Below are 143,846 nucleotides of genomic sequence, written 5' to 3'. Positions count from 1 at the left end.
ACAAAGTACTCTGAGTAGGTAAAGCTGTGTGATGTTTGGATATAAAGCAACAGACAGGGACTCCTCCAGGCTGAAACACAATAGTTAGACGCAAGCAGTTGTGTCTCTCTTCCACTCTGTTATTGGTCTCCAACACCTGAGTTGTGCAGCACTCTCCTCAGACACAAGTTCAAGGAGGGGTTCTGCTCCTCTGTGCAAAAAAATTCATTGGATTAGAAAAATAATTATGGGCAATTAAATCCTGGCTTCATACCCGAGTGATTAAGATTGCAGGTGCAGCTGGGATGCAAACATATCCGTCACAAAGAGACTTGGGTCGAGAGTGTAAAAGGAAATCAGCCACTGGGGTGCGTAATTTTCACTTGTTTTCAATGCAAATTAAGGTATGGAAATGTTGCCTTGGCCCTTGAGTTCCTTATTCACTAATGCACTTTTGAATGGGACCAGCGTTATGCTAGATGCCAGGGCTTTTTTCTCTCAGTTTGGAGAGAAAAACTCTTTTTAGATAAACTTTACACTCCCTCTGAATACGTGCGTTTGTTGGCACATTCACGCAAGCCCATAGACAAAGCTCGGGGCACTTCTCCTTTGAGCACGCTGCTGTGTATTTGCACTGAGCATCTCTTTCACGTCAGTTGACAAAATGCTCCTCTTTGATTTCATGTGTTGCATTCAAATGGCTGGCCAGCTCTTGCATCACAGCATCTTTGCCGATCTGATCGTTCCTCCTCTTTTCCATGATCACGTCCTCCAGGCTCTGAAACTCCAGGACGTGACTCTTCTTCTCTGAAAAGATGAGTTTTAACCTGTACGGCTGCTTCCCAATCCGTATCTCGCCTCCGATTTTGAATTCCCGTTTGCCAAAGCGGCACCAGGCGGCGAAGCACTCCGAGTTTCTCCAGTACAGCTCCCTGTCTCTCGACCCGACGTGGTCCAGGGCGTTGCGCACGATCACCTCCGGTGGAAGCGCGCGGTACCTGTAGAGGCCGTTCACTATCCTGCCTTTTTTGCCCTGGCTCACATCAGTGAGAAAGTTGTTCTTTATCTCAGCCCGGTGCAGGTGAACCACCTGGAAGTCCCCGACGTAAACAGCCCAATGTGGATACTGGCCAGTGGTCACAAACTCCAGCAGGTCTCCGGGTCTGCACTTGTTCAGGAGACTTTCCGCGGAGTGAGTCGCGGCTCCTTGGCTCCTCTCATACACGCTCTCCTCTCGGTAATAAATCGCGCACTCCAGCTCGTCCTCCGGGTCAAAGGGCTTCTCTTCGTGGTTTGTCGGACGGCTGTCCGGTGGGAAGTGATCCAAATTGTCGTCCTGCTCGTCGTCGTCATCGTTGGAGAAAATGTAAGAGACGCCGATCCGCGGTCCATCCTCGTCCGGGTCGAATCCGTTCGGGTCCGAGGTCGGCACCTCTGCGTAATTCAAATGCGTTAGCTTCTCCACCTGGTTCCCCATAAATGTGGAAGGCGGATGACCAAGGACTAAGCTGAACACAGAAACAGGATCCACCTGTCCTCGGCGGCGCTCTCACTTCTCCGGGGAGGAGACGGAAGGAGGCGCGTGGCTGCCCAAACTAAATCCAGAGCGGTGGGGACGGGCACCAGTAATCCATGTCCAGCTGTGGGCTCTGCTCCTCAAAATGAAGTAAAGCTGCACAGATCTGCGTGGGGGAAATAAACAGCAGTGAGATCAGAGCTCAGGCCCGGCTGCGAAACCAACTCTTGGTTAAGGCTTAGTGTGTCTTCCCAACAGGTGTGACCTGACTCACCTGTTGGCTCAGTTTCCACGTAACTAACAGAACAATTTAACTTTTCACCGCGTCCGCGATGTGTCACCCACACCGCCACTGTCTTGACAGTGTCCCTCAGTTACTCCAGATTACTCATATCCCAGAGGTCAGTGGCTGTAAACTCACCTGCAGTTGAGCGCGTATGAGCAGCTGCAGCTTTCCCCACACACCTCGGCGGTCACATCGGTAAAAAATCAACAGGGTTTCAGACTGAGACGTCTCTGGCAGCCGCACCTCCTTCCTGCACGGTAGGCTGCTTCCGTGTGTGTGCTTTGCTCTGCTGTGGAGGCTGTCTGAAGTATGAACCACGGTGTTTGTTGCAGAGATATTCAGCGATCCGGCGACCGCTGGGAGGTGTTGTCATTTAAAGCGACAGTGCGCGTTTTCCTTTATTGGTTTTCAAATCAATTAAAAAAAAAAACGGTAAAAATACACTAACTTCCACTGCAGTTTTATATGCAAGTATTTATTTATTTTGTCATTAATTCATTCAGTCATTTTATATGTCATCTTCTCAATATTGTACACACACTGATCTTGAAAGCCTACGTGGATTTTTTTTTTCCAAAAGGGGATCCAAAAAAGATCACGAAGAATTATATTACAGGTATGTATTTGTGTAAAAAAAAAAAAAATAAATAAAATAAAATAAAACCTGATACAGCTTCTTAAATCCATCCCCACCGCAGGAGGACTTATACAACAAACCAAACTTAACCCTAACCCTAGATATGTCATAGTTGATCCGGGTACCAGTTAATCATTAATCATTTCAGCACTACGAGACTACAAACTTTACAGAGTGTATACAACACTTTCAGAGTTTACTGTACACCAGTTTCCATGTTTGTTTGGGGCCAAGGACCTGGTGAACAGCTGGTTACATTTTAAACCGTACACATGCTCACAACTGGAGGAAACAAAAAGAAAGAAAAAAATGACATGGTTTAAAATATAGAATATCAAGAAGTCTCACATGGAGTCAAATCATATTAGAATATGAGACTGGTAAGTCAGATTTTGCTGTTTCAGCCAGTGTAGAGAAGAAACGGCTCCGCGTGCAACTACTCCCTCAATCACTTGTATAGTATGTCCACCCTGTTACTCTTTATTATGATGCAACACCCACCATTGGAGAATCTGGTTGCTATCAGACCCCTTGTCATGTGAGTTTCAGGTGGGCACCGCCCCTAAAAACTTTAAGACCTGAAGAAGTGTCTTGGGTGGGTGGAGATATGTCTTCAAGAAAACACCCCAACGAGTCCAGTTGCCCTTGTTTTCACTTTTTCTTTTTGGATCATAGTAGATCCAGATCACAGACATGATGTAACGTGAGGATTATGGTTATGAACACCTGGAAAACAACGCCGATTTAGAGTATAGCTCTTCTTCAGTCTTTCAGGCTGAAGCTACCGGGTCGAAACCGGTTTATAAGATGATATCAGATGTGCAGCCAGACAGCATTTTATTTGTTTGTAGCGTTTCATTAATATTCAGGTCGTGTCATATCAAAAAAGCCAAACACAACTTTGTATAATCCCACTGGATTTTCAAGATGTTTTTTAAGCTTTTCCTCAAAGAGAAAAATATATCTACTTTGCACTGGGTCTTGACATCCTGCCTGTAAAGATCTTGAGCATTGAAGGCCTATACATCAGTAAGTATCCCAAGAACAGTGGAACATTATACAGGTAGGTTACAGTATATGGATGATAGATTAAGGTGCTACTTGAAGTCTTCAGCTACTAAACTCCACCATTAAGGGATTGTTTTAATTGGAGACAGTGAAGTCTTCAGGAACCAAGGCAACTATATTTGAATGCAGTGTCAAATTGTTTGGACTTCGCAGGAAGAAAAGCACGAGGTCAAACCTGCTGCTCTCTCTTTCGTTACAGTGTCTCAGGCAGCTATTACACCTTGTTTTGTGCAGCTTTTGAAGAGATGAATGTGAATTCCAGATCAAACATAACCAGAAGTAAGCAAAATCTATGAGGAATTGATTTTTTTCCCCCATTCAGTAACACGTGTACATACAATATCGCGATTAATTCCTGCGTCCCTCCAAAGAAACTGCTTAATGGCCCCGTCTGTGCTGTGCTACGCTGAAAGCGATGGTGGCGTGCTTCATTTTTTTCCCCCCTTTTCTTTTTTTAGTGTGCGCACTTTCCACAAATTGAACCAAGAAACTACCTGTGATTTCGCATGTTTCGCAGTAAACATGATTGGATTTGCAGAATGCCTGCTCAAACCGAAGCGTGGAGTGGAGAAATGGATTAGCCACGGCGCTTGTTGCCAGTTAATGTCTTCATTGGCGAAATGCTCTTAGTGCTGCGTGACGCACTCATTGGAGGGAAAGCACAATTAGAGATTTTTTTTTTTTTTTTTTTTTTAAATGTCTGATGCAAGGTTATTAAAAGATTAGCTTCACCTAGTTTCATCTCAACACAGCCTGCGTTTGTTTCGCTCAGGAACAAAGACCCTTCACAAGAGGAGGCAGGGAAAGGTTTAATCACATAAGTGCATTTGCACAAATGTTAAAGAACTGTTTGTTTATGGCTCATTCACGTAGCTTTTTTTTGCTCAATTGTTGCGCTTTCAATTAGAAAAAAAAGTCTTTTTGAAAAGGACATTTCCAATATTAAGATATATATATAATATTTATATATATAAGTAGCACTGATTCACGAAAGAAAAGACTAAAATGAACAACTCCTGTAAATACAGTGGTTTAATGGCTCCTTAGTGGCGGCTGAAGCTGGGATTTTACAGTTCATTTCCTCTGCACTGACTCTGAACAAACGCTGCCCTCTTCTGATTCCGTCACCTCACTGCATCACTTTAGAAAACACCATATTTGAGTCATCAGCTTTTATTTCTATTGAACAAACTGGAGTTAACAAAAATGCTCCAGGTGAAAAGTCGCCACCTCAAAACTCTGAGGTTTAAAATAAAGTAAAAAAAAATTACAAAACAATGCTGACTCGCAACATGAGAACATTACTGATGAAAATATACTCGACTCAATGTACAAATAACTCGGAGAAATCTAGTTTAGCTAATAATAATAATAAAAAAGAACATTACTACGTCTTGTTCTGCCTTTTTAGCATCTGGATCTTTCTCCTCAGCATCTGGTCTGGGACGAGGTCTGACTGTTTCACCTCTGTGTTCCCACAGCCAACCACAGGGCAGCTGGAGGACGGAGAAAAGAAAGGAGAGAGAGACACAGACGTGAGCGTGATCAAATTTGCTTTATCTTCATTGTGTATTTGTGCCATTCACTGTTGAAGGGAACTTATTGTGTTTATTTTCCATCGGCAGCTCAAGAAAATCATTATTTATCCCTTTATTCATGCAGCCTCTCAGTTCATCTGTATGATATACGACCCTCATTACCTGCCCACTGTGGGACAGATAAGTGACTATTTGTATATTGCTCATAAATAGACTATTGTGCGAGGACGTGTACATACATGTATGCTGTATGCTTTTGTAGGTGTGCTGTGCATTGAGCAAACATTAAATCGGCATGGAGTAGAGATGTGTTCAGAGCATCTGAAGCCCGAACTTTTGGCCGTTTTTTGCAAACATTTACTTTATTATTTGACACTTTAACAACCCTCAACACTGTAAAATCAGCCACAACATTAAAACCCACTGACAGATGAAGGGAGTGACACTAGCTGCTTTTCCATTACAGTCTTTCGCAAAATAAAAGCGATATTTCAGAAATTTTGATAAAGTACAAAAACGTTTCCATTGAAAGCTGTGTTGAGAATGAGCTGTAACTCTCGTAAAGTCTCATCCCATAATTCTCTTAAATTCTCGTCAGACTTCACTTTGAGGACGATGGACTTCAAATGAACACGTCCCTCCCTTGTAACCCTAACCCCCCCTGAGGACCTAAAGGCTGCCACTAACAATGTCTTTGTGCCAGATACCACAGAACACCCTCACAAGGCCTGTGTCTCCTTTAACAGGTCAAACACCTTTCAGTTATTCGTCAACTCTTACATTAAGCTGCTAATCAACAACTACATTTTTTCTTATACATGAATCAAGCAGAAAACTCTTAAACACGACACAGTACGGAGAAGCAACGTCTGATGAAATATTACAGGTACTAGTGTATTTCATCAGTCGCAGACTGTACCTAATTAAAAAATAATAATAAATGACACGGCCGCTGTGATTGAGCCCAGTAAGCGCGCCGACCGCAGTCAGGACTCAAGACAATGGGTGAGTTTCTTTGACGACAACGCTGGAATTTCATCAGTGTTCCTCCAGGAGCAGCCCACGTTTAATTCAATTCCAACATCAAAGCAGTGAAATAAAGAAGCTGTGAATTAAGGAAGGGGGCTGGTCCCGGTCCAGCCCCGCGGAGTTGTTTACTGCTGCAAACTCAACTTTCTAACAGTCCTCCGAGGGACAGTGTCTTACCAGCATTTCTTTTTCTGGCTCTGTCGTTTTTTGATCAGGCCCAGGATGGCCTCTTCGTCATAGTGGTGGTTACACTTCTTGTTCTTCACCGGGTTCACCATTTCCATCTTGGACAGAAATGATTAATGAAACACACACACATACACAGGAAAACACCAATATCAAGACGGTTCTCTGGGCTTTGATGATGCTGAAATGAATTTATTATCTTGATCATAAAACTGTCTATTTCTTTTTTTTTTTTGACTGGTTTGATCAAAGCTCTGGTCTCTAACTAGATAAAAATGTCTCAAGTTAATTCAGTTGTCTAGAGCCCAGAGAGTACACCAGGCTGATATACAGCATGTTTAAGGTATTTAGATTCCTGTTGACTTCTTGTAAGACAAGAACAAACAGCGAGCGGAATATGTGACAGTATAAATAGACGCGAAGTTTAAAATAAACACCCACACAGACACCAGAGTCCTGGAATAATGTACCTGAGTGAGTGGGCAGCTGAAGTTGACTTGGCTCTGTGTAACAGCGATGTCCTCATCTAGCTCCTCCATGTTCTCTGTTGACTCTTTGTTGGCTAGAGACACGACACACAGGCAGATTTGTTTCCAAATGTCCAATCAAGAGAGACACGCAATGAACTGAATCATTGACAAGATGGCAGAAAAATATCCAGTGTGGGCTTGGATGAATTTATATCTAGTGGATTTGGGAACATGTTTCAACTATTTACAACTCATCATGTTAATAAAGGATTAAAATATATATGGGTGTGTGTGTGTGTATATATATATATTGTGTGTGTGTGTGTGTGTGTGTGTGTGTGTGAAGAAGCTACTTCACACTCGTCTGCGAAGACTTGAATCTAATCCACTCCCAACTGTACACAGACATCTTACACAACCACAACACATGAAACAGCTTCCTCTTTTATAGTCCACCCATAAATTTCACAATATCTACTGTATTGCCTTAACACAGCTACAGCAGCTGAACAACTCAAAAGGCATCCCGGGGTATTAAAAAAAAAAAAAAAACACTCTCAATATGTCGCCTTCTTAAGCTTTTATCTCAGTTATAAAATGCAACATGCTTTAATTTTAAAGAATTATTCCTCTATGAGAGCATGAAGTGATAGTTTCCTTGTTCATTGAGTGAACACCGGATGTGAAAAGCCATCACCGAACACATTCCCAGCATATGAGCTGTTCACGTACAATCACCTCAGTGCACAGAGTTCACGCCACAATTATGTTTTCTCACATTTGTTGCAATGTCATTTTTAGGAATGAGTCAGCCTCTGAAAATAACATCACCCATGAGTAGACTCTGCTTCCAACGTCTACGGAGAGCCTAAAAAGCGTGGGGATGTATGTGGGAGGCCACCTTTTTAAATCAGGCATGTAATGAGGACAACAACAACGAAGCTGAAAAGAACAGCTACGGGCTGACTGGGAAATGTAATTATTCAACTGTAGACAAAGTCCCGTGTTTAAAATTAGGCTAATTATCCTGAATTAAGAGTTGTCTATCTCCTCAGCTAAGAAGTCCTCCTGCAGCTATTATCAAAGCCTACTGTAAGTCGTGTCTCGCCACAGGCCTCACCTTGCATTAGAGAGTTCTTGATGTTTTCCTTGAAGGTCACTACTTTCTGGTGTTTGTGCAATTCGGCATCAGAGAGCCTGGCGAGTCTTTCTGTGAACTGCTGCTTCACATTGTCCGACAGGCTGAACATGGCCTCTGGCTGCTGTGAAGTAACCTACAGTGAAAGAAACAAGAAAAAATCCTTCGTTGACCTTTACCGTTTACCAAGTTCAGTGCTTACCCTGATGTTTCAAGGTAGCACTGACATTAAGACTAGTCTTTACAGAAAATCTGCAGCACGAGGCACAGTTAGCGCTAAATTAGCTTTCAGGGAATCAAACTCAAATTAATTTAAGTCTGAAGACAAATCTTAAGATCGATCCATTCATTAAAATGGGGAGGTAAACACGGAGGTGATAAGACAAAGTCGGACTTCTCTCACCTCAGCCGTAACTCGTTCCACCACATCAACAAAGTGGTTGATCTCTCTGTCCAGCCTGGCACACTCCAGGATCATGGCCTCCATCTCTTTGATGCCGGGGTTCAGCTCTTCATCTGCACCTTAAAGACGATACAGGAAGTATTCAAATAGTGTAAAGACAGAAGAAGATTATGCATTAACATATACACTAAAAATGCCAAAGAACAGATGCATTACAGATGTGTGCTAAATCAGAATCAGAATCAGCTGTATTGACCAGGTATGTGAACACATACAAGGAAACTGACTCCGGTCACTTTGCTCAATGGTTCAAGAAAATAAGAACAACACTTGAATGTGCATAAAAATAAAAATGCACTAAAAAATAGAAAAGCTGCACAACATAAATAAGACTTTCAGAATAAAATAGTATATACTATATATAGTATATAAGGTGAATTTGAACAGTAGTATGTACATGGGAATGGTCACGTGCTCTGTGACTGCTCAGAGACACTTAATGTTGTGTATTTAACTACTCATCTGTGGATAATTTAATTCATTAGTTTAATTCCATCAATGCATGACATGTGCAAACTGATCAGGTTTCATTTTATAAGCAGAAAAGTTCTGGTTGCTAAACCACTAACCACTTCACTTGCACCACTAATAAGGCACTTATTAAGTCAATACAGTTAACATAAATATGATATCTAGAAATATTTCTGGCCATCGAGTGAAGGGAGGACACGCATCTTTTGACAGCTCGTCATATTTTTACCTTGAGCTTCCGCCAGGTCCATGGCCACATCTGTCACTATGTCCATCCCTGTCCCGATGTCCACCCGACAAGATTTCAAGCTCGACAGTGGTCCATTAACAGCGGTCAGAGACATTATTGGGGGTAACTCGAGTCCTCCTTGAACACAGACACTTCAACCCCAACCTGGAGTTGACTAGCTCACTAAATGCTACGTTAGCTTTACTTGCTAGAGTCTGCTAACACACTTGTGCTAACATACTTCTGCTCGGGCTAGACGAGCTAGCCAGCTGACGCTGGAAAGTAGCAAGGAAGTAATAACTACCCTCTTATTTCAGAAATACTACTGTAAGTATACCAGGTAAAATAGAAATACACTTTCGCTATGCAAAATAACACTTATCACCCCGCGGGAAGAAATGATAACAGCGGTTCTTCTTATTTCCGGCTGCGCTTTTCAAATTAAAAGCCCTCATAAAGATTTATGGACTAAAGGTGTCAAATTAAAATAAATCGGGGTCTAATCCGGTCCGCAGCATGAATTTGTACGATAATAACAGAAGACTGCAAATGTTCAATGAAAAATAACTGCTATTCCTAGTTTGTCCATCGTTTTACAAAGAGATATGGATAAGACCACACTGAGACCCAGGATTTAACTGCAGACAACAAAAGGCGTTGAATAAAGTCAACTGGACTTGAAGAAATTTTTGCAGACGTTTTGGCACTCACCCGAGTAGCTTCTTCAGTTCTTAGAGAGTAGTGGGAAATTGAGGTTTAAGTAGGAAAAACTCTGTGGGTACACCCACCAGAAACTTGCTTGACCCGACAGCAATGTGTGCAAATTGCACTTATTGTTCTTTTTTAAAGGATAAACATTCTCCTAATTTACTTCTTTGCACTAACTCAAATGAGCTGTTGCTACTTATTCTGTCACTTGTCCAATGTTTGAGATCAAATTAGGTTGTAGGGTTGTTGCCTCCCCCAAACTAAAACAAGTTTGACACCCCTGGACTTAATAAAAAGAAAATAGATTTTTATGATTTTTTTTTTTTATTAATGAATTTCATTTAGTAATGGCACATGATAGTAGTAGACAAATTTGGCAAGGTAATTAATAGGCAATTATGTACAATCTATTATTAGTGCAAGACATTAATGGTCTAAACAACGAAATGCAAGTAACCAGTTCAACAGGCCCCGCATCTGACATCTGACACTGTAGAGAAAGCACAGGTGCAGACAACAAAAGTAACAATGGTTGATTTCCATTTAGCTTCTGACTCACTGCCACAGCTTACTTGAACAAAGCAATTGTTAACATTAATGGGGACACCTATGCTTTCCTTACAACCAGTCAAAATGTCTACTGTGGGAAAACAGTCCATGGCAACAAAAAACATTTTCAGAAAATGATCATCCAGATCTTCACAGTATTGTTCTGAACTCGTCAAAAATGAAACTGGGCACATGAGCTTCAGCCACCTTCAGAAGACAGAAAAAAAGAGAAACATGGGTTACTACTATGGAGTAGAAATACAAGGTATAAGGATTATAAACAATTATAACAGAGTGTTATTCGGGATGTAGAGTTTGCTTTGCAATATCTCACAGGTGCAGGTTATTAGACCTGAAAAACCAAAAGAAACTGAGGTCCAGTTTTCCCACAATCCTCCTTTCCCACAAGTATTGTGAAAATGGTCATTGTGATTTACCATCTTTATACAGCACATCTATCAGTATTTATCATGTGAAAGTTGTCCTACCTTCCGTGACAGTTTTGTGTACTTCACATAGTCTTCAAGGAACATCAGAGCCCCCACCACATCAGAAGGCATGTCAGGGATTTTCTGACTATAATGGGATCAAATGGAAACATGCATTTAAGTTCTTGGGTTATGACAGGATGCATTAAGTGTCCAACAATAAGAAACAAGATATCAGCGACTAAAATCAGAAAGAAGTCTCTTGTAGTACCTTGTGCACTGCTCCATGATGGAGCGGATGAACTGGCCAATGAGAGCCAAGAACTGCTGTGTGTATCTGGAGTGGAACTGTTTGAGCAGGGTGAGCACTCCAAGCACTAGAGGAGGCCAGTCAACCGGGTCTGTTGCTTTCCTGCAGGTCATTCCTGGCAAAAACACAAAAACAGCTCTCAATCATCATAGAACGCTGGACTGACCTGAACTCTCAAGTGTACAATCAAATCAACATCAACAGTTTAACAAGAGATATGATAGAGCACAAGTTTGTCAATGAAAAAAAGGAAACTTACCTTGGTTTTTGCTGTACTGAAGTTTAGGCAGCTGAGCAATAATAAACAGGAAGTTGATGATTGGGAAGTAAGGGAGGCGCTTTGTGGTAATGTAGATCTGAGTGAAGTATAAAGAGAGAGTGTATAATTTTGACTGATGGCAGATCAGAACAAAGGCTAAATTTTCCTGCGGATCAAATTCAAACCTTGTTGAGTGGGTTGTGAATGCCCGCGGCCTCCAGGTAGGCAGTGATCTCATACAGAAGAGTGTTGTCCTCTTTAGGGTAGGGCAGGGACGGGTCCTGGTAGTGGGCCTCAATGTCTGCCAGCAGAGACCTGAGTAAAAAAAGAAGAAAAAGTGCTTGTCATTGGTTGAATATCTTTTCTTGAAAGCCAACAGAAATCTAATATTTTGTGAGAGCAATTTTAAAATAAAACAACAACAAAATATAGAGATAGTGCTAAGAAGACACTGACTTGTTGATGTTTTCCAGGGCAGCAGCCAGATGTTTGGAGTCAAACTTGCAGGAGTAGTTTAGTTCATTTGCAATCTGCTGTCTGAGAATCTGCATCTGACCAACCTAAAAAAACAACAAAAACACACACATTATGTTAATGCCGTCTATTACTCTTAATAGCAAATTTGCATGGGAGAACAACATGGACCATTACCTTCATGATGGCTTCCAGGTATGCACCCCAGATCTTCTGGGACTTGGCCACAGCATTGCTGTACACTTTGCTGGCATTGGCTACAGCGACAACAAACAATGAAGAGATTGTAAATGAGGAATATAACACATCAGATCAGTATTAATGATTTCTTGTACCTACCAACAATGCCTTGGATTGGGTTTACAGCACCCAGCATGGTTTTCAAGACATCCACCACAGCTTTGTCCTTCAGGATGGTCTTCTGTAGCATCGTCAGGAAGTTCTGGTGACACAAAAAGATGGTAAATATACTCAGGTAAAAGCACTATGAGCACAGAAGATATTGGATTTCATGGTTTTATTTTTTTTTAACCAGTCTGAGATCTGTCTTTGGGGCTTGATTACCTGAAGTTCCTTGACAATCATGAAGCAGAGCAGGCGGTCCAGTCCATTGAGGCCAAATGTACCCAGAGTGTTCTGGATCTCTGAGAACAGCCTGTTGTTGGTCACCTCGTGGTGGCTCTTAATGTCGTACCAGGTGTTCATCTGATCGATGTAGCATGTTAACCTATATGAAAACATTTCTCAGGTTAGATTTGGCCCCTAGATACAGTATGCAACCAAAACGTTTTATCTCCATCTTCAGATTCAAGCCTAGTTGTTCTATTAATAGAATTTTAGCAACAAGCACTTCAGACATACTTTGGGTCAGTGATTCGGAGGATTTCTCTGCAGAGACGTCCAATGAAGGTGGCAGACTCATCCACAGGGGGAAACTTGGGAATAGGAATGTGGGTGGACTGGTGCACACTCTGCCAATCCTGGATCTAAATACACGCAAAGACCGAGCCAATAAATCATTACTGATAACCGGCCAATCAACCAGAGCATTTCCTTCTGATTACACAGGGATGAACAGTGCATTTATTATTCAGGCATGCTCACAAAAACTGTACAAAGCATGCAAATGGAGTTCATCCCAACCTTAGTCCTGAGAAAACTGTTGCACTCCTGTTCCACGTTGTAGTTGATAATGCGGGACACTTCCTCCTGCCAGATCTTAAGGCCATAAATGCTGACGTAGTCCTGGATGTACTCAAACGACCTGTAGAAGCCGTCCATGGTGGCTGCCATATCCTTCAGCTTGGGCATCAGTTCACTGGTCTGAGACAGACGAAGATTATATCCTGGTTTAGTCTCGTGTTTTATATTTCAGGTTATAAATAGTGGGCCAATAAGAATGTGGTGTTGGTTGTGTTCATTTTACTTCACATAAACCAAAAAGGCCAGAAACTTGGAGCCAAGACTGATAATGTTATAAAATACATATACAGGTATCAGCAGTTACCAGATCTGATGTCTCACCTTAGCCTTGGGGTTGAAGATTAAGCCTTTATGCAAAGCATAAGCAACCCTTTTCACCAGCTCCTTTCTGATGCCATCCTCCAGTAGCTGCTTAGGATCCACCTAAAACATCACAGCGTGTCAACAGCCAGCACCAAGACCCTGAACGCTGGAACAAATGAGAATGCATGGATAAAAATGTGGATGGAAATCTTATCACAGCGTTTACCTTAATGATCCCGACCAGAGTAGTCTTCATCATCAAGATGCCCTCAGTGAATATAGAAATGTCGTGAGTGAGTTTCGCCACCTGCGGTCACATAAAGTGAAAGGATATTTAGGAAAAGAAATATCAGGAAGAATCCAAAGAAAATTAAATTAAATCAGTTTAATAATAATGTATTGGGATAAACTAATTAAAAGGTATTCAACAACAATGTTGGTAAAAGAGACATTTGCATGAACAAACTAGAACTGAAACTGAACTGTTTCAATCCATTCAACAAAAAAATGAAAAATGCTACTTCACTAGTCCAAATTCTAATTAATGCAGTTCAAATAAGCTTCTCAGCACAATCTGTCTCCACATCAAGCTTTCATTTCTCATTTGTATTTCACATCAAAAACTGCGGGGTAGGATTGAATACTGCTCAGAAATGCAGAGAATACAGCAGATGACTTGACATCAAAACAGAAAACCATGTGGCCTCTGATCTACATTCTTCATTTAAAAATTTATCTGGAGTATTTTTTATTATTATTCTTTGCTTCAGGGACGCTCTGAACAACGCTCAATGAGCAGGAGTCAACCACAACAGTTGTTTTACTTCATAGCGAGCCCCCAACTGGGAGTAGTCCTTCAGCTTGTCCTTGTCCAGCCGAGTGGGCACCTCCATTATGTCATGGATCTGAAGTTTGATGATTTTGGCCAGGGAGGTGAACATGCTCTCTGGGATAATTTGCAGCACCTGGGGGCATAAATAGATAAATAGATAAAATACCAACTCTGACTTTCAACATAAATCTCATGTAGTTTCAGAGATGATAAGGCAGGGTGGTCTTAAAACATAGATGGTACATGAAGAAAAGTCTTCCATCATTAAGTCACACAGCGCGCAGCTGTGATCTAAAGGTGCACATCCACCACTGGTACTTCCTTTTTGGCAAAATTAACCCAAACATATGGTGCTAGGACCGTTCGTCATTACTGTAGCTGCTACTGCACAGATACTGCACAACAATGGGCAGCATGCAGAGTAACTTAACACATCTTACTGTACCTTTCTGACATAAGCCACCAACTCTCCAGAATAAAACTGCGAAACACTCAGCAGGTCAGCACTATTGGCCTGGTTGATACGCAGCAATGGAAGATCCAGAGCAGACGCCAGCTGGTCACACAAACACAAAATAATTGTTTTAAAATCTCAAGGAAGGTTTCGTATCAAATCCCAGTTATGGGAAATCTTTTATTAATTCTTATTATTTTTTTAACAGTGTGAGCGCGTGTTGGACACACCTTTAGAAACGTAGCTCTCAGCTTGGTGACCATGGACGGGTTGACTCGGATGCTCTCCTGCATAATGGATGTAAAGCTGCAGAATAAAACATAAGCCAGAAGAAACTGGTTAAATGGAGTGAGTTATATCAAAGTCAAAACAGCAGCAGCTCGGTGGTGTTTCTGATGGTTTATGATACAGAAAGATAAGCAGAATATGTAGCTGTTTTTTTAACTCTCTTCATAGAAGTGAAGAGCTATTAAGCTGTGATGGCAAAAAAAAATATGCCAGCAAATATGTTATTCGTGAGTTATTCAAACTTGTATATTAATGTTTGACACCGTGCAAATTAATATGGACAACACTTTGTATAAAGATTGTAAGCACCTGTCAATTATCTGCCATGCGTAGGACAGGTCTCCAACTATCTGCATGGTGATGAGGACTTCTTCTTTGATGTTGATGGTGCGGATCATCTGGTGCAGGAACTTCCTTGTGTCGGCCAAAAACTGACAGACCTGCAGGTTGGACTCGAGCTGGTGGAACTCCTGGACCTGAAGGCCGAGAGGAAAACATTTTGTAGACATGCATGACTGTAGTGGCAGTGTTATTGTCTTAAAATACCTTAAAATAAAAAATAAAATTAACAAGGGGATAGTGGCTATCTATATTCCAGCATTTGCAACATTTTTATTATGTGTTCCTGTTTAAATTTATATCCATTTAATAGCAGTTTAATTTATTTTGCTGCCATTTCAAATGTTATTCTTTGATTTCTCATGAACTGATGACTTGAATTATTAAATCATTTTAACTCGAACATGAAGCAAAGCAACTAAATCCGAGTATTAACACCTATAGCTTAAACTAAAGTAATGTGAAAATGAAAAGTCATGGTGAAATTACCACCAATTATCCTGCTCACCTCAACGAGGGCCTGAATCAGCTGAACTGTCTTCCTCCCAGCAGCCGTAGAGTCCTCGTAGTTCAAAGACTCGATCTGCTTTGAGATTTCCCTGAACCAGGCCTGTAAGTTCTCTGTGAAAGAAGTGTGTGCAACAATGAGCCACAAAATGTTATCATCAAAGTGTGTTCAAGTGGTCATTAAGCAAAACATGTTTGTCTTGTTGGGCTAAAACGTAAGTATGACTGATGTCATTTTAATCCGCCTCTCTCTCTGCTTTGTGTACCTTCATGTTTTCCTGCCTCTCTCAACACCTTTGAGGTACGTTTAAGCATTTGCACGTTGATATAATCCATGTCAGCATAAAACATTGCATGGCTGCAGCTCCTGTGGTCAAAACCACTTGTTTTCTGAGTGTGTAATCCATCATCTCACAGAGGCCGGCAGCATGACTCACCGTTTTTCTCCACCCTGGTGAGAGGTTTGACACCAGAGAAGACTTCGGCCAGCTCAGTCATTCTCTCTGAACCCTCCTTCTTGTAGCTCTCCCACTTGATCTGCTTCTCTGACAGCATCTGCTTGAACATCTGGAAGAGGGATAGCACAGATGCTAAGTCACCAAGGAAGGATTAGCGAGATGAGATGTGTAATTAGAACATCACATTTTTGTCCTGTCTTAATGACATACTGGCTAGCCATATGTTGTTGCACTGTATGCTAATAAGCAACAGGGAGGACACGCCTAACAAGAAGCACGGTGTGAGGAATTAATCAGGTAATGATTCTACACTCTAACCTTGTCTTGAAGAGAAGAAGTACAAAGAGTACAAATTTCATTAACATCACCCGTACTAAAGCTTCTCTTCCACATTTTTCCATCCTCATTGTCGTTATTGATGAAGGAGTCTCACCTCTTTGAGTGTGAACTCAAACTGAGCCGTGTCAAGCAGCAGCTGGAACAGGATCCTTGGGTTGTACTTGTCGTTGTGCACCTGGTCCTTGATCTGACGCAGTCGCTTGTTGTTAAGATCATAGGCTACGAGACACAAGACGTTTGAGTAAAACTGCAAATCAACAGGATGTTTATATTAACTTTCTAGACGGCCAAGTTTGGAAATATAGGTTATTAAACATATTTCTATAGGAGGATACTGCACAAGAACCTTTCATTCATTCAATTAATACATAAAATGTGAAAATAATTACTTCATTTTTTAATATTCCTTAACTTTGACATGTCTGGGCATCAGTTATAAGCTCAAACACACTTTAGTATTTGTTCTTCCCCAAGCTACTGCACATTAAGGTATTTAAAGAAAAAAATCTGCTCAGTATTCTCACCTGACTCTGCAGAGTGCAGCATCAGCCAGCGAATAGCGACGTTACAGTCCCTCAGGCAGTTGAGTAGTTTGGGAATGTTGTCCAGGATGATCTCCTCCCTCAGGAAACCTTCCTTCAGCAGCTGCTGCACCTGAGGCCTGAGGCTGTCCATGCTGGCTGCATACCGAGTGGCCTAAACACGGTGATGATAGCGATGATTTGCTTCTGATGATTAATGGGCAATTAATTATGCATACATTCGCTATGAGAGGTTATTAGGACGGCTGGAAATGTCTACAAGTGACAGAGTTAAGAAAGATCTTTCAACTGTCTTTTCACAGAAAGTTGAAAAATTTCCGAGTCCCCGCTTTATTTGACCCCCCTGTCTTTTCATTTAGATTCTGCACAGTCACGTTGACGCACTTACAAATTCTGTGGACACAGTCACCTGTACCCGCATGAATAAAATAGATTACCGAAGGAATATAGATTAAAGAATCGGAAGACTCTGTGACATTGAAGCTAATCCATTTTTTAATACCTGCTCTTTAATGTTCGCAGAGTCCAGGGTGTAGTTGAGAGCAGTCTTGGCAGCTTTGTACGGTTCCCAGGCCTCCACCAGGTTCACTGTGATCCCCATGTAGATACTGATAACCTGCAGGCAGACAACGTAAACACTTAAAACATAACTGAGACAAAGCATGACATTACACTCAGCTCCAATCCACCGGCACGACAAAGTACAGCTTTAAAAATCAAGGACATCCAGTGAACAATTCTATCTTGCAGCAAATGTCTTACCCAGTTATCAGGGAAGTATTTGTCCACGATCTCCCTCATCTTGGCCTGCTGGGTCTGCAGTATGGAGGGGCTGAAGTAGAGGCAGACGTACAGCATGGCTGCCTGGTTGGCCAACGCTGTGCTACGATGCTCTGGTAGAGGATACGCAGAAACCTGATGGACAGGGGAAAAAAATTTGTTTTTGTCTCAGGAAGTTCTGCTACACCCATTTTTCCTCATTCTCTGTGTCAAATATGTCTTTTTTTTAATGACATTAAATGAAGCTTACTGATACTGAGTATTGTGAAAGTTATTTCAATTAACAAACTAGTCTTAAGAATTAGAAAATAGTTAAAACGGTTTAAAACACAGATGTTGAACTTACTATCACGCAAGATAAATAAATCCGCACACGGGAACCATGATTGGATCCATTTCAGGTATTTTTATCAAATAATGACTTGGCTACAGAGAATCATTTTCACAGCTTTCACATCTCAAAAAATCTCTAACAAACGTTATTTGAGGCGACGACATTTGCTATTTATGTTTCTTTATAGGTTTATTAACTGTATTTAACAAAAGGCTTCTCACTTGGTTGTAGATGTCGTCCGAGCGCAGCCTCCCAATGACCATGCTGATGAAAGTGGCACTGATGGGAACCCTCTGGAAGTAGCTCTCCGGGTAGTTGGCCGGTCTTTTAGCTCCAGGCTGGCTGGAGTAGCCAGTGCTACGCAAGAGCTTGCAGATGTCATCCAGGTTGGAGTCACCTGATGAACGTGCGGCACTAAAGAAAACAGAAAAATCGTATTTTTGATACACATCAAAAAGACAAATTCTTGCACATGCTGTTTATTATGACATAAACTGCTATAAATTCATTGTGATGTAAAATGTTTCATTCCATTCAGCATGGCTCTGCGTAAAGCTTCAGTGTGCATGTAACCTATGTATACGTTAAGTAAATGCCCCAACGTCTGTGGAGGGCGAGCTCACTGTCAGGTGAACTGATCATGTGAGTCACAGAGAAAAGTCAATGCAAGGGAGTGTGTGAGTCACAAGTGCACCTGTATCTGTAATAGGAAACCAGCATCCTCTCTCTGACCTCCCCTTCAATTTTCTGATCAATAACCAGCAACATGACTCCGTACAGATAGAGAGCTTCACACTGGGAGGAAAAAGAAAACACAATCAACCTCTGTAATCTCCTTTCAGATTCTGAAAATCAGTGCTGCAGGAATTTAAGGCGTTAGCTTGTGTGCAAGGTTAACTTGCTTTGTAGCATTACAAAATAAAAATTAATTTGTACTTCTTGTGTTACTTACCAGGAGCTGTTTCCCATCCTCATTCAGAAGCACAGTCTCCAAGGTCTGTTGAATATAAACACCCTCATAGAGGTCATCCAAATATCTGTAAGGGAGGAACAAAATAATGTAATAACATCTTTTTATGCAGAGTTTTTTCATCACGTTTTGTTGGCTTGAGAATTACGAAAAAGGAAAAGAGTCTCCCTCAAGGTCAAGGATTATGTTTATTTACTGATTTGAAAGGGAAAAGATAAACACATGATTTTGTATTCTGAACTGAAGTAAAGGTGATATGAACTAAAGCCCCAAACAGCCCCACACTGTCTTACCTGTTAAGATCAACTATATATTTGTGGACACTCTCAAAAGCCAGATAGAACCTCGAGAGAATCTCAATGTTGTTTTCTCTAAACTCTTCATCCAAGTCCTGAAGCTCAGGTTTGGCTTCCAGCTTCCCTTCGTAATACTCAGGACCCTGGAGAGGAACCAACACAGTGAAACACGGCAGCCGATCAAAGACCTATCTAATACAAACACTGATTAATTAAAATATGAATGCATGGTGTGCCTAGTCTGCAGGGTTTAGATGAAACAATTTTGGGAGTGCTACTGCAATTCACACCTTGAAGTAGCTGAAGTCGCAGACAATGTCTCCATATTTCTGCTGGTCACTTTTGTCCTTGAGTCTAAAAACCGAAGGGACGAAGTCAGAGAGCCGCAAGAGCTCTGCAATGATGGCATTTCCTCTGGAAACTATCCTGAGGATGGCCTGGCCACACAGGTTGTTTTCTGCCAGGAAGTCCACCATAGTGGCCGGAGAAGGAGGAAGAGGAGGAGGGGGAGGACGTAAAAACAGGCGCACGTTGACCCTGCGTTTTGTTTTTGTTTTTTTGTTTTTTGTACAGAATTGTCCAAGTATTCCTGGAAAAAGAAAAAAATATTTAAAACTCTTTCCTCTGTGTTCTAGTTGTTGTTTAAGAAAAGAGATTATTTCAGCTACCGTACTGAGACGATAGTGTATGCACAGCTTTCTCAGTTATTTTAAACACATGCTGAACACGATAGCCTTCATTAAATTAAGATTTAGAGCAGGACTGTAATATTCAAATGCATTCATTTTTATTGGTGTGCCAAGTCAACTGGCAAGAGAGAGTATACAGACAATGTGTTTGGTTGTTAGGAGTTCAGGTGTTTATTCAGACTGGGATGTGTCCATGACTGAGTCTTCACAAAGTAAAGAAGTACTGTAATATCAGATCTGAATTTCTTGAAGTGTGCCTGACCAGTACCCTTTTCCATATCATATTTCTTTTTTTGTTTGTCTAAATAAAAATATGCACTCCAGCCCAGAGAGACTATCTGAAGAAGTTTGACACAGGAATAGAAAAATTATAAAATTAAATTAAATTAATTTAAATTATAATAATTCTGTTTCTAACTCATGCAGCCAAACACAGCTGTTACAAGCTGTCGACAGTTAACTACATTCATTTCAGAAAATGTGTAGCAAAAGTAACACATTACTTCTAATGGTGTTTTTACACAGTCAATTACTCGCGTGCATAACGATAATTTAACATGTTTTTAGTCTTAATATGTCTGAGCATTTTAACATCTTCCAGCTTCCTTGGAAATAAATAATATAATTGGCGGAGTTTAGTTATTATCTAGCTATGTATTATAGCATCAGCACCAAGCTAACGTTAGCATGTAGCTCACTAAAAGCTATCTACCTTCATTAAGCATGAAAGACGGACGACACGTGAAATGTGGTAAACACTATTTGACGTTTTTGCATGTTAATGTCTGATTTAAAACTGTGAAGCATTTTTAAAAGTGTAAGAGTTTAAGCTTAAATATACTTGCCTCTGTGGAGCTCCTCTTCCCTGTTTACTTCCTCATGACCAATCACATGACCTGGCTGCTGCTGCTGGGTATGTTGGATTCGGTACCGTCAGCGCACCGGCGACGAGCGGGAACAACTTTGAAGCAAATATACCGTACTCCAGGAAATTTTATTTCATCATAATGACATAACGCAAACTGGTGACTTTTAAGCAAGTCTAGATAATGAGCTAAATAATGATTAAAAGGTCGGACCAGCCTCCTCTGCAGCCAAGTCAGCGCGATCCTCAGAGCACAGATGTGCGTATTGGCCTCTAGGTGGCGACAGAGATCCACTGCAGCCTCAGTTGATATATCTCGCCGCTGCTCCGCCACACTGAGGTCATGCGTGAGCAGATTTGTGGCTCCACAGGGATGCAGTGATTTTGCAGGGCTCAAGTATGGAGGAGAAATTAAACCATCCTACTGCCTCAGAGATCAAACCACAGGGAAGACGTGTAAAATCCACAAGCCTTCAAATGACAAAATATCCTCCTAAAATATACTCACTACCCATCGTAATCCGTATAACAAATAATAATTAACTCTGCTTGTAAATGCTGGAGCTTGCCACACAGCGACTGACACATGACAAACACGTGGTCAGCATGGATGAATAAGCATCTGCCCCCACGCTTCCCGCAAATTCTGATTGGATTGGAGTTTTATGGCCAATAAGTCTAACATGACTGCAGCCACTTCCTTTAAGAAGTGTGAGCCAGAGGTTAATAACATCAAAAGATGAGAGATGTTTGTTTGACCCGTCACCCCTCTGCACGGCTCTGTGGTTCATCTCAATCCTGAACCGGTGGATATCTCTGTGTCCCCATTATTCCCATCTTCCCCATCTTTCATGTGGTAAAACTGCTCAACATCTTTTGATCCAACACTGCCGCATTATCTTAATTGGGTTTTATCTTTGACATGCAGAGGATTGTCTGCTTTAGGGTATTTTTACACATTATCTTCAATGCTTTTGCCTTTTAGTCATTAGCGCAGAGCGGTGACTGATGGGGAAAATGTGAGACGAGACGTGTCACATATGGCAAGGTGAGCTTGAATGGTTTGCGTCTTATCTCGCCGAGCCACCGGAAAGCCATTATTTCAATGCATTTCACAGCGGGGACAAGAGAGGGAGACAGACGAAGACAGGTGCAATTTAGATTCATAGCTCGCCTGCTCATTGACCCGGCTGTCCACAAACTACACACTGTGTCCCTGCGGCCACTGGATTTATTACCCGTTTACCGTCACGCCAAGGTCACGTTCTCAGCGGCACCTGGGTCAGCTATATGGGCTTCCTGGGAAGCATCATGAAAGGCTTTCGCTAATGAGGTCTCTTATTACATACCTTCTCTATTAACCTTCCGGAGCCATGAGGGTTTTCTGCTCTTGTTATCCTGATTGGTCTTCATGGGCTCCCATTGGAGAATTGCTTTTATTGTTAAACACAGTGTTGTTTGTTGTGATTCATATGCGGGTGGAAGGCACACTACAGCAACGGTGCGATCTGATCCAATGAAATAATATTCCAGACATGTTTGGTATAGTCGTTTAGCCATCAGGTGCAGAGCGACCAAATGACCCTGATGTCTCTGCACATTAAAATCACTGACAAGTCTGGTTCCCTTTCCCTGAGCTGTCTGGTGACCATTAACAGTTTGGCCAGGTAACAGTAGTCAGTGAAACTCTTAACTATGACCTACTTTTCCTGTTAAAACCACAAAATCAAAAACCCCATTGTTATCAAAAGAAACTCAGAGATTTATAAATCGGAGGTCTGTATTCAGATATCTATAGGAGGGTAATTTAAAGCCCTGGTCTGGGTGCACAAATGCAAGGACATGGATGTGTTTGTGTGTGTGGTTTGTGTGTGACTAGATGCATTAGCAAACACGCACGTGTGCATGCATGGCCTCAGGCCCCGTGTGCCCTTTATTAGCAGCAAGTTGACTCTATTCAGCTTGACTAGTGATTAAACCTTTTCATGCCTGGAACTTTCACACCGCTGTGAACTGTGTGAGGTGATTAAAGGCTGCTCAATTTGTAGTCCAGTCCCACTGCTATTCTTCCTCATTGATCTCATTTCTGGCCCTTGAAGAGAGAGCCGCTCACTGCAGGCTCCTCTCATCGGAATAAGGCGGGTTGCAGACTGCCTCGCCATTGATGTCTCTCTACGTCGGCGCAATTATTTCACAGGCATGTGCCAAACCAATTTGCTGCTGAAATTGGCTGCCATGTATGGTTGGTGTTTAATACCATGCATGTTATGTGTTTATTGTTTATCGTCATATAACCCAGGGTCTGAGGTTTTTGTACGGAATAGATTAAACACTTTGCAGACCTGAATTGTGATTTTGCGACCATGTAATTAAGATGGACTCCGCCGAAAAATGTGTCCACTTTCAGTTTGTGTGCAGTATCAAGTGTACGCAGCTAAAAACACGAATGGAAACTATAGAGGGAGCAGAAAAGGCCAGGAGAAGGGTTATTACATCGGTGGCGGTAGATGCCAAAAACACTTCCCACAAGGAGTAACGCGGCTAACAAGTGGTTTCAAGACAAATAGCAGAGGCTGATTGTGGTAATGCTCTAATATCAGATTCGATCAAGCAGCAGATGTCTTTTTATTGCAAGTCATTACCGCTGTCATACTTATTAGCATATAAATGGTTTCTAGGCCTGTGGAGACCTAAAAGTTATTGCATGTGTAATTGAACCTGATCTCTGCTCTGTGATTGAGATGTTAAAACGCACACGCCGCCACACACAAGGTGCCGAGCGCGTTGTGTGCATGCATAAATGCTCCTAAATGCACCAGCACATGAGCGCTTTTTATGCTCCTCTCCCCCATTAAATTTATTGTTATATCTTTCATAATATATGAACACAAACACCGAAGACAAAGAACAATAGGAAAGAGAAAAACGGTCGTAATTATAACATCTGTTCTGGTAATCAGGATACTATTAGCACATTAATCTCCTGCAGATTGTTTGTAGCACAGATATATGAATAGCAGATGGGATTTTCTTTCTCTACATTAAACATTGCTGTCAGATGCTGAATCCTTAAATTTAATATTTTAAAAATTCTTGAGGAAGGTAAACACAAATGCGATGCTCACCAAACCACTGGATGCAAATGGAAAAGAAAGTATTTTGCTTTCTGCCCAAGGAATTTTCTCCACTCTTCTTCATTAGCAACAGAATATTAGTTTTTATAGAGCATGGTAATTCACTCTGATTTCTTAAGTGGGTCACGACAGGGTGAACGTGTTCTGTAGTTGCCACTGAAATTCATGTGTAAAGGTCCTCCTGACTGTAGTATATCAGAGTAATGACTTCTGGGAACAAGAGTAGATACTCACATTAAGTGGATTTCACCTCTCATTGTGGGCTCTTTATGTTAGATTTGTTATAATGAAGTTCAAAATGAGGCAATAAAACCTTGAGATAATGGAAGAAGATCCCTCAGATTCTTTGTTGAAAGCATACCACGGGTGGCAGCGTCACTTTGTTGGTCTGTCAGTACACAACTCTGGTAACTGTTACAGCATCTCCACAACTATGGAATGGATTGCTATCAAATATTGCAGCCATAAATGTTGATTTTGCTGATCTTTATTCATTTAGTGTCACCTGAAAGTCAAAGATTTGGAGTGTTTAGCTAACAACTCCATGTATATACATGTGCTGCAAAATTCACTGATCTGCCATAACGTTAAAGGCACAAACTGGTGAACTGATGACTTCTGGGGTTGTGAGTTTGATGTGAACTGAACATTGTTACGGACTAACCATTTTCCCATGGCAACAGGAAGGGGTAAAAGACCAGGGCGCCTTCTTCCATTGCTATGTGGGACAATTTTGATGCTCTCATGTCCACTGTAGGCACCATAGGACGTGGACGAGGGTCGGCATCGACACCTCTAACCGTTTCAAAATAAACTGTGATGCTCTACGGGCTCTGACACACCTGTCAGAACCAGTATCAAAATTTTCAGCAAGTTGAGCTTACAGTGGCTCTTCTGTTGGATCTTACTCCACAGGCCACCCTTCTCTCCCCATGTGCATCAGTGAGCCCGGGCCACCCATGACCCTGTCATCGATTCACCGCTTTTTCTTCTGTGGAACAATTTTGGTAATTACTGACCCCTGCAGACCAGGTTCACTCCAAAAGAGCTGCGGCGCTGGAGGCAGTCTGATCCAGTCGTCTAGCCGTCACAATCAGGCCCTTGTCAGAGTCACTCACATACTCCCACTCGCCTAATTCTTTCTGCTTCTAACATTAACTTTGGGGACAAAATGTTTACACGCTGGCTAATGTTTCCCTACCACTGACAGGTGGAATGACAACTAGATTATTAGAAACATCACCGGTTATAATGTTATGGCTGATTGATGTACAGTACAAGATGTAATCGGTATATTAAGGATCAGAGACAGGGATCTCAGTGAATGAACGGCTTTTACTAAAAATCATGAATCTGTAACTGCATTGGGGGGCCGGATGCCATCGCAGCTGTCATTGGGCGAGAGGCGGGGTACACCCTGGACAGGTCGCCAGCCTAAAGCAGGGCTAACACAGAGAGACAGACACCCATTCACACTCACACCTACGGCCAATTTAGAATCACCAATTAACCTTAACGAGCATGTCTTTGGATGGTGGGAAGAAGCCGGAGCCAGAGCCAGAGTACTCGGAGAGAACCCACACAGACACAGGGAGAATATGTAAACTCCACACAGGAAGGCCCCAGGTGGCCAATGGATTCAAACCCAAAATTACAAAATTATAATCCACATGCAGCAGGTCCCCTTATTAACTCAAAATAAATCCTGTGACATTCATGACTGGCAACCAGAGTCCACTCTCGAGACTCATATTCTAATTTCACAATGTCTACATGTCAACGCCTCTACAGCTCCTTAATTTCCAGATTGCATCTAGTATGATTCCTCGGTACCAAACTTTAAGTGTTATAACGGCTTTCCATTTGTAAGGGTAATGTGCAGGACTAAACTGACCCGCTAAACTAAGCTAAATCCAGCTGCTGGCATTGGTGTCACGTTCATTGCATATATTCACAACAAAATAGTGAATAATATATTTATACCTAAATATCAATCTAGTCCTTTCATTAAAAAAATATGTGGGGGGACCATTAGACTAAAATATAAATTCAGTTCAATTGAATTCTATTCATATAGCGTCAATAACAATACAAATCGCCTCAAGACGCTTTACAAAATCTGGCCTGAAACCTCCAGAGCAGCACGAAGGTGATGGTGGGAAGAAGAAACTCCCTTTTAACAGGAAGAAACCCTCATATGGAGAGACCAATCTGCCTAAGGCTGGCCAAGTAGAGACAGAAAAGAGAGAGCAGGAGAAACGAGATAAACATGCATCTGACTAAAGCGATCACGTAGAATCTGATGATGTTACATAACAGTTTGAGAACACAGCAGGTAGGCAGGTTGGGGAACTCATTGTGGTAGGAGTGGATAACTGCAGGCCATGAAGACTGGACAGGTTGATGAGACCACCAAAACAGATGTAATTTATGGAGCTCCACAGAAACACACAACTCCAGGCCAGACACACTCACACAGCAGTTAATATTCTACACAGTAGTAGCACAGAATCGCATGATAGTAATAGAAAAGAAATTATATAAGAAATTAGAAGACAGGGGCTCAGTGCCAGAGAAAAGTGAGTAGAGGACATGTGCTCAGTGCATTGTCCCCCAGCTGCCTGGGCCTATCAGTCCAACCCTAAACTAAAAGGTTCGTAGAAAAGGAGCCCGACCTTAAAAAAGTAGCCAACCCAAGCTGGGAGTTGGTTCCACTGAAGAGGAGTCTGACAGCTGAAGGCTCTACCTCCAATTCTACTTTTAGAAATTCTAGGAATCACAAGTAGGCCTGCGCATCCAGACTGAAGCGATCTGTTGGGATGATACGGTACAATGAGCTCTTTCAGATATGATAGAGCTAGGCCTTTAAAGGCCTTGTATGTAAGGAGGAGGAATATAAATTCAGTTTTAAACGGAGTCAATGAAGAGAGGCTAAAACTGGAGTAATGTGATCTCTCTTGCTAATTCCCGTCAATGCAATCCACACGACTTATTCCCACAGGAGAAAAAGGTGCCAGACGTTTAGTATGTTAAGCATACTTACACTTAATACCTTGAGGGCGATCATCCTGGCCCCCTCTGCGTTGAGAGACAGACATTCGTCACATGAACCTTTCGTCTCGCTGTTCGCCTTGATAGGCTCAGATGAGATTTGTGCATTTCAGTGTCAACACGGATGGATGAGGCTCCCCACCAAGGCTGTCAGTCTCAGTCGGGAGGGGACATTAAATTATCACATCCAAGGCTGTGCGCTACACGACAGAGGCACTCAGCATTTAAAAAGCCACAAATGACTGTGCATGTGTGTGTGTGTGTCGTCATGCGTACGCCTGCATGGTTCTCACACATACCACGCTGCTTTTACCCTTATAAGTGAGTCTGCATGTGGAATTTTAATTCCAAATCTGCAGTGTATTACAGCAAATTAATGACCTCAAAATGTACTCAGAAGGAAATAATAAATCTCCATTTGGCTGTTTAGTTGCTTGGCTGGCTGGGAAAACTATGCTGACCTGGGTGCATCCAAATTAGATATTGGCATGGTTGGGCGTATTACACAGTGGGAGTGCTGCTCTGGCTCGGTCACCCCGCTGCTCTAAATCTGGCCAGTGCCCAGCTCAGCAAACACAATGTAACAGCAGGCAGTCTGCACCTCCTTATTCTCATTAAGCTGCAAATAATAGCAAAACAAAAGCAAATCATTACCATTATTTTTTATGATTTTTTCCCCCACTGCCTGTTTGTCCTTTCCTCTGTGATATTGTTGGTTTTACAGTGAGGCATCCAAATAAGAACAAAAATAATTTCTAGCACAAGTGTGCATGGATGGAGCACTTAAAATAACTAAATCCACCGCTTGTAAACAAAACACGTCTGATCATGTTAGTGGCCGAAGCTGAGAAACATCCATCTATTGACATCAGTCACCAGCAGCAGTGGCAACCCCCCCTCCCTCGTAAATCAGTTACAGGGATGAAAGAGCTGACATGGATGGAAAGAATGCCACGGAGCAGCAAAGGGGATGATAGAGAGAGCAAAGAAAGAACAAAAAGGAGAAAGTAGAGAATGAGGAGGTGGGCATCGTATCCCTCCGTGTCTTTGATCAGTGGTCCATGGGGTACTGAGGCAGTGCAGATAGCTGGTCCACAGCTTCTGAGGAACGCAGCTTCACATTCCTCCTTGCTCTTTCTCCGCTTCTGCAAAATCACTTCGAGTCTTTCAGACCACAGCAGCTGTGAAAACACATCACGTGCCAGAAAAGACCTGCCATTGTGCTGCAGGTCCTCATTTACTGGTGTGCAATTCGTCTCAGGGAAAACTCTAGTGTGTTGCAACCTCGTGTTTTCTAATATATTTGTTATAATTTGTCCGAGGATTATGAATATCTCCTGTTGTTTAACGCACAGTTGAGGAATCTGAGTCTATGTTCATCGACAGAGTAGCACTGCAGTTTCCTGTCTCAAATCCAAGGGTTTGTGAAAAGAAACTTCGCTTCATCTTCTATAAGACCCAGAACTGTCAAGGAACTGTCCAGAGCAGCTGTTTATTTTTTGTTTGTTTGTTTTGTTTTATTTGGTCTTTTAAAATACGTAGCCAGCCCGATGTAAAGACTAATTTGCGAGAGGATTTGCACAAAACCCCCTGCACACATCTTTTATTCCAATATATTTTTCTTCCTCCAGTTTCATCATACTAAAAAATGCAAAAAAGACACACAACTCTTGATTCTATCTGGTTAATATGAAAACTAAATAAAATACACATAAATTACAGTATAGCTGATGCAGTTGTGTCTATTAATATGTCCTTGGCACTTAACTTCAACTAAAATAGTAGAAATTAATAAATAAAATAAAACAGTGCTAATAATGGAGCTGCAAATTATATCATTTTGTGTTACAAATATTATTCAGAACATTTTTGGAAATAGCAATTACCCCTTGCAGCCAGCTTTTAAGTCACCACAGACAAGAAGTCCCGGAGGTTTTCGCAGACATGAATTAAAGTTGTAACATCTGCAGTTTCCATGGCAACTGTGCAATCCCAGGCAGCTGATAAAAGACAGTGTGATAGGATCAAAAGCTCCAGAACAACTACAAAATATGCTTTTTTTTAGATAATGATTTTGCCATATGTTAACTTTTATCGTAGCAGTTGGACTATTTGTAGTTACGCATGCCTAATCCTCGTGGTTCCCCGCTCAGCCAATAAAATGTCTATTGAAGAATAACCTTTTATCTCAATATTTTATTTGGTCTGATGAATGCAATATGCAAATATTTTTTTTTTTTTTTTTTTTTTTTGTGTCCGTAAAAAGTCCCTGCAGGGTATTGCCTTCCTTTCCTGCTGCCTGAGGGTTCTCTCTGAATGTGAATGGGTGTGCGCTGGAAGACCCGCCCGACTGGGATGTGACGGCAGCCAATGGGGAGGCAGCGTGCGCCGTGGAAGAGCGTCACATCATCATCAGCAGCAGTCGTCGTGGTGGGACCGTGGGACGGGCCGGCCTCTGCGTGGCTTCTAGTGATGGGGGACTCGGCTCATTTCCGAGAACCGACTCTTTTGCCACAGCTCCCAAAGAAGAGTCGATTCTTTCGCCTCCCGAATGCTCTTTATTTTGTATCATTTAGAGCATAAGATTTTAGCCTAACGCAGCAAATACAGACGGTTTGTGTGTTGATAAGCTCTTTCGCATTCAGTGTTTAAATGGGAAGTCCAATTTTGTTTATTGTTTAATATTTCAATAAAACTTGAATTGTGCAAACAAATGAACAAAACGCTGCAATCAAGTCCACACGAGGAAAACCAGAACCAAACTCTGTAAACGGTCTAAATGTGCTTGTGTGAGTTGGTGGTTGAACATGCTCTTAATGTTATTTGCATTTTGCAGGGAAGACACTCTTTATGTCTTCAATTTCAAGGTGTCACTCAGAACTACCTATACCCATACTCTCTTCCTCGCTGTTGTCTGCTGTCTGACCCTGTGTTTTCATATAATGATATGATGAAGTCCTCACATGTGACTGGCCACCCAAATACAATCTACAGCCGTAAATCTCTCGCTCGATTGGAATCGAGTCTTCTGATTCACCACCAAGCGTCGGTTCTTAGAGCCGGCTCTTTTGCGCATGACACATCACTAGTGGCTTCCAGCCTCCACAGCACTCTCTTGTTTTGTGTGTATGTGTGTGTGAGAGTGTGAGAGAGAAAGAGAGAGCCACCACTTGAACACTTCACTCGACTGGGGGAATCCACGGAGAAATTACGCCGTCGGTTTCGTGGGAAGAGGGAAGGACGAATGGAGAGGAAGAGGCTGTTTAAAGCCGCTTTGATGCGACCGCTTTAGCTACCGAGCTAACCGGGAATGTTTTCAGAAACTAGCCTGTTACTTAGCCTGCTAGCTAGCTAAAGCGACCGGAGACATTCGGTGTCGGGCGTCCAGCAAAATATTTATCATGACACGCGGGTCTTTCGACACAGTAAGTGAAAGAAGCGCCTCAAACTGAGCATGGTGAGTGTTTGGAGCGCTAGTGTCCGCTCGGCTCCCGATTTGGAGCAGGGACAATAGTTCCCTGTCCAGGCAACAAGTCTGGCTACACACTGCTGCTTCCACGTTACTCAAGTTTGTTATCGTCTCATGCGGTGTTGTTATTAATCGGTGTTTGATTGGACTCGAAGCCGTAATCTTTGTAAAATGGTCGCCGCGTAAAGGTGGTGCCATACAAAGGGAACTAGGGTCAGATGCCCAGATTAGAGAGCACTGGGTCACTCTGCTTGTGTTGGGAAACCTGCTGGTAGTTAATCGATACCAATTATTGGCGAGGGGACTAGGTGGATGAACATTACAAGTCGCCCACATGCGTTGGATCAGTTCCCGGACTTGTGAAAGGCATCCGAAGCAGAAGGAGGGAGACGTGAGCGCACAGCCCTTGCAGCCCGGGGGAAGATGGCGGAACGTTCCCGCAGGAGGTGGTGAAGCCAAAACTTCGGGACTTCGTGGATTCGTCGCCGGGCATCTTATCCCAGACCGCAGGACACATGCAGGCCAAAAAACGATACTTAATCCTGTTCTCCGCCGGCGCGTGTCTCATTCTGCTCTTTGGTTTCGGGGGGATACAAGTCCCGCTGTCTAGACGGGGTCCCAGCCGGCGTGATGACCGCAGCCACGCCGGGGAGCGGTGGCGTCGCTCGGCGGGCTACCTGCTGCCTTTCAGCTCCTGGGATCAGGACCGGAGCGATGACCTCTTTGAGCACATATCTCCCAGGCAGAAGAGGGACACTATCTCAGGCCTTTTCAGCGGCAAACGCTGCAGGATGGAGTCCTGTTTTGACTTCTCCCTGTGTGCGAGGAATGGATTTAAAGTTTACGTGTACCCCCAACAGAAAGGCGAGAAGCTCTCAGAGAGTTATCAGAACATTTTGTCCTCTATCGAAGGGTCCAGGTTCTACACACCAGACCCGGGGCAGGCGTGCCTGTTTGTCCTGAGTTTGGACACTCTGGACCGGGACCAGCTCTCACCTCAGTATGTACACAACTTGAAAGCAAAGATCCAGAGCCTCCCTCTGTGGAATGGAGGCAAAAACCACATCATCTTTAACTTATACTCTGGTACATGGCCCGACTACACAGAAGATCTTGGCTTTGACATAGGCCTCGCCATGTTGGCCAAGGCCAGCATCAGCACAGAGAACTTTAGGCCCAACTTTGACGTTTCTATCCCTCTCTTCTCCAAAGACCACCCCAGGACAGGAGGGGAAAGGGGCTACCTGAAACACAACACGATCCCCCCATACAGGAAGTACATGCTCGTTTTTAAGGGGAAGAGGTACTTAACTGGAATAGGTTCAGACACTAGGAATGCTCTGTACCACGTTCACAACTCAGAGGATGTGGTCCTGCTCACCACTTGCAAGCACGGGAAAGACTGGCAAAAACACAAGGATGCACGCTGCGACAAAGACAACGCAGAATATGACAAGTGAGTACTTCCCGACGTTAGCCACACTACAGCAGTCTTTCAGATGTTTGAGTCACACTGGATGGGTCCAGTCATGGCCACACGACACTGTCTTGTCTTTATCTTTATCGGAATATTTGTCAGCATCAAAGTTCTTGACACGATGCATGTTTCTGGCTGACTGAACTTTGATTTTCAGGATGGTCTCTGTAACCACGGCTTTAAATAATCGACTCACTCGGTTTAATAGATTGGCAGGATTCTGGTTTTATTATCTGATAAACACATTGCACTGGCTGCGAGTTTTAAATATCCACAAGTTATTGATTTTATTAGCATTGCTCAGATATTTGAATTTTTTAGTTCTTGTTACTATGTAGTGTAAATTAAGTATTTCTTCTTATTATAGTGAAGTATATTATAGCTTGGGGTGTCATAAACATAATGTGGTAGATAAGAGCAAGACTGTTTTCAAGATGTGTTGACTAGAGGGAAATTATTGAAACCTCTGACGTTGGTTTGGTAAAAATCTCTTTCATAACTAAGCAAAAGAGTTTTAAAACTGAAATATCCAAATAAATTGGCTGTGTATTACTACAAGAAATATGTAGTAATAACCCAGCCCTGTTCCTCAAACTGGCCTTTAGTCTATTGAGAGTCCACATTTCCTCCCCATTTCTAATTTACTCAACCACAATCCTTTAAGTGGACAATGGTGATTTGTCACTTGTAAATATTCCTCATATCATATGACTTTATTTTCCAAGTTACATGTCACGAGGCGCAGATAAGTGGATTTAATTTAATGTAATCTGCAACAACCACTGCATTAATGTCAATTCAGTCGATTTCTCTGTCTGTCTGTTCAGCTACGTATTCAGCAGCGGATAAACCTGCTTTTCTTTCTCCTCTCGGTCTTGACATTTCCACCGTTTTGCCTCCCATAATAATACAAGCGTTGCCACTCTCTGGCAGTAATGTCCGGGTTCGGCATAGAAATGCAAACATCACAACACCCAGGTAACAGCTTTATGAGAAAACACTTTATGAGAAAAGACCGGTCCTTATCTCCAGCGAAGTAGTGCACAGCCCTGCTGCTTTGTGACCAGTGCCACAGCTAACCCATATTGTTTTCTGTGCGCAAATCTGATGAGCAAACTGGCGTCTGTCTCCCAGCTTTGGCTAGTGGGATTCATTTCGTGCCCCCCCCCCTCCTTGTGCTTGTGTTGTTATTGGTGACTGTATGGCGCTGGGTGTTTGTCTGTGGCTCTTTGGAGTGGATTAGTCGGGGACAAAGCGGTGGTGCCAGCAAGGGGAAGCCATCCTGGCCCCAGTTTACTCAGTCATTTCCCAGACAAACCCAGCTGCATCAGCCAGGAATGCCTTGGCCTCAACCCATGTCCTGCGTGACCCGCCTGTTGTTTGGGGGGGGGGGGGTGGGCTGTGATTGACCTCCATGTAGACTCTTTACCATGTTGACCCAAAAGAGTGTTTTTTTTCCCCCTTAAATCTTTTTAAATGTTTGTTTACCATTGAGCCTCACAAGATTCACACGTTAAATGTCTTGACAGAACGCACCCTCTCAGCCCATCACGTTCTCCGTATCAGTCTTAAGACACGAGCTATCTCGCTGTCACTCCCTGCCAGCTCACTGCCTGCTGCCAAGGACTGCCAGGGAGTGATTTCACACAGAGAGATGGGTGGCACCAGAGCTGTAACCCAAAGGAAAAATTAATCCTCCTGTCATTAAGCAGCACCGAGGGAAAAATGGGCTTTGGGTATCTCTAGCCCTTGCCAGCTTAGCTTCATTGGATGGATATAGTATGTTCAGTGCTTCTCAGTCAGGAACCTGTAATATAAGATAAAACGAATTTACTCATCCCAGCATTACCTTGTCTTTGTGGCGGCAGAGATGCAACATTTTCACAACTGTGCGTCATTGATATGTAGTGCGAAGTAGGCTGCGCATTAAAATAAAGTTATCGCCAAAACAACACAATGAGGCAGTCTCATTTGCATTTTGGTTTGATCTCAAACGAGTTAGTCTGGTGTGATTCAGCCTTGTGCTGATTGGAGATCAAATTCCTTGACAAAATGAAGGAAAAGTAATAATTACCATAGTAAGTCTGCCAAATGTGACTCTGATCCATAGGTTAAAGCAACATCCTCCATCTGTCAGCCCTACAGTGTTCAGTTTGACAAAACCCTGCACCTTCATGCTCCGTATATCCGCTCGACAAAACCAAAGCACCCGGATGCAAAACAGCTGCCGGACATAACCTGCTGCTTTTTTAGCCCGTGTGCGAGTGCGTTCGCTCAGTCTGGGAACCGTGCGTGGCCCTGGCACGTCTCCCTACTTCGCTGGCTTCAAGCACCAGTTCAGTTCATTTGTTAACATACAGAAACACCTGTAATTACTCTTAACAGCCGACCTGAATTGTTACTGGCTTGTCTCAACGCACACCTATCAATCAAAACGTGTTTATAATTGGAAGTAGATGAGCAAGGACAGGAAAACAGAAACAGTCTTGTCTGTCTTTTTTTATTTCTTTTTACATACCTTAATAACAAGCTTGGACCGATATGTACAAAGTGATATGTAATCCATTTAGCAAGCTGTGCCATTGTAGATTAAATTATTATCATCAGTCGTGGTTTAACGTCAGAGGCCCTCCTTTATGGAACACATTTTCTTCATACATATTTTAAATGGTTTGTGTGCATAGAGGAGGCAAAGTGAAAAGTGCATTTCTCAGCCAGATGTCATACATTTTTTATGAGGAGTTTGTTTATACAGGATCTGGTAAAAATATCTTTCGGATTAGAGTGATGGGACTGTTGGGGTGCATCGTTTGAAGTTTCTTTTCTTTGGGTATCAGTAATGGGGAGCCGGATTCGCCGTCTGAGACCAATGTCTTGGTCTCGGCGACATCTACTATTGCTGGAAGTACAGTTTGAAGATGGGTGTTGTCCAAGTGTGTCGATGGGTGTTACTGGTGGGACAAGATGGTCTCTAGCCTCTTATCAGTTATATTTAAAGGTGGTGGCAGGCTTAAATGAATCCTTCCTCTTCTTTTTTTTTTCCTGCTCTGCAATGTTGTGAAAGTTTAATTAGCATCAGTATCTTCTAATCTGGGGCAGGGGTACATGTAGCCTTGTCGCAGCTTTTACAAATGATGTCTCTCCCGGTGTCTCGCTGTACTGTTTCTTTTAATTATTTGCTTCTGGAGTCCTAGTCACCTGTACACGAGCATTTCATCAATAATGGTATTTTACCAAAAACCTGCTGTATCCTTTATCTCCATCCCGAGGCCCAGCCATGCGTGGCTTTCCAGGACCCACACCACCAAGGATGTGGGAGGGACGGTAGTTAAGGAAGCCAGTTGCTAAGGAGATCAATATTTGTTTTAGGGTCATGATTCAGCTTTCCTAATGAAAAGTGTTTTTGACTTGTACTTTGCTGTAAACAACATGGCAGTTGGAATAAGCCGCTTGGAGGATACCGCAAATTGGGAAAATATCAAATGGCCTGACCTCCTCTTAAAAATATCCGGATTATGCAGCGGTTTTTCAGACAGCTGGATTTGCAGCCCGGTTAAGACATTATTCAGTTTATAAATGCGTCAGCAGATGTACGACAATCCGGTGTCGGGGTGAATTGGTAAATAATTCTATGTAAGTGTGGAGTTCTCTTGGGATGGTTGATGTGTGACTGTGGCCGTCCTGTTACTCAGCCCTGTGGGTCAGACAGTGCAGTCTGTGGTGTAACTGAGTGGAAGTAATAGTTTCTGTGACTGGCTGTGGCCCTTTGTGAAACAAATCCCTCTTATCCTCTCCCACTGACAACAAGGATGTTGTGACAGACTGAATGCAGCCTCTCGCCATAATTGCCATGCGATGGCCATGTCATTTTTATGTAATAGTTGAGACTTGGGCTCCAGATGTTGGCTTGTTAAGTATGTGGTTGTGTTTTTTTTTTTTTTTGTGTATTGCAGCACATTGCATAACGTGTGTAACCTGTTTAAAAGAAAATGTATATGCATATGGACATTTGATTGCATTCTACGTGGTTTCACTATATTGTGCCATTTGCTATATGGTGGATTTATTTGCTTGTTCTTTATTGTGATCATCTTTGTTGTCCAAGCCTTGCTTCTCTGGCCTCATTACTTTTTGGCATAATCTTATGAGGCAGACTTTCATGTCAACTTAACTTGACAGGGAACTGTTGGCAGTTCTCACAGTCAATGAGGAACATCACGTCAGGAGATTTGCTGCATGTTTTTTCTTAATTTGTGTGGCTGCAAAAGAATGCATGAGCCATAAGCTTTGCAAGTCTCTCGAAATGCCAAGTTTAGTGTATAGTAAACGTCGTATTTCCGTGTTTGCTAAGTAAACTTAGTAAGCCTTGTGTCTTGCTGTTTCCAGCTTGTCAGGGGCAACTTTCCACTTGGCTCTTCACCACATTGTCCTTTACACAGCGGCTCTCAGTGTCTGTGTACAAGCTTGTAAAAGGAGAGACGAAGAGATGCAGCAGGAGGCAGGTCAGACGCAATTTTAACCTCAAACTGAAAGCCCTTCGCGCAGCTTGTTTCCAATTAAGAGGCCCTGCCAAGCGAGAGTATGAGCGGGATAGAGCGAGAGATGAGGGGAGAGTCACAGAAGAGTGGGAAACAAGCTGGTAGGAAGTTGGGGGGAAGAAATGGGGACACAAAGAGAACAAACAGCGAGTCTGAGATGCTGAAAGATGGAGAGAGAGAAGCACAGCGAGAGGGAAAACACATGCCAGCTATCCAGCAGTAAGAGGTGAGTGCAATAGCTGGATGCTGACGTTGGTCTACTAGGTGTATTTATAGACTTGCAGGGTTTTAATCCTCAGTATTGGCCAAAGCCACTGGCGGAGGGCTTCTGGCCAACTTGATGCAGGCTTTACAGAGCTTGGGGAAAATAATAATCGTTGGGGGAGGACGGTCGATCGGCCGAGTTCCTGCACATTAACTATAAACGCCTTTTTTCTCACGATGTTATCTACTATTTCAGCACATTAGGTCAACCATTTGTCTTGTATAAACAGGCTCTCGGTGTACTTGTTTAAAGTGGCCTTTTCGTACAGAGCGCCTCTAGCCAAGCATATCTAAAAGCTTGGTCACACTACACCGTTGAAAGGTCACATCCTTGCTTTTGTTGAGAATTACTAAAGAGAAACCAGACTATTGTGCCAATCATAAATTCCATTGTCTGCAACCAGCATGAGAAACATGTTCGCAGTAATCACAGTCTGTATCTTCTCTGTGTGGAGCCCCCCCTCCCCAATAGCTGAGATACGTATAAACTCATGTTGGAGAGACGCAGATGCGCGTGGCCTCTACACCACTTAGACGTGGCAGCATCAATCACCTTTAGGGTAAAGACTCCAAGACGACCTCACAGAGCTGTCACTGGCGAAGACTCACTGATCAAACACGTCGTGTCAAAGCATGAGGAAGCTTGTTCTATTTTAATCTGTTCTGTTTATTTAATATGTTTGTAAAAAAGTCACATGCTGTCCTGTGACTGTAAAGGTTAGCATCACATTGGTCGGTGGTGATATGCATCTGGTCTGAACTTCAGGCTAAAAAAAAAAAACGTAGTCTTGTGGTGTGATAACGATGATACCATTGTACCGTTGTTAATTCCCCATCAACCCCGATGATAAAGATGATTATCGTGTTCTATGATTACATTGTTCCAAACATCCGTTTTGCCAGTTTACCATCTGGCCGTACAGTTCAGTCCGTATGAAGTGGTTTGTCCGATTTTTATCACAAAGATGCAACGCCGCAGTTAATTATGTAACTATAAACCACGTACGTAATGGCTGGCCCTGCTGGAAACAGCTCAACGATACAGCTGGCAGGGAAGGACGCTGGTAAACCACAAAACCACTCTGCACGGATCTTATGTTTGTTCTTCATCTACGCTGACCGAGTAATTGCACTTACAGGACCACACAATCATTTTGCAATGGTCAGTCTCTCAAATACTGTTGCAGATGTCTTGCTCTCTCTACTCGTGCATATTGTCACACAGTGACATACTCGCGACATATTCATTTTGTGTCACATGAATCTTCACAATGGAGCCAAAGTGATTTCCACAAAGGAATCTACAGTGCAGATGCCTGTGGTGGCGGGTGTATCCCACACTCTTGATTTATTTCACAAGAGAATAGTGTATTACAGCCTATTACACACATACTGATGAATCAGTCACACTTAATTTTGCAGTGTTTATATATATACTCCTTTAATTCTGGTGCCAGTTCCACAGTGAGAAGTTGTGTAAATCCAGCATGACCTGATGTCTGTTCCGCTGGCTTTTGTTTCCCTGTGTCGTCTTGTCTCTGTGGTTATAAACAGGTTGAATCCCACATTACGGCACATTACGCCACTGACTACGGCGATCAGGGATGAACTCTTTTGAATGCTCTGATTGACAAAAAGTTTTTGTCTGCTGACATTCATCTTTCGCAATGGTGACTGGCAGCGGAACAGGAAATGTGCCTCCATGACGCACGCTGCCCTTTACACGTGGATTATTGTTAAAAGTTATTTTTTCATGGCAGATGAAATACTTTTGCAAGCTCTGTGTTTCCTTATGATTCAGTGTAATCATATGATGTGCGTCGCGGCTCTCGTAGCTGATGTTTATGGCATTAAGAGGGCTTTATTTAGCTCCTACCTCTAATGGAACCTCGCCTGGTGTCGCGGTGAAGCAACCAGCTGTATGGATGATACGGTTTCACTCAGACCCTCGGGATTAGAAACTGCTCATATTTAAAGAGCTCGTGGTAAGTGATAGCTATGGAAACAAATGTAAGGAAAGTAGATAACTGAGCAGCCTGGCTATCACATGGCCGGCATTGTTGCTCTACATAACGGAGTCATGTCATGCAAAAACAACCGAGCAGATTCTGACTTCCAGGTGAATGCCGGCGCACATAAGAGCCGACACGTAGAGCTCACACCACCATTCATTTTAGTCATATCAAATCATCGTCTTTTACTTTTAGCCCAAAGAGAATATTGATTTTTATTTACATTATTTCATCCTGTGTGTTTGCACTTATGTGTGCTTTATCTGGGAGTCTGACAGGACTGAATGGATTCCTGGAAGAGTTGAGCATTTCCTCTTAAAAAATGTATTGCCTCGGCAGTTTTCACTGCCAGGATTTATGGCGAGGGAGGCCGAGAGTAAACGGCGTCGGCGTTCACAACTCTCCGGTCTCTTATTAATTCCTACCAGTGCGTGTGAAGAAGTAAACTCTCCTTGACCTTTTATTCAACTCTTGCCCAGTGACTTGTTGTGACCCAGTCAAGCCCGATTTGAGAAGAATCAAAATCGGGCATCTTGTTTACTTGAGCATGTGCTCGAGTGGCGGCGGCGTGGTTTCCTTCTCTCTCTCTCTTTCCCTCGATTCAAATTCAAATCTGCTTTATCTGCCTGAATGGGTTTTAGCCGCGCTCTCGCTCTCTATTCGGAGGCCACTTGTTAAGGGCTGAGGGCAGCTCCATTTGTTCGCCATGCTCTCCCTCTATCTCGACTCTTGTCCTGACAGGATGATGTATGCCTCGTCCTTGGCAGTCATGTGTAGGTGATCTATTCCACTTGGAATGCTTGGAGAGGGGGGATGAGGAAAGGGATGTACACATGTCAAGCGTCAGGGAGTGATCCTTTCAGTCCACTGGGTGGCCAAAGGCCAGGATGGATGGGGGTGCTGCAAAAACTAGCTTGAAACTGAGAGAGCTGAGGTTTGGGGGGGAAAAAGAGAAGCAGAAATGGTAATGCTATGCAACCAGCTTTTTATAGTGATGGGGATAATTGGTGGGACATTTGTGATGGGCGATAGCAATTCCAGTTCAGTGCAAAATATGTTAAAGCTGGTATGAAAGTGCTCATATGAATAATGAGGTTTGTTGAAAATTTTAACCGCATCCAAAACAAAACTACAAATGACCGAGTAGATTTAATATTCATTTTTGATAGGTCTCTCTAGCAAAGTCATCTGAAGGGCTGCCGGTGAAGCGTTTAGGGACAGAGATGTAACCTAATGGAGCCGACTCATCACCCGGTAAGCCAGTGTTTTGCGTGACCCACGAGGCACATTAACAGTCCTCTCAAACACTCAGATAAGTTGCTCGCCCGGCATGACGGGGGCTTTCTCAATTATCCCCCGTGTACAATGAAATATGTTGTGAGCGTTACATGCAGAATTAAGCACCACTCTAAAAACCAATGCCAGTCAAATCCTATGGGCTTTTAATCCTTCAGTCAGCGCGCAGAGGAGACCTGCAGAGCACACCAGCGTGGAGTCTCTCATTGTGTTTGGCACTTGACTTGGTGCCACAACGTGTATTTTAATATTTCATATATTACAGTGGAAGATGGGAGGGAAAAATAACCCCAGTGTTTTTCTTTCAGGGGGGGAGGATTGACTGACAAGTTGGGCCATTTTATTTTCTCAAAGGTACCTTGGCGATGGATCATCGTCACCGTGTCAGGCCATGTTGTGCTATGCTAATATAACCACACTTGGCAGCATCGAAAAAATGACGAGCCACCATGTTGTGGGTCTTGGCTGGGTAGTGACTTGGATCATCAGATAAAAACTGGCACACACAGATAAGCTATCTCTCGCTGTCCTCTGCGGACTCGTCAGATAAGGGCTTCACCCGGCGCGCCGCGAGAGGAAGGGAAGCTCGAGCACGCGTGATGATAACCCGGAGTGTGCGATAGTCCTAACCCTTCTGTGAAACGGTGGCCTTATTCAACCTCTTTCCACAGCCCTTAACAGATTAAGTGCCCATTGAGACTATGCAAAACACAGCAATTTTTTTTTTTTTAATCATGATGAGAATCAGCTGAATGAGAGAGAAAAACGTGTATTGCTGACAGACTCAAAGCGGACGTTTCATTTGTAAAGCGCTTTCTTGTTGTCAGAAAGGATAACTTCCTCTGATTCAGACTGAATTTATTCAGATTACGATTCGGCGCCTGTTGGCTATAGGCTTCATACCACTTCTTTTCGTTCCCACACCCTGTGAAATCTCTGCCTTCCCCCTGTGAGGTCACAACCAGAGGGCGAGACAGGAAGTGTTGTCTTTGATCTTTCCCGCTGTTCAAACTAATTACCTGCCTGCAGCAGCAAGCGCCGCTGCCCGTGGAATTCATTAACAGACGATAAAGCTTTGTTCTGGGGGCCGGCGTGTCTGCGAGGATGCGGAGGAACTCGGCTTCCTCGGAGAGCGCTCCTGTGCGGTGCAGGTTCCCCCTTAAAAATCAGGTTTGTCCCTTTAACGCGGAGCGATGAGCGGTGATAGTTTGTAAAATGCCATGACTGACAGCATATGACATTGCTTTGAACAACTAGCAACCGTTACAAACCTTTTCACCTCATCTTGTCCTCTCTCTGCCCTCAGATGTTTTTGAAACCTGGCAGCATCACCTATCTACCTATCTGTTGTGTGTATTTTGTTATTCACTGTTAAAAAATAAATGAGTAGAATTTGTGCGAGTATTTGCACTACTCCCGTATTTCATATGTTTTTCTTTCTGTTGTATGTGTATGAAAAGACTTAAGCTTGTGCACTGAGCAGGGTGTTGGTGGATCTATGAGCGTCTGTGCCTTTAGGATAAGGGTGCCCTTACACACAATCATCACATTAGTGAATGAGAATTCGTTAGATGAGTCGCAACCTCGGTTCAGTTTAAAGGCAAATCCACACCGAAGCAAAGATGTCAGTCAGTCGACTGTCTCACGGAATAAGCGGACGTGTCAGTCCGTGCTGGGTTGGGGTTAGGAATTTGCATTTTGTTACGTTTAATGTCTGTTTTTTTCCTTCACTGAAGCGTCTCTACACTTTAAGACTCGTAGTGGCACGGTGAAGGTTCTGATTTCGCCGTTTCGAAGCAATAAACACAGTGAGTCCACACATAAAACATTGCTGATTTATTTCTTCCTACAGAGCGATAAAAACTAACATAAAAACCCATCACTCATCCCGCCGTCAGCCGGGGGAGAGACGGGTTGTTCGGATACTCTCCACTCGGATGCTTGGGAGCTGCAGACAGAGAGACGGCTGGTTCTGAGGAGACAGATGACGGATCATGGGTCGGAGTTGGTGTGAATTTAATTGTGTTAAGTGTTGTGATTGAACACTTGGCGTTGTTGTCATACTGCCACCGTCATGGTTTTAATTAGGAGTTTGTAGAAGTATAAAATGAGCGACTTAATATCATCAGTTCTTCTAAACATTAAACTCCAACGCTGTTGGACGTGTTCACATCGATGCCGCTACCACATGCAGTAAGTTAGAACGTTTTTGTCATATCCACCAGACGCATACACCCCTCCCAACCCTGCTGTGCGAGGGTGCAAATACAAGCGACATGCTGAAACACCTGTCTGCCCAGCGTGGTGTAAATTCCAGGAATGTCATGTTTTTCATCACCTCCGCTGTCAAGGTTAATGTGAAGTACCCATAATTTAACATTTTCATTAGGGCTTCATTTGGCTTGTATTTTCTCTGTGTTATTTATTTATTTATTACATGTTCAAGTCAAGTGTCAGGGGAGATGGACAGATGATAAAACAGCTGTCTTGGGAATTAATGACGAAAAATTCGACCGATATGCATAATTGATGATTGATCTGATCAATTCCCATCCCCTTTGTAACGTAATTGATTGTAGCTTTGCTGAAATCGAAAAAAAACAAAACTTCAGCTTGGCATCAAAACCGACATTCCCTCTTCTTCTGTCATTTCGAAGAGCCAAGCGCCACAAACTTTGGGTAGTCGCTCCAATTTTTGTGTATCCTCTGGGTTAAACTGTAGCATCTCTCAGTTTCCCCATCATCATTAGTACCGCCGCCGCCCTGTGATCTCTCTTTCTGTCACCGAGGCAATGGGGCTTCTCTCTCCTCTGTGGTCTCGTAATTGTGAGGTAATCATCTTTTCCCTCTCGAGAGCTTGAAGACTGTGTTTACACTTGGTTTTTTGGCGGCTCGACTTGGCGAGACACTAATTTACTCTCTCGGCAGCTGAATGAAGCCGCTCTCCTCATTACTTCGCACTGGTTTTTGCACTCTCGGTCTTTCTTCTCCCGGAGCATTTGAGGCTCGCTGTCGTTGGCAGGTTGGAGAAACCGCACCTCAATATTTGCAAATATTTGGGTTTCTGTTCATCTTCGAGTTTCCCCATGGAATAATCGGCCTTTGTCATTTTTATGGAAGTGACCGGCACCGGCTAACATGCTCCTGAATGTTTTGTGTGTTTGCTGATCTTTTCAAACGAGAAATAATACAGGTAGCCTAGAATTTCTTTGCCAGCCCAGTCAGATGTGACCAAACAATGTTTCAGATTTATGTACTCATTTTTTATTTTCATATGCTACGTATTTTTTTTCTCATTCTGCTTAGGCTCCGCTGTGAAACATTTGTGATGGTGTCCTATGACAGGAAAATACCCTTCATCTGACTACCACTGACTGTGATCATAACTGTCACATGGACACGTCCGTGATAGACTCACACTTTCCGTTCAAAAAAGCAAAATGTCTAAGCTGCGTCCAGCACATGTAGCATAACATTAACTGACTGACTGCACTTTCTGTCCCGCTCTTAACCTGAAAGCACTTGCATAATTCTGACCCTTGGTTCGACCAAAAAAAGGGACTGAAGCCCACACGTTCACATATGGCTACATGGCCACTTGGGTACACGGCCTCGCATTTTGGCTGTTGCATTACTCCTCGGTTTATTATCCAAAATTACACACGCAAACACAGTGATGCAGACATCTCAGTCCAGGCATATCCAACCATCAGCAGCCAGGCTTTATCTAAATCCTCCCTCCCCCCCAAGCACGATGGATATTGGACCAGATCCGACACAGCCTACAAGTCCATTTGATGCTGCATTGATAGCAGACTCGGTTGATAACATCCCAAATCTAGACTAAGACATGCATTACCGAGCTCCCTTCTCCCTGTCATGGCTGTAGTCATGGTTGCTTTGTTGTTAAAGCGAGGTGGCAGCCTGTGGATCGACAGCAGATTTCACCGCAGACCTGTTTTTTTGCGATTAAAGTTTCATCTGTTTTCTGATCTCTCCTCTGTTTCCATATTCTTCATGCCTGTTACTCTCCTTATTCCCCGCGTCCCAGCCCACCTTTCATCACTCTCCCTCTGCCTCCCGCCCTCCCTTTTCCCTTCTCAATTCCCGTCCATTCATCACTCTCTACTTTCCTATTTCCTTCTGCCTCTCCCTCCACCTCGGTGTCATTCAATCCCTCTCTCCCGGGCTGTCGTCCTCCTCCCGTCTTTCTATCTCTTCTTCAATCCGTCCGCCCGGCTTGGCCCGGGAACAGAGACATTCCTGACCTGGACTTATCTTTCCTGCAGAACACTGCAACGTTACTAGCGACTAGTCTTTGTGTCTAGCACACGTCAGTGACGAGCCAGCGGGCTTTCAAACTCACAGGCTTCTGCTTTTGTTCTTAATAGGAGACTTGTGTGATATACATATACCCTCACTTATTTTCTCAGTTAGCCATTTACCCGTTGGTTTAATAGCGACCTACTTAGATTGAGAACGCATAAACAGGAGAATTTAGTAGAATAAATATTGGTCCAGACTGTTCCCCGTGTTCCTTAGGGCCAGCTTTAGAAGCTTTAAAGAATAGGTTGTATTACTCAGGGCTAATGGTGTGTTTCGAAACACAGGATACAGTCGACATAAATTTATATTACTCTCATCATTTTTAGCTAATACCGGAGAGGGCAGTCGCTCATGGCCCGCCGCAGTCAGGTAATTAGACCCTAACCGTCTGATCTGACATCTTTATGTTCCCTGACTTTACAAGTCATCCCTGACATTCCTGCACTAATGGCTGTTCCATTAACAACAGGCTTTTCATTATCTCCAAGAGCCCCTCGTCCTGGTTATGGTATCGAGAGAGCACTCAAACTATCCTACTCATCAGACTCTTCAGGCTGATAGATGGCTGATTAGAGATGTGGAAAAATTTTCGCCGGTGGTATAGCGCGAGTATTTTCCGAATGGAGATTTGGATAAATCTCGACCTGCCTTGTGTGTGTGGGTCACTCTTACCAACGCTAGGGCGCATTATTTCGAGGAGTAATATCGATGCAGATGAAAGCGTCCTGCTTTTCCTCTGGTCAGAGTGGGGTTAAGATTGATTGAGACCGAGAAGGAGCAAAGTAAAAGACGAGTTAAAGCATAGTAATTGGGTGAATTAACCCGGGGTCATGTAATGCGGTGGATACTTGAGAGCCCCCCCCCCCGTGCGTCTGTAAATGTTTTATAAAGCTGTCTTTGAACTCATTAACCAGAGGAAGATGAGTGAGCCCAAGGTGCCTTGGGGGACTGAAGTCATATTGGTGTTTGCAGTCTTTGCTCCATGGACTCTAGGTGGAGTGTATAGTGCTCATCAAACCCCATTAGGCAGCAATGTTGATTCTTGTGCCGTTGTTAAAGTGTCCCATTTTCTAATAAAGTGTAACAACCTAACACTTTCATCTGGCCAACATGTGTGCTGAAAATGAACACATGCAGTGACTTATTAGCTATTATTGTTGCTAAGAAGTTAAGAGCTTGTCCATGCTGATTCCTGCCTTTGTCTAACATTTCTCCAATCAATTAATTTTTCTCATTTGATATAAATGAGCAGTTACGTCTCTTTGAGCTTTGCTCTGGAGGGTGGATATTCTTTCATTTTATTTAGACAGGAAATATTTTCATCCAGCTTGGTTTATATGGAGAACCTAGACTATAGGAGGCTAATCCGGTGCGACCATTTATACTCGTGCGCTGGTGTGTTGACATAGTTGTAGTAATTTGTCGGCATCTCGAGTTGGAGTTGCAGCTTATAGATGTGAAACAACATTTATGTTTACTCAAAGAACTACAACACAGATTACAGAAGACGTCCGAGCAGAAGACGTTTCTGTGTTTGTCCGTCTGCCAAGACGTAGAGGAAATGCATTTTTGGGGCCAATCCCAGCTCTGTTAACCTCGAACCGTGATCCCCCAGATGTCGTAATGCCGCCAAACTTTGGGTGACACTGTGACTGTGTAGTTATGTCGACGCTTCAGACTTATTTCAATTTGATTCATGACTTCCCGGAAGCTGTGCCGTCACCCTTTTTTTTTTTCTCCCCGTCCTAGCATAATATCATAGTCCCTGCTCGAGGCGGCGTTAGCCGGCACCAGTGCTCTACAAAGGTTTCTCATCTATCATGGCTGCAGGTAAAGCAGTCGAGATTAATTATGCCATTAAGTACAAGATAGTGCAGTGATTCTCAGTCATAATATTCTTAGCCATTAATCTGCAGTGTCCCGTCCTGAGGCCCACGGAGTATTTTAAGCCCCGTAACTTTAGGCAAGTTTGTGTCACATTATTTACAGTTACTCCGGCTGCTAAATCGTGTGCCATCCCCGCATCTCTTGACGTTCTTAGTTATGGGCTTCGTGGCGTTTCTGGAATAGGAATCAGTGTAATTTAAACCCAGGCGCAGAAACACAGAAAAAAAAAAACCGAGACGTTCGGTGGTGGAATCTTGTATTGGATTGGGGTACGGGTTTCCTCTAAAATCAATAAAACCGCAGCCAATGTATAACGTTTCCACATTCCCCGGGGATCGCTTTCTACAGAGGCCTGACACACTCGCCATACAACAGACACTGCTCTTCTTCCTAACATTCGTCTCGACTGCAAATTGACCTCGTGTAACATCAGCACGAGGGATCATTTTCTCCGCACAGCGTGTGGAAATTTATATTCAGTGTTTCTATGTTTTCGTGCACGTAATGAGTGTTGGTTTTCCCTCCTCGGGCATGTCGCTGTGCGTTGTGTGCGTCTGGTTCGTGGTGTGCAGCCTTGACAGAAAACAAAGCAGCTGGGTCTAGCTGGCTCTGGCAGTGTCTTGAACTATTGCAGTCGCTCTGATGTGCATTGAGATCAAAATGAGGCTTTATGCGTGTGTGTTTGCGTCGTGCGTGAGTGACATTCCTGCCACGGCTGGCTCTGGCTGCGTGCGGCTTGGTTACAATGTGCAGTTGTCAGCTGCTGTTTTTTTTTTTTACCCCCCTTCTTTTTCTTTTCTCATCCAGTGACACTCACTTTCACTCAGTGCCTTTCAGGCCCGAAATTCTTCTGGCTCGAACTCACGGTCCTGGCAACAGCCAACTGCCTATCAACCCGACTCAGCTGTGACAGAAGAGAGGAAGCAGAAAATTAGATATGAAGTTAGCGTTTGGATTGAAGTGGGGTGAGAGGATGGTATTAGGGCTGCCTTCAGCTTGGCCCTTTGAAGCTCACGTTGGGGGAATTTTGGTTTGGTTTGCAGCCATCGCATTTAAATAAACTTTTATTATAATAGTTCGACCTGGGCTTTGCGCTTATGTCGATGTGATGGCTGGTTGATTCACCCTCATAGTCTGAACTGATCATTTACATGTCTCACATGAGGTTAACACTTGTCTGTGAAGGTTCTCAGTCATTCACGTCACGGTACAGACATAGATTTAAAGGAAAGGCAACTGAATTTGTAGAGTTTCTTGGAGATATTTAAACCCCATTTCCAAACGAATCCTTTAAAACTATTTCTTTAATGGGTTAACACATTGTATTTTTACTACCACGTTATAATGAGCGGGTGCATTGCCAAAACGTTACGGGCGGGACACTTTTCACACTTTCTCCCCTGATCAGTAGTTGATTGGATTCCAAGGCCATAACTGAACCGAAGTCTCAGCACATGCAATAATTCAGGCCACTGCTAAGCCAACGGCGATGTATTTTTAATGAAGATTGACAAAATGGGGGCATTTTAATGACTGGTTTTCCATTAGATGAAGTCCAACGGCCGACCTTTTCCTGGATAACATGATTCTTCCTGCTTCCAGTCTGTTAAGTCTAGAAAAAAAAAGGGTTTATTTAATTTACTTTGTCAATCATTCCCTGATTTAAAAAAAAAAAATTACCAAGTCTATGCCATTAAAATCCTGCAATATATAGAGATTCATTATATCCTCAAAATCAATACAAATGGAATAATTTTTAACCTGTGACATGCTGTGTAGAGGACAGTATTTAAGATGTGTTCATAGTCCCCGGTGCGCACGTAGTCCCAGGGCAGAAGGCAGTTTGGGGAAACCCCCGTGAACATTTTGACTCGTCACGGAGCTTCTGAAGCACTACCTCCTTTGATCGCAGCCCTTTCTCTGACTTGTTATGTTGTGAGTGTGTGTGTGTGTGTGTGTGTGTGTGGGCTCTTGCACAGATTATGGGAGACAAACACTTTGGCTGTTCTTCTCAGCCTCCTCTGGCACTTGACAAAGTGAGCCGTGCATTTCTTTTTCGCACCATCCGTTCTTGTTGCTAGGAGACTGCTTGATATTTTTTCTTGACCCAGCTCACTTCGTGTTATTCTTTTCTCTTTCTCTGAATCACGCCGTGTTCCTTTTTCTGTAGTATTAATGAACGCCGCGTGGACAAATGGGTTTAGTTAAAGATGACATAACAGTAGTAGCTTTCCGCATTTATTAGAATTGGAAGTTTTGTCGTTTTACTGCCAGGTGCTTTTTTCTGCTGTTTCTTTTTGCCCGACGAGAGACCTAGAAAACGGAGACACGTGCCGGGACTGAACTGTTTCATTATTGATCCTCGGTGGTGTTGAAATAATGATGCGGGATTGTACACTTGACTCACTTCTCCCATTGTTGATATAGGGTGTGCACGTAATTGGGAACTTGGTCACTGTTTAGTTTCTTGATATCAGCGGAAGCTATATTTTTAGAATGTAACAGTGGTTTGTCCGTATCAGCCTCCTCTTTAGACTCCTGACGTACGTGCTCTGTACAGTATATACATGTGTATATTTTTGGCTTCAGCTCTCTTTCCTCTTGCATAATACCCTCAACCTTGAGTCACTGTTTCCATTCAGCACATCATGCAAAAATGTCTCGTCACCCCGAAACTAAAACCCTTTCGCTCGTTACGCTTGTAAAACACACGCTAGACTTTCGGGTTTCTTTTTTTCTCAGTTTCGCGCAACTGTCTCACTCACCCCGACAATCACAGACTCACAAGTTGTATTAGACATGTAGTAGGTTGTAGTTTCTGCAACTGTATGGTCGGGAAATGTCAACCGTGTGGTCTCACCGTTGGTTGAGGTTAAGTGTGACTGTGTCCACCGCATGCATTTTGTCACACGCGCTACAGTAGGACGTGCTGTTTGTTTTTCCTTTCATCTGAACGTTGAATTTATGTCATAGCGTGGGGCATTAATTGCCAGCAGTGCCGTGAGATTCGAGTTGTGAGTAAGCACTTAGACATTTTACCAGGTTTTCAGTAATGACGCCAGTCTGTTGGCATGCATTGTGCTCGAAGGTCAGGGAATAATAACATGGAAAATTCTCCTCGCGGCGAGAGTTTGTTGATGATGTTGATCATCCTTAATGTCTCCGCTGACATGGGCTAGCGTGCTGTGAAACCGCTCCTCCCCGCGAGCAGCCATCTGGAAGACGAGGGGAGAATGGAGGTATGCGGGGAGACGAACATCTGGTCTTTGCCGAGTTTACGCTGACAGGAAATATGATGCATGAGAGATTTACACCCGAACAGGCACAGATTTGGGCCTATACTTTTGTTTTTATAGGCTTGAAAAATGGTCAGTTGTTATGTGCCTCTGGCTGGATTATTCGCTCGCCGTGCTTAATGACGGCCCGTGTTGTGTGTGATGGATTCAGACCGATGAATCAGATGCACAGATCAGAACAGCATCTGTGATCCAACCGTAGTCTGTGGTATTACTTGCTTTGGCCCACTAATAGGTCCTACTTTAATAATGGATGTCCATGTGTATTACTGGTGTATTACTTACAGGATATTTTATCAACAGCATCAAGCTTAACTGTGGCTTTTTGTGGCTGATAATCTTGTCTAAAGTCACCAGAGTGGCTGTTAATTGTAAATGGAATGTGTCGTCTAAAGCGGGATTATCCGGGTGGATGGTTCATCGTCACAGAAAAGGATATTTTGAAATGCACTCGTTTATCACTCCAATGTTAAATTACTGCAGGTCGGTAGAAGAGTGTTGTGTCCATCTGTAAATGATTATTGTCGTGGTTGCCTTTGATACTAACACAAAAATTACCTTTGCACAGAAGTGTACGTGCAGTTTAGTATCTAGTCTTTGCAGACCCCCGTCATGTCAGTTTCAGGTGGGATACACCCACAGATTTTCCTCTTAAAGCCTTAACTTTCCAACAGTCTATTAAAGAAGCTACAAGGTTGAGTGGCAAAATGTTTTTGGGAAACCTTACAAGTCCAGTTTTCCTTGTTTCAGCTTGTTTTTTTTTTTTTTGTTTTTTGGGATAATTATCTTTTCAAGTTACGTTCAGCGTCTTTTAAATATCTCAACATCTTGCTTCTCCGACGGCAGACATTTTGTTGTCAGAAAAACTCCCCCGGCAGATCATTGTGGGTGGGGAAAGTTCGTCGTGTGTGTTGTCTGCGGTATTTCTGAAGAAAACAAACTCGTGGTTAAGATCCACGTACTCTTTATTGCTACATATAAAAACTAAAAGGTATATCAAAAGACATTTATCTATTTTGAGATACATTTTACTTTTCTCAGAATGTGTTTGTGAGTTATTCTTCATTATGATAATATGTTGAACTGCGCCCATGTTTTTGCACACTGCTTTAAGCAAATGTGCATGGTATAAAGCTGACATGCATCTAGACCTGTGCAGTTGGAAAAGGTCAGTCGATTCAGCAAGCCTGCACAGGATTTCACCTTTATATCGATACTTAGCAATGCACTTAGCAAAGCATAAGGGAGTGCAGCCTCAGGCATAATAAATCTGTACACATACCATAAAGGAGAAGCTAAAGAAGTAGCCCTGGCACACACAGTTTGACTACACACACTTTCATTTATCTGTACTTCCATATTTTCATTCTTATGCAACAACTTTTAAGTTTAGCTCACATTTGAATGCGCACTTGTTTGCAGCTAATACACGTGGAAAAATACACGCACTTCCACTCCTACTTTATAAAACTTAATCTAAAGCACAGCGAGGCGCCACAAAACTGCGCTCTTCTTCACACCCTCTCCTCTGTGCACACTTAACCGGAGGAATTCCAAGCAGCTCCTTAATCCAGGCGAGTGCTGACTGAGGTTTAGATTGGGCGGAGGAAGAGATGTTTAGATGTCCAGGTGAGAGGGCGAGGAGATGTGTGGAGAAAGGGGAAGAGAATAAAGACGGGATCAAAGTTTGGGCTTTTTTCGCTCAAAGTACTGGGGATTTCCAGGTATTCCAGTGTTTGAAAGAGGCAGCTTTTCTGTTCTGCTGCTGCTGCTGTAATCAGAATATTTTGAGAAACTTTCTCTTCCTGAAGTCAAATACAGCCAGGAAGCCAAACCGACTTCAAAGCACGCTTTTTTTTTTTTTCTTGTGGGTGGAAAGCTGGTCTAGAGTCGCTCAGGCAAAGATCTGCCGGGCCAGTCAAATCAATGTGAGAGAAGTTAAACTGAATTTGTTTACAGCAACATGGATCTGATTGGTTCCATCCATTGCATGCCAAGGTGTTTTTTTTTTTTTTTACCCAAATGCTGTGTTGCTATACTTTTTGACTCTACAAATCCATACTGATAGATAGTAGGGCCGGCTCTTATTACCAATTTCTGTAATCGATTCTGATTCACTGTGTCCGCATTCGATTGGTTTATTTTGGAGATATTTCTTTACTTATGAATGTTATTTTAACAAAACCAACGTTATTTCTTCTTCAGTATCTATCCTCTGGTTGACACATCTTGCACATGACTTTTCTCTTGTCCAGCTCCTCTCCGTCCTCACGTTTTGAATCTCCCTCACATGTGGACTAATCTAGTTGTGCGGTCTTGTGAGACTAGTCATGCGAAACCCCGGCTTTCAAATCAAGATCGATTTGGATCAGAAAACCTCTCATGGAACACTAGTGCGACTGTTTATATTCTTTTGTTGGTATTTTGTACATGTGAGCGCATGCTGCGTTGTCGGCGCCTTTCTGACCTTATCTGTCATCGTGCAGGTATGACTACCGAGAGATGCTGTACAACTCCACTTTCTGTCTGGTACCTCGAGGACGACGGCTGGGTTCCTTTCGCTTCCTGGAGGCTCTGCAGGTCAGTGGCAAACCCCCCGATGAATCCCCATCGAAGGCCGAGCCCCAAAAAATTCTTAAGATCGATGTGGTGCTGTTTGACACATGAACATAAACAAAAGTTCAGAAGGTTCACAGAATCTTTGCATCAGTGCGAAGCTGTGCAACCAAACAAAAACCCATTAGTCAGAGCTTGTGAATGGAAAAAGTGATGTACAGAGTTAGTCCCACTAGCTCTCTCTCTCTCTCCCACTTCATTTCGTTTCGCTAAGCCAGTGCTTCTTCAGCTGCCTCTCTCTACTCTGCGTCCTCACTGCTGTCCCTGCCATGTTTTTTTTCTCGTTTTCTCCTTTTCACTTCAGTTCTCTCTCCAGTCGCTTTGGCTCTCTTCACCCACCTACTCAAATCTTCCTCCTCTCTCTGCTTCGAAGCCTAATCACATTAATTGAGTTGTAGCTTCATCCACCGTTGTTATGGCAACAAACATCTGCTTGGTAACGTAAGTTGTTGTCTGCATATACAGTGTTTAGTTTTATTCGTGTCCCATCTCGCTTTAACCCGACCCCGCTCATGAGTAGAGTCTGTGCGGAGGTTGACTGTTGCACATTCATTCATTCATTCATACAATCTGCTTACTCTCTGTTAGGTTTATAGAAATTGTGTCACTTCTTCACATCTATTAATTCCAAGGTTTTTAGTGCCTCAGAGGAGAAATGTTGTAAGAAATGTATTATATGTAACTCTAAAGAGTGTAATTAGCTCATTATGGCCTGAATATTTGAGGGGAAACCACAGGATAAAGGAGATGTTGTAGTGAAAGCACGGAACTAATCTCAGCAATGGGATGAGAAAAGAAAAAGTAAGTTTATTTTAATTGACACTCTCTGACCACCAGTATGAGAATATGCCCACGCATGAAAATATACTGTACCCCGTAGTACAATGTTTTTCCCCTTCCTGCAACATATCGTATTTGGAGTGCAGCAAAAAAAAACAGAAGTCAATCATTTATGTCATCAAAAAAATCTGTAGCAAAGTTATGGTGTTTCCTCTGTGTGAGTTATGTTTGTGTCAAACAGTAGCAATAAGCAATAGTCCCAGTAAAAGGAGAAATGTTGCAACAAGGGACGAGAGAGATTCGAGGGGGAAAATAGAGTAGGAATGATGATTTTTGTGTTTACATTAGTAGATGGAAGGGGAAAATAAATGCCCCACAAGGGAGTGAGGGGTGAGGTGAGACACTGGACCGATGGCCCTGAGAAAGCAGCGTAGCTGAGGTTGGCCAGAGCACGGGGTTGAACTACGGCCTGGAGGCATTAGCGTGTCCATCAACCCGTGGCCCATAACCCCGTAGAGCAGACAGATATTGGAGGATTTGGGGGCAGCTGAACGCGAGCAGGTTGCGGTGTCAGATATTGCTGCGGTGAGAAGGCAGAAGATGGCCAGGCGGGAAGCGGCGCGGTGGTCCAGGATGGAGATGTTCACATCACTGCGCTGAGAGCTGTGTCGGCGAGGAGGGGGAGATTGATGTGGCAGACGGAGGTGAAGTTGTCAGGTTGTGCGGTGCGGGTGTCAAGTGACAGAAGGCTCTGTTTTACTCATTTGCACAGTATGGAGTGTTTGTAGCATTGTAACGTTTCTAAAAGGACAGTGAGTTCTGTGTGCGCGGCCGTGTAATACGATGAGCCGGGATGATCTTGAACTCCAGGAGTCTCTCCAGTTGATTGCCGTGCGAGAGCAGATAGGTAAAGGACGGCAGCCTTTCAGCAGATTGCTACCTTTGCTAATGACACCAAAGAGATTAGGCGAGCGCTGCAGCACTCTGATGCACGAGTGTTTGTGCCTGGACGTGCGTGTGTGTGTGTGCGTGTGCGTGCAGCGACCAATCAGTGAATGGGACCCCGCTTAACAGATTATACGGCCGCTCTCTGCAGGCGGGACGTTGCTGCACGTTGCTCTTACAGACACAAATGAACATGCATTTGCACACACACACACGAACGGCCGAGTGGATTCACGAAGGCTCTCGGATACGCACTTCAGCGCAACCTCATTAGTCCCACAGACAGTGGGGTTTAATGTTCAAGTGTATTTTAGAGTGTATCTGCCTTTCCGCTGAGTATATTGATCTTTTTTTTATGAAGCCACGCTGCCTCATCACTTTTTGAGCTGGTAATCAAGTCACTGCAGCGGTTCTGTAGTCGAAATTGAAACGTGTTGGAAAACCCCGTAATTTGGATGATCGGATTGGGAAGTTATTTTGTATTTTCTCCACTTCTCGGCTTATTTTTATTGCACTGCCTGTAGAAACTGTACTCCGAGGAGGATGTCGGTTCCATTTCAGTATAAATATTTTAAAGACAAACATCACTGGACACATGGCACTGGCTAATAAATCCTACTCCCATCCATCCTCTCCCCAAAACTGATTTTAGTTTTGTATGTTTGTATTATTTACACAGTCCATTGTTAAAACATTTCACTAACCAAGCGTATACTTTGTGGGGTTTTTTTTTTTGTCCTCTTGCAGGCAGCTTGTGTGCCAGTGATGCTCAGTAATGGGTGGGAGCTTCCCTTCTCGGAGATCATCGACTGGAACACTGCCGCTGTGATTGGGGATGAAAGGCTGCTATTACAGGTGGGTACAGCTTGTACTACAGTTGTACACATCTAACACTGGTTTGCAGTAGCAAACTGACCATTGCATCAACAGTTCAGCCAACACTGCTAGAAGAATAAAATGAGAGCTTGTCCATAGACCACTGTGGCTTTGCACATTCTTCTACTATTTTGAAGGTGAGAGCTTTTTCGAGCTTGGAAAACCTTATGGTTTTCTTTGGTTCTAATTCCAGGATATGTGTATCTTGACTTAAGCCCTATTCGCACGGGTTTAGTTTTACCTGAGGACGTCCTGTGATTCAAATATTACCCCCCTACGTTCCATGTGGTGCATTCACATGGGATAAACAAACTCTGTGTTTTAGTCAAATTTATCTTCCGTTGTTATGGCTCTGCTACTTTCCGTCTCACTCCACTGCGCGTCGGAGATGGTTTTAATTACCTTGCAAATTATAATGGATACTAAAACTCTATTTTTCATACTAATAAACTACCGTCAACTCGGAGGTATTTAAATCAACTCCACTTTTGCCGGAGAACACGTTATTGGTTGATTTAATTGATGAGGCAGAAAAAAAGACTCAAATCAAACAAAAGTCAAGAAAAAGTAAAAAATCAGAGAGATGTCGATTCGCCCTGGATTCATTTTTTATCTGAGGACCTCTGTGTTCTGAATTGCGGTGTAATTTTTTAACTTACAAATCATGGGCATGGATGATTCACACATGATTATTAGAAATGACCGGAGGTCCCCAGTTAAAACTAATTCCGTGCTTTTCTCTGCCTCCCTGCTAACTTAGTTTGTGATTTCGTGCCTCTGTTTTCTAAGATATATTATATAACCGCGCAGTTTGAGCAGATATCTGTTGTTTGTGTTCTGTTTGGCCTAAAATAGTGATATGAAAATGCTTTGCTTTTGTCTCAGATCCCCTCAACAGTGCGCTCCATCCATCAGGATAAGATCCTGTCCCTGAGACAGCAGACACAGTTCCTATGGGAGGCTTATTTCAACTCCGTGGAGAAGATAGTGCTGACTACGCTGGAGGTACACACATGTTTATCTTTACAATGCCAGGGCACGCTATATATATATATGCGGTACAAGCATTTCGCTATTCAAATTAGTTTATTTCAAGAAGAAAAGAACCATTTGATTCTGATGTTCAGGATTTGCATGTACGTTTAACTGCACTTCATGACACTTGATAGTCTTTTTGTGTTATTTTTTAAATTTCTAAATGCCAAGGCTTACTCAAACTGTTCAAACACACAGACACAGATTTTAATAAAATACAAATACAGGATAAATCTGTTAGTTTGTAAGAATAATAATAATAATATTTGCTGACTTTGTACCGAGTGCAGACTGTGGAGATTCAGGCGTAACGCCTGCAATGACAATCAGACCAGATTAGATGAAAACCAAGAGGGATGATGTATATTGTAAAACAGTGCTGTCATGTTTGGAGGCATCATCTTGCTGTGGCTTGGCTATCAATCATATCTGTAGTTGCTTCCTGTCAGACTCCATTTATCTATATTCTTCCCGCTGAGTAGCAGCCTGTCATGCCGCTCTCGGGCTTGAATTACAAAACGAGAAACGATGAGAGCGGAGACAGAGGAATGAAAAAGGATAAGGGTGCAAGACAGAGCAGCAGACAAGATATATAGGGTTGCCTATAAGTAAGGCAGACACGATTAGGCATCTGTGCATCCCAAAGTTTCTCTCGGTGTCGGTATTGCTATTTTAACTTGCTGTTTAGATACCTGAATAACAGGTGGAGAAGATCAGCTCGTAAAAAATCACCATTCTGTGTGACACGTAAGCCTTATAGCTGGCTGCAGATCACACTCAGATAGTTTTACAGACACCTCATCCCAAGAGACAGGAAGTCACGGTAGTAGAAGGCAGAGCTGGAATTTCTCCGTCAGCAGGGTAAGGTTATAGCCCCGAGAAGCTGATCTTCGATCTGTTTGCACATTCAGGATCTTAACCCTGTTCCAGCATATACCGTAGTACAACACAGGGTCCGCTTTAAATGTGGGAGCCACCGTTATCAATGGGGTTTGATATTTTGCGGTAAATGAGGTAAAGATGAACCTGAAGAGTCAGTTTATGAAAAAAACTACAGGTTTGTAGTTCTTTGGTTTGTAGTTGCTCCTTTGCTCCAGAGAATGCTTAATATTTTTAGTTATCTATATTTTTAGTATATCTAATTATCTACCGCTGCGTTAGAGTCTTTTCAGAGAAAAACAAAAATAAGCAAACATGCAAATTTGGCTAAAGATTATGGAACATCCAATGCCATTATATTTCAGGATATCTTAAACATAGCTTCAATGATAACATTATAATATGTAAATTTCTTGCAGAATGATTGAAAGGCTAAAGATGATGCCACCTGAGCCAGGACAAATTTTGATATCATTACATACTAATTATTAGTATTTTTTTTTTTCTTTGCACTTATATCCAAATGCAGTTGTTTCTCATTTCCATCACCAGTGTCTATGAGTCTTGTTTCCATCTCTTGAAGCCTGAAGAGCTGTTTCTGCTTCATAAGTAGACGAGCATGATGAGCATCCTGCTCTCGAGAAGAACAACTGCCACGGTCGAGGAGGAAAATTTAAATTAGATGAATATGTTTCCTCACTCATTTCATTAACGTGATGAATCCTTCTTCGAATAACATTGTGGTATTTTTTTCCTGTACGTCTTTCTTTCCCAAACCAAAGCTATTGGCACTTAAGTTGTCATTTAAATGCAATGCTCAGTGATAATCCGCCGAGCTAATAAAATATGCTCGGTTGAATTACCAGCTTTCTTACACGTATATTGAACATTATAGCAGTCGCGAGGGAGGATTTAGTGGAGGAATGTTATTTTAGAATGCATTCATTTTCGCTGGTGTACCTAATGAACTGGCAAGCGAGTGTAAAGTATTGAGGTGGCGTAAACAGATGAGAGAATAATCAAAAATAAGCCGCTCAGAAGACAACGGCGGAAGAGAATAAAATAACAGGAATTTATGAGGAGAGATGAAAGCGTGATCAAAAAAAAAACACCACTCATTTGTATTCTGCAGGATCCTCCTATTTGAAGTGAATTGTTGTTTTAGCAGGTTTGAGAAGTCCAGGAGCACCGCGTCTGCGCTTCCAGACTGCACGGCTGATTGGCACAAAGTAATTAGTGTCAGTTTTAAGTGAATGGACATGGATGATGTTGACGTGAAACACTTTTTTCTTTTCACTGAGCTTCCTGCCAATCCACAGTGGGTGTGTGGATGTGATCTGTTGTGTAAAAGTATCTTCATCTTTACTGTGATCATTTTCTTCCTATGAATCACACAGGAACAGAGTGTAGTATCCAAAAACCGTTAAAAATAAAAGTAGTTGCACCAGTTTCTGGTTGTTTCCTGAACAAGTCAAGCAAGTTTCTGACGAGTTTTTACCCACAGAGTTCCCTATTTAAACCTCAAGCTTCCCACAAGACTCTTAAAACTGAAGAAGCTACTCGGATGAGTGGTACAAGTCCTGTTTCCTTTTTAAATGTTTTTTGGATGTTCCCATGAACACTTGATAATGATGATCACTTGACAAATCCACTGCCCTTGTCTGTGCAGATCATCCAGGACCGGGTGCTGCTGCACACCTCAAGGAGTAACCTCATGTGGAACAGTCTCCCTGGAGGTCTTTTCACCCTGCCTCAGTACTCCACACACCTGAGAGACTTCCCCTTCTTCTACGCTAAGCTGGGTCAGTCAATTAATCGCGATCGCTGTACGCTAAGGACCACACGAACGAACGGCACACCCTCGGCTTTGCCACACTGATTATCATTTACGACACGACAAAGGAGCAGCTGGTGCGCGGCAGCTGTTAAACCAACATGTAAATCATTGACAGGTTATGCGATTGTTGCTTATTAATTTCAGATTTGTCACACAGAAGCGCACCAATTAGGCCCGCCGCCTCGTGTCTGTGCTCGGTTAATTGGCTGGATGTGAGGCTTGTTGTTGACACTGGGGTTGGGTTAACTGACACCTTTACCTTCACGAGCCTAATTAGACCTGTTGAGCTACGCCGTAAACACTCACACATGATTATGTTTAGTTTAGAAATTAGGGCAGGAAGCAGATGTGACTGTGAAACTTATCAATCACTTAAACATGTAACATAAGGGTTAGGAGTAAATTATTATATTGTAAGTAAATGCAGTTCTTTAGGTTATCCTCAATTAACCCTTAAATTGCTTCTTTAATTTCACTTATATTGCATCCTCTTTCTCCCCAGGGGTGAAACCAAACCCCAAGTTTACAGCAATCATTCACGTGGTCACACCACTGGTGTCCCAGTCCCAGCCTGTCATGAAGCTGCTTGTGGCCGTGGCCAAATCCCAGTACTGTGCTCAGGTAATTAAAAACCCAACACACGACAAAACAAGGACTCTTCTCACTCACTTGTTTATGTCTAGAATCATTTATATAGTGATGAATATGTAGAATTTGTAGACAAGGGGAAAGATTTTGGCACCAGGGTGTTTCAGGTTTTATTTGCAATCTCGGAGAACGCTCACGTCACAACCCGTCACGTCCTGTTTGACGAGCAAACAGCTTAAACAAAGCCGGTGTCGTGGTTTTAAGGACAAGCCGGTTATTGTATCTCAAGAAGCATGATGGAAAAGTGGTCAGCTCGTGGAACGGGAAACATTGGAAGTGACACCTAGAGGAATCAGCTCTCACACTGTGATGACAGCGGTTGTTATTTATTGATGATGCGACGTGATCTAAAATTATTATTGCTTCTAAAACAGGAGCTTGAATTTCAGAAATTGACACATCAAGCAAAATAAGCCAAGGTCTCGATGTTTTTATTTATTTGTTTTTTGCTATGCCAGTGTCATTGTTCAGGTTAATATTTGGAGTGCTGCTGTTGGTTTAAAGCTGCTTTTGATCTTCAGCATTTTATTCATGTTGGAGAGATTAAGGCTGACCGAATAATTTGCAATCGTCCCCGTCGCAACACACCCACTTCCTCACCTTTCATGCTATACTGATGCACAGGGTAGGAAATATAAGAAGCGATTGCCTGAGGAACTGTGTAATAATAAAAGCACGCACGCAGAGAGGTCTTTAAGACGTCAGTGATGGCAGTGGTGGGTTTTGTTTTGCGGCAGGGGTTGCAATTTGCCTCGACTGTACAGCTAAGATGTTAGTACTTTTTGTTTTGGCATTTACAGTGTGCCGCCGTCATGTAGGCAGCGTGACTGTTCCTAAAATAAATATCCATATTCACAAGGAAGTTGCTGTTGCTTTCTACCGCATAAACAGTAAAAAAAAAAAACTCCCTTGAAGTAAAATTAGGTCTCATTGTAAGATTATTGATGTGTTCCTAAAACAGCAGCATCGTATACACGATGGAGACTAAGATGTAACCGTTTTCTCTTTTGTGCAGGTGATAGTTCTGTGGAACTGTGACAAACCTCTTCCTGCCAAGCACCGCTGGCCTGCCACCTCAGTCCCTGTTCTAGTTATAGAGGGGGAAAGCAAGGTAAAGAACTTAGCTGTGTACTTCCTTTTGTCACAGACGTCCCTGCAGCCGTTCTTCATCCTGAGCTAGACGACCTCCACTTAGAGATAAATACGAATGTATCAAAGGGAAAGCAACTCTGAAACGCTACTGATTTATTTGAGGTGTGGTGGCTTTCTAAAAACATTGGATCATTTGTGAATTGGTTAAAAACCTGCCCTTAAATAACATCCTTATTCAAACACACCATACAAAACAACACAAAACCAGGACTAGGTTGCATTTGCAAGTGTTTTTCAAAAACATTTTTTTTTTTGTTTTTTTTATAGACACAATCTGACGTGGCCAACAACTAACAAAGACAGAACCCATGTTTAGACTGAAACTCGCATTTAGATGTGTATGCCCATATTTTTAAAACTGGAAATTACCTCATGAGCACTTGCTGTAAACACTATAAACACTTATTTGCATAGATGTATGCCAGAAAGCTGAGGCTGCAGAGCTCATCCGGGAGAGAAACTCACTCTGCTTCTTGTAGATTTCTGTCTGTGGTTTGATGAAACAACTTTGTGGCTTAAACCACTGCAAAGAAAAACTGCTATCGCGTCTCAGATTTGTCTCATCTGCGGCCTTTTCATACGTCGACAGCTGACATTAATCTGCTAACCAATCACATTTTTTTACTTGTGTCTTTTGCAAACCACACCAGGTGATAAGCAGTCGTTTTCTGCCGTACGACACCATCCCCACTGACGCTGTGCTCAGTCTGGACGAGGACACCGTGCTTTCCACCACAGAGGTAGGACAGCATTTCCAGTGGATTTGAATGAACTTCTTGCGTATAATCTTCGGTCCACCATTACGTAACCAGTGTGTACCCTTCTTCTCCTGGTGTCTCGGCCTAATGTCTCTCGGTCTCTCTTTTTATTTTTTTATTTTTTTGGTGCAGGTCGACTTTGCTTTCACGGTGTGGCAGAGTTTCCCGGACCGCATCGTCGGTTACCCGGCCCGCAGCCACTTCTGGGACAGCAACAAGGAGCGGTGGGGCTACACCTCTAAATGGACCAATGACTATTCCATGGTGCTGACCGGAGCCGCCATCTACCACAAGTACTGACCTCCTCCTCCTCCTCACGCTCTTTTTCCAATAGCAGGGGTTTTCCATTCCGCGCTACCGTCACTCCTCTCACTCTCTCACGCGCTTCTCGTTCAGATACTACCACTACTTGTACACCACCTACCTTCCCGCCGGCCTGAAGGCCATGGTCGACCAGATGTCAAACTGCGAGGACATTCTCATGAATTTTCTGGTGTCGTCTGTGTCGAAGCTGCCGCCGATCAAGGTCACGCAGAAGAAACAGTACAAGGAAACTATGATGGGGCAGGTGAGGGATTTATTATGTATCTAAAGGTGCAGCATCGGTGAGTGAACGTTGGTGAGAATCTTGTAGCTAATTGTTCATAGATGTTTTTTTTTAGAAGAGGCATCACTTAATCATTAATTGTGTTTGCGGGGAAAAAGAGGAACGCGAGGCATATGTTTATGTGAATTGAAATTAGTTTCCATGCAATGTGGTGTCAGTATAAACAACTCATGAATAATTACAATAGGTTCTGAAAGGTCACAATAATTGCTGATGCATTATTCATCGTGTTGATCTTTATTTATCTTCCACTGCCTGTATCTCACCTTCTCTCCCCCTCCCATCCCCTCCCTTCCTCCGCCTCCCATCCCCAGAGCTCCCGGGCGTCTCGCTGGGCCGACCCGGACCACTTTGCCCAGCGGCAGACCTGCATGAACAAGTTCGCCAACTGGTTTGGCACCATGCCCCTGGTGCACTCTCAGATGAGGCTGGACCCGGTCCTGTTCAAAGACCAGGTCTCCATATTGCGGAAGAAGTACAGGGACATCGAGAGGCTATAACCCTTCTGAGCCCCCCCTGCTCTCTGGACGCGAGACGCAGAAAGGAGCAGGGGGGGCGGACATATGGGGAAGCTGTGAGCCTTTCCGTGAGTGCATGGATGGGTCCGTGGAGAAGTAAAACTGGATTGGGTACGGGGGAAGGAGGAGGAGGAAATGAATGAGGACAGATTTTGAGGGTACCACATTTGTCTGTATCCTTTTATTGTCCTCCGTAGTTCCTTCATATCTCCTTATTACCTTCTCTCTCGTGTGTATTTGGGGGAAAACTGAGAACACAGGTCCCACAACGTACACTGTAACTACCGCCGAAGACACCGGAGTACTTTAAACTGCTCCATTTTCAATTGAAGAGATGGAGCTTTGCTGCGTCAGTGTCCCGGCAGTGGCAAACCCCACCCCCCCCGACTCCAACCCACCGAAAGAGGCCGTCTGTACGCTATGCACAGATTCCTGAAAGTTTTTGCTGACAGCATATTATTGATAATTATGAAGAGGATAACACTATTTTGGATTGTGTTCCGCTATTTTTTTATTCAGTGAATGAATGGCCAGCACTACACACTCTCTGTATTGTCTTAATTAAAACCAACGGTAAGGTTGGGTGAAGAGAGGACTGACAGCGCCGCGACCACAGACCCGAGTCGATCTGACGTTCACAGTGCCTCACAGTTTATCTAACGGCGTTGGGAGCTGGGAAATCTGAGAAGAAGACTCGGTGCGCAACAAAGCACCTGGATCTTGCTGCTTTTTTTTTTTTTTTTTTTTTCGTGTGTGATTTTATTTTTAACTGACTCAAGTATGGATGTTGTAGTGATTTCTTCAGGTCAGCGTTCACACAATTTCCTCAACAAAGCGTAATAAAACTATGTTTTTATTCTGTCGAGCGAACAGACTTGTCATTATGTGCCAAGTTTTTTTTTTTTTTTCCTGTTAAATATTTAACAAGTCTAACAGCTAGATCTGCTGCGAGGGGAATAGGTATCCCAGGAAACTGAATAGAAGTGGAAAGAAATTTCCCTTCCTCCCCCAAATCCTCTTCTTGTCTGTTTTTTTTTTTTTTTTTTTTTGAAGGTTTTAACTGACGAGCTAGAATCGGTACTTGAATACGTGCTGGCCTGAAGAACAGCAGAGGGTCATGCGAGTTGCCTTGGTTCAGGAAGGCTGAGCCAACCGATGGTCTGTTTGAAATGCAAACCACCGTTAAAGCCAAGGAATGGATCTTCATTGGGCTGGAATATTTATACTCTGTCATCGTCTGTATGCCATAAACCCCATTTCATTTCGTCCACTGACAAATTTGGCAGCACCTCAGGACTCGGTGACGAGGACTCGACGCAGGCTAACGCTGTTTTTAGTCCCGGCTCTCATCGGCCAGGTCGTGGAGAGCAGACTGCTGAGCTTTTACTGCTTTTTATGAACAAACATGACCGGAATAAGAATTCTCAGCAAGCTTTTGGCAAATTCCAAAAAAAAGAGGAAATGTTCAACTTGGTGGGAGATCTGCTCATCTGTGGTCATTCTTGAGCCTAAATACATATAATCAGAACTCCTTCAGTTTGCAGTGTTTCTGATAATCACAGCCTTCACAACATCAGATCGGCAACGTGGACCACATTTGAGAATTTCGTAATCCTGTGCGTCTCCTAAATGCACTTATTGTGTACCGTCTTTAAAAATCTGAATGTCAGTGGAACATGAAATTGGGCTTTTATGCTGCTGGATCAATAGTTGAACTCATTTCATTTCTAATTGTTTGGTTTCGTTAACATTTTTTTTTTCTCTTGATATGTCATATCATGTTATCTGAAAACAGTGGATCTAGAATGAAACGTGTGTTTTTAAATCGTCGAGTCAAAGCTAACAGCATGTCTATAGAAGTCTAACCACACCTGCAGCGACACATGTTTTGGGAGCTTCAGCTTCTTTTTTGTGGAAGATGGGAAGCCGGTGTTTAAACGTGCCAACAGATCATGCTTTTGTCATATATTCCCATCTGATGTGAGGGATGCCATGCATTTCCATTCTTATTTGGTTCACTCATGTTTTATTTTCATTTTTTTTTCTGTCTGTGAGAGCGCGAGAAAGAGAGTGAAAAAGGAAGGACGGCGTTTGTGTGAGAGAGCTGCAGAGAAGGATGCCGCATGGTGTTTTTCACTTCTGAGAATGTGCCATCGGCTTGACGGCAAATAAACAATCCGAGCATAACTAAAGCGCTATCAGGACAGCTGAATGGGATCGTAAACAGAGTCCCATTTCACAAACCAACTTGGTACAATATTTAAGGCGACATCTTTTTATTTTCTCTTTGCTCATTTTACCAGGGGGTTATTTTTATATATATATGTGTATATATATGTATATATATATATATATATATATATTGATGTGCCTTCAGAAGAAATACACCTTTCTTTTTCTCATCTGCCTTGTGCTATAAACCGGTCCTTATTTTCATTTCATAGTAGGTTTGTTTTCTTCATCAACATCCAGCAACGCATAATGACACCGTGGATCATATTAACACTGTAACGCTACCAACACTTCCATCCACTCTCATTCCTGCCTTTTCTGTTACAGCGACAGTTTTTTTTTTTTCCAATTAACGTTAGACGAACTTCATCCAGACGAAGCCTTGTAGGTCTGTACTTTGCCATGTCCCAAAAGTAACCCCTCTTCCTGGTGGCCACACACACATAATAACACATTTGATTCTCACACACGAACTTAAAAAGTAGTCACCAGACAGGATCGTTGTCTCTGGCCGAATCTCTGCCTGCTTCCCTCACTCTCTTCTGTAACTGCAGACCTAATTTTATAGAGATTAAAACGGAAAGATAGAGGAAAACAAAACACAGTTTTGTAAATGAGTTTTATAAAAACGGGGGGAAGAAAAAATCAAATAAAATGTTTGATATAAACTGACTGTGCCTTTGTGTGCTTTTTTTGGTCGCGCTTGAATTATATGCTGCGTAAACCACGCATTCCCTCCTCATCTCACCCTGCCGTTCCTCTCCCTCTCCGTCCTGCATGCAAGACATTTACAGGTTTCCCAGGCACATTTTGTGCGTTAGACTCATGCGCGGCGCCCGCTGAGGGAGAGCCAAACCGAATAAGACTTTGAGCGTCCTCCTTGCGCGTGTGCGAACTTCAATCCCGTGCCAAGAAACTGTGGTGTTCACATGAATCTGTGTCAGGATGATTGGTTTAGACACGCCGCATAAATAACAGCATCTATCCAGGATGATCCCATGGCGCAGGAGAGCTGCCAGCTCGGCTGGAGAAGCAGCTACAGGAGGGATTGCTCCCCCTAAAACACAGGCACCAAACTGGGCAGAACTCAGGAGGCTAAAAGATCTGCAGTATGTGAAAGCTGGACCGGCGCCCAGTCAGGACGGATTATCTCGTGTCACGCCAAAAGGAAAAACCATTTGGACTAGTCACACCAAGACCACATCCACCGTGTGGTGCTGTCCAAATCGGGGAAAGCACATGCGCGATCAAGATGTGTAGTTAGTGGGGAATAATGTGATTTTCCTTACAGCAAGAAGCAAAACCTCACAGCCGTAGCCGCTGGAGTTTCACTGTGCCCAGGAGGCCGATCCTGAGCCAAAGAGTCTTCATGTATGATTTAATGCTATGCAAATCAGTTCTCTTAATCCCACTGATGAGATCTGCAGCGGAGATAGACCCCAGTTAGCATGCAGCCGGGACTCTTCCCCGCTGTCGGATTAAGCGCTGCACCTCAGGGCCGCGGTTTTAGAAATGCCCGTGCCTTTCTGTCATCTTCGCTCCAGATAACACTGCGGCGCGTTGGGCGAAATGTTTGAAGATAAACTCTGGCTCGTGAAGGAGACGACGCAGCGTTTCCTGCTGCATTCGGTCTCAGAAGGTTTCCCGTTCACTCGCATCCAAAGTTGCTTGCATGGTATGTGGGAAATTGCGTTGTCATGGTGACACCTATCTGTTTGAGGTGACATTAATTTGAACATCGCAGCTAAAGACACACCACAGGATTAACTGTTTTGCTGCCACGTGTCCCCTTATTGGCTATGCAGTGGAGTTTTCCCACTATATACATTTCTTCTTCTTCTGTTTTCTTTTTCTTCTCCTCTCACTTCTTCATTTTCTTCCTTCATTTCTTCCTCTTTTACAAGTGTTAAATATTTTAATGCAATGACAAGTAAAAAAAAATAAAAAAAAAACAATTTTAAAAAAACAATTCCACCTCTGTATTGAAAAATATTCACAGATATCATTTTACAGGGAACTCCATGTGGTCAGATTCAATACAGTAAAACTAATTTATACAGCACCAGGTAGGTTATTTGTAGGAGAGCACGGAGGATGCAACATGATTGAATACGTTTTGATGATGCACATGATGGCACTAAAAGCCAGAAATATTTCACAGGATTAGAGGAAGTTGAGTCTTTATTATTTACCCCAGACCTATAAACCTAGATAAAGCATATCTGTTGCTGCTTGTAGCCTTCAGCTCCTCTTGAGTGTGAGGCTTTTTTCGTCTCCACATACGTTTGCGTTGCATCGTGCATTTAAGAGTGCTTCACTAGATCCAAAGCTCGAGATGTTGAATTTCACGCAGCTGCGTGGATAATAATACACTCGTGTTTCGGGTATGTTGAGATAATCAGACGTTCAGGCTTTGTGACTCAGACGTCATGCATCAAACAAAGCAGCTCATCAGACGCAGGAGAGCGTCGCCACAGAAGTGGCTGGTTTCCTCTGAGGCTGTTTGTACGTATCTGTCACATCATAGCTGCAGAAAGCAATCAGCGATCAGGATAAAATTATCTTGCTTAACAGATGGGAGCCCCAAACTGTGTCAACGTGCAGACATGGCTGCGCAGCACTGCGCTAAAAATGTGTCACTTGGGTTGCATGCTGCACAAAGTGTTGCATATCGATGCTCACACACTGAAAGTCTCCATCTCGTTTGAAATTCAACACAGTTGTTTGCCTGTCTAACACCTGCTAGCTTTCACCTATGGGATGCTGGGTGATGGTTTGACCTAGATCAATAATTTGTTCGACACCCAATAAGCATGTGTGTGCCACGGTGAAATGTGTTGAATGGTGCTATGTATTTACTGTGGTTAAAATTATTACATGCCTGCCGCCAGTGTTATGCCATTTTGATACACTACCAGACCTTGTTATCCATTCGTAGTGTCCCTAAAAGTCTAAAAATTAAAATCATAAAGAGTGCCCGTATGTAGATTTGACTCACCTCTGTGTCCTCTACAGCACAGGTGTCAAACATACGACCTGCGGGACAAAAGTAGCCCAACAGAGGGTCTAATCTGACCCACAGAAATGAATTGACAAAATCAAATGCATCAACTGCAAGTTAAAATAACTTCTTTTCCTAATGTGCTCACTGTTCACATACAGCAGACAGCAATGTGCCCAAATTTCACTTATTTTTCTTAAGAAATGTCATTTTTTTTAAAAATAGTTTCCTAATTTCTTTGCTCTTATTGCTCTAAAACAAATAGAAGAAATCTGGATTTGTCCTTATTTATAGGTTATTATGCTTTTACGTTACTGGTGCGGCCCATTTGAGATCAAATTGGGCTGTATGTGACCCCCAAACTAAAATGGGTTTGACACCCCTGCTCTGCAGTGACATGGAGCGTTGCTGCTGCTGAATTTTAGACGCGCTCTACTGGCAGTACTGCAACAGATGCTGTAGCCTACGAGACAAAGCTGCTTTGCTGCATTTTGCAATTTGATTGTAGATGAGTCAGTCTTTCCATCAGCCATGTTCCTCATCTCTGCATCTATTATACTTTTGGAAAATTGGTTTTATAGTCTGCATAAACGTCCAGCTCGCTGTGTACTGAGGATTTACTTCAGAGGGTTGAAATTGTTTGACAGATTATGGTAATTTTTTTTTTGTCTGATTCTTCTTTTATGTAAATATACCTTTACTTTTATTTGCTCTAAAATTGCCTCTATTTCCAGGTTCATTCAGCGACAGTAATTGGATTTATCCGAGGCCTTTCCCACAGCAGGTGTTTCATCATAGCAGCAAAGGCCATGTTTACCTACCTCACTGAGGATGGCTTCAGTGCATGCCAGGGTTGCAGTAAGAGTGCATGCATAGGGAGCTGCAAAACTTGGGCACCTAAATGGAATGGCAGCCATTGCTACTGCTGTCATTAAATTGCTTTTGTGCTTTTCTGCTATGAAATATTGCACCACCATAGCAAAAGGGCAAATGTTTGCTTTAGATTAACCTGTTGATGTACAGTACCCTATATGAGTCATAAACTAATAAAGCTATGACCTAGAATCTGTTGTTTCCTGAAAATTAAGAGAAAATAAAGGACCAGATGGTACTCCGGCTTCCTCCCACCATCCAGAGACATGCTCGTGGGTTCATGGGTGATTCTAAATTGGCCGTAGGTATGCATGCGCATGGTTGTCTGTCTCTCTGTGTTAGCCCTGCAATAGTCTGGCGACCTGTCCAGGGTGTACTTCGCCTCTGGCCCAGTGACAGCTGGGATAGGCTCCAGCAGCCCCCGTGACCCTAGTGAGGATAAGCGGTTATAGAAGATGAGATGAGATAATAATAATAATCAGGGTTGATTCTAGGGTCAGAGCTTTGGGGGTGCTTTAATGTCAAACTACTGTGACACAAAGCTATCACAAAAAAACATAAAGTAAAGAAATTTCATATAAATGAAAAGATGAAATAGGAACAATAAGTGCAAAACAAACTTTAAAGATATGAAGGTCAGTAAAGATAGGCAACCCTGCCTAAGGGACAACAACATCATTCTATCCTTTGTCTCTGCTTTTGTCTCTCTCTCTACATTGGAAAAGTTAATCTATGTCCTCATTAAAATATTATGTTTAAACTGCATTCTTTTTACTATTGTGTTGGATTTTTTTTTGTCATCTTATCATGGACAAAACTTAGACTAAATAAAGCTATTATATAAAATATAATATATAAAAAGCTAAGTTATTTTTTTAGGGGTGCTGGGACAAAGCTTGGGACCTGAGCATTAATGGAGCACCCCTTAAAATGGGCTACACACGCCCATGACAATAACACATTGCTTCAACTGTGAGTGGTGTATCGGTGAACTCTGTGCCACAGCGCCCCCTATCTTCCGCGTCAGCCCCCTCCTCAGGCTCCTCCTCCGCCATTTTTGACTGTAAACATCCTGCCGATTTTAAAAGGACAGCGGTGAGCGGGAGGAAGGCGGCTGGCGCCATCTTGGCTGTTTTAATGAGTACAACAGGGGGAAATTCGCTTGGAGAAATAACCTAATCATTGGGATTTCACTGTAGAAGGGGTACTGTCGGTAAGTGCGCTTGCAGCGGAAATATTCGGGCGCAGTTTTGTGTAATTTTACGAGATAAAACGAGCATGCATGTTTGAGCTTATTCGTCGCGGCCTTCCCTGTACGAGGAGCCGTTAGCCGCCAGCTAACGACAGTGATGTGCTCGTAGAGGGAAAAGTATGACCAGGCTTTCACGGGCGCCTTCTTCCCGTGTGGTCTACTCTCCTATTGTGCGCGAATTGGTTTAACCAACGCCTTAGATAATCTGTATTTTACTTCACTTTAAATTAAGTCGCCGTAACGTAGATATGCATTGCTTCTTTTGTAGTTAGCTGGCGGCTAATTGAGTTCAACCCCCTTGATGGCGCCGACTATTTACTGGCGTGGGCTACCCCTTTGGCGCTTTCAGTGCGTTAACTTGCGTTGTATGAAGTGCATTAATATACAAATACTCCCGTTTATTTCCACCCGATTGTTTGTTTTTATGTAAGTTAAGAGTTCAGTATTCCTTAAAGTTCGGTGCGGGATAGTGTAGATTTCCCTTAGACATGTGCATTTCTAGTGTTTGCCTCCCAGATTGGGAAATAGGCGGAACTTGTATGAAAGCCCTTGTTTTGAAGACTTTGAATATCCTTTTTCCCTAAATGGGTTAAACGTTGATATGCCGCCAACAATTAGAAACGTTTCAAATTGCATAGCAAATTGGTGCTTCGGTGGCGGTTTGTTTATTTTACGGTCAGCGTTAGCAATCTAGCTACACCAGCTAATAAATCCTCCGATATTCGACTAGCAATCAAAGTTACCGTCTAAAAGTTTCTTCCACAGACATTTGTCGTGTAATTCCTATGGTTATAGCTAATAAATTACGTAGTGTGAAATTCAAGTCGCATGTTGATGAGATTCGTCCACGATATAAAATCTCTGGCGAGATGTCGCTCCCTAAATAGCTCGGGTGGCCTGATTGGGTTCTTAATATTTATTAATGAGCCAAGAGTATCCGTCTTTCCCAACCACTGCTAATATTGTAATGGGTCGGTTATTCTGATCAGTGTTTCATCATCGAGGTTTAACAGTCTTACTGAACATGTGCAGCTACGTTTTCTGAAACGTTGCTGTCAGACTCGCCATTGTCTCACCAATTATAAAGACCTGTCAGAGATGTGGAGCTGGACAGAAAATAATGTGTTGTCATGTTTGGTCTGCCTCTTCGTCCTGATTGCTTTGAGTGGCTGGTTGTTATATGAGATCTCTTTGACTTCATTTTTTTCAGGTAAAACTTACCACAGTGTGAGTGTGTGAACCAGGGGAACCAGGGCAATGTTCTACGCCCACTTTGTCCTCAGCAAACGTGGGCCGCTAGCCAAGATCTGGCTGGCGGCCCACTGGGACAAAAAGCTGACCAAGGCCCATGTGTTTGAATGCAACCTGGAGAGCAGCGTGGAGAGCATCATCTCACCCAAGGTAACGAGACAAGATATGTAGTCCTTAAATACATGTGATCCTGCTGCTGGAGTTCATTTGAAGCCTTAAATAGGCCTCAGCTGTTGAAGAAGTTAATGAGTGATTAATTCAGAGTAGAGTTTTTGTCGCTGCCAGTAAATCGTCAGTTCATTGAATACGACCACCGTCTTTTCTCTGATTTTTTTTTTTTTTTTTTTTTTTTTAAAGCACTTTACTCAAAGTGTCTCAAAGTAATACTGTCCACTGATCACATTGATTAGTGTTGTTTTTTACTTACACGTAAACATTTTTCTGCCCATGTCGTTTTAGGTGAAGATGGCATTGCGAACATCAGGCCACTTACTCCTCGGGGTGGTGAGAATCTACCACAGGAAGGCCAAGTACCTGCTTGCTGACTGTAATGAAGCCTTCATCAAAATCAAAATGGCTTTTAGACCGGGTAAGCACTTCTGGGAGGGAAAAAAAAAAACATTAGTCCTGCAGTTACGCAGTTGGTTTACAGACCATAATTGTTATTCGTGAGTGATAAGACCATGGGGTACTGTGTATGTTATAATAACATTACTACTTGTGTCTCTGTTAAGGTGTTGTGGATCTACCTGAGGAGAACAGAGAGGCAGCATACAATGCCATCACCTTGCCTGAGGAGTTCCACGACTTTGACCAGCCCCTTCCAGATCTGGAGTAAGTCGGCTGCATTAATTGTTTCCCATTCATTACTTTATCCAGTTGAAACATCAACCGTCAAGAGGAAGTGGCCTATGAGGCCGTGACTAGTACTGGTGTGTCTCTGTTTGTCAGCATGGGCCTCTTATGTGTACATATTGCACATCAGGTTCCTTCAGAAATGTGTTGCACTGCCAGTTCCATCACTGTTTCAGTGTCCGCTACAACGGTCCAGGACCATAAAATGTGTTCTTCGTTGCCCATGTTCTGTACATGGATTGTTTTGCTTTCGTTTTGCATCGTAGTGAATGCACATTCGTTGCTTGTTTTGGTGCCCTGGGCCGACAGAGCCAACGCTGCAGCACAGCGCCTGTCATTACGAATGATCTATTACACAGCTAAAAATATGTTAACGAGAGAAACTGATGTTGAATTTTGCTACACCAAGTATATTGTATTGCATTACAGTATATGTGATGACAGAGCTAGATGAGGTTAAAATATGTAGTCTCCATCAAAACAAACTTTCCTCTATCTTAGACATGGTATCAAATTAAATTAAGGGCTATAATTGTACCAGTTGTTACATGTATTCACATACAGTCGCACTGTATTTTGACAAGTAAGTAACATGTCCCGATTAAGCCGTCTGTATATATATTTTGTTTATTGCGAATGTTCATACTTTTTCTTGTTTTCCAAACAGCGACATTGACGTGGCCCAGCAGTTCACCCTGAACCAGAGCAGAGTAGAGGAGATCACCTTGAGGGAAGATGTTGGCAACCTCAGCCTCTTGCAAGACAATGACTTCGGTAGGACGCAACTCACACACCACACATGCACAAGAAGATTAAGCACATTTTATGTGATGGTAAATTGTAACCTGTGTGTACCACATCGTAGACTGTCCTTGTTTTAGATATAGCCTCACAGGGACCATTCATGTCAACATAACATAACAAATTCACAACATGTTGTTTTCTGCAGCTGACTTCGGTATGGACGACCGAGAGATGATGCGTGATGCTAGTACGTTTGAGGAGGACATCATGCACGGTGCCACAGCCTCTAACCTTTTGCTTGAGGCTGAGCCTGGCCCGGCTAATCTGCCCGATAAGTCCAACCACATGGAGTATGACGACTTTGGAGATGGCTCTATGGGCACCGCTGACGGGGGAATGCTGGGTGAGCAGCATGTTTTAGTTTACACATATCGGTTTATGTTAGACTGCAGTTAAAGCTGTCCAGCGTGGTATGTATTAGGAAGTAATGATGACGTGATTCTCAGTTGACAAGTTGCTGAGCTCTGAAGACGGAGGCGGCATCTTTGATGATCCTCCAGCCATCACAGAGAGTGTCATGATGCCTCCAGATCACGGAGACGACGAGGACGACTTTGATAACCTCCAGTCACGTAAGTATAGCAAAGTTAACATTGCAGATAAAATCTTAACAACTCTGCATGTGCTGTTATGTGTCATTAGTTACTTCTTAAAGGTGAAATACATTTTTGTGTTGTCTAGCGGGTCCAGACAGCCCCGACTCTGGCCCAGCAGAGCCACTTCCTGCCATGGCTGACCAGACAGAACAGACCACTCTGGTTCACAACGAGGAGGAGGCCTTTGCCCTGGAACCAATTGATATCACTGGTAAGACAATACTCTCAGTAGAGATACAAGGACATATTTAAATTAGAAATGTAAATTTTTGTCACAGATGTTCAAATAACAGTTTATTTTAAAATGTGTTCAAATGGGAGCTCAAAATAAATGGTGGCTTCACACATTTCACTGTGTACAGAATTCTTTCTGACTTTAGTCGAGACATTTTTGTTTCCGCCAAACAAAAAAAAATATCTCTAGTTGTAGTAATATGAAAAATGAATCACTTGACACCAAGATGTATAAGACAACACTACGCTGATATACTGTTGACCTCGAGGGCCCTTTGTCTTGTACTGTGTTATCGTACAATATATTTTATTAGCAGTGTAGCAGTTCTGCAGCACTCTGTTTGCTCAGGACTGAGCTGAGGATCGGCCGAATTGTAAAGGTTCAATGCACAAAAAAACAGACTTTATGCATATAAATAACTTCCTGGCTGTGTTTACATTTGTGTCGTGCAGGTGACACTGTGGTCAAATTTGTATAGACTGGTGGATTTATTATAATAGGAAGATACCAAATGCTTGTGTAAAATGCCAAAATGCCTTCTGTGTAGGATTTTAAAATGGATTCAAATGGGAGCTCATAGTAAATGGTGCCTACACACATTTCACTGTGTACACAGTTTCTTCTGGACAACCAAAGACAATGAACTGTACACAATAGCTTTTTATGTGGAGAAAATGTAATAATGCAACCGCCGTGTGTTTTTGTTTTTTTTTCTTCTTTCTTGTGTTCAGTGAAAGAGACCAAGGCAAAGCGTAAAAGGAAGCTGATTGTAGACAGTGTGAAAGAGTTGGACAGCAAGACCATCAGGGCCCAGCTGTCTGACTACTCAGATATTGTCACCACCCTGGACCTCGCACCTCCCACTAAGAAGCTTATGATGTGGAAGGAGACTGGTGGAGTGGAGAAGCTCTTCTCTCTGCCTGCTCAGCCCCTCTGGAACGCTCGGCTCCTCAAGGTAACTAATAAATAATTATGTAATGGTTGGTAAACACATGCATATATTCACATTTATAAACGTACGAAAACTGTCAGCTGTCTGCCTGAAATCACTCCCAAGGAATATTACATCCTGGAGAATGGTAATGAGCGAGCCACAATAGAGGTTTAATTCTCCAAGTAGGTCAGACTCTGACATTGTATAATGGATGGGGGAGAAAGGAGATTCATAATGTATTTATCGTTGACGTTCTGTTCAGGTTGTGGGATTTAAAATGAGATCGTTGAAGGAAAATGATGGAGAGGATGTGGTTAGGTTTAGTCTGCACCTTTTCCGTGTTCTTTCACACCAACATTACCCCTCTCGAGTGCTGAATGGAAAATGTGTTAATGCATAATTTGGCGGAATTTGCATTCTTTCATTTGGTAAAAGTCCTTCCTAACAGTTCCTGCATTTATTGTTCTTCTAACTTTGTATAAAGCTTTTTTGTTCAACTTCCCTTCAAGTTTATCTGTCCTTAATTTCAGATGTTCACTCGCTGCCTGACGCCTCTGGTGCCAGACGAGCTGAGGAAGAGGAGAAAGGGCGGAGAAGCAGACAGCCTGGATGAGTTCCTTAAAGAGCTGGAGAACCCAGAGGTGCCTAGAGAGGAGGTCATGGGTCAGCACAGAGATGTCATTGGTACGTTGCGTTACGCTCTGCTAGTTCCTTGAAATGTTCCTTGTACCAAAAGTACGTGGCTCTTTGAGTGGAAATATGGATGTGTACACCTACACCTTTATTTCTTTTTTTACATTCCGTAACACTCTGACTTATCTGCCCCTCAGACCAGACTATCATGGAGGAGCCCAGTATGTTGGCAGCCTCCGCAATGGAGGGCAGCAGGACGACCCTGGATGAAACCGTCATGCCCCCTCCTTCCACTCCCCGTGGTGTAAAACGCAAGAACATTGACAAAGAGAGTGCCCTTCCTGTAAGTACAAGTCATTTAAATTCTGTTTATTGATCTTTTTAAAAAACACTGAATTAAAGCTGACAGATTTCCCATTGCACCAAGCATGCTGCTTTTAATTTGAAAAGTTCAATTGAGAGTTATCCAATCCCACTTGAGTTTGGTGACAATTCAGTAGTCTAGTCATTCCAGATAAGATTGGAAGATTTCAGTGTCTTCAAGTGACAATAGTCATTCATTGGAAAAAATATAAACGAAACGTCGAGAAATGGAAGAAACGTGATGTAGTATACTGGCCCTGATTTGGGTGCTTCCTGCCTTCGCCCTTTCAGATGACTCCCCTGGAGCAACAGCAGGTGGCCGACCGCTCCGCCTTGTCTCAGAGGTTAGACATGCCTCAGGTGGACCTGCCCCCAGAGGAGACGAGTCTCAACCTCACCCAGCTCGTCCCTGAGCTCGACCTACTGGGTGACAAAAAAGACAAGAAGGACGACAGTGAAGAAGAAGAGGTGAGTGAAAATGACTACAATACAGAAGTATTTGTAGTTGGTCATTCTTAAAACATTCAGTACATACCGGACCAGTTGATGCTTATTGCTGTATGTTTGGTCCTCAGGAAGAGGAAGGGCAGGGTGGAGACCAGGATCAAGAGGAGAAGAGATGGAACAAGAGAACCCAACAGATGCTTCACGGTCTTCAGGTATAACGGCTATTACTGTGTGCTAATCACCCCAAGACGTACCCCATTCATAGCAATTCCACTAACTTACACTTTTTTGATTCAGCTTCAAGATAATAACACTTCACGTGATCTTTATCTGCATGGTGCAACATGTTTTTCCTGTATTACATATGTTTTTATGTTTCTGTTCCTATAGCGCGTCATGGCTAAAACTGGTGCAGACTCAGTTAGCCTGCTTGACCTGTGCCAGAACAACAACAAGAAGCAGGCAGCTGCCAAGTTTTACAGTTTCCTTGTCCTCAAGAAGCAGCAAGCCATCGAGGTCACTCAGTCTGAGCCCTACAGCGACATCATCGCCACCGCCGGACCAAGATTCCACCTTATTTAGACATTTGAATAACAGACAAACGTTCTTCTTGCAACAGGCATACTTTTAAATTACTCAACTTTTTGCCTTTTTATTTTGTGTTTTTCTGTCGGCCCTTTTTGTTTTTGTTTTTTCCTTGGGGACGGGAGGGAGTAGTCGGGAATGGGTTGGAAACTTTTTACGAAAAGGATTTTACTTTACTACAGATAGAATCATGCAGTATTCTTGGTTCAAATTGAGTGAGGAAGTATGTTTAACAAGTATATTTATGAAGCAACGTTTTGTTTTGTTTTTTTCGGTCTTCAATTTGTAAACTTTGCGTTATCTTGTTTTGTAAGTTAAATTTCTATTGTCCGCTCATTCCATATGTATCATCATTGCCCCACTTTCAACTGAGATATTGCAGATTTTAGATTATGGCCCCCATATTTTTACACTGAATCCTGTATTGACTGTACATGTTCTGCAAAGGTACTGTTTTATTGTTCAGAAGTGTAACCGCTCCATCTTCTCCTTGTTGCACTTGTACTTGGCTAAACAAAAAGGTTAATCTGTCAGAAAATTGATAATTCTTACCTGGCATTAAATGTTTCAGATGTATAATTCAGGCAGTTTATCAGTTATGTACATTTCTTTCTTTTCTTTTGTATCTTTTTACTTTTATGCTTATTCACCTTTTTGCATTATGTAACTAGGTAAAGTACTTGTTACAGTAAAGTTCACTATCCCACCTTTTTAGTCTTTGGGTAACTTCTAGTTGTGATACATCTGTAAAGATTTGAAATAAAGTGTTTTAAGTACTTGGATACATAACTGGATATTTATTCATTGAACGTGTTACTTTTTAATAATACCCAGTAGAAATGTAGATATGAAATTGAAACGATTTAATCCTGAGATAAGTTTGCACGGTAAAAGATTTATTTTAAAAAAAAAAAAAGTCTTGGTTATTCCAGAATTTTATTGCAATATGTTCTCACACATTTTGCAATTTTATTTATTTATTTAAAAAAAAAAAGTGTAAGTACAAAATAAGAACAATATGTATATCATTGGCATAACTACAAGAAACATTACAAGAAATAAACACAATGTTTTAGCACGTTGTAGCAAAAAATCAAAAAATTACATAGGGAATTATGCTATTTGGCTGGAAGGAACTGTTTTAAATCAGGGGTGTCAAACTCATTTTAGTTTAGGTCCCACATGCAGATCAATTTGGTCTCAAGCGGGCCAGACCAGTAATATAACAGCATAATAACCTACAAGTAACGACAATTTGTTTTAGTGCAAAGAAGGATGAGTAAACTAGGAGAATGTTTACATTTAGCAAACCAACCCTTAAAAAAATGAAGTGTCTTAAGAAAAATAAGTGCAATTTTCTGTCAGCTGTTTAGTCGTGAGTCTCAGAATCACTCTTTGGTGTTCAAGTGCAATTTCTTTTAGTACAGACAAAATACTAAACAAATCCCAAAACAGCCATTAAAAACTTATTCACTAATGAAGGCTGTGCTTTTTACTAAAAGACACATTTTTCTGTTGCTGTGCTTCAAGTCTTTATAAGGCCAGTACATTTGAAAGTTCTTCAGAGACAAAAATGCCTAAAACAAGGAACCTAATGCAGGAAACATGCCAGAAGATACTGATTCTCAGCCAGAAAGCGTACAGCTGCCGCCAGATCTCCAGGAAGTGCAGATGCAGTCCTTCAGCAGTTAGATACAGATGAACCAACAGCTTAGAAGACCAAGAAAACCAAGATCTGGGCGTCCAAAAGTTTCTTCAGCAAGAAATGACCGCATCCTGATCTGCATGTGCAGTGAAAACAACCGAATGACATCACAGGAACTCCAACAGCAGTGGTCAAACTGGTGTCTAGTGTTCCACCCGCACTGTACATGTTTGACTTTTAGATCTTGGCTTAAGATTCTACAAGGCTGTCAAGAAGCCCCTGATCAATGAGAGACAGAGGTGAGCCCGGCGTTGTTGGGCCCAAGCACACAAGAACTACACAGTCAGGAACTGGAAGAAGATTCTGTGGTCAGATGAGTCCAGTTCACAGCTTTAGTATCTTAGTATCTGCTGGGGTTGGTCATCTCACTGTCTGTGATGGCACATTGAACGCAACCAAATATTGTGCCATTCTCGAAACCCACATGCTCCCATCTGCACATGCTCTGTTCTGTCGAGGTTGAAACAGTATCCTTCATCCAGGTTTTAGAGTGGCCAGCTCAATCCCCAGACATTGGGCGTGGATTATTAAAAGGTTTATTTTAAAGCGCAAACCAAAGAATTTAGAAGAATTAATTTAGCTCTACTAATGCTGCTAATGGCAGGAGTACTAAATATTCATTTGATGATGTGATGGTTTATTTTTTTATCTGTTCAGGTTTGAACACATTCACTGTTATTAGTTGCCTTTTTCTGACAATTTCAAGAAGTGACATATTGAAACTGTCAAGAATTTAAGTTGGTTAGTTTTTCTTGTAAACAATAAATAAGTAAGTAAGTAAACAACAAAATAAATGTAACTTGTATTTGTTTGTGTCTGTCTAATGCAGGCACACCTTTTGAAACACAGAAAAGATTTTTACACAAATATCTCATGATAATATTTGAGATTGTGTTAAATTTCAAGGGTGTCCGAAAACCTTTTTCCACCACTGTACTAAAACAGTGGACAAATTAGGGAACAGCAGGCTGCTTTTGGCCCACGGGCTGTATGTTTGACACCTGCGTTTTAAATAGAAGAGTAACTGTACAGCACATAATATTTTGACTTAGATGTGTGATATAGTGTTAGTATAGGCCTGATAGGCCAGGTTCATTATTAATTCAATAAATGAGCAGTGGGGGAAGACGCGTGTTTCTCATAAATTTTCATCCTTTGTCTGCGTTACTATCCAAATATTTCAATTTAAAAAACACACATGGGAGGGTCAGTTGTGTTTTGTGATAGTGGGCCACTAGACAGCGGCCGACTCGAACAATGTAAGAACCCAACTCTTTTTGCCATTGTTTCTCCACGGACAGTAAAACGCACACGTCATTGCCGGAAGCGTCCATCGCTGAATACCTTCCTCCTTTTTCCGCGTGCACCGGTTCACAGATGGCTGCCCGTAAAGAGTCCACTTCAGGATCGACCACAGCAATGGCTACTACAGCCGGCACACTGGACTCCCCCGTCAAACAGATCCAGATTGAGGGGCTGGTGAGTGTCGCGTATTGACTGTTGTTAACGGACGGTAGAGAGCCGTTTGTTAACGTTACCATGGTTGTTTCCATATGTGGATGCTAAAGGGTGAGCATCATCATGGCGGAGAAATAACGTTAATGTGCAGCAGTTTCTTCTTCTCTTAAGTACACTAAGCAGCCTCTTTAGCGTATATTATGCGTGTCAATTTAATACATCACTGAAAAAATAAGACAAAAATGATCTATTGGCGTTCTCATAACTGTCTGCTATGCTAATAATAGGCTAACAGTGCTAGTCTTTTAAACTAGCTACTGTTCTAGCTTTCAGAGAGCTTCGGGGGCGTTTCATTTTTAAGCCAGGACCTCCCGGGTGGAGGCGGGCACCGGATATTTTTCTCACAGAGAAGTCCCGCGGTGCCTTTAAAATAATATATGTTTTTATAAGATTACAGTACAACAAAGCTAATACAGTTAAACTTAAAAAAATCTATTGATTGAATTCAAATGGATGCGGTTTGAGTGGTCGCACATCGTTAAATATCATGACTGTTTATCACATTAATGGCCGTCAGTAGATGAGACGTGGATGCTTTCAGATATTCAACCTGCCCTCTGCTCTGCTCACTGTTGAACTTTTCAAAGTCATTACACATTTATGGAATTTGGGTGGGAGTTTATTGTTATGAAATTTGGGGGAACTATTATCTATAGTTTAGTCTCTCGTTTAAAAAGTATTGCAGCCTTTTCTGATTTCTCTTCCCTGTGATCATACACATCTAACCTGTGGCAAACGTCAAAATTGACCTTACAACAATTGGTTTCTGTCTTTATCTTCTGTAGTACCTCCGTACAAGCAGCAGAGGACAAACTTGCTTCGCTAGTGTGCATGTGCTTTCTCCCTGCCCCTGTCCTAAACTGCACTGGACACAAAGCAGCTTATTTTCCTGGTGTGCTTGAGCGCAGTAGCAGGATGTTAACTTGCCAGCTGCTGCCTCCCTTTTATCTTGCTCATTAAAGCTGCCCTGGAGTCTCAGGCTCTAATTTCAAATCTAAATATTTCACCTCGGTGTGTATTATTTAGTCTTCTAATGAGAGCGGGTTAATTTCTTTTCTTGGCCTTACCAACACAACATTTTAATCGCAGCACTTAAATTAATAACCGTCAGCAACCTTTTTATTGTGCGACCCCTTTTGGAGTGCAGGAGACAAAGTGTCTGTTTCAGGTAGAGATATGAAACGTGTTTCACCTGAATGCATTGATATGCAGCAGTTGCTGCCGCGTTGCATCATGACCCGCCTGTCGGAGGTTTAGCTGGAGGGTTGCCCTTAGAGAGCATCGCTGCTGCTGTGTAGTAGAATTGGATTGTTTCCTTGCTTTTGAAGAGGTTTCAGTGGATGATGTTGCCACAGGACCAGAGTGCAGCACAGGAGTGCTTTCAGTTAAACACCAACTGAGATCACACGTTTGCCTCCATGTTTGAAAAATGCTTTATTCATTTATTCTGACGTTCGATGCGCTGTGGACACCATGACTTAAAGAAAAGTCGGCGCACGCTGAAGAGGATGTTATGGCGTTGATTTATTTATTTATTCATTTTTAAAGCACCCAGAGATAAAAAGGCAGGAACGGAAACACACCAAGGCGAGTTTAATCTTAACATTTTACGCAACAGAAGAAACATTTTTCAGTAACTGGAGGAATGAATCCCACACAGTCAGAACCATTTCTACGCTGAGATTTTTAAATATGCCTTGAGTTCTTAATCATGGGATAGTCAAGAAGCACACAGTAGAAAATCTGCGGTTTATGTTGATATTTATTATTGGAATCAGCCCTGGTTGATTTGTTGACATCCTTGGTTACTTTAGCACCACAGCAGATGGCTAAGGTGGTTTTATGGTTCAGTTGCGCAGCTCTCCGCCGAGTGAAGGATTGTGGGAATACAAGTAATGCAGGGGCTGCAGAGACATACTTGCATGCAGCCCTCCCATAATCTAACAATATGGCAGCACTGTGTGTGAGTTGGATGCTGACTGCTTGAAACACAAAAAGAACTAAGAATGAGTAGGCATGAACCGGAGACAGGCACAGGCAATTACTACACGTTAAAAACTCGTTATTTTTTCCCCACTACAAATATCTTTTTGGTCCAGTTCTTCATCATGGTTGGGGAAAATATAAATGCCCAAAAAAAGCACAAACATTTAACTAAGTAACCCATATCTCTGGTTGTTCCACATGTTTTTGACACAGTCACAGAGTGGCAGCAGACAGCAAAGGTCCGAGCCGCACCAACACAGTGCCAAACGTATAGCGCAAGCACAGACAAACAAACTTAATTTGTAAAAATCTTAGTAAAAATGATCAGATTTTGCATCTCACTGCTCATGACATTGCTTAAGTTGCTGCGAAGGTGTGCAGCCTTTTGGCCAACTTTCTCATTCGGTGGTGGTGGCTTCTCGTGTAATTAAACTACTGCCGACACAGTTTTGTTTTTTTTCCTACCACCTGCAAGCGAGTAGAGAGTAAACCCTGAAGCTACTAACTGTAAATACAATTACTGACTGCTACTAAAAGTGATAACCAAAATATAAGTACGTTCTTACAAAAGTGTGTGGAGAATTTAGCATGAAACAACTCTAATATAAGTTAGTTTGTTGTTCTGAACCTGGAAGACGCATCAAACTGATCATTTACAATTAGACTGGTCCATGAACTACAGAACAGTCTGCTGATGCTCTATTTATCATATGATTATTTCCCTCATCCATATTTCCTGCAAAATTACACCCAATCACAAAGCTATTTGCATGCATTAGTAGTGCTGAGGGAGTGCCTTGTGAATACGATGCAAACCAAGGTTAAATGTGTCATTGTAACAATATTATGTCAGTTACTGCCTGTATCTGAACTAACTATAGGTGATTTGTAACTGATCCAAACCAAACGCCTTCTTATTTGAGTTATTCCTGCTAAACAGCAGAGCAAGCACGTGTTGTGATTACGATTAATTGTCCGTCAGAAAGACTTTGAATCGTTTCTTCCCCCAACATTGAAAGAACACCTCCCGAATGTAGTTGCCCGGGTCACTGGCTCCCGCATCCCTGTCTTTGAACACTTGACATTACAAGCCAGACTTGGCACAACAAACTCAAACATGTTTGAGAAAGATTTCACTCAGCCAGCGGGTGGAAGCTGGCAGACGAAGTGGGAATCTTCAGTGGTCTTCATCTATGGCTTAACCCACCGGATGACTCGAGCCCCGCGAAAGCCATTTCTCCGTCAAGTATATCACAGCCGACGTCGAGTGCGGACGCAAAAAGAAAACTAATTACGGGATCGTCTCTCTTGCTGTACTTTCTCATAACTTGAGCCCCTTTGTGGCAGGAGTAGAAGCCCCTTTTTGTGTGAGCGAGAAAGAAGATTTATGATAAGAATTAAAGGCAGCCAGCGGGGGATTTTGACCGCAATTGATTTTGCACAATTCAATTTTAAGCTTGTTGATTTATAATACGCTGTCCACATATCAATCTCGGGCCTCTCCACATGAGGTGAGCTCGCTGGGCTAGCAGCCTGTGAGCTAGATCAATAAAATCATACGTGAGTGCGTGTGTGTGTGTGAGAGAGAGAGCGGCGAGAAAACACAGTGTTTGAGAATGTGCGTGAAAGTTTGCACCAACGTGGAGCTTTCCCAGCTTTGCTTATAATACCTGATGGCATTCACTCAGCACCAGGAAGCAGGTCCTACAAATCCACTGCTCTTACCTTCCTTCCCTTTTCTTGCGGTGTGGATTCCACTCCGCTTTCCCCTTTTCTTAAAAAACCCCATTTCAGTCTGACCCTATTTGTTTGACCTCACTGGAGTTGTTTTTGGCCCATTGTCCGTCTCTCACCTGCTCCATTTCCAGACGGATGCTATTTAAGTGCGTGATGAACAGATTGCCAGGAGTTAGATAGCTGAAAGCATTGTGTATTTGTGCTATCTGCGCTCGCTGATGGAGGGAGACTAGAAAAGCTATTTGTGGGCAGGAAAAAGCAGACAAAGCTCAAAGGGGGGGGCAGGGGGAGGCTTTGTAAAGCAGCCAGCAGTACCGTTTTTCAGGACTTCTGTAGCTCTCTTCTTCCCCGCTGCACCCCCCCCCCCCCGTCGCCTCCCTAGCTGTCATTTCTACACCTGTCTGCTCTCCCCGTCCTCACCCAGTCCCTGATCTCTTGTGCCGTCATTTTCCACATCCTTCTGGTCTCTCTCTGTCACATGTCACCGTTACATTTCCTTCGTTCCTCTCTCTCTCTCTCTCTCTTCCCTGTCCCGCTGCCTTCCCCATCAAATTCTCACTCTTACATTTTCTCACTTTCTCCTCCCTCTCTCCCCATCCATCTCGCTCCCCCCACCGGCCTATTCCTCAGACCTTCCTCCCCTCTCGGTCAGAAAAAGCCAAGGCGGGCGGACGGGGAATGAGATTTGTTTTTCTTCCCGCTCCCTCCCTAATCGTCTGCCGCCCTCAGCTCTTTTACTTGTTGCGTGACAGGGTCCAGCAGGGTCTATTGAAATAAATCATCTTCCAGAGGAGCATGCATGTGCGTATATGTAGCCTATGTATGTATATGTGTGTGTGTGTGTGTGTGTGTGACTAGCTGAGACCAGTAAGGGCTCCCTTACGGTGGTGCTGGATGCTTTGTTCCAGCACTGCCACCCTGCTCCTGCTTGTATGGTGTATGTGTGTATTATTAATGCCTCTGGCTGTGACCTGCCCACACTGTTATCAGCGTGATTTATGCTCTCCCCCATCACACTATGCTTTTCAGCCTTTTGTCCTGTTCCTGTTCATTTACACACTTTGCCTTTTTTTCTCTTCTACTCTTAGCCGTGGCCTTTCTGTTTTTCCAGCGTTGCGGCGGTCCGTTCTTTCGCGTGTGCGCACGTCCGTCTATAAATACATGTTTTGTTTGCGTAGAAGTGTGCGATAGCCCCGTCTCTGCCGCCCCTTGGTGTCGGTGACACAGCTCTGGAGCTTAAACCCGCTCCTGAATCATGCGCAGACCTGTCCTGTTGGCCCATTTTTATCTGGCATTAAAAATTAAATGCGTATCATGATGCATGGACGCTCTGTCCGGATGAAGCATGATGATGTGGGATATCGGACTCTGCAAGTCCAAATATACCCTCCCACTCTACCGGGGTAGACATTTTTCTTAAAAATTTTTCTCCGCGCCGCCTCTTCTCTCTCCAGTGTAAATTGCTAAGCTGTGCTGAATACTAACTGGCCTTTTGTACGCACTCAAGTTCAGTGCTGCTCCAGAGTTGGAGCCTGCAGGTGGTGCTTACCACTGCAGGCTCCAGCACTCAGCTATAGTCAGTGATTGCAGGAGTAACTTGTCCCAGAATTTCCTCTTAACATAACAGAGGTTTTTTTTTTTTACTTTTTTTTTGACAATTTTGTGGGTTTATGCAAGAGCTCAGTGGTCGGCGAAGAGTGCAGAATGATGACTATGGATTTATTATGCAATTTAACACGAATGCATGGGGCGCTTTAGTGAGATGGTACGTATTATGTGTAATATGTTCTTCCAATCATCAGTAGATTAACAATAACAAAGAAAAATGATTTGACATGTTTGAGGAGTATTGAGCTTCAGCCTTTGGAAGCGGTTCCCTTAGCAAGTTTGAAGGCCAATGTTGCTAGGTAACCTGCCACCAACTTTTGCATTGCAGTACCTACCTGAGCACTGCAGCTTAACAAAATAATCAAGTGCCATTTTTAGCAGGTTGGTGCATAAGATTAGAGGCAACAGTGTTCCTAAGTTTGTAGTCCACTCAGGTGGCGAATTGGTCGGATTTAATAGCTTCTTCTCGTACTTGGTACTCTGGAGTCTGTCAATTAAAAACTTTGATTAAAACGGATTCCTCCAATTGCACATTCGTATCTAGTCTTTGCAGAACCTAGTCACCCACAGATGTTCACAGACCACGGTGGTGTGCAAGCTGGACATGCTGGGTCATTAAAGTATTTGCATTTATAACCAATGGGTTGGAGGAAGTAATGGCCTACATTATTAATGAGGACATCTTGCGCCATGCGTTCTCTGACATTTGCATCGGGCATAATTTCCAGATATTCATCATTTTAGCGTGACAGGACTGAAACATGTCAGGCTATCGCAGAAATACCTGTTGCCATGTTCATTTTCATGGTAATTTATTTAAAGCCAGCCTATTTCAGAGCAGCGTTACCATGCTACCACACTTGCACACAACCCACTCAGAAGTAATTGTAATGTGTGGTGAGATGCGGGTCACTAAATCCGAAAAAAAAAATAATAATTTGCGCGTCTGGGTGACACGTAGATGATTTATGCATGCGGATCCGCGCGGCGTCCGACCCGATCCGCGCGTCCCTATCGCGCGGGCAATCGGCAAGCGGTGGTTTCTACGAATGACTGTTGGAGCGTTTGTGTAACCTCTGCACATCCAGTTCATCCTCATGATTCATCACACCAGAGCGCATTCACTATATCATTATTGTGCGAGCTGCAGAGGAGGACAGGCATGCCAGGATGTGTGCGTCTCACCAGACGATGACAACAAACTCATTACATGTTTTGTTTCACATATCAGATGGTCAGGGTGCATCTTCTGCGCCGTAAATTGATGTGTTCGGAGTCTTTGTAACCGAGACAAAGCCTCCCACTGCTCATGATAAAAGTTGTAATGAAACTGCCACTAATCACTTGAGCTCCCATGTAGCTGTACATATTTACATAATGTTAATTCTCTGTGTGCTGTAGAAAGTTTCAGCGTGGCCTGCTGAATATTTTTAGCTCCTCGATGAAATCATTTTCATTTTTTTTAATTGTTCTAGTTCATAATTTGATTATCCTGCAGTGCTACTCTATACATTACAGTACCAATACACTGATCAGCCACAACATTAAAACCATTCACAGGAGAATTGAATGACATTGATCATCTGCTGACGACACATGTTCTGCTGGGAAACCTTTGGACCTGGCATTTATATGGATGTTACTTAGACATGTACCACGCACCCATACCAGACCAGGCACCCCCACCCCATCGTAGTGACACTTAGTGATGGCAGCAGCCATCCCCAGAAGGATGCAGCCAAAAATGGTTCAGGAGCAACTTACCTGGCCTCCAAATTCACTAGTTCCCAAACTGATCAAGTATCTGTGGAATGCTCTGCAGTAAACCTGATCCACAGAGGCCCCTCCCCTCAATGCATAGGACCCAAAGATCCCCTCTATAGGGCGAGAAAAAAATAAATCTGTTAATAAAATTATTAAAATTAATATATATTAATATATTTTCATACCGGATATAGGATAAATGTGTATCTGTATATTTCTCTATATAGATAAAATTATTCTAAGAGAGCTATAAAGTTGCTAATTTCACCTCTCCCAAGTCTCGCTCAACTCAAAAGCAGACTATATTTTGCTAGAAATGTATTTTTATATAAATTATTTAATGGAAAAAAAAAATCAAAGTGTGCCGTTTGGTTCATGTTCCCCCAGCACAACTGCACGAGGTGTATTCGTTCTTTAAAAAACGATCTCGACCAAAATAAATTCAACACAGACTAATGAGCACAATTCAACATGACGAGCAGAGACACAACTGATGATGGAACACATTAACGGGAAATGTGCAGACAATGGAAAAGAGAAATGGACGATCTCCGGTCCAAAAATTGAATCACTTTCCAGAAACTTGTTGTTGTTATCTTCTATTTTCCGCCGTGACAGTTTCATAACGCGGACGTGTCGCTCTTTTTTCTGTTTTCACAGGTGGTGATGAAGATTATTAAGCACTACCAGGAAGAGGGCCAGGGAAGCGAGGTGGTTCAGGGCGTCCTGCTGGGCCTGGTGGTCGACGACCGGCTGGAGATCACCAACTGCTTCCCCTTCCCTCAGCACACCGAGGACGATGCAGACTTCGATGAAGGTAACCGAGAGCAGCGTCTCCGCAACACGCACATGCCCAGAAAACAAGCGAAATGAAAGATGTCTGAAGGCTTAAACAACGTGGACAGTTTTGGTGTTCGCTGCCTGCTGTCAAAGTTTTGTAACTCAACTAAAGACAAAGGCGTCTTTGTGATTTAAATTCTACCGCACAACGTTATGAATTGCAAATTTGCATGATTACATTTTTAATTAGCACCAAATTCTTGAGTCACTATACCAGATGGCACCGAAAACATTGCAGTGGAAAAAGGAAAGTTTGATATAATTTCATTCGATTATGTTTTTGCGTGGCGAGCCAGAAAGTTATATCGGATATTCATTAAAAAATAGTGTATGAATCCCACACCCTGGTATACTACCCATCATTGATATACAGCAGGTGCTTAGAACCAAAACTGTGACAGGTAGTAATGCAGAATTGAGTATTGGTTCGCACAAATGTGCTTTCGAGGAATCAGAAAAGGCTGCGATCACTGTTGTTAGCCTAATGGAAAAAAACACAGACATAGATGTTAGCAGAGGAGTGCAATCATATCATCGACTCTCTGAATGTCAGTGTGCGTTTTCCTGTGTTTGTGCATGAGCTGTCCCCAAGCACAGTGTTAAAGACGGCGCTGACTTAAACCAGGTGCTGGGCGTCCTACCCTGTCAGGGCCAGGGTTGATGTGTGAGGGCGGTGGAGCAGGGATCGAACGTTCCCGCTTTTCTGTTACACGTTGTCGGCGCAAACATGCATCGGTTTTGATTTCGTTTCAATCCACACTCGTCCGTTGCCGTCCCGCCTCACTCCAGCGTTCATATCAAAGGATGGCGTGTCCTCTGACCTTTGCCCCGCTGCTATCGCTCCTTGTTTTTTCTCGCTCCTTGTTAGCGCAGCAAATTCCTCTACAAGCCGGACTGAGGGACGAAAATGAGCAGATGCAGAGTAAAAGGAGGGAAGGGAGAAAATCCCGGTCTAACAGGCCCCCTCTGCTAATGAGCAACCGTCAGAAATTCAGCAGGATGCACGAGCACCAAGGGTGGCTAAAGGTCGTTAGTGTCAGTAACAGCTCGCTGCGTGTGTGTCTGTGTTGGTGAGTGTCGTGACTTGCTGTGTTGTTGACTTTTGATGCATTGGTCTTTCCATCTGTCACTCCTTTTAAGTTAACAAGGGCTTCAGTGTGTAGCGCCTTGCTGTGAACCCAGCGAAACTCACACCGCCACAGTAGAAATCTCCCCCTCAGCAGGGATTTTGATGGAGCTGCGTAAAGGTGGCAGGTTTCAGGTTATCTGGGAGTATGACGTAATTAAATTTAAAATGGACATGTGATAAAAAATCTTTCACGCTGTGTGTTCTTTTGGTTTTTAACTCGTTTTCTATATACGAGCAAAGACCGGCGTTTTTAAAGGCGGGCTTTCAAGTGCTTAGTTATCAAAAGAATATCACATAGAATAGTCTAAACATGCTGTTTGATTAAAGATATAGCTAAAGATACAGCACTTCCGGGGTACGTTGTTGTAAACTAATAAATGCCCCAGACTACACCTCTTTGAGTTGTCAAACAGCAACATTAGGCTATCTTGCCTCTGTTGTTAAGTGTGTGTGCAATCACATAAAATAATCATGATCCCATAGGCGTCCAGCAATCGAGCAAAACTAAGCAAGTAAACTCAGTCTAAATGAGGGAGCTCCTTTATTCTCGGCTTTTTCTGAGGGGAGGCCCTCGGTCTCAGATATGCACGGCTCTTCTGCAACTACAGAATCCTCGTGTCTCTGCTTTCTGCGCTTGCAGAAAAAAAGGCTCTGCTACACTCCTTGATTTTATCCACTAAATCTAAACCACGGAAAGACAATTACTCTGAGGAGTCCAATTGTTACGCATACAAATCATGAGAAATGGATTTTATGCCTGTACATTTGGTCATTTTGTTCTCCCACTCCAGCCTGAATTGTCTGCCCACGCTCACAGCTGACCAGCCTGGCCACTCTTCTCTCTGTCTGCCTCGACTACTCTGCTGAAACTAATTGTCAGTGTTGTGTGTGTGCGCGTGTGTGTGCGCGTGTGTGTGCGCGCCGGTGTCGGGCCAGGTTGCCTCGACCCATCGCACAAGACGGAAAGACAGCATTTTGAAGTGTGAATTGCACTTTGAAGCAATCACGTCTACCTGAAAACTTACTCTTGGAGATACTTGAGCAGGAATGTGGTAAAATGGAGTGTAGAGCTACTTGATTCATATCGGGTCATCCGAATGGCCTCAGTCACTGTGCTGACAAATGACGGGCAGCAGCTGCCGTGCTCAATAATATTTCGGGGAAGGCCTTTGGGTACCAGGGCCATCTGTCTAAATCAAGTATTTTCCGTAATTCAGGGTTGCTTGTAAATGCAAATCAATACGTTCTGTAACTTGCAGATTAAACACTAAGGACAAGTGTAATTTATATCAAGTTACTCACACTTAGTTAAGTTTAAGTAGGAACTCATAAGATATTGTGCACATCCAGGCTAGTTCAATCAGGTATAATATCATGACCACCTTCCTAATGTTGTGTAGGTCTCTCTCCAAAGCGGTTCTGACTCATCAAAGAATGGACATGGGTCTTCTGAGGGTGCCCCGAGGGACTTTGAGTTGAGGGGAGGTGCTTTCGTGCGTCAGACTTGTTCCAGTGCATCCCACAGATACTTAATCAGTGGATTTGGAGGCCAGGTCTACACTGTGTCCTTTTTGTGTTGCTCCTAAACCGTTTCTGTGTGTGTGTATGTGTCGGGCTGCATCCTGCTGTTGTGGCTGTGGCTGCTGCCATCAAGCAGTCTCATTGCTATGGGGTGGGTGGGTCGTACATGTCTAAGTAACATCCACACGAATGCTTCAAAAGTTTCCAAGCAGAACACTACGTTGTTACAGGATGATCAATGTTATTCACTTCTCCGGTGGTTTTAATGTTGTGGCTGATCTGTATATGTTTTTTACCAAGATCACTTTCTTTTGCAAGTGTATGAATTTTTGACGAATTTCCAACTGAGTTTATTTTGGACCCATACGTAGCCCTATGTATGATCGTTATAGAAAAAGCCTCTGAATCGTATCAGCTAATCATTCATCCCTAAATAAAGTTCTAGATGGTTGAGAAGTCTATGGCAGCATGCGTCTCTCCTCTTCTGGCATCATCGGGCACCCTGGATACTTGTTGCTTTGAAGATCCACATGTGTAGATCTATTGACCTGTGCAATTGGCTGCGGCATAGTGTGTGTGTGTACGTGTATGTGTGTGTGTGTACACACCTGAATAATCCTACACTAACTCATTGCCTGCTGGAGCCCCCTCAGAATACATTAGCCTCTAAAATGCACCTAAAGGAGTCATGGACAGGATTGGCAGCTACGTGACTGTTTTCCATCTTCTTGTGCGTTTGGGTGTGTGTGTGTGTGTGTGTGTGTGTATGCGTGTGTGCTATGCTGCCTTTTCATCAACAGGTGCCAGTGTGGAGCTGTGCTCGCAGGACAGCCGGTGCCATCAAATGTGACCAGAATGAGTGAGAAAAAGATAAAGAAAGAGTAATTGAGCGCACACTGCAGAATCAGCCTCAGATTAGAAAAAAAGGAAAAGAAAGAAATAACCTTGGCTGATCCCCAACCCTCCTATCTCCTGTGTCCTTGCACACTGTGTCCTTGCATCGCTGACAAAATGTATGGAGGGAGATGTCTAGAACTGCAGGCAGTTATTCTGGAGGCATTTTAGGCAATAGAGCAACACAAGTAGCATGTTAATAATGTACGTTGGCTGTCTTCCTCTGTTCCTTTGTTGTGATATCGGTGATAATACTGAGAGGAGACATGCTGCTACGGAGAGATTATTGAGGACATAGGCACACTTAAAATTTACCCCAGACCTCGCATGATGGTAGCAATCGTGACTTCTACCTTTTATCAACTGCAAAAATATTAGTTTGACAATAAAAGCACACGTTTATGATGCATAAACCTACATTGCACAATAGTCAAACATTGAAATAAACCCCGTGTGAGATGGTTGTTATCAGCTGCGGATCCCAGCAAACACGCCACAGCTTTCATCTCATTATGTGCCGGTCCATATGCCTGTCATTATGGCTCTCGCTCACCTCTGCCTACACATAATGTCAGTTTATTGAAATGTTACTGTATTTCAGGTTTTGACAGCATATGGGCGTTTATTTTTCCCCGTTTCATCCTCGCATGTTCTGCCACGCACCTGTCTATTCTTGCGCGGGTTTACAAAGATTGCCGTTCAATTTCTTTATGTGTTCACCAACTGCTGAACAAGAAAAAAAAAAAAAAAAACTGTGGGCACTAGCTCCCATCTTGTCATTACAAATAGAGGGCTGCACACATTTTACGCATAACAGTGTTGAAGTGACATAAGTGAAGAGTGCGGCTGGTGGAAGAGACCCACATTGTGCTCGCTGCAGAGATCTGGATATTTCTGGCAGCAGGAGTAGCAACAGTAAAATATGTTTTGAAAAGTAAAAAAAAAAAAAAAAAAAAGTCAGAGAACTCTATAAACTCTTTAAAAGAGTTTCATTGAATGTGATTTGATAATATGGTCCACAACAAGTTTGCTAGGTTTAAAAAAAAAAAAAAAAAAATCTGATTCAAATCAATCTGATATTGATTCATAAAGTCCTCTGAACGACTGTTGTGAGACTGCACAACACGATCAGCCCACATGTGAGGGAGATCCAAAGCAAGATGGAAGCTATAGTCGGGCCTGAAAGCTGATCTATGGCAGCAGTTGGGTTTTAGAAAGTGTGATTAACTTAATTGAGCCCGTCTGGCACCAGAATGTTGGTTGTGGACATATTTACGCTGAAGGGAGAGACCTCTGTGGATCAGATTTGTTGTAGAACATCACAGAGATGCTTTATCAGTTTATGATCTGGGGAGTTTGGAGGCCGGGAGAACACCTTGAGCTTCTTCTTTTTTTTGTCCGTGCTCAGACCTTGCATGTCGCGCAGTCTGATTGCAAGTGACCAGCTTTAAGCACGTGTGTTCAGACCTGCCATTAACATGCGTCTCCAGCCAATTCTCCAGATCCGATCTCGGTTTGCGCTCTGTATGCAAATGAACACAGACGGCGTCTGGGGCGCAGTAGAGTATTACAGCAGCGGCTATCTCTAATGGATCTCTACCGCTGCTCCGGAACTGAGAACAGTGCTGTTTTTTTTGTGTGTGTGTGTCATGACTTAGACGCACACATTAAGTTATTATTTATTTATCTCCTCCCTGACGTTGGTTCGACCGGCACAAAACTCAGATTATAACTGATGCCTGGAAGCTCCCATGCGTACGCGCCGTGATATCGGGTAATAAAGGTAAATTACGATGCCGGTGATTGAGAGAATGTGTCACTTTTAACCACACACGGCTCCTCGTTCATCAGCGTGATTGCATCAATAATTATCCACATGCTGAGGCGTTATTTAATGACGGAAAAACACATTTGTACTCGCATTAAACACTTTATTTGTTAATTCTTGCTTAGATTTATTTATTATTTTGTTAGTTAACAGCTAAGGACATAATATTTAAAAAGGCTTTCCTTACTAATGGACAGACATCACTTATGGTGCTTATTCCGTTACGGGCAATCATTTATAATAGCGCTTTTTTTGTTGTCTTAATGAATTAGGCAAAACTCCACTGACACACATAGTTGTATAGAAATCATTTAATGGTGACTCCATTGTGCGTTCACATTACCAAAGGAATGCCAACACATGTGATCCAGACCAGCTCCAAATGTGGCCAGAGATCAGATCTCTCAATGGGTGTTCACACCTGTGCTTTACACTGGTCATTTGAAATCAGATTCTCTATGGTGGATCTTAATACAGGGTCCAAACAGGCCCTTTTAACCAGTTTTTAAGCAAGATTTGTGGTGTGGCAAGCCGCATTGTCCTGCTGGGGAATGGTGACAGTTTTAAGTGGGTGCTACATGGCTACATCCACATGAATGCCAGGACCAAATGTTTCCCAGTTACTCACTTCTACGTCAGTGGTTTTAATGTTGTGTCTGATTGCCGTATCTTTGTCGTTTCATTTTATCAGAGCTGAAAAATGAAAATAACTCGAACCTCCTCAGCCCGCCCTCGGTATCGTTATCAAGAACGATCCAAAGATGTTTTAATGGATTGGGTATCGGCTCAAGTGATCGGCTCAAACTCCGGTCCTCACCTTACTGTCCTCCCCCGTTTTCTGTCCACCTCAGCCTGCTAATGGTCTTCTGTATTTAATGACTGCCAAGCTCAACACTGCAACCATTTCACTCCATGTGAGAACCACAGTGTGTGGATATGAAAGATTATTTGGACACGCCGTTGACTGCATCTGTTGTGACAGCCGGGTTGGTGCAATTTGCTTAGCCGCTTAGCTTACAAAAAACATTATTTCCGCTCCCTCTTTCACATTTGTAAAGATCTTTGCGCATAATATTCAGAAACCGACCTTTCTTTTCAACCGACCGACCGTCGCTTTTGCCTTTTTAAAATGACAAACGTCGCCAGTAGCAGATCGTATCAGCTGTTAAGTAAAAGTAATTTTGTGAATAACTTGATGACGGGCCAAAAGCTATTGCCAGGTTTCTTTTCTGTCTGCGGTTTTTATTCTGGCAAAGATTGTAAGTCCAACCGTGTCAGTGGGGTTGAGGCATATTGCTCTATCTGATGGTGTCAGTTTCAGGGGTCAAATTCATCTGTTTAACCCCTTTTTTTCCCCCATCATCAATATTTTAAATGGACCAGCTCAAGAGCTTTCACCAAAGCCTTTGATATGTTGTCTCTCTTGGAAGAATACTGTATGGTGTGTCAGATTTAAAAGGCCGGATATATTGGTGTGTCAGATACATATTTAGTTAATATTAAATAGAACTGGATTGATGTCACGGCCAAATAAAATACTCGACCGTAAGCACATACTAAAAAAAAAATCCCTCCGAATTGTTAATATTGGTTGGTTTAACAATTGATGAATTGTGGCTCAGTGCTATTCACAGCCTTATAAAGCACGATTAGTCAGCGTTTTTGGCTTGTGAGGAGGGGCCGTATCAAACTAACCGTTGCTCAGAACCACTCTTGGTAAGTATGTTTGATATGCAACCCGCAGCACGACAACTATTCAGCTGCAAGAGGAGGTATCCTGGAGGTAGAACAAAATCACACTGCTCCTTCTCTCCCTTCACCCTCCGCTACTGATCCGTTTCCTTTCCTTTTTTTTTTCTGACTCGCCTCAGGTAAGCGCTGCCTCGGCCCTTCTCTCCCGCTGTTTACCTTCTTTCTTCTTGCAGCCTCTGACTCGGTTTCCTTCCTTTTCAGTACCTTTCGTCGCCCCTTCTTTTATCTTTCTCTCTCTCTCTCTCCCACTTTGTCTCAACCTACATTCTCCTCCACCCGATACTCCTCGCAGACTTGCCGCAACAACAATTAGGAGATAAAGGAATTTGCTATTTAGAGAGAAGTGATGAAAGCACCCAACTAAATGTCCTGTTGGGGTAATTATGTCCTAGAAACTGAGCGTTTTGTTTTATGAAAGCTCTGTTCTTAAATAGCCGGCAACTGGTTTCAGTTTTCTTTTTGGGAAGAACTGCACCGATGGGCAAGAAAATTAAATATCTGGAGTAATTATTATGCATCTGATTTGAGGGAATACTTTTGCTAAGGGCCAAAAGATGGTATTCTGTTCATTTTCTTTTGCATTAATTTGGCTTTTAATGTATTTCTTTCAGGTTCATATTCGTGATGAGTTATTGTAGTGTGTATTGTCACTCGTAGTGTTAAATGTCTGGCGACTGGTCCTCTTGAAAGTCATTTTTAAACTGCTGTGCCTTTCATTCTGCCGCCCCATGACAGGCGGCTAGTTCTCTGCCCAACACAGGTGGTGGGGGCTGCCAGGCTCCCTTTCTGGGCTCACATCATGCTTCACGTTGGCCCTGAAGATAGGTGTCAGGCCGGTGGGGGAAAAACATTTTTTAAGTGTGCTTGTTTTGCAAAGCACCCTTATTCAGTAATTACAGATGAGGTTTTTGTGGGCAGGCATATTAGTCGGCACACAATGGTCTTTTACTCAGCCAAAGAGGCATTTCATTTGGACATTTGACATGACAACATATAACAGGTTTGTAGCTACTCCACTTTTAACGAGACACCTAATTAAACAGAGCACAGAAACTCACTCTTGATGTGTAAACAACCTGTAGTCGTCAACAAGGTGGGTATTTGCTGAGTGGCACCCTCTTTTCAGTCTGTTATTTGTTGTTTATATCACTCCTGCTGCCACTCTTTCAATTGCTCAACAAACCAATTAGCCACATAACTTCAAATTGGAGCAAATTTGATTGGGCTGGGAGATAAAGTAAATGCCTTCCTGCAAGACAAATCTGGCTTCGCAGACAAAAGCACTAAAAGGAAGAGAAGCACGAGAACCAGCCCTTACAAATTTACCCTGTTCTTTCTTTATGGATAAAAAAGGTGTTTGGCATCGTAAAGACAGGTGTGTATTAGGATTGACATTATTTATAACACTAACCATCGGTAATAATGCACCATTGATATCTAATATCAAACTAAATTAAACCCCCTACCATAAACTGTTATTAATAGCCCCTACAATGGCTCTTTAAAATTCCCTACATACCCACCTTAAGTCCTCTTTGGTATTTTCTCTTGCTTGCGTGATTAGGCTTCTCCTCAGGACTGTGTGGGTTGACATCTACCAGATTTTACCAATGTGTGACATCATTTTTATTACCATACAAGTCATGGTTGCTTTATATCAGTCTTAGGAACAACGCAACCTAAGCAGAAGTCCAATCAGTTTGATTGATTTAAATGAAATGTAACTGTGCAGGGCTGCGTATAAAAAAAAATTCTCAAATTAGAGCTTAAGTCTTTGTGTTCATGTGTTATACGTTTCACTCTGTCTCAAACAATATGTCAGCCCCAAAGTGCAACAAAACGCTGCTGTAAACTAATTCTTTCTTTAGCCCAAACAACTACAGCAAATGTGAGGCATTTTCATTTCAGCAGATGGCATCAAGAGTCAATCATGAGTCATTTAAGATCAGCAGCTAAAGACATCCAAACAAAGGCTTTCAATATTTTAACTGAGTACCTCTTGACAAATATGCTGCGCCACATTTCAAAGGCAGCAGCTGCTGTGTCCGTATGTCTCATACATATTTACTTGACATTTAGATAAAGAAATGATTTATCAGACTCATTATCAAAAACAACCAATGTAAAGGACTCAAAACTTGAGCCAAACACCTATTTTCTATATTTTTAACGACTGGTCACACGGTGGATGAATTGTGTCTCGTTGGCATGATTGCTATTAAACTGTTTAAACAAATATTCTGTTTGCAAATTAGTTTCCTCTTTTCCTCTTGTTGTGTTGTGGATAATGTTTCATTGTAGAATATATTGGTCTCAATATGCAATACAAATATAACCTTCAGGGAGGTGAAATACCCAATGGTATGCTAGTGTTAAGTAGTACCAGTGTGCATTGATGCAACACAAAGACGATTAATCCTAGTAATTTAAGTGCACTGAAAATGATTTTATTTTAATTTCCTCTGCTAACTTGCCTAACTAGATTACACCCATTGACTAGCCTAATGATTGAACCTAGCTTTTGTGCTTTCTGCAAACACATAATATATAATAATGCTCACCTTGCTTAAGTAAGTACAATTTTCAATAACTATTTGTCTCAATTTAGAATTTAAAGCTGCAGTGTGTGGCATTTAGTGACACCTAGAGGTGAAGGCTGTAAACTGCCACCAGCTAATAATCCCTAACTCAGCCCTCCTTTTCCAACTTCCACACTTGGCCGTGCAACATGGTGATATACAGATGTCATTGTTGTCTGCACTAATGCGTTATTCTCTATGCTATATTACCTATTTGCTAATAGGTCCCCCAAAATTCTAGACACTGGTACTGCTTTTTAAATTAAATTTTCTCATTGTTGTATTTTTAGTTATTGCTCTAGAAATAGTACACTCAATGACACTGAATGAAAACATTAGCTTCACTAGTGGAAATGTATGCAAGAGTCCTCCACTGAATGTTGTCTTCATGAAGGTTATAGTATTCAGCATTTGTTCAAAATAACTGGGAGGCCTGTGGATTCAGTTGTGTTTTCTCTTTGAATGCTGTGGTTTGTAGTAGCATTGTATTGTTATATCTAGTGGGCTAGGCCATGTAACAGAAACTCATTTGTGATTAATTTAGTTGTACAGCATCACAACACCACGTCATCCAGAATGATCATACAGTTAATTCACCACCTTTCTCACAGTGTTTCAACACAAACTGAACATTATAGCTGTCATGAAGGGTCACTTAGTGCAGGACTGTTGTATTAGAATGCATCAGTTTTCATCATTAATTGGCATTATTTGGTATTAGTGCCCCGTTAAAGTGAAAGCACACCAACTGGTAGTTGCTGCTTTTGCCTCTGATTCTTTTGGCAGTTGTCCATCAACTATTGTCCATCCAATTGTCCTTGACACCTCCACTGCATATTTTCCTTCTCTACTCTTCTTTCCCTTCATTTTCTTTTCTCAGTATTTGCCCTGCAGTATATCTGTGTAATATTTATAAGCTAGCTACCTTGTTCTTTGCAGTAATAAAAAAAAGGCAAAAGAAATGGACTGAAAGCCTGACTGAAGTATCCTTGGCCTGCACTGCTCCAGCTCTGGAAATGCTTTGTTTTACTGCATGGAAAGTTCATAGTTGCTCATCAGTGTTAGCCTGGGAATCGGTGCTTTCGCTTTTAATAATCTACTAGCATTCAAAGAAAAGTAAGGTAGTTTTTTGAAGACTGAAGTAAAGCACCTACATCATTAGGCTTGATGTTTCTCTATTTGAAATTCTCTCTTTGATCAGAAAATCTTCATCATGTTCTCAAAGCGTAGCCAAGATATGTAATAGTTCTTAAGGATTAAAGGTTTAACAGTACAGTTCCAGACATACATAGGTCCAGCTGTGTTGTCCTGTTTTGCTATATCTTCTTAATAAGTTCTTGTCTATGGAGAGACCATGCTGCAATGAAAAGTGGAAGAGTGTTTTGTAAAAAAAAAAGCAATCTGATCTGAAAAAAGATAAAATAAAATCTTCTTTAGCTATGGCAAAACAAATTAAATGAAAACACAAACAGACGACGAATTAAGGCCAATTACATAAGCAGTTGCCTCCAGTGGGGTCTGCAAGGTTAGTCCTTGGTTTTTGGAGCTTTAATTGTTGTCTGTGGCAGACACATTCACGCTGGGTTAATTGAAGTCAGGGAAATTAAAAACCCCTCTGCCATGATCTCGCCGCACTTCTCAGTAAATACACTATTCAGTGTGTGTGTGGGTGAAATGTGTAAAATTTGGTGCACTCCCTCCCTGATAAGGTCTACTCCGAGGTCTGCCTTGGGGTTAGCCCTTCAATAGATCACTCTACCTGCCCAAATGGGAAATTGATTCCCTCCGTTTTTCCTTGCAGTCCCTCAGTAATTAGAAATCCCTAGGCAGCATACCTTTAAGGGTAGTAAACTGAATAAGCATTAAAGAAAATATGTGCTCTGTATTACAGTAGAGGGGCGTACCTTGACCGTTTTCTAAGCACTGAAAAATCCTCCCTCATTGTCTTTTCCCATTGTCCCCCGTCTCTTATTCTCTTCCCATTACTATCTCTGCATCGGTCTCCCTTGCAGCGTACTGTAGATCTGAGGCCGCCCGTTAGCAGCGAGCTGGGCCTGCGTCTGCTTTTGAATCCTCACCTGGCGTTATAAATCAAGAGTGCGAGTCCCCCGGGTGCCGTCACCATTGCCATCAGTTCCACTGTTTTATTCATCTGCTCCTTTGTCTCATCACGATTCTGCCCCACATTAAATTTTTGCGTGTGCGGGGCGGGGACGGAATCTATTACCGCCGGCCGCTGCTAATCCAGGTGGGCTCCAGGGAGTAGGGGGAGGGTGAAGGGCACAAGTGAGAAAGGGGTGAGAGAAATGAAAAGAAAGGGCAGAAGATGGCAGGGAGGAGGTGGAATCGGTACACAAGAAAAGAGAAATGGAACGCGATGGATAGGGAGAGAATAGGTAAACAAAACAGGTAAAAGATGGAAAATGGTAATGATGAGTAAATGGGACAGCAGCATGAAATTTTCATTTCAAATGGCTCCGTGCTAATGTGCGATACCGCTAAACACCAAGACAAGAGCACTATAGCAGGAGCCTGAATCCTTCCTGTAACCTACCTTTCTCTCTAAACCTGTTGTTCACATTTCATACCAGTGACTCAGCCATTTCACACTCACTCAAACCCTTGGACGTGCTTCTAGCTGACTGTCGGCTAACGTTATCTAACAAAAAGACAAAAAAAGAGCCGTTTGGCCGTTGCTTCCACAGACCCGAATGTTGGAAATATGTCCTCCCTCTTCGCTGCTCTGTTGGGCTTTATTAATCACAGATGGGCCCGTGTTTATTCATGTGAGTCTCAGAGTTGTATAATTTTGTTTTTACACAGGTGAGATCACAAGGGACTTGGTTGAGACAAATGAAGTGGGCGGGGCTGTGATTAATTACTCCTGCATAGATTCAGTCTCGTAGTTAAGAAGCTAAAGAGCGTACACCTGTGAATGCATGAGCATGTAGTGTAGGTGCTGAAGTTGTTGTGGCCAGAGGGGAGATGAGGGATAATTCATAGGATTTGGGGAAATTAAACAAAAGAAAAAAAAAAACAAGAAAAAAGGAATTAAAATATATATATATATATTTAAGTTTCACAGTGCTCATGGAGTTATGTGGAAATACCCTTTTGCATATTGAATTGAATGTTACTGTGGCCTTTCAGAGAGCTTAAATGGATTTTAAAAGTGCAAGGTGTCCTCCATACTATAAATAAACGCAATTCCTACTTCTTCCATACTCTTACACGAACATCGACTGCATTTACATAGACAATCTTGAAATAATACTGTTAGATTCTACCTTAATTGTTTACATTAGTCCTAAATATGAAAAGTATCCCTTTAATTTTATGTAAACCCCAAAACATCAATCAGAATATTGTTTCAACTTTTATTGACAACACTCAATTCATTCATTAGATGAAGGAGCTCCAGGATCCATGTTTTCGACGACTCTACCCACAACGGTTCTGGCTCCGCTCGTCTTTTCAAAGATGGATTTTCACCACCACAGGCCCCGGTGCAACTTAAAATTCTCTCTGAACAAGCCAGCCTCTTTTTGCGATGGAGCCGGTCGCGTGACGTACAGTGCCAATTGACAAGGAGATCACGCAGAATTCCTCTTCCTTTTTCCCCCATTTCGAAAAAGATAAATCGGGACATGCTTGGATGCTACCAAACAAATGAACATGCACCATTTCCCCTTCCAAATTGTCCCCCTAATCCCACTATGAAAACAAAACCGTGTGACAAGCGGCGCTGTCAAATGTGCATATGGTGAACTCATCAGTGTGTTATGCACACAAAGCAGCTGCCTCACCATTCCCCCTCTCTCTCTTTTTTTTTTTTTTGCATCACCGAGGGTGTGTTTGTGTGCCTGTTTGTGGCGTGGCGCGCGCCCGTTTGTATGTGCGTGCCCGCGTAAGGGAGGCAGCTCTCCACAGGGCTTGCTTAACAAAGATTAATTGCACCTAATCCACTGTGCCAGGTGGAACATGGACCGCGGTGGGTGCATCGGCGCAAAGACACGGGCTCACTCACAAATAGGCGCGCACATCCCATTATAGGCTCGCTGCTGAAAATTAGCCCCGCGCCTCTCCTGACACCCCGGCCAGACCACAACTCGATACCACCATTTACTCCCCGACAAGTTGCACATTTATCACTGCTCTCCTCTTCCGACAGACGAGCGCGCGGACGGACAAAACGCCGTGACAGAAGGACGAGCTATCTGTTCGCTCTCACACATCAGCACCGGCTGACCTTGACAGTGCGCAGGGAGAAAGTGTTTGTCCTCTTTTCTCTTTAGAGAACAAGGAGGACCGAATGCCTGAACATAATGTCTTCGACAGTCGAATGTAAGGTGCAGTGCGTCTGCGGGAACCCACAGTGGACCTGCGCTGAATTAGTTGGAAAAGAAGTGATATATTTACTGTAGAGTTCGGTTAGGTGATCCGGATGATTAGCGGCGCAAATTAACAGCAATGATGATTCATTTATTTCCTGGTCTGTTCGCCTGTGTCAGTAAAGCATCCGTGAATGAAAGCCTTCACCTTATCATGCTGCTGTGAAATGTTGCCCGGCTGTCACGGGTAGTCCTGTCCTGGCTGACAGCGTCATTAAAATGTATTCAAACAGAGTCAGGGTGCCGGAAGGGATGATTTAAAAAATGAAATGGGCTTTTGAAATAACCCAGGTAACTCAGGTGTCATATTTTGACAGTGAACTTGATTTGCTGTCCCCTGAGCAAAAAAAAAAAAAAAAAATTTTAACTGCTTAAAGGGCATTGTAAAAAATCACTGTCTAATAATTATTAATATATATTTTTTTATTTAGAATTCAATATGCGGGGTCGACTCATGACTCATCATTTTCTCCTCGCCATATGCTGACCCCAGCCAATCAATGGCCGTGTCACAGGTCAGCGTCCTCTTGTTGTGCCATATCTCTTTCTCTGTCACACACACACACACTCTGTGCTCTATTTAATGTGCTCACTTAGCAAATTGCATTCTTGGATTAAAGACAGGCGGTCACTCTCTTGCCCTCTTACACCTTCCACTCTTTCTCTTTTTTTCCCCTCTCAACCTCTCCTCCCCTTTACATCCCCTCTCTATTACTGTCTCCTATGTACATCATAATGATGCAGAGCGGTGGCCCTCGTTAATCTTGCTGCTGTGCCGTCACGAAGATACTGTATTTACATCATTGCTTCAAAGCGCTCATTCTTCTTTGTTCTGGAGCTCGTCTCCTCTTCAGCCACGCAACTCCTGCAGCGCCTGTGTCTACAACGTGTACGTGTGTTTGTTTCGCTGCCTAGAGGTGAAAACTGCTCGCCTGACGGAGACGGAGAGATAGCGATTCGGCACGAATGAAATAAATCAATCTGATGTTTATGTAGGTAACACTCGAGCTCGCTCAGGGGGCGGCGTTTGTTAGCTCAGGGCCTAATTGGCATATTGTGTCGTGCCAGCGGGAGAAAGGAAGCAGCGCGGCCTAACGAATGTGACTTTAGACAAAAAACGTAGCAACCTGTTGCGGATTTTAATCTTCAGCAACAGTCCGCGGAGGAAAATATCTTCGGCTACCTTTATCTTTGCCTTTCTTTCCGCGGTAATCCCTGTTGCGCGTCGGCAGTGTGGGGTGAGAATGAATAGATAGCACCGTGGGTTTGTCTCATTTGCGTCACATGGGTGCAGACGATGCGCCGCTTTTGATACAAAATCAAGAGCGTCCTTGAGAACGACATTGTGTACTTTTCTTTTCTTCTTCTTTCACTTTTGAGGCATCTAATCACATTTCAGTTCAGGACATTGGAAAACACCGAAAAGGGTCCCATCTGAAACGGTGTTGTGTAGCGCAATGCTGTGTCATCAAATACACCGGTATGACGGTATATTAAAAATCCATATCATAACGAAAATATTATTTAGTATGAACCGGTACAGCCCTAGATATGAATGGGATGTTCTCGTATCTGGACTATCTCGTATGGGCTCTGAGGTGAAGAAACGTGCATTAATATCTGTCTAAATGTGTACTTGGCCATGACGATAGCAAGCCTTAAGCATGGTGGGTAAAAAGAAGACCGTCACTGAAACAACATGGCAGCCAAAATCAGAAAAGCTTTACAGCTGCATCTTCCACAGTTGACAGTATTACACTGTCAACTGTGTATTTTGCTTTGTGGCATGTGAGGAAGAGTAAAAGCATAGTATAGAATGCATACGGCTTGTCACAGAGGCTTTGTAAGAAAGTTGCAAAATAAATGCGTAACCAGTCTTTTAAAATAACTATGCTTTTACCTTACAAAAGAGCTCGAAGTCTGTGTTGTCAAGTAAGCGACTGTCAGAATAGCGTGCGGAGTAAAAAAGGGGCTGTCTGCTGTGTTGAATGAATGGGTCAAGAGTGTGGACTCATTAAATTAGAGTTGTAGTGCCAAGTCCTGAGGGAAAGACGGAGGGGAAAAAAGTGGAGCAGCTGTGTTACTACACACTTCTTCATTCAGCAAAACAGTGGTGTAATAATATGTCTTTAATTTGCGCTGTGCCCCAACATTTGTTTTGTTTTTCTCTCGGCTCTAAAGTATTTATGAAATGCTGAGATGAGCACGGTTCGCCGTCGCCACCGAGTGCCACCGGCAAATATGAGGAAATAGTCATTTAGTGCAGCCAGCAAAACTAGCAGTCCTGTCAATGTCACTCATCCAAAATGTTTTTATTTATTTTTATTTTTTTTGTGCATGTGTGTTTTTCAGGGTCGATTTTGAGAGTGATCTTAAAGTAGTGATCATACTGAAGAAGAAACTAAACTAGTCTAATTTGAGTTTTTATCACAATTTCTCTCATCACTAGTCCTTCTATAATGTCATTTTACTTTTATGTTTTTTTTTTGGGAGGCCTTTTTTTTTTTATAGCTGTAAAGCCCTAAACCAATCGGCAAAAGAATATATACTCAGTCTTCCACAGCAGCACGGTGACTACAGCTGAACACCTTAACAGGTTTTCACGACCGGCTTTCAGACTGCAAAATGATCAGTTCTGTCTGAGCCCTGTTTGATGGTCAGTGTCTGGGAGCTGGTGTTGTGACCTTAACAGTTTCACACAGAATCCCAACAAAGAGCAGAGCAGATAGTAATCACTAGTGTTGCTACTGTACTTTGCAGTGCACTTCCAAGTTGTTAAGTTTGTTCGTGTCTCTGCGCCAAACTAAATGACACGGGCCTCCGTTCAAGCCGGTGTAAGCAACATTTTTCACATAAATTATTCAGGTGCATTTCCAATTACAATCATAAGTCACTGAAGTAAAATCATACTTATTATTCATAATTAGAGGCATAAACAACATATTTTCTAATTAGGTGTACACTGTATAAATTCTATGATAAATGGTATCGTAAGGCAAAAGTTTGAATTGGTTCCTTCAATCACAGATTTCACCTAAGAATATATGAAAAGGGAGGTTAATTATTTAGTGGTACATTAACCGAAGGATTAATCAACTTCTCTGAAAATCAATTAGTAGATTAATTGTGAAAAATGATACAAAATTGACTGGAAAACAAATCATCAGCAGAATAACCGAACAATTTAACCTGACTTTAGGGGATATAAACTTTAGCTGGTGCTTGTGTGCAGGTGTATCTTTGTATTTTTGTGCGCGTGTTAAACCACAGCCGACTTTCCAGGGAAGGCCCCTTCAGCCTGTCACGGTGGGGGATTAGTATGTGTTGTGACACGCACACAGATCCACGCATCCTCACGCTCGTAGACACAGACGCGCTCACGCACATCTCGCTGCACGTGCCGAGATGCTGTGGCCTGCAGCGGCACGCAAGGTCCAGTGGACTTCACCTCTCGTGTCATTGACTGTTAGAGTATGGACTGTCTGTCTGGTTCATGGCACACACACACACTGGCAGCTGGTTGTTGATTACAACTCTGCCTAAGGTGAGGACTTTTGCTCCCAGCTGATAGATACTTCCGCCCCACCTGTATGCACAGACGCAGCCTCGCTTTGGATGTACATCACGCATTGCGTGGCGTCCTTAGGCGTCGCACCTCTCGCGCGTTCTTTTTTCCAGTTTGTTTTCCACACATTTAAGAACATAAGCAGAGAGCCGCTCACCCTCACAATCACATGCTCGCGCTCCCACGTGTTGCGCGCACGCTCGGCGCCCTTCTCCATTTTCTACTTTCTTTACCGAACACACCCGTTCCTTTAAACACACATTCACTTTGTCTCCGGCTCATTCACACACTCCATTCCTGCTCCTTTCCCTGTCACACACACACAATCAAGCAGCACTAAGGGAATGGGCAGACTCATTCCCTGTCTGGCCTCGGGACCCTGATTGATTGATAGGAGAGGCGGCAGGGCAGCAGGAACGAGTGAGGAATAGCAAATGGTGGCGCAAGCTCCAACCTCTGCACCTTGATGATATTGTCAAATTGGCTGCTCTCAGGCTAATACCTCCGATATGTTCACAGAATATTACAGGCTGCTGCGGTAATGCATCCGTGGGGAGCGGGAAGTCCCGATACTTTCTCCTCTTAAAAAGCCTGTGTAAAGACCGTCTAAACTAGCCTCTCGTGGAGGGACCAAGATTTTTGGTGCAGGGCCACACAAAGGTATTGTTATACTGTCATCATACCGGGCACGTCATCAGATAGGGCCCACGGTGGCTGCAGATACAACGATGGAAAAGCACAGATGGCCATTATGTACTGCATTTACACTCTGTGTGATTAGCACTCCGCTTTTTCTGTTTTTCGGATGATCATCTGTGATATGCTGTTTGCCTGTGAGGGATAAGTGCTTTGCTTAAAGGTCCAGTTTGTAGGATTAAATGGATCACTTAGCAGAAATGGTGTTATTGTTGTGATTTTTCGCTCCTTTTTCCGCGGAGCCTGCCACGCCGGGCCACCATGTTTCGACACCATTAACTAAAAACTCTGTAATTTCGTGTTCTTGCGTTGAAGTGGTAGCTGGTGTAGGTTCTCCCACATACTTGGAAAGGTATGACAGTTGGTTGCAATCAAAATCAAAGTCCTCCATACTGGTCATTTAAAGTTCACCATAGTTCAAAGAAGAAAACAAATAAACCTTCTCTTTATCTGATTTAATTATTGTTTTGAATATGGCTTATTTTAGATTATAAAACACTGTATTGGCCACAGGCTGAGTAATGAATACACCACTCATTAAGCTGAAAATATGTTTTCTGTCTTATTTTATATATATATGTATATATACATGTAAAGAAGGTTGTTTTATATATATTACAAGTATAACAATATTTTTCTGTTTACGCCTACCTAGTAACTCTTTTTGTGAACTCCAGAGGATGTATCACTTCAGTATATTGTGCAGTGTATACGCTTTAGATGGTCACACAGTCGATTTGCCTTTTTTTCCCCCCCACGGCAATTGTGGCTTTGTATTAGATGTGTGTTAGATGATCCGACTGGCCTGCCACTGGCCTGTTGTCTTACTCAGCTGTCTGAATCTCTGTTTAGCGATCAAGATGAAAGTCAGTTGACTGACTGCATGTGCCTTCTGTCTATTTCTGATGCGAGGACAGCGTGTAGTAGTTTGTTTGGAGGCATTCCTGTCTGCTTGAGGTGCCGAGTGTCATTCAGACGGGTTGAATGCAAGTCAGTCACTGTAAAGTGAGTCTGGACTTTAATGGCTTTAATGCAAATGGATAGCGGGGCTGCACAGTGGAGTCCTTAAATGTCCTTAAGTATTTAAATACAGAGACTTTGACACGTACCTCAAAAGTGATGATCTATTATGATCAATATTAGGAGTTTTTATTTTTCCTCTACATCATTTGCAGCTGTAATTGTATTTTTAAAATAAATAACACCAAATGTGACTTGAAATCAACAACATTCCAGTTTCCAATGTGGATTTGAAGTAAATGCACTGTACGCATACATTATTTAACCACATAAACTGCCCCCAAACTTAAAATAGCCATTTAACCCAAACCTTTGTCTTTATTGTTTATTTAAAATTAGAAAACGATCAATGAAGAGCTGTTCTTGCAGAATGATCTTTAATAATTTGCATGTGTGTGCCATGTGGGCCCTTGATCACTTGGTAGCTCTGAGCTGCTCAGTTGGCCGACAGACACCAATGTTTTTCAAATTTCTTTGGAGCTGCATCTGTGCTTTTCTCTGCAAAAACACACACACACACACACACACACACAAAATGATTTCATAACCTTCCGTCGTCTTTTCACAGTTGAGTCTTTCACAGTCTTCGTTGTAAATACATCTTGAGGATGCTAATAGTAATTGTGATCCACCTTTTTAATCCTAAAATAGAAAGTGAAAAAAGAAAAGCCTGACATCCATATTGAATCTAAAATGTAACACTGGTGAAAGAATGCTTAATGACTTTCTGAATACACTGTCGAGTAGTGGCCTAATTGAAAAGCAAGACACACAATTGAGTTACACACTTACCAGCGCATAATAGCGCAAAACAATACCCTAGGTTGGTTAATTGTGAGAGAGATCTTCTTTTAATGTTCGAACACATGTTCAGTTGTTACATTTTATCTCTCCTACAAGATTTATGGCACACCTTTACAATTGCCCTTGTAAGTATTAAGTAATTGGAATTTCACATAATTAATCAATAGTAACCTCTAGCAAGTCATAACTACAAATATAATGCCTCATTTAGATTGCTTATTATGCTTCTTCAACAGATTACTGTAACTGATTACTGTAAACTTGAACAGGACACCATTATGACGATATGATGGCAGGTGGGCTACTGCTCTGCTTTACACTTTAACCAGCAGCTGCAGAGCTACTTTGGCTACTACTAGTAGCAGAGCTAACATCTGCCTCCTCAGAATCACCTTTGGCACCCTTAAAAAAACATATTTTTCCCCTGATTTTCAGGCAGTGGTCCGTGCAACTCTGTTTCTCTCTCTGTCTAGCTATTGGTGTGTGTTGGCGTGTTTGTTTGTGTGTACGTCGGTGCGGAGCTCCACCCATCGTAAAAGCGCCGATGAAGAAAATGAAATATCTTCGCTTAAGTTAAACCAGTAACATCAATATCGATTAAATGAACACGGTCAAGATGTGTTCTATAGGAACAGGGACCTTCTGTTGTGATTCGGTGATATAAATTAAGTTAACTTGACTTTCGGCGGGGCGTGGGGTCCCGCTGGGGTGGTGGGTCATGGCGCCCGCCCCAATATAATGGTACGGGAAACACTACAACAGACCTGCACTTGATTTTTCACAGAAGTTGTAGCATTCATCATTGCTCTAAACTGAGAGCGCGGTTCGACTGTGTTTTCATCTTGGAGGCTGTGCCGGGTATTACTATTGAACTCTATTGTGTAGTACTGACGAATGTTTTTATTGTTTTTGACAACCCCATTGTAGTCCGTAAGCTGAGCTAAATAACACTGACAGTTTGCATCCATTGGAACACAAAAGAAATGGGACCAGTAAAAGCTTTAACGTGATGCTGGTGCTCGAGAAAGGTTTACAAGAAGACTCATTACATATTTAATTTTAATGCTGTTAACATTTATGAATTAAAATTTAAGAAGACAGAACAACACAACCTGACTTGTGCTTGGCTTCTTCGGTGTACAGTAAAAGTTGATGCCAGCTAAACTTTACTTGGTTGTACTTTGTGTTGTCTTTATCCGTGTTGTTTGTGTAGAGTTATTTCAAACTATTTTTGTTTGAAGAACATTTGAAGAAACCTCACTGAATGTGCAGTATGACAGACAACACAGACATTGGACAACCCTGTTTTAACGGATGCTACAGCTGGATCCAACTGAAAGAAAGCCCTCCCGCAAGGTCATGCAGAATCCATTTGCCATGAGACTATATCTCTTGGACTTCAGCTTTCATGCGGAGTCACGCTTCAAACCGACTTCCACCCGGGAGACACCCTCAGGGGACCAAGAATCCACCAGCTTCTCCCGGGAGGCCCCGAGTCCACAAACCCTGTTGTCAGTGTGTAAAGAGGATACTTCTGGCTTAGAACCCAGTAAGCCTCCACTCAAAAGAAAGCACTAACACAACCTTCAGCACTGTTTACACTGTAATGGCAAAAAGGTAGATCAGCTACAAGAGACACTGCAATCAAACTTCACAGGGCAGTGAGGACATATCTGATGTGGCCACAGAAAGTAGAAGCAAGACGATGACCACTGATGCAGTGATACAAAGCATCCCGAAACACACCTCTTCTGATATGATTCAGCCCAATTCTCAGAAGAGAAAAAAAAAAGACGACTTTGAGAGCGACACAGGGGGATAAGAGAAGCTCCACCAAGGAAATCAAGGAAGTGACAACGATATGGATCATCGGATCCAGTTGTATTAAACGTGGAGAGGTGCCAGCATATCAAATGCTTGAAGAGAACCTTGGACCCAGTGCCTGAGTCGAATGGTTTGGCAAAGGACACAAGCGCTGGAACAACATTCTAGGACTTGTGTCCGCCAAAGAACTTGATGCAGCTCCATGCAGAATTTACCATCAATTAGTGGCAAGCATAGCAACACGGGAGGCCAGGGCACATACGTAGTCATAGGAAGACTGTCAACAGAAGCATGCGAAAGGGTGCTGTCTTTTGTTTTGTGGTGAAGTTATCATCCCCTCCTGAGATTCTTCAGCAACACAATATTCGAATCAGACGGAGTGCACTTCACCAGAAGAGGAAATTACATTTTTTTTTCTGACCAGCATCCGCAGTGTCATTAAGAAGATTTTCTCTAAGTGAGATCCAAGAAAGACCACCTGATGACATCAACTCCTTTTTATGTAACATGGAAATGGGAATAAAATGTCAATGTAAAAATCTTTGCTAATGTTTATCACTTCAAATAAAAGATGTCCTAAAATGGCTTTTACCAAAAAACGTTAGGACACTTTAAAATTTGCATAAAGACGGAGTGTGTAGACAGACTTTCAAATATTAAATGGTGGTTTGCTTCTTATGCATTGAAGACCTATTAAGGATCCACGCTAAAAACAAAGGCACCATATTTACATGACGTGTGTGTGACATTTCCTATGAAACATTCATAATGACCAAGTTTGTTAATGTTAATCTCAATAACTTTTGGGCTAGAAAGTAAGAAAACAAACACGTCTTGTTCTTAATTGGAGCGCTGAAAAAACGTGACACACCTGATAGTGTAGAAAACAAAACTTGACATGTGCTCGGCTTCTTTGGAGTAAAAAGCTGATGCTAAGTAAACACGCCTTGTCGACTGCATTTAGACTTTCTGGAATAGCTTAATTATAGAGCGCTACTTACATATACGTTGGGCACAACTTTGCGCTCCAGGGACTCGTCTTAACTTTTATAAAGTATTATGAAACAAGCACTTGGGGGAATAAAGAACTGGAACACAAGCACTGATTGGATAAGGAAAGGAGAGGAAATGGCTGATTGGTTTTCCAGCGTGTCTTGTCAATCAGAGCTTCGGAGACGGATCACTATGTGCGCAATTTCCCTGATAATGTTAGATTGTTGGGGCAGGTATTCGCATCAGCGGCAGCTCGTATTTAAGTACCCATTCTGATAGGCATAGACACGCACATGGAACAGATACAGTAGTTAAGCGGCATTGAGCTCCGTGTGTTGAAGAGTCTGCTGCTAGCCAGCCCCTGGGCAGAGCCCCTCTTCTACAGATTTACTCTGGCTGTCACTACCGCTCTCTCTCATCCTCCAGCTCTGTCATGTTCTTCAGTTACCCGTCTCTTGCACTTTGTGTTTTAATTCGCACCTATTTCTCATTTGAGAAGAATTACAAACTTGAGTCTTCTCTCACCCGCTGCACTCACCAAATATATATTTTTCTGCTCATTGATTTTTACGCACTCATCTCTTGTAGGTTTGCTGCTAGAATCATACACACAGTGCCAGCGAATTTCACAAGCCGGTCTACAATCTCTCTCTTTACCATGATATACCATATTCCTCTTCTTCTTCCTCATCTTCCTTTCCTCGGTAAATCTTTTTTTTTTGTGCATTGGCTTGCTTTTGTCTCACTGACCATGTCGATCACCAAATAGAAAGCCAGATTAAAAGAGTAGATTGCTGCATCCCGTCCATTCTTGCAGGACGGACGGTGAATAGGCCCTTTGTGCTGCCTGTCCCCATCCGGTGCTCCAATCCAGATGATGTTGAAATTCAGTGCAACGTTATTATCAGGAGGAACAGCTGTCTTTCTCCTCCTCCTCCTCCTCCGTCTCATCCCGGCACTCCTGCAGGAGTTGATTTCAATTGTGAGCCGACCATTGCCGTTTGTTTGCTGTGTCTTGCACAATAAGACGTGTGCTTGTGGATGGCTTGCTTAAAGGCAAGTTAAGTTGGCAAATAAACAGAAGGGATTTCGTTCAGTGCCTCAGATTCTGCTAATACCCGAAACTTTTGAGAGTTCAACATAAACCCAATGAGGTCAAATGTCTACAAGCGACCCAATGAAATGGATTTTTTGACTGAAGTTGCTCCCTGCTTTACATAACAACAGTCAGCCTAGCTATTTGGTGGCATTGCATTTTTTTTCACTAACTCCCCTTTCTTGCTGTTCCGTTTTCACTTTTTAACTGATGCGTTCGCTCCCCTTCCCTTCCCTTTTTCTCTTTTTCAACGCCTTCAAATTCTCTTTCCAGTGTCCTACACCTTTCCGTCTTGACTTTCCACCATCCCTCTTTTCCATCTCTCCAGTTTGTTCTTGTTAACAACCCCAGCAGGAGAGGGATGTACTCTACAGACTGGGGTCTAGGGGGCCACAGCTGCCCAATCACAACCTGATTTATCATCCTCCTCCCGCTAGCCTGTATAGAGAGCCTGTTTTGCTCTCTTGCTTTGGTTATTACTTACAGAAGGCAAGGCAGGTTGTTTGTGTTTCTGGCTGGGCTTCCTTAGGACGCGTCCGTCGTAATGAAATGGCTTTCCCTGCAATGTATCTAGCCTCCTCTCCAGTAGCTGAGGCTCCGTACCAGGATGTATGTACTGACATAAGGAATGAAAGGTTGACTGCTGGTCCCAGCTGACGTTTGTTTTAACCTGCTAACAGAAAATGAAGCCTTTGCTTTTCTCAGATCTATTGCATTTGCCCCTCGCATCCTGGTTTCCCCTTTTTATTCACCATATCACCATCTTACTCCTGTTCTTGTATTGTTGTTGCTCCGTGTCCAGTTCCAGATGACATTTTCACAGATCCGAAAAAAATAGGAAGCTGATTTTGGTACATTCTGAATTATTTTTTTCTTTGTCCCGTTTCTCTGACTTTCTCTTCCGCTCTGTCTATTTCTTCCTCTCATTCTGCCTCTAGTCCAGTACCAGATGGAGATGATGCGTTCTCTGCGTCACGTCAACATTGACCATCTGCATGTGGGCTGGTACCAGTCCACCTACTATGGCTCCTTTGTGAGCCGGGCCCTGCTCGACTCTCAGTTCAGCTACCAGCACGCCATTGAGGAGTCAGTCGTACTCATCTACGGTGAGTAGTCGCTCACGGAAGACGGCGTGGAAATACCATGTTTTGATTATGCATTTTCTTTAGTTTACTTATTATGTCCGGATCATTTACAACGGGAATTTGGTTGAGAACCACAGTGCAAGATATCAAAAAAGTCGGGCCTTATATATATTAAAAAAACTTTTAACTGCATTTCACTCTATTAAAATTAAAAGGACTCATTTAGTCTTGAATTCCTGAAATGCAGATCTAATCAAGAAGCTTTATGGTGGAAATTAAATCATATTTTTACGTCATTATTAACAGAAAATGTAACCTCATGTTCATTAAATGAGTTTGAATAGCCAAGGAGGGTTCAGTCACGGGTCAGTGCAGGTAAGGGTCAACTGTGCTGCTCTAATTCTTGGCCAATCTGAGGCAATTACTACCAGGAAATGTATTATTGACCCAGTTGTTAGGGACAAAGAATGCAGAAGACTTACACCGCTGTATTGTCCATCTGCCACACAACCATCCAGTTGTTTCAAGTGGTTGAAGAGAAGCTGGATTCTGTAAGTAGAAAAGAAATACTGACCCCAGTTATGAAATCACCAAAGCTTCCTCAGATACAAGTTCACATATAGGACTAAAAATGTGCTTCCATAGTAGAAAATGTAAAGATGGTTCAGTGTCACGATTTTAAACAACCCCAAATCGAATTTGGTCCATTTCATCAATGTCTCCAAGTATACAACTGCTTCTGGTAAGTTGTAATATATTTGGCTGTGGTTCACATTCACATTGGGCAATAAATCAGTCTGACAGATGCATGGAGAAGATTAGCTGAGGTAAGCGTGGATGTTTACAATGGTTTCTTTTTGTGCAGAACATTTTACATCTTACAGATTTCGGAAATTTGGTAATCCTTACTAAAACGGAGTTGAACAATGCATGGGTGGTGAAGAAAACCCAAGTTTATAGCCTCACGATAACGGCCAGTCGTGCCTTTTTTTTGTTATCGGGGGAAGATTGAGCTTATCTGCCTGAAGCCTTTCTAAGGCCAACAACAGAACTGGCACCGACTAGCAGGAAACTGTGAGTGATCGACAGGATTAACAAGGCAGCCGGTAGGCACCAACCTGACACTATGATGTGCCTACACATGCTTCGTAGCAAAAGCCTCCCCATAATTGCTTCACTAGATTTGCCCCCAGATGGTGGCAGTTTACAATTGACAGCCATATTAAAATCGACATGACATCATTTTCAAACCTGTCACAACTAGGAAGTATTGTTTTAACTCCATCTTGATTCGTAATCACATGGATTCACTGAGTTCAGTGCACAGTTAAGTAAATGACAGCCATGTTGAGTGTTTTTATGTTCAGATGTAACCCGTACATCTCAGACTTTCACAAGCTGTCATCAAATATAGACACTGTCCAAATGCCGGATTTTTTTGTTGTTTTTTTCTCCCCAGCCTGTATTGCACACTTCATAATGTGCTGAGTTTTCCGCCCTCTGGTTTTTGAACCAAAAAATAAGAGCAAAGTCCAGCCCTGGCAAAATAAAGACTTAACAAGCTCACTGAACCTGACATCACAATCTTTCTTTTAAACAGCTCAGTGTTAATCCAGACACTTCAGGTGAAGAGCTGGACCAAACGGAATCGTCACTCTTTTAAAAAAAAAACAATAAAAGCTATTGAATTTCATCCACGTTTCAGAGCTGGTGAATGTAAATGAACCTCTGCTCATTCACGTTTCTTTAAAATCACTTCTGGCTCATCTAGTTTTCAGATTCTACTAATAAAGGACGGGCATGGATTCACTTTAACCATTTTACATATGTAGCCCTCGAGTTTCGTCTTGGCAGCTGGCCACTCATGCGGGCAGGCAGTCTGTCAGCCCCTTCTCATTCTAAACGAGGGGCCCTGTTAATGTCAATCAATAATGCAGCGCTTAACGGATCAAAGCACCTCAAAGGAATTGACATTATCTCTGTTTAAAGGCAAAGGGAAGGAAAATTGATTTCTTTTTTGTTCTCTTTGTCATTAGCTCACCGGTCATTTTATGCCGATGAATGAGTCAGTCAGGTGGTCAACTGGTGGGTTAATAGCTTCCGTCCAGTGACAGCTCAGAATTAGAGTGGGTTGTTAAAGCAATTGGTTGAATGTGTTTGCCAGGACGACAGTTTGCTTACATGTGCCGAGCAGTTGAAGAGGTTAAGATGGAGCTAACCAGCAAGCGGCTCTGTCGCGCTGAATTGAATATTCTCTTTGAACGCGTATCTTCTTTTGAGCTAGTTCCTCATTTCTTTTAGTAGATTGATCGCAGTTTCTAAAACAGCCTTTAAAGACGGGATAAAACCAGTTTCCTCCAGATGAAAAGCAGTCCAAATGCCTTCCTGATATAACCTAGAACGAGAACTCGGGCTGAAATTAAGACTTTTTTTTTTAAAAGGGATCACTGAATATCGGATCTCCTTATGCAGCTGGTCCATTGCCGTATCCTGACGGTACAATATTTACCTTCTTTTGGAATTTACTTTGTGCACTTGCTTGTCTAAGGGTTGGCGCCTTCTTGGCATTTGCAGGCTGAATAATACAAACAAACCGTCCACCCTCTCTGTTTTGCACAGCTGCTTATTTGATATTGACCAACAGGACCGATGCATAATATAATATGTGCACCACATGTTAGAGCCGAGCTTTGGAACACTGCTCTCTAAAATCCCAAGATTTGTCTTACAGAAGTCAGTAGGAGGTAGGACGACGTAGGAGATTTATAGTTTGTGAAGTCTTGCCACCATCCATCAAGACTGGCAGTCAGCTGTCAGTCTTGTTTGGGACTAGCTACGCTAATGGTTCGTCTCAGGTTGGACATCGGGAGCAGAATATGTGACACTAAAGTGCTTTGTAGACTGTTCAGTCAGAGCAACTGTCTCTGAAACGGAGCTTATCTGTACCTGGTGATTTTTTTTTAAACGCTGCTTTAACTCTGCTCTACAGAATTGATTTTATATAACACACTGTAATTTTGACAGAGCCGCACCCCCTCCTTTCAGTTTGATCCTGCTCAGATTTCTAGTTTTCCATCCCAAAAATAGAGAGAAGATATGAACTGACAAAATCAATCAAGCAATAGATCTGATGGGAGGTGCTGCATATCCCTGACTGATTTTTATCCATTTCTGCCTTCCAGATTGTACATTTATAACTGGAGTTTTCACTTTAGACAGTTTTTCAGATCAGTTGGACTCATTTCAGTTTTTTTTTTTTTTTCCCAAATGGTAACCTGACACTTTTTCGGTGTGCAAAAAATAATCTTCTAGAAAATGCTTTCATTTTGGAGATAATGTTGTGACTTTGTCTTATGATGATGGGTATATTATAGTGTAGAAACACATTACTGTATTTCACGCATGAAAAAGAAGGCTAATCATTACCGTTGTCATGTCGTACTTGGTTCCATTTGCGCTTTCAGTAGTTCAGCGTTGCTCGGCTTTTTGACAGGAGATTTAGCAAGGGAGCTTCCTGGAACATCATCACCGGGCTTTTGGCTAAATAGCAGCTTAAGGAAATGGTTAGATCTCGAGAGTCTTAGCGCGATCTATCACTGAAAGACCCGAGGATTCAGAATAAGTTGGTGATCATTAATGAGGTAACAGTGCTATAGTATTTTAAATTGAATCTTGTGCAAGGTAAAGAAGTCTTTCTGGTTAAATTGATTCGGTCGGATTTCTTTTCCCTTTTGCAAACGTCCTGTGTTGGAGCATGGAGGAAACCGCTTTGATAACCACCAGCTAGTTGAGATCAGCACTGTAGAAGGGTGGAAGCATCTGCCCACATGGTCTAATAGGGGACCTGGACTGTGAACCATGTTCACTGAGAAAATATGGGAGGCCGAATGTTCTCCACTCATCTTCAAGGCACCATTAATCAAAGCATTTAACCTAAGACCTTTCCAGTGGGTGGTGAGAGACCATTACCATTAATATTAAGATAGATGTCTATTAATAGAGGACTCTAGATCAAATGTAAAAAATAATAATAATAAAAATATATGGTTCAAATTACACCTTCTTTCTTTTTTTTCTTACATTTTAATCTTTTTGTGATTTTAGACCCCATAAAGACAGCCCAAGGCTCCCTGTCTCTCAAGGCCTACAGGCTCACGCCGAAACTCATGGAGATCTGCAAGGAGAAGGATTTTACACCGGAAGGGTGAGTACTAAATAGCCCAAGAAGTATACTCCCACAGCTATTTTCCCTCATCATTTACAAACCATAGCCCGGACATTCACAAGCAGAATATATTTAAACGTGAAGACACAGGCTCACATTGTTCATCAAAAATCTAAATTTTGCTGTTTCACTCCTTTAATTATATATATTTGATGGATGCAAATATCACCTTTCGTGTCCACGGGGGAGGCATTTATTAGCAGTTGGAGATGGATGCTGATGATGATGATTTATCAGCCCGCCCTTGCCCGTCAAACAAATGTACCATGTTTATGCCTTTTGCGACCCCAGGGCTTATCGTAATTGCTTTTAAATTGCAGCTAAAAATGAACATAATGAGTGAACCATTTTCCTGGCCGTTCAGGGTAGTCCTGGTGCACCCACTCATACGCGCATAAACGAGAAAACGGTGCACACACTCAGACACGTTCAAGCCTTGCAGCCCGGTGGAGAAATTCCAGAGGATGTCCATTCAGAATCTTCAGACCTGCGTTTTAAAATTTACCAAAAGCAACTACACTTGCAGGGAGACGGACGGTTAAACGGCATCATTTCATTCCTCTATCCCATTTCCTCCTTATTTCTCCACCTGTGTGTTTCAGTTGCTAGCTGCTCTGTTATTGACCCACTGTGCTTGGCCCCGAGTCAGGATCCTTCTCATTTCTGCAGCTTTTCATTAGTTCCTATGATTTATTATGGCTCCAATCTGCAGCCATCAGTGTTCCCAATAAGGGCGTGATTGAAAGAGGGGAAACTCAGGACAAGAAAGGACAATATTGCCACATTATAACAATCTTGTCTCCGTCCTATTATTTTGAGAGTAGACAAGAAATCTGAATATCAATAATGTGTTTCTTTTTCCAAAGATGCAAAACTTCAAAAGTGTTTCATTCCCCCCCCTCCACTACAATGTGCAGAAAAAAAAGCAGCCCCTTTCATGTTGCTGTATTTGATGTTACATAAGCTCGCATATATTGTGCACCTTTTTGAAATGAAAGGCATGGATTGATGACTGTTGAATAGACCCATCCCTTTGAACTGGCCTCCAAATCCGCCGGGCCATGGAGGCAGTGGTCAATAGCGTCCACTTCAGCACACAATTTGCGGCATTAAATTAGTCTGCCTGTGGAGTCAACCTTTGGTTATGTCCAGCGAGACCCAACTTGGAAAGAGCATGGCATTAAGTGTGCCAAAGTCCAGCGTGGTTGAGCAATTTGTCCTGCCTAAAATGTGCTGTCCTTCTGCTTCTCCTTAGACGCATTTTTTTTTTTTTTTTTGGTATCTGCAAGCATTTGAAAAGGTCATGGCATGCAAGAAATATTTTCAAGTACCCCAGGTTAATAATTTCCCCCAAATCCCTAACAAACACATTTCATATTATTACAGATTTTCCTTATCGACTTCTGTTATGCATACTGATTTCCGTCCTCCCCTCCCGAAGCCCGAGGCAGCATTGTCAGCTTCCGTTGCTTCAGAGTCTTCTCTTAGCTCGCCCGAGGTGGTGCTCTACTTGGAATACAAAACAACATTCATCAAAAAATAACTTCTCTGAATCAAATGATGCTCCGCATCCCTATTTATCACACAGTCGAGCATTATATAAACATCTCTGTTTCTGGTACGCCGCGCACGGTAGATTAATGCAGTGAGTGTATTGATCCCAAAACGATCACAATGCATCTAACAAGCCAACATTAGACATGGACGGGCATTAGTTTGTAGCTCATGCGCTGCGAAGTGACAGGCTGAGCCAAGGCAGTCAGTCAGTGTTGTGTGATTTATGTGTGGCATTAAGCAAAGTTTGAAATTCCATTTTATGCTAACAGGCTGCTGTCAACAAAAAAAAAAAAAAAGAGAGGTGTGACTTCAGCTACAGAGGAGGGGAAAATAAAAGAGGTGGTTAAAAATGGGTCGGTGCCTTCCGTGCTTGTCAGGACGGTCGCCCCGCCCTCAAATAATAAAATAAAATCAGCCAGGCCTTTAATCTCAGATTGCACAGAGGAGGCAATATGTCTGATTCTGTCACACAGATATCAAAATCCAAATACTTATTATTATTGCACCTTTTGCTTTTATATGGCTGTGGTGCAATTTCCTGATAAGCACAAGGCAGGTGATAACAGCCCACCCAGCACTCCATTCGCCACTTTAGCTGTGCGATGAAAAAGCACATGCTAAGAAGAGGTAAAGAGATTAAATTAGCAAAGAGCAGAACAGAGAACGTGGTAATTTAACGGTAAATGAGTTGCAGCATAACAAGCGTGAAATCAAACCGCTGTCCCGTCACTTAATCTGTGTTCTAAGACCTAGGTTTTTTTTTGCTGAGTATTACTTTCCTTTGTCACAACTTTCTCGGAAACAAAATGAAACGGTTACCTCTGGTTAGGCTGCGAAGTGATTTAACGTGAGTATGAGGAAAAAGAACAAAATGGAATCACACAGGAGGATTTTTATCCACGTCTCTAGAGAAGAAATAAATATAAATTCACTGTACAGAATAATGGTCCCGGACCAGTAAACGCTACAAATACTGGCATCAGTGGTTGTCGGTAAATCTGAAATATCTGGTGCAGACAGTGTTGTCTCCTCTAACATGTCTTGTAGTTCACTTTTCACCTGGTGTCTCTCTCTCCCCCTTGTAATGTCTCCCTGCAGGTTGAAGAAGGCTAACATCGGCTTCGAGCACATGTTTGAGGAAGTGCCCATTATCATCAAAAACTCCCACCTCATCAGTGTCCTGCTGTGGGAGCTGGAGGACAAGTCCACGGTTGCCGACAAGCACGAACTGCTCAACCTCTCAAGCAGGTCAGACATGAATTCATGTAGCCATTTACCTAGAGGCCCAAGGCGAGGCACCTTAGCGTTAAAAGAAATTGATTTGAATTGTTTGCGCATGGTATTGTGGGGGGGGTTTATCAACACCGGCCTCCGACCTGCTCAACATTTTTTAATCTCATTCTGACGTTGCGGAGAACCTATATGCAGTTAACAGATTTAACAGCTGTGATGTGGTTTCTCTCGCCGTTTTATTCGGAATCAAATTCAATCTTATTGCTCAGTTAGAGCCAGCTGTCTACAGAGCCAGCAAATTAATAATCATACAGTGCGCCCAAAAAGCTCTGTTTAAGAGCATAATTGTAGGAAACTGTCTTTTTTCTCAATGTTTTCAAAAGGCCATCAACACACATCACCCTGTGCCATCGACCAATCTTCAATCAAATCTGAGTTACAGGTTATGCATAGGAATTGTGTCACTCTATACAATCAAGCACTGAGCAAAGTATCATTTATTTGCAGATTGCTCCCCAGTGCTTTGAATACTTATCTGCTGAAGGATGCAGTCAGTTCCTAAATCCTCTTACAAGCTGTAAAACCATATCACAATATCTCTTTAAGCCTGCAGGCTGTTTTCCCAGACATGACTTAAAGCTACTTCTAAATTAAAATTGATTTGACATTAGCGAAGTTGTGGACATTAATCTGCGTCTTTTACATTGTTCTCAAAGGTACCAGATTGGAAGAATTGAAAAAGGTGTCTATTGATGCATTGTGCCATTCTGCTAAACCCCCGTTAACAACCTTACCACCTCCACCTCCACCTCCACCGCACATGGTATTTGGTTGGTTTCCAGATACCTATGAGGAAGGCTGATATAATTCCGTTTTTTATTTATCACCATAAAAGTCCCACGACTGAGCCAATGCGGCTATGAATTAATTGAGCAAAAAGAATTGTGTGTGTCGCCAAATCTTCATCCAAATCCCATTAAAAGAAAGTCATAAAAGCAATGACATATTCCTTCATTACAACGAACGTAGCTCTGTGTAGTTTGCTCTGAAACAAACACCATAAACCAATAACTGGGACCGCATATTTGTTCTCCGGTAAAATAAATTGTCAAAGAAATTGTTCTCTGGTTTCCCCCGCTGTGCGTTTGCTGTAGTATTTCTAATTAACAGCCGACATTATAATTAAAAAAAATACAGACTTTCATTATCTGCACACAGTTCACTATGAAGTTGACAATATTTTTTTAACAAAGGGTCAGAATATGTGTTCACATAGTCGGCCTGCTGAGAAAATCTCACTGTAAGTTGAATAGCCTAAACGAATGGTATGAATGGGTCGCTCAGTGAAAGGCTGTGTGTTTTTAAGGGGTTCTAAAGGATAATGGAGCTCTATAGTAAATAAGATTTGGTGAGAGTAAGAGAAAAACTATTAAAAACAGCACCAACCTTTAACTCCACTTATGTCATCAAACTGTCCCTGCTGTATTGTGTGTCTCTAAGGGATAAAACTAAGCCCAACAAGTGTTTGTTGTTGGGATCAGATCTGTAACCTGCATACGAATCACTGCGCACTAATGCATTCTAGCTCTTAGACATGTTTCACCACTTATCAGATTTCACAGACTTGTTCCCCGGGACAGAATTGGGGGTTTGATTGGGATAGCGAGTCCTAAAGTAGGTATAGTAAATGCCACATCTAAATGTCACAGCATATTTATTCAGAAATGCCTCCAAAAACAGGGCCCGTCGTAAAACTTTGTCTTCCATCACTAATGAGCACAATAGGAACAAATATCACCCCACCATATCAACTCGCAGCCCGGCTTTTTTAGTCTCGCAATTCCATCTCAGAGGCACTCAGAATCAGTCTCAGGAGAATTTATCAGCAATCATTTATGGAGATAAACCGCTCCAAGTGGAGTAACAGCTGTGAAGCTGCTAATCAAAAAGCTTCCCAGGGGCAGGTGTGAGGAATTAGTACAATAACAACTAAAAGCGCTGATTTACACACTGCTGGTGCGCAAAACTCACTGCGCATACTTTGCGCGCTGCAGTGGAGCACGTCGGGAGTTGTTGTGACTCTTCTCGTCTCTGCCCTTTAACACGGGTAAGCCATTAATTCAGCGAGCGCTCTCATGTACGCAGATTTGTAAAATGCATGTGCGTGGCCAACCGAGCTTTACGACAACACTAGCAATTTGTTGCAAATTGCCAAATAGACTGAAGGAGGTCCCAGTTTGCTTGCATATTGTTTCATTTTCCGAACGACTACTCTGAACTTCAGACATTGCTTTCGAGCGCGGTGGCCCTCCCCCCCACGTTTCCCGACGCGACCGCCGATGGGATGTCTGGCGAGATGAAATTGTTTCCTGAAGTTGTCAGATTGCCGCACTGCTCCGTGCTCTCGTTGGATTGTAGTGTCCATCTCTCTACATCTTCTGCTGACAGCCCCACCCTTTTCCCCTCATTTCCACCCCTTCAAAAAGAGTAAACCATAATGGGTTTTATTTAATGTTTTTCCTTTTGTCTCATTTTCCAATCTGCGGCCCCATTTGTCAATGTCAGCCATGTCTAAGGCTGAGTGGGCGCAGTTTCACTCCGGCAAACAGGGCTGTTCTGACCTCAGATGATGATGTTGATCGTGGTGATGGATTGCATGAATGTAAATTCATTTGCGTAGCCGTTTCCTCCCAAAAAGAAAACACCCTTTAACCGTCTCCGTGTTTGCAATGTCGCAAACTAGGCGATATTTATGTTAGGAGTTTAACACCTGTGTGCTCATCTATCTTAATACTTCCCTTTTGTGAAGCAGTTTAGGCGGCGAGTTATAAATCATGCTTTAATCTTCACTTGTGTATGATGAACTCCTTCTCCTCTTTGCCTCCTGTCCCTGTCTGATTAGTACAATCAACCCTCTGCGTTACATTATAGGACAGTGGGGGGATATGTAAATGTTGCTGCCTGCTCTATTAGTTTACCCTAATTACATGTACTCAAAAGCGGAAAAGTGACTTGGTGCAGGTAGGACATTGAGTGCTGTAGCCGTAAAAAGGAGTGAGGCAAGTGATGCAGGCGAAGAGAACTAAGTGGTAATAGGGTCACAAGACAGGTGGTGACAGAAACGTTGCTGCGAATGATATACTCTGTGGGGGGAAGACGACCCTTGACAGACAAACTTGATCCATTGAGATGGACAAAAGATATTTCTGAACATGTCTGAAATGTGTCCCAAACTTTCTCTTCGTTGTTTCTTTTCGCCAGGGTAATACCGAGCACTTATGTCGGGACAATGTTGGGACTATTGAAAACGATTAATTCTGCTTTAGAAGTGAACCAGCGATCCATATTCTTCCCCAGTCCATCAGTTAAAAAGACTCCCATCAGAATAAAAAGCTCATTCTAAGAGTGGAAGTTATTTCCTTGGCAGCTTTGTTTAACAGCTCCCCTCCGAACTTTCAATTTACTGAATGTCAGCCAATTTTTGCTCACGCATCAATACAGTTTTAGAGTTTGTCCTCTATTGTCCTACGTGGCTGTGAGCATGTAGGGGGGGAGCGCACATATAGCAGGCTGTATGGGCTACCATTGAACCTGAAACAGAATCCACGATGGTGGAAAGCTTGGATTGACTTTGATTTCTAATTCAGTATTGATCCAATAGCTTGCTGACCTGTCTGAATAATTTAACTGTTTGGAGTTTACGGGCAGACGCTGTGTGGTGTGGAATCGTTATTTAGTGTGCAATTTTGACAACCGCAGGTCACTGGGAACATCAAATCTTTGAGCAATAGATAGATTTTCTTGCTCCTTGAGGGTTTTTTTAAGCGTATGTACCTCTGAACCGAACTGGTTGAAAGCTCACGAATCTCAGTCAAGTTTAATTTAGAATTTTTACGATTTAAGTGTTTCTAATTTACATATTTCTACACTAGCTGCAGAAGCTTTTAAAATCTAACAAATTCACAATCAACTACAAAAGAAACACAGCTCCAGAACAAAATTCACCAAGTCTCTCGTCTTATGCGCACACACACACGAACGCACTGATTCCGGCTTCAGCATTTGACACGTCAATAAACGACAGATGTTTTGAAGTATCCTGCTCCGTCAAAACGATTTCCTTCGCATACATTATGCATGCACACCACACAAATTAGCCACCATATTGCTTGATGAAACAGTTTTAAATGGGTTTTCGTCAGCAAGAACCAATTCTGACACGGCCGGAGGGGCACAGTAGGGAAGTGTTACGCTGAGATTAGGTCCCGGGCCATCAGTTTTCATGCTTACAGTGGAGGGTTGACAAACTGATCACGCAACTGTCCTCACAGGCAAACATGAGTTTACTGGAAATCGCTCGGCCAGGCTAGATTATGGAATCGATGGTTAGGGTTGTTGGAGAAAAAAAGTGCAGTGTTTTCATCTTGATTCATATTTAGTATTCGTCAAAAATACCTTGCATGACCAATATTCCGCATTGCTGCAACATGTTAATTATTTGATTACTTAACTTCACAGACATCTCATCTACATACAGTTTTACATACAGTAGGTCATGTGAGAATCACGCTATAAATCATCGGCAGCGCCAGTATTCATGCAATTATGAGCGTGCCTGTGGTTAGTTGCATTAATCTTCCCTTTTGGGAGCTCATGTTTGCATGTAAATGTAATTGTGGTGTTTGCAGTGGATGGAAGCTGGTGCCTTGCTGAGATGATCACAATGTCTGTGGATTGTGTTTATATTGGCTAACTATGTTCAGATGTTTCTTTATTGCTTATACTATAAAAATGATAATTCAAATTCAAGCACATCACATCAAACACAAGCTGGTAATAGTAAAAGTGCAAACGATGTGGGATAATAATTGTTTTTATCGTTATTATTGTGATTTACTTTTTGATCTTTTTTCCATTTTTATTTCTAACCACCACCAGAGCGCGGCATGTCTCTAACTGTTGCTTAAGACAGTAAGACAGTATTAAGACAACGAGCTGTGAAGTCCAAGGAACCCTCTGTAGACCTCCATGATAAAATCACAGTGAGGCACAGATCAGAGCAGGGTTGGAAAACCATTTCTAAAGCTATTTGTGTTCCCAGGGGCACGGTGACCCCAATAATTGTGAAACAGAATAAGTTTGTTAAGTAATGAGTTGACAGGGACCAACAGAGCATCAGAATTCCTCAGTGAAGATGAAAGAACCTCTTGCAAGGAAGCCCTTCTCTGCAGCACTCCTTCAAACGGGCCTTTAAGTTAGAGCAACTACTGCTCTTGAGTAAAAGGCACACGACATCCTGCTTGTGCTTTGTCAAATGGTGTTTAATGGACTCCAAGCACAGATGACTACCAGCCACTACTCAACACCTGATTAATCCCATCCCTGCAGCCAAGCACAGTGGTGGCAACATTATGGTGTTTTCGAGCAGCAGGGATGGAGACATCCCCCTGACCTGACCGCCGCACGAATGCATTCAAATGCAGTCAAAAGATCCAGTTCCAGAGCGCAGTGACCTGGCAAACGGTTCACCTATGTGCACGAGGGTAAACCGAAGCACGCAGCCAAAAAACGGCTGCCACGGCTTCAGGAAAAAGTCTCTGATTGTTCATGAGTGGCTAGACATGAATCAAACATCCGGGGAGAGACCAAAACATAGCAGTTCAGACCATCTGCCTAAAAGAATACAGTCCCAAAATGTAGGTATTCAAATTCCTTTAGAAACTAAAGCTAGAACTGGAAGTTGTAGAAGTTGTAATTGGATTGGTGCGAAAATGACTTCTACAGTCTACTGAAATAAGGGTATGAATGCTTTTTTTAAAATGAGAAATTCCTATTATTATTTTGAAATGAGCAAAAAAAAAAATATAAAAATCACATTTTGAGTTTTTCCATTATGGGTAACGGTGTGTTGAAGACTTTCCAGGGTCTAAGAAATTTAAATATATAATTTCTTGACGATTGTTTTTTCTTTGCACCAGAAGACGCAAAGCATGACAAACCAAGAGAGACAGATATTGATATTTTTTTTTCTTTTCTTTTTTTTTTTTAAATTAAGAACCGAAAAACATCATGGAACAGGAGAAAGTAACTAACCACCCCCCGAACACACTCATCCTCTGCATATTTATGAAAATTGTGCAACACATGCACAGTTACATCAGTGCGAGTATGCATGCAGCCAAAACATACACAGTTGTTGCGGGTATAGATGTCACGTAAATAAACAGTAAGAATATGTTTTTCCCCAGTGCACATCCTGCATTATGTAGCACCCAAACATTCATAAATGAAACAATGTAATTCCACAGAGGAAAGTACAAGGGGGGCGACAACTTAAAGTAGAGCACTGCAGCCTTGTCAAGGTTGAACTTAAGGCGGCAGGGAGACATCCTGTTAAAAAGTGGGGCTCATGGGAGGAGAGAGAGAGAGAGAGAGATATGAGGAATTCTGGTAGTGTTGTGTTTTGAGTGTTGTCAGGATGGCAGCATCGGGTAAAGCCGGGGGACGTGATACTACAAGCGAAAGATGGAGCACGGGGGCCAGAGGAAAGGTCCTCAGGCCTGAGTACTGTCAAATCCCGAGAGATGGGTTTCATGACAGATGGCTTTCTGGATTCTTAAGAGCAGCATATGCGGTCAGGGGTGAATTCAAAGATTAGGTCAGAATAGATGGGGGAACATAGACTGCTTTTAGACGGGAACAATAGGTCTCGGAGGAGGCATCTTGTTGCTAAGAATGTTTTCCCTTCATAGTGGTTGTCGCTTGATGGGAAGGAACATCCTCTGGTTTAATGTCAAGGGAATCAGGGTGGTTCAACAATTACGTTCTTGGCATTATCTAAGTTCAGCTTCAGTTTCTTGGAAAGGGAAGTGACTTTGAGGGTTTTGGCAGTGCACCTGGTGATCTATAATTAAAGACCTTATTATAATGACATGCTTTTGCAGTTTCTCCCGGTATTAATGGGTTCTTGTGTTTTTGTTTATTCCCGAATTGTGATTTGAATATGCAGATTTGCTTGGCAGAGCTGCAAACAAACATGGCACATCGGTGCAGGACTCGTCACGGAAAACGCGCGGCGTCGCTCGGTCCCCAGGAGGCCAGTCAAATGTGGGCTCCCTTTTTCCGGGACTGACAGGCTCGCGGGGTGACTGTGGCTCGGGAGGCGGCGCAGGTCATTCCCTGGCTCAGTCCCAGCTCCTCCTGTCCACACGTCTTAAGTGTCCTTGGGCGAGACACCGAAAGACGCTCTAAGTTTCTCCTGATGGCTAAAAGCATCGAAATAAAAATGCGCTCCGGTTTATGAGTTCAAACCCCCGATATAAACACGGCCGTGTTGTGAATTTGCAACGTAAACATTTAAACGAAACGCCTCGGGCTCGGTGGTTTGCAGCATGCATGCCGGATGCATGTCACTGTAGCTCGCGATACGTGTTGACAGTACAAAAACTTTTTGAATGACGTGCTGCCAATTTTATTCCAGCAACCACTTGGAGAAGAGTCTCCAGCTTCTGATGGACAGAGTGGATGACATGAGCCAAGACATTGTCAAGTATAACACCTACAGCCGCAACCTGAGCAAGCAACAGCAGCAGAAGCATCAGGTAACTCCCGCACACACACACACATTCTCACACTCATACAAAGGCTTTCAGAAACCGATGTGCACACACACCACCTACACAGTGAGCAAGCAACAGAAACGTCAGCTTTCCAGCATGCATGAAAAAGGAAAAACACACACGCGCTCACTCATATAGGGGCATTCACAAACAGATGCATCCGCAGCCACAGTCTCAGCAGGAAAACAGCAGGTATATTTCTGTCAAGACATGGACACAACCAATTGCAGCTATAATCACAGCAGGAAAGCACCGGGTAGCACGAACGGACACGCAAAGAACAAATTATAGTCTTCCAGACTCGTACTGTAATGTACGTGTACCCATAGAGGATCCACAGCAGTGAGTCCAGTACACAGCAATTGTTAAATAAACATTTACTATCAGTCTTAACCACGGCACATGTAGCAGGGAGAGAACGAGCTCGGCAAGAAATGCACGAACCGAACTAATTAAACACGTTATCGAAAGTTATTAAACACCTTTTTGAACATCTGAAATTTACTGGCATAAAAGAATTATAATTGCTCCAATCTAGTCTGGCAGTATTAATTTAAATGCATAAAGTCATGTTCAACTTGAACCATGCGTCTGCTACCTCATTTCTTCTGTCGAGGAAGACGTCTTTTTCATCACTAAAGAGGCTCCTTCTGTGATGGAGCCAAAGTAGCATTTATCCTTATGTGAAGAAGATGAGGTTTAGAAGGTTAAATCCCGCCGGTCATGCTCAGAGAATCAAATACACTCAAAAGCTGGTGTTAATAAATCGAGTCACTCTAATGAGTAAGAGATAATGTTCTTGTTTTCATTCTCGGTACCAGAGAGACACTTAGCGACTCGGGATTCGTTTCGTAGCGAGACATAAATGCACCGTCACAAATGTTCTCTGTATGCAGACTCAAAGATGAACACGCCACCTACAAGAACAAAGTCAGCCAGAGGCACAAGAAAACCGGAACATCTCACACACACACACACACAGCTAAAGAGCGAGCCACACACCGCCCGCACCGGCAGTCTTAGCCAGTCGCATCCTAAACATCCTGCAACGCATGCAAACACAAAACCGCCACACACTCGGCTACACACACATTACTCAGGAAAATGGAAGCACGGAGGCAGAGTGTGACTCAGTAATGCGCGCGCAAACGCACACCTACATTAAAAACAACTGCGTTGTTCAGTCGTACCGCTCTGCGAGTGGAAATGAGAAACCGTCTAAAGTATTAATGCTGATCCGGACTGAGTCATCATCATCATCTCTCGCCAACGGCGGACGAGGCCGCGGCCAAGTTCGCGCACATTAGGCAGACTCACAGCAGACATGCATCCGTGGTCGCAGGTTGTCCTCAGCGCGCACGCGAGACGGAAACACGCGGCTGCGTACCTACACCCTCCCCGGGCCATTCACCCACACACCAGCCATTACGATCCATCACCCTCTAACACACCGACCTTCTCATCATCGCAGCCCTCGAGCATTAACCCAGACGCACGCACATATTCTCACGTCGTACACGGTATCACACGGACAAGTCCTGTAATGGTGTCTGCTTTTTTTTTTGGGCTTCACACGACCCTCTACAGTGAACAAATAGCGCGCACACAGAGGAGAAGAAAGTGAGCCTCGATTAAAGCTTTCAGACATCTACAGTATTTGCTCCATGTAATCTGGCGCTATTGACCCTGCTGCTTCCCAGAAAAATGGAACCTTATTAATCATCATAGAAAGTTGCAAAAAGACATTCTGCTGAGACGGCTACTTTTTTTTTTTTCCCATTTACAGTCCTCTGAATTTGGTAAATAGCAGGTTCCCAGGCACAATCTGTGGCCCGAGTTAGTCTGTGTAACAGGAAATGTATGTCTCACTCCAAATGATTCATTCATTTTCACATCCACAGAAACGCCCCAGCACTTTGCAGTGTATTAATTATGGAGCCGTGTGTTTATCCCATGAATCATGATCCATGGTTGCTCATTCAACTACAATTAAAATATTTAAACAACCTTATTTATGAGATCAAGTCTTCGTTTTCTATCAGCGCAAAATAAACACACGATGGATCTCAAGCCAAGTGCGTGTGGTAGTGGCAGAGGATTTTATACTGAATGTGTGTGTTTATACAGCAGACGAAAAGCAAAGGTATTTGTTTATTAGTAGTTTATTGTTTTTGTGCAAAGCATGTGTGAAGAATTGTATACTATTTTGCATATATTACCATATTTTAGGTACCGGTACTTTATGGACATACATGCATAACATAAAGCAACTCTTATATAACAGAAACAAATATTCAAGGGTTCATTATGTTTGCGCTGCATAAACTTACAGAATGAATGGAGTAACAGATCTATTTAATCTATAAAGTATTACCAGTTTAGCCTTTTAAGCCAGTCCGGCCTCACCACGCACAACTTATTTTTTGGTCTGGAACTGCTCTGTTGGAATCTGATTATGCTCCAGCAATCGAATCAGCTTCATGTGGTGATGGACAGAAGAGTAACGGCAACGTGTCATCTGTGACCCCTCTAGCTAAAATATTAAGAAAAGTTTGCTGTCAGAGAAGTGAGCGGTTTATAGCGTGCTGTCATGTCTGTCGTAAAAAGATATTGACAGGAAAGTAACAATTAACAGTGTTTGGTGAGAATGCCTAGACTGCTTAAGTGTAATTTATAGTACTGCGGTACGTTGACACTTAGACGTAACCTGACGTGCACGTTCCCAGAAATGTAACTACGCGTCGCAGCAACGTGGACTGTAACGAAACGCATTTCCTCCTCCTCTCTCTGTTCTGTGCTGATGTGATTTCAGTAAAAGTAGCTATTGATCCAGATTTATTAACTTCAACTCCAACATGGGCCGCTCAGCTTGTCTCGCATGTTGTGTGAAGCACAGAGCGACCCTCCGCACAGCCTGGCCAGTCGCCGCCTAGTGTTTCAGTGGTGCAATTACAGAACAATACGTACACACCAGCGTATATGTATCATTGCTTTCTAAGGAGTAACAACATACGTCATCAGTGTACTGGTGGACTATAAGTTACGCTTTAATGTCACATACTTTGCTGCTCTGATTGGTTGTTGGACTACTCAGTTGCACGCGCAAGTATTTTTTCCTCTGTATCTGCTGAAGCCTGAACCTTAATGAAATCCCAATGGAGTGTTACCACACTCACTTTCTGATAATAACCGAGCCTGGCTATGACAGGCTATTACCAGTATGCATGGTGAATTGTGCGATAATACTAAAATAAGATACAGAAGCAACAATATCTCTATGGGGAAAAGGTCATCTGTTAAATTGTGTCTGGGTTAGTTTGCAGGTTAAACACAGTGTATAAAGGGTCAGTGGTAATATTAACACGCAGAGGTTGTTGAACTCCAACATGAAAACATACTAGTGCAGAAGCTAGCATGCAAATTTTATAATAAAAGAGACCTGAGGCGCAAGGGGACCAGAAGATAATGAGAATTAAAACAAAATGTGGCCCACACAAACGGACTGAGAGCGAGAGGACCAGCACAAGCGGCAACATGATACTTTATCAATTAACGAGCTGCTGTGGAGGAAAAGAGAAGAGCTCAAAATATGACATTCTCCTGGGAACCAAGTCATTGAAACTAAATCCAAAATTAATTCATTTATATGCTTCAAAGATTAATTTGTAGAAATAATTGAAAGCCCCATTTTCACCTCCTGGAGTTGCAATACAATGTTCTGCAAGCCTGCTGGACTCTGCGTCGGCAGATAATAATAATTTTGTTAATCTCTCCATGTAAATCGCATCCAAATAGTTTTTGCATTGTCATTTAATAGCCCACATTTTTTTCCTCTTTTTTTTTAATTATCAACTCCCCACATGATTAGAGCCGTTGGCCATTTCAAATATTTACACACAACCTCGCGACCGGCGGCGGCGCGTCGAGCTACCTGATCGGAATAGATCATAACGAACCGTGAGTTTTGAGCCAATGCGGCGAGGCTGGGGGGATGCCGCAGCACATTTTCAGAAACACACTGTCCTGTGGCGATGCTTCTCTGCAGCGGGTCCTGAAAGGCCTGTGAAGTTAAAGGGTAAAAACGAATACAGAGAAGCTGTGTGTGAGAGAACTGCTGGGCCAGGATTATTTTCCACCGAGGCACCAACCTCAGACATAAAGCCTGAGCTAACGCGAGCGTCTGGACCCCGGTTCAATTGAAAAACCGCTGTTCGCGCGCACCATGCAACGTGGCAGAGATCAGGAGGGAGGCGGCCAAAGAGGGCTCAAAGGAGGCGGTTCCATACTTTGAAAGGGAGAAGATGCTTTGTAAAGAAGCAAAAGTGCAAAAGCATGTTTTCAGACTCTGCCCACGGTTATACGTTAGGATTTTGATTATGCACGGTCCTGCTGTGGCATTTAATTCGAGCAAACATCCGTTTTTCATTTTTCCTATTGTTTGTTTTTGTCGTATCCGTTTTATTTTTAAATCAGTTACCCGTACAGGTGTGTTGTGGGATGTTTGGCTGAAAACAACAAGTCGCCCCCACGTTGCCCTCTCCCTCTCCCTCTGCCTCCACCTCCCCTTCCCCCCCCGGTCTGTGTCAGTCTCTCCTCCATCTCGCCAAATTAACAAGGCTTTTAGGATCTCCGGAGACCCGGCACCTCGCTGATTTACTGACTGTCAGCCCTCCACAAATCACTCCATTCCTGTCAGCGCGTATAACTCCTCTCTGTCTTCCCCGCTTCTTTTTTTTTTTCATTACCACGTTTCTCTACATCTCACTTCCTTCCTGTTACAGTTTCCATTGCCTGTCTCCCTCTTTGTTTGCATCTGCTCCGCGCCCCCCTGCTCGTCTCTGACTATATGTCTCTCCTCTTGTTACTTAGCCTTCCCCCGTTCCTTCGTACCTTTTTCTCCCCTCCCACTCTTTCACTTCCATCATCCTTCTTTTCTCACCTGCTTCCTATATACGCTCCTTCTTCCCCGTCTCTTTTTTCTGTTATATATTGCCACTCCGCACTCCCCCCTCCTCTCTCCGTGCTATTAGTTTTTGTCCTCTCCCTGTTCCCCTACTAATGTCACCCATCTTTCTCTTCACCTCTCTCCCTCCAGTACCTCCAGAGGCGCCAGCAGGAGAACGCCCAGCGGCAGAGCAGAGGGGAGCCCCCGCTGCCTGAGGAGGACATCAGTAAAATGTTCAAACCCCCTCAGCCGCCGCCGCGCATGGACACGCTGCTCATTGCAGGTACGCACGCAACACAGACACACACACACACACACACACACACACACACACACACACACGCACACACTCGCACACACTCGCACAACCTCCGCCCCCCTCTCCCCTCCTCCCTTCTCCTTCCCCGTGTCTCCAAACTCCATCCGCCGCCTCTGCTCCCCTCACAGGAGCTCTGGTTCTGTTTTGTAATTATCTCCGCCATTATCTCGAAATTACATTAATTTAAAGTTTATTGACTCAATCTCCAACTCGACCGCCCCTTTCCCCCCGCTGTTTCATGCCGCTCAGCTCTCCCCCGCCTCCTGACAACATTCTGATCCTTCCGTTTACTCCGTTCACCACTAATTTGATGTTTTGCTGTGCTGCTGTTTTCTTCCCCTCCTCCGCCTGTTTGCGTGTGCGCACATGTGCATGTATGTACGTCTGTGTCTGTGTATATTTTTTGTGTGTTTGTGTGCGTGTGTGTGTTTTTTTTTGTTTTTTTTTTTTTTGGTGTATGTGTGTGGGCGCGTGGTTGCGTGTTGCTCCCCTCCAACAGGGCAAATTAACACATACTGCCAGAATGTGAAGGAATTCACATCGCAGAACCTCGGGAAGCTGTTCATGGCGGAGGCTCTCCAGGGCCACAACTGAAGGAGACGCAAAAACGAATCTACGAAAGAGAGGAAGTGCTCGGACGCAGAGTGCGGGGAAAAGTGAGCGAGATGCAAAACCCCCTCGCAGATGACCGGAGGAACATCTCATTAATTTGTCTATTTAGAAATTATTCATCGTTTTTATGCCTAACCCACCCTGTACACACATTTTGCCCGTTGATCATTTGGTTTGGATTTAAATAAAAGTCTTGCATCTCTATCCATCTCCGTCTCTTTGTATTTTATCGCAGTTGGACTGCATTTTGCTTTTCATGATAATTCTGCACATGCTCAAGCATTGTGTGCAGATATTAATACACTAAAGTGGAGCTTAATACAGAATAATTACAGAGTAATTACCTTTCTATTGCTACATGCCTAGTAGAACCAATTAACCATGAATTTGCTGTGTGTCGGTTCACATGTTGGGAACATTGATGCAGCAAAATTATCAGTGAAAGTTGAAAATGAAATGAAATGCCGGTCTCCCACAGATCCCCCCGTCTCACTGCGCTCAACAGACTTTTGATTGTTGTTGTTTTTCCTGAAGGGAAATTACGCGACGCACCAGAATCTGCTTTTCTTCTACACTGAGAGCAATTAGCACCTGTTTATTTTTAGGAGTCCCAGTAGCGAAGTTTGGCATCAAGCAAAGATTTGTTTTTTGTTTTGTTTTTTTGAGGTTGCTAGACAACACAGCAGGTGTGCCAAATTACAAGCTGAGATAAACTGTCACATGCACTAGGTGGCTTTCCTTATGTAGTGACTGCGTGTTTGTTGACAAGAAAACGCATAAAATAATTGATTGGCAATTTGAGATGAATCCCCAAATAGGGCATTAAGAGTAAAGTTGCTGCATTTTGTTTCTTTATTTAATAGTTATTGATGGTAATTGAAGTCAGTGCCCTGGAGACGAGCGGATTTGCTAACTTAAGTCATTGTCAAACGCTACATTTCAGTTACATTTGCACAAATAGTGAAAATGATGTCCAGACAAAAGCCATTTTCAATATTTCTTGGCATCACCTCCCCAACCTGTAGGTATTTCCTGGTAAACACTGAAACCCTGGCTGTGTATCTGTGCTGGCCAGTATGCTGTTACTACTTGTCCACAACGTCGCTGTTGGAAATGTTTGCAATACAAGCAAGAAATTGATTTTGCACGACATCCACAGTGTCAACCTTGGATTCTTGTCCCCGAGAACCACAGTCATCGCTGGAAGAATAAGCATCTAAAAAGTCCTTATTTTGGTTAAAGAGATTTGTATGAAATTGTCTATTTTAATTCATTTTCATGAATCAAAATAGGATTTGTTCAATGAAAGCACAAATATGACTGTCAGGTTCACCTTCTTCCAAACCTTTATTTTGTTTCAGGAAATTACTTTTATATTTGTTATTATTTATTTATTCTCTTGGTTTAATAAAAGGGCAGCAACAGTCTGCCTTCAGGACGCCCATCTCCACTACCTGGATAGAAACTCACTTCCTGGTTAAATAATAATAAGCCAATTAGTAACGTTACTTTAACAAAAAAAAAAAAAAAAAAAAAACAAGTCCCGGCTAAAAATGTAACTGTTCTTAGGCATACTAAGCTAAAATTGAATCTTTGCATACTAACTTGGTCACAGTGTCATGTCGGTGTGTGCAGCTACACTGATGAGCCACAACATTAAAACCACAAACTGATTAATCCCACAGTATCTGAGGGATGCACTGGAACAAGTCTGATCCACAGAGGCCCTTCCTGATCAAAGTTGATTCACTCGACATGTGGAATATAATATGGCTGTGTTGTGTCATCTATGGAGCAGAGATTACTCAGGTGACATCAATGAGTAAGTGATTCCCAGTTGGAGGTGCTTGTACCCCAGGGGGTAGTTCCAAGCATGGGATGATTAATATGGTCTGTAGAGGCTCCTCTCCTCAACCCATAGGACCAGTTAACGTCATCCTGTTTCCAGACGCCACAGGACGCCCTCAGAAGGTCCATGTCCGTTCACTGATGAGTCACAACTGATTTGGAGGCACAAAGATAGACCTACACAATGTTACTATGGTCATAATGTTATGCCTGATTGGGGTAAATTGTTTACATTTTTCATGATCTTTGTGAGATGTGTCAGTGTGCAACTGTTTGATAATCAATGCAGTGTAAGTTGAATGTCACGAGTTTGTGGCAATGTACTTGACACAGATAATTTGACATGATTTTAGTGTAGTATACAGTGCACTCTATCAGGGAGGAGAATTTGAAATGTGTGTATATATATATATGCTTTTTCTGCCCCTGCCCCCCATTAAATAGGCAGCAGTGCAAATCGGCCAAAAGTGTGAAATTAAAAATAAAAACTTATGCTAATTCTTCCAACATTTCATGCTACAATAGCCTATTAATCCTAGAAGGGGGGATTCTGGTAGAGCTGCACCCTCCAGACATTTAGGGGGGAAAAAAAAAATGTCCTCCTTTGAATTTGTTCATTCGCAGCCTAGAAACAAATTGTAGGTTGATGCAGCTTTTGTCAATCAGTAACCAGTCCTCTGAAGAATCCTCGAACAACTCGGAAACCTTAACCACTAGCTCGCTCTGAAGCCTTCTGCGCGATGGCTGCCTTGGTGTTGATCCTCCACGAAGCTTCGCGTGGCTCCGAATTACCCCTCGAATCATAAAAAGCGCAGCTCATTTGTGGAGCTTGTCACCGGTGTCCACTCCATCCAACGCCAGGAAGCTGAGTGATGGCTCTTCTTGCTTCATTTAATAAAGAATCTGCCTGAGTTCACTCTACAATAATTACATGCGACTCTCATCCTGCTGCGCGCTCCGTTCTTCCTCGACCTGTGGTTAAACAGCACCATCTAATTCAGCGGGTGATGTTATTTAACTTGTCATCAGCTTCGCCCGGTCGAGTAATAACTTGTAGTGCTCCTGCCTGTCATCACCACATTGTCATTAACAATAATTACAAGTCAACCAACAAGATAAACGCTTATTGGAACAGCAACTCTCGAGCCGGAAATGATTTCTTCCCTAAATCATAACATGTTTCCCTGACATGCTGGCAGGAGGGGAAATATTAATTCACTACAGAGGGCTCAGTTGATATTTATTAATTAAGGTATCTGCTACTTTGACAAGCACACCTGTGCTTAAGATTGATGTGTCCTATGATGAGAGCTACTTCTACCCAGCAGGTATTGATTGACTTTTGAATAGCGGCTTCTGGATCTTGGTTGTTTATAATTCCGAAGCCATGCCGTAGGTTGACGTTGCCCTTGAGTGCTGGCTGGGTCACAGCCTCCACTGTCCCTAATCCAGAGATGTGTGAGGAATTGCAAACCTTTGAATGCCCTCAACCCAACCACGAGCGTTGTGTGAGGCCGCCGTGGCGCCACTCAGCCCTGCGGAGTGCAAACTCGGTGACAGAGGTGCAGCTGGTATTTAAAGCGACAGTGTTTTGATTGTAGGGGAAGGCAGTTTGGACTGGATCATGCAGTCACAACAGGGCTCAAGGGCAGTAGAGTGGAGGTGCATGAACTGACGCTGTGCTTCCACATTACTCCGAAGAACTATAAATCATGACACTGGCTGTGTTGGTCAATAAAAGCTAAAAGGAAGGTTTAACCCAAATATAATAGAAGGGTCGGGTTAGAAACCTTTCTTTCTAAATTCGTTTCTCAAGTTTCTCATTAGAAAAAAATAAAAACTATATATATATTTATACACACAGCTGCCACTTTAAATCTAAATTGTGTGTGGCTACCTTGTGCCTGACTCATCTGGGCATGCTTTCAAGATTCAAGATCACTCTATTGAAATTGAGGAAATTATTTTGTCCAAGAATAACGAGATAAGAACAGAACATATATGAACACGACATATATATAAGAATAAAATAAAAATAAGGACGATGCAGAGGTAAAAAATTACAAAAAATGTACAACTTACATGAAATATAGAGGGTATGCAGGTGACGTCACAGCCAGCGAAGTCTCCATGGTTACGGCCACTGAATGTCAAAAAGTGGCAGTTGAGCATGGAAGTTAGCGCAATTAGTTTGAAACATATGCCTTAACAAAGTCTAAGTTGTAAAATTAATTATGAAAAAGGTTTAAAATCTGTATTTGAAAAGCAGTCAGAGATATATTTTTACAGATATCACCAACAGCCAAAGAAAAGAGAAGTAAATGGATCACTGCACTAGGAAGAAACGACTGGAATCCTGGTGCTGTGGTTCACATTTAGTGTCAGGTAATATTAATTTATGCTGTATTTTTTCATGAAATCATACTTTAAGTCCTTAACTTGCGTTATGGAGGGCTGCCAGATATGTTTGTCGATGTTGTTGTTTTGGCGAACGGTAACTGTGTCAATTATACATAAAAATAAAACAATAAACGGAATATTTGTGTTCACTCCTCGTGAAGCTAGCTAGCGTTACTTACCAGTAAACCTCTTAGCATTAGCATCTTTTATTTAGCTACATTTATCATAACTGAAATGAACTAAACCTTAAACTGAAGCTAATCCACTTTCCCAAATCCATACTAGTTCGTATGGATCATTGTTGAGTCCAGTTGTCCTTAATTTGACCTGTTGATCCACATTTTCCATGTCTCGCTGTATTTACTGCTACATTCCACGGTGTATTTGCCACTCAGGAGGGTGTGGCTCCGGGTGCCAGTGACGTCATGAATACAGTAAATAAAACATTTTAGCTGAAGTGCCTGAGCGTAAGACACACACAGCCACCCGAGAGTGTCCTGTGGGACTAGCACAAGGATGTTGGTTGTCGGGGGCATTGGTGTCCCTTGTGGAATTTTTATGGAGCATTATGGAGGTCTGGGACTAATCCACGTTTTTTTTTTTTTTTTTTTTTAAAGTGGTTCCTGAACATTGTCCTGCTGAGTAATGCTTAGTCAGCAACTACTTTTAGGTGGGTGCTATGTGCCTAAATAACCTTCACATAAATGTCTGGTCCAAAGATTTCCCAGCAGAGCATTACATAGTAATGAGATGATCAATATTATTTCACCTGTCAGTGCTCTTAATGTTACGGCTGATTGGAGTAAATATCAGACGCTTTAAAGCGCCGTAGCTGGTGCACATAGCATGGTATTAGAGCTTTAGCATTCATAACTAATGCATGAAGTCCATGAAAGGTTTGGGCTTACATTCACAAATCATCGTGGCTTTGTAGATGAGCGGGATTCACTTACTAGGCCTTCACCACTACATAGAAGTCCACTGATAAAAGTTAGGGATTAAGGATTTGATTAATAACATTCTATCTAAATACTATATGAGTTTTATTTTATTTATGCTGTTTTATTAAATGCTGTACTTTGTGTGTTTGTCAATGCTTGAATTTTGCTTATTGTATGTTTCTTGTATTTGGATGTTTGCTTTTTTTTTTTTTTTTTTTTTTTTAATGTGTCCATTGATGTTTCGGTCCATTGCTTCATTCGCCTGTTCCTTTCTGTAAAGTGTCCTTGGGTGACTTGAAAGGCACTTCTTAAATAAAATGTACTATTATTATTATTACTAATCAATGCACAATTACATTTGTGTAATCACTGTTTTCTACATTATCATGTTTCAGGATGCCTAAATATGTGTCGCTTTAAATGATAATATCTAACAAGTAATTACACAGTGACAGGCTGAACAGATGACAGGTCCATTGTTACTGTTTGTGTCTGTTGGACTTCAGATTGTCTTAGACGTGCATACAATACCCCAAAGACCTTCCAAACCAGCTTTGATGTCACATATAAAAGTATGTGTGTGTCAGACTAGACAGATGCATGCATCCTTCTACACAGTAAAGCGACCATACGCAAACTGAATATTTAGATGTAGAAATGTTAAATATGCTTACCACACCACTGTAGCATGTACTACATGGTGTAGCTCATAAAAGCTAATTGAGGTTAGAATAAAATCCTACCTACTTATTATGCATGTTGTTTTTCAATTATGTCAGCTGCATTCACCGGACGTTAATGAGTTATTCTTTGGAGCACGTTCATTATGCAAGCGTGAGTGCATGCTGCAGGCCACAGGAAGATTTTGTGTGAAACCCACATCAGGCCGTCATGTGTCCATACTCCTTCACCTTTTGTTCCCAGTCTGGTTATTGATGTGGACCCATAAAGTGTCTTTGCTTCACAGTGCCGCTTGTTTTGAAATGTTAAACTGTTTGGAAAAAGTAGGTGCACAGGAAACTCGCAGCAGCCTCGGTTGCAATTTTCTCTCCCACACCGTCCTGCTCAATTGACCGCGAGCGTGCTGCGAGTCGGTGGAAATGAGAATGACATCCTCAGATACGAGGGGGACATTTTTCACCTACAAACATCACGCAGGCTGATTCTGTGTTACACTTAAAAAGTGCTGCCTTTTGCTTTCCCGGTGACTTCTTTATATAACTTAGAATGACGTCACTGCCCCTCCGCAGTATTTGCGGAGATTAACCTAAACTGCGTGTTTGAACTCAGCATGGGAACCGAATTAGGACTTCACTTCTGTAAACAGTCGGGCTTTTTTTTTGCGCGCACCAATAGGAGAAAATGCTTAATTAGGATTATGGGATTTGTCTGCACCTCCAGATTCTGGATGAGGAGGAGGCTGGGAGATGACAGAGGGATATAAGTTTGGTCTCATTTAATCAGTGAGCTCGGCCTGTGCAGCCCTGACCCCCCTGGTAATTTATTACCACTCAAACACAAACACAAGCTCTTTCACCGGGCCTGCCGTTGCCTTGTCACTGATGACAGAGAGAATCAGCTGGCTGAATATAATGAAACCAGTTATTTCCCTGTCAACTGTGAATACTTTTCTTTTTTTCTTCTTCTTCTTTGCACACTGTCTTTTTTTTTTTTTCCTGCCACTGATATTGCCATGGCAACAGTGGATCCTGTATGGAGTAGCTGTTGAGGATGTAAAGTAGTTTCCGTGGAAAAATAATCCTGCAAATCCCCCAAACAAGAGCAGAGGAAGGCATATGCGGTTAAAGGAAGAGGTGTGGGTATGCTTAGGGAATTTAGCATTTATGGGATTATTCACACAAGTCCGACACGACCGGCGCCTGAATGCGCTTCTTCGCGTAACAGCGCCCCACCTGTCATTGAAGCAGCTCTATATTTATCTTATCTCTCCTTCTTCTTCGTGGTCAATAGATCTCCACTGTGATTGACAACTGTATAGATTGGGCGCTGTGTTCTAGTTGCAATTCGTCTGCGCCTACCACCCAATTCAACGCCTGTCACCCGACAGTGGCACAAATCCCACAGGCCATTATGAGGCTGGTTTAATCCCCAGAACAGCGGCAACAGAAGCCTTTCAAGAAGGGTTTCGGAGCATGATACCCTGTCTGTCACATGCAACCACAGGCTCAAGGCGAGGCTACAGTGTGCTGTTGAGATCCCACTCCATCACTTATGTCTTGTCTTATCCTCAAGCCCCTAAGACAAATATACTGGATGTCCTACTGCTGAAGATCAATGACATGTAGCGTGTAATCTGCTGGGCTTTGTCTCTCTGCTATTGATACTCTCTGCTTTGGACTTTGCACCTGACAAATTGCGTTTTTATTGACATCTTGATTTTCTAGGTGAGAATGGATGGATTTCTGAAAGAACTGACCTTTTTGGCCCGCTTACTTATTGTGATAGTTTTTGTTGTTGTTGTTGTTGTTTTCTTGATGAAGTCGAGGTCCTCTTAATCTGTAAATGGGTACTTGCTTCTTGTAAATTGTCTTAAGTCTCTCACTGCTTTCTGGATCACACCCCATTGGTCATGTTGATTTTCTTAAAAGAATAGTTGTTGAGGAGATGGCCAACACCACCCCGACAAAGATGATTAGCACAGTCCAGGATAAGGTGAAGGTTTCTGCTTTAACTGTCATTTTGAAGTTAATGCTCATTGCACATCTAATGACAATAGAATAATGACACCATTGGTTTTTTACATGGGTTCCCTGTAAGTCTGCCTTTTTCTTAAATGTGTATGCCAAAGTGTACGAATTGTAATGTGCATGAAGGAAATGTGTTCCTGATAATTATGCAGACAGTGGAGTAAGGAAGGATCACGCAAACTGTACCCAGCAAATTAAATAAAAAACAAGTATTGGAGCAGGTAAAGGATTCTTCAGGACTCCAGGATTTGAGGCTCTCAGATGATCAGAGGTTCTTGCTGTAATTGAGATTCTGACATTTTGTTTTATTACTTTGGACAGCAACAAGACTGATAGCATTTTGCATGCTGCTAATGCTGCAGCTAGCAAGAAAAGAAACCAGAAGCTACACTGAATCCAGGACACTATGGAACATAATCCTATGCTCGACTATGAGTGACAGACAAAATGTCCAGCTGCAGCATTGTTGAAGAATTTACAGCTGAAGTGTTTTTCCATGCCTGGTCACATAATAGATGCAATAGTTTTTTCTCTGAGAACTGCTTAAAGAAACATATATGATTGTTTGTTGCATCGAAACAACTTGACTAGCTAAATTCTTTGTTGCACATCAGGCAGCAGCTAGAGTCTGGTGTCAGTTCACCAGCTTCCTTTGAAAATAGCTTGGACCCAGTTCAGTTTTTCAGCGGTAGCCTGAACGCGCCATAAGAAACTACTTAGTCAGGCTGGCGAGGCAGATTGGCGTGGCCCATTTTTCAGCTTATTTCACTTTATAAAACAGAAAATGAGATGACAGCTGCTGCTGCTGCTGCATTTCATTCCGGTAATTTAACATGTGATGCCCAAAAATAAATAAAAGTGCAAAGGGCATCAACTGTTGTTTTAGCCCACAGTATGAGAGTGGTATGGCAAATGGGGAATGACCTTTAAAGCAACTGACAATATATTTATATTACTAACAGGTATTTGTATTTTGTCGAGACATAGTTTAGGTTTAGAGATTCTACATCGTGGAGCTGCTGCTCGATAAACACAGTGGACAGGAGTGGGCTAAACCTAGCACCTAATTCTGAATCACTATACTGACACTCTTTTGGTTGAACATCACACTTGTAATGATTTGTATCCTCTTTGGCACACCCACACACACTTTGTGACCTCCAGATAATGATGTGTCCTGATGCGCTCTTTGTTTGCCCGTTGCTATTTATTCAGTATCGGACGTTACCATCGTTGTCGAAACCTTGAATTTCAAACGTTGCTGTGTGGCCATTTTTCCTCCTAATGAAGAAAATGAGAAAATGCCAAGTAGCGTAATTTATTATAATTCATGATCAGCTTCCCTCTGTTCCTTAAAGTCAGGACATGCCATGTTGCCCTGGGTACTGTGATTGATAGGATGCCTGTGACCTACAATAGACAGACCCACAATTAAAGCTCGACTTATCTCCCAGCTGTGAATCTCAAAGATAAATGCTGATAGCGCCCTCCCCTTTGATGTTCAATCATGCACTCCACGCCTCGGCCGCAGCTTGTGTCCTCAGAATGACTGATGCGCATTTGAATATTTCCTTGCAGCAGGTAAACATTAGCATTCTTTTCACTTATTCGTTCTCTTCTCTTGGTTTAATGTAGTCTGTCTGTTTCACACAGCGAAAGCCAGCGTCTAATTTAAGTGTGATCAGCAGTCAACATCCTGTTATTTTGACATTATCTGTCACAATAGAGAAGATATGGGCAGTATTCTTTCTTATTTCCCTCGCAGCTTCTTCTTTCCTCCTCATTGTTCTCTTGGCTCCGTCCCAAATATCACATTTTAGAATCTAAAGCCAACTTTCTTATTTTCCTTCGATTGTCTGTGCAAAAAAGATAGTCGCTTGCCATCTGTTTTGGTCTTGGGGCGTGTGTATAGCCTGAACAATTTTCTATGGCAGCTTACGTGTTTTCATCCTGCATCGGGTTTGGGCTTCTTTTCCCAGGTGAAGTTCATCTTTATAACAAACTTTCTGCATTGATTCTGATGCAGCCTGAGATTGTGGGCGAACCAAAGCAGATGCCCATCCTCAAGGAACACACTTTTTATTTTGATATAATTGTCCTGTTATACATACGTTTATTGGATAACTTATTTTACAGAGAGATAGAAACTATATGTTTAAAGCATAATGAAAGACATCTGCCTTCCTTCCTTTTGCCTTCTGTTAACTGTTCAGCCCGTGGAGCCGTGCAGAGGCACTGATTTATACCTTTGTGGCATAATCACATTAAACAAATTGTACCAGAATTTAAAACTTTTAATGCTTGAGATCATATGGTCTTCTCTGGTGCTAAAGTGCTCAGTGTGCAGTTCACCATGCAAAGCTCGTGTTCTGTATAATTGCATACAGTACATAAACTCTTTTATGTCTGAACAATATATGCACAGCTGCGTTTTAGCTTTTCCAGTGTTCTAGTTCTGAAGAAGTTATAGCTCATTCAAAGTGGTTATGAAGCTGCTGAGTCTAGCGTTATTTTGGAGAATGGTCTACATATGATCCCCTACAGTGCTAAAGTACACAGTGTGCAGTGGACTCTGAAAGTCATCTAGACCGATGTATACCAAGGTGTCCCATGCTCAGCTCACTGTACATTTTTCTAATCTCTTTTCTGTTTGAAAAAAAAAAAAAAAATATATATATATATATATATATAAAACCTGCACGGCT

General features: G+C 42.6%; 6 protein-coding genes across 7 annotated transcripts in view; 3 read left to right on the top strand and 3 right to left on the bottom strand.

Annotated features, from left to right (window-relative positions):
• The window catches only part of lratd2b (LRAT domain containing 2b), a 2,254-nt gene extending 128 nt beyond the window's left edge, over nucleotides 1-2,126 (bottom strand). The window contains exons 1-2 of one of the 2 annotated variants that reach the window (XM_047599792.1): nucleotides 1,917-2,126; nucleotides 1-1,661 (exon numbers count right to left, since the gene is read on the bottom strand). The exon at nucleotides 1-1,661 is cut by the window's left edge and continues 128 nt beyond it. In XM_047599792.1, coding sequence (XP_047455748.1) covers nucleotides 632-1,456 — 825 coding nt within the window. In that variant the 5' untranslated portion in view covers nucleotides 1,457-1,661; nucleotides 1,917-2,126 and the 3' untranslated portion in view covers nucleotides 1-631. The other variant, XM_047599793.1, reaches the window with a different exon arrangement.
• A 2,517-nt stretch (nucleotides 2,127-4,643) lies between these two features.
• nsmce2 (NSE2 (MMS21) homolog, SMC5-SMC6 complex SUMO ligase) lies at nucleotides 4,644-9,432 on the bottom strand. The gene is made up of 6 exons (XM_047599297.1): nucleotides 9,011-9,432; nucleotides 8,251-8,369; nucleotides 7,830-7,983; nucleotides 6,710-6,801; nucleotides 6,231-6,337; nucleotides 4,644-4,982 (listed from the first exon to the last, which is right to left on the bottom strand). Exons 1-6 carry the CDS (start codon nucleotides 9,123-9,125, stop codon nucleotides 4,874-4,876), a joined length of 696 nt encoding a protein of 231 aa, XP_047455253.1. The 5' UTR covers nucleotides 9,126-9,432; the 3' UTR covers nucleotides 4,644-4,873.
• Nucleotides 9,433-10,029: 597 nt separating this feature from the next.
• washc5 (WASH complex subunit 5) lies at nucleotides 10,030-21,180 on the bottom strand. The gene is made up of 29 exons (XM_047599296.1): nucleotides 20,918-21,180; nucleotides 19,674-19,972; nucleotides 19,381-19,526; nucleotides 19,070-19,154; nucleotides 18,812-18,912; nucleotides 18,339-18,531; nucleotides 17,766-17,918; nucleotides 17,506-17,619; nucleotides 16,986-17,157; nucleotides 16,556-16,680; nucleotides 16,102-16,231; nucleotides 15,666-15,778; nucleotides 15,128-15,294; nucleotides 14,761-14,836; nucleotides 14,522-14,632; nucleotides 14,069-14,209; nucleotides 13,471-13,551; nucleotides 13,263-13,364; nucleotides 12,882-13,061; nucleotides 12,600-12,724; nucleotides 12,303-12,465; nucleotides 12,078-12,180; nucleotides 11,916-11,995; nucleotides 11,721-11,824; nucleotides 11,450-11,579; nucleotides 11,265-11,361; nucleotides 10,967-11,120; nucleotides 10,756-10,843; nucleotides 10,030-10,474 (listed from the first exon to the last, which is right to left on the bottom strand). The coding sequence occupies exons 2-29, from the start codon at nucleotides 19,857-19,859 to the stop codon at nucleotides 10,418-10,420; spliced, it is 3,477 nt and encodes a 1,158-aa protein (XP_047455252.1). The 5' UTR covers nucleotides 19,860-19,972; nucleotides 20,918-21,180; the 3' UTR covers nucleotides 10,030-10,417.
• An 8,457-nt stretch (nucleotides 21,181-29,637) lies between these two features.
• On the top strand, nucleotides 29,638-65,242 carry LOC125016650 (exostosin-1a-like). Its single transcript, XM_047599269.1, has 11 exons — nucleotides 29,638-32,047; nucleotides 52,174-52,267; nucleotides 54,776-54,883; nucleotides 55,790-55,909; nucleotides 58,488-58,620; nucleotides 59,158-59,276; nucleotides 60,319-60,414; nucleotides 61,106-61,195; nucleotides 61,346-61,506; nucleotides 61,610-61,781; nucleotides 62,135-65,242. Exons 1-11 carry the CDS (start codon nucleotides 31,107-31,109, stop codon nucleotides 62,318-62,320), a joined length of 2,220 nt encoding a protein of 739 aa, XP_047455225.1. The 5' UTR covers nucleotides 29,638-31,106; the 3' UTR covers nucleotides 62,321-65,242.
• A 4,277-nt stretch (nucleotides 65,243-69,519) lies between these two features.
• Nucleotides 69,520-77,181, top strand: LOC125016476 (double-strand-break repair protein rad21 homolog A-like). The gene is made up of 14 exons (XM_047598984.1): nucleotides 69,520-69,657; nucleotides 70,907-71,097; nucleotides 71,407-71,536; nucleotides 71,682-71,781; nucleotides 72,470-72,576; nucleotides 72,752-72,949; nucleotides 73,053-73,178; nucleotides 73,288-73,413; nucleotides 74,169-74,392; nucleotides 74,902-75,055; nucleotides 75,202-75,347; nucleotides 75,659-75,835; nucleotides 75,943-76,026; nucleotides 76,205-77,181. Exons 2-14 carry the CDS (start codon nucleotides 70,954-70,956, stop codon nucleotides 76,394-76,396), a joined length of 1,908 nt encoding a protein of 635 aa, XP_047454940.1. The 5' UTR covers nucleotides 69,520-69,657; nucleotides 70,907-70,953; the 3' UTR covers nucleotides 76,397-77,181.
• A 2,239-nt stretch (nucleotides 77,182-79,420) lies between these two features.
• Nucleotides 79,421-133,448, top strand: LOC125016473 (eukaryotic translation initiation factor 3 subunit H). Its single transcript, XM_047598981.1, has 8 exons — nucleotides 79,421-79,583; nucleotides 87,378-87,534; nucleotides 112,588-112,755; nucleotides 116,839-116,938; nucleotides 119,615-119,764; nucleotides 127,230-127,350; nucleotides 132,464-132,596; nucleotides 133,132-133,448. Exons 1-8 carry the CDS (start codon nucleotides 79,482-79,484, stop codon nucleotides 133,224-133,226), a joined length of 1,026 nt encoding a protein of 341 aa, XP_047454937.1. The 5' UTR covers nucleotides 79,421-79,481; the 3' UTR covers nucleotides 133,227-133,448.
• The last annotated feature ends 10,398 nt before the right edge of the window (nucleotides 133,449-143,846 follow it).

The sequence above is a fragment of the Mugil cephalus genome, chromosome 11 (genome assembly GCF_022458985.1).
Source record: "Mugil cephalus isolate CIBA_MC_2020 chromosome 11, CIBA_Mcephalus_1.1, whole genome shotgun sequence".
NCBI classification, from domain to species: domain Eukaryota; kingdom Metazoa; phylum Chordata; class Actinopteri; order Mugiliformes; family Mugilidae; genus Mugil; species Mugil cephalus.
Note: the sequence above shows the minus strand (reverse complement) of the source record. Positions and strands in the feature narration are given on the sequence as shown.

Excerpts from the sequence above, each read along its gene's own strand:
- nsmce2 (XM_047599297.1), bottom strand. The coding sequence starts at position 9,125 with ATGTCTCTGACCGCTGTTAATGGACCACTGTCGAGCTTGAAATCTTGT. Across the intron at positions 6,802-7,829 it reads CAAGAACTCTCTAATGCAAG|CCAACAAAGAGTCAACAGAG; the intron begins GTGAGGCCTGTG and ends TCGTGTCTCTAG. Across the intron at positions 6,338-6,709 it reads TCAGCTGCCCACTCACTCAG|ATGGAAATGGTGAACCCGGT; the intron begins GTACATTATTCC and ends TTTCTGTCCAAG.
- washc5 (XM_047599296.1), bottom strand. The coding sequence starts at position 19,859 with ATGGTGGACTTCCTGGCAGAAAACAACCTGTGTGGCCAGGCCATCCTC. Across the intron at positions 11,825-11,915 it reads ACCTGGAAGCCATCATGAAG|GTTGGTCAGATGCAGATTCT; the intron begins GTAATGGTCCAT and ends TTGTTTTTTTAG. Across the intron at positions 10,475-10,755 it reads ACACAAAACTGTCACGGAAG|GTGGCTGAAGCTCATGTGCC; the intron begins GTAGGACAACTT and ends TGTCTTCTGAAG.
- LOC125016650 (XM_047599269.1), top strand. The coding sequence starts at position 31,107 with ATGCAGGCCAAAAAACGATACTTAATCCTGTTCTCCGCCGGCGCGTGT. Across the intron at positions 54,884-55,789 it reads ATGAAAGGCTGCTATTACAG|ATCCCCTCAACAGTGCGCTC; the intron begins GTGGGTACAGCT and ends CTTTTGTCTCAG. Across the intron at positions 60,415-61,105 it reads TTATAGAGGGGGAAAGCAAG|GTGATAAGCAGTCGTTTTCT; the intron begins GTAAAGAACTTA and ends AAACCACACCAG.
- LOC125016476 (XM_047598984.1), top strand. The coding sequence starts at position 70,954 with ATGTTCTACGCCCACTTTGTCCTCAGCAAACGTGGGCCGCTAGCCAAG. Across the intron at positions 73,414-74,168 it reads GGAACCAATTGATATCACTG|TGAAAGAGACCAAGGCAAAG; the intron begins GTAAGACAATAC and ends TCTTGTGTTCAG. Across the intron at positions 74,393-74,901 it reads GGAACGCTCGGCTCCTCAAG|ATGTTCACTCGCTGCCTGAC; the intron begins GTAACTAATAAA and ends CCTTAATTTCAG.
- LOC125016473 (XM_047598981.1), top strand. The coding sequence starts at position 79,482 with ATGGCTGCCCGTAAAGAGTCCACTTCAGGATCGACCACAGCAATGGCT. Across the intron at positions 79,584-87,377 it reads AGATCCAGATTGAGGGGCTG|GTGGTGATGAAGATTATTAA; the intron begins GTGAGTGTCGCG and ends CTGTTTTCACAG. Across the intron at positions 87,535-112,587 it reads CGATGCAGACTTCGATGAAG|TCCAGTACCAGATGGAGATG; the intron begins GTAACCGAGAGC and ends TTCTGCCTCTAG.